Source organism: Amblyomma maculatum, chromosome 6, assembly GCF_055883805.1.
Source record: "Amblyomma maculatum isolate TAMU_Amacu chromosome 6, ASM5588380v1, whole genome shotgun sequence".
NCBI classification, from domain to species: Eukaryota; Metazoa; Arthropoda; class Arachnida; order Ixodida; family Ixodidae; genus Amblyomma; species Amblyomma maculatum.
The window spans coordinates 59,136,798-59,280,976 of record NC_139349.1 but is presented as its reverse complement, the minus strand read 5'-3'; the positions used below and the strand labels follow the sequence as shown (position 1 = coordinate 59,280,976).

The 144,179-nt window shown below is 43.6% G+C and overlaps 1 protein-coding gene and 1 long non-coding RNA gene across 3 annotated transcripts; one reads left to right on the top strand and one right to left on the bottom strand.

The window, feature by feature from the left end:
* The first annotated feature begins 55,788 nt into the window (after positions 1-55,788).
* Positions 55,789-115,670, top strand: LOC146185840 (uncharacterized). Of its 2 annotated transcripts, none has more exons than XR_014707822.1 (4): positions 55,789-56,176; positions 60,428-60,599; positions 61,074-61,154; positions 115,607-115,670. It is a non-coding gene; the product is annotated as an uncharacterized LOC146185840 (long non-coding RNA). The 2 variants fall into 2 exon arrangements; XR_014707823.1 differs by lacking the exon at positions 115,607-115,670 and adding an exon at positions 62,997-63,420.
* On the bottom strand, positions 64,228-71,262 carry LOC146185841 (uncharacterized). Its single transcript, XM_084605815.1, has 4 exons — positions 71,026-71,262; positions 70,645-70,758; positions 69,740-69,945; positions 64,228-64,312 (listed from the first exon to the last, which is right to left on the bottom strand). Exons 1-4 carry the CDS (start codon positions 71,260-71,262, stop codon positions 64,228-64,230), a joined length of 642 nt encoding a protein of 213 aa, XP_084461941.1.
* Positions 115,671-144,179: the final 28,509 nt, after the last annotated feature.

Genomic DNA, 144,179 nt, shown 5'->3' with positions numbered 1-144,179 from the left:
CCTCTGGCACATGACAGGTCATAACTAAGAATTCCGTGCATAAACCTTGAAAGGTGACCTAGTTCTCATGGTTGCCACTTTTTGGTCTTTTCTTCTGTTCGCATAGAAAATCTAGCAATCCTGTTTTATTACGAAAGCAATACTGCTTCAGGTCTAACAGCTCGTCGCTGCATTCCTTGTCTGTGTCAGTGGTCCCCTAGCCGGCGCTGCGCCTAACCGAGGAAGAATAAAAACGCTCAGTCACCCGCAGGTAATGCGTTCACTCTATATTCGGTTCAGCAGCGTTGAAACCTTCTAATTTGTTTTCAATTTACCTCCGGCCAATCTTAGGAGTTGGTGGTTTCCAGCAACCTCGTTCGTATACCAAACATCACAAGCGAAAAGCTATGGAGTGGGCTTGTAAGCATAATCTCACTCGTTCCACTGATGTAGCGCAGCTTATTAAAGCCGATAAGAAGCATGCAAAACCATTTGACAAGATAATTTAAATAAATAAATAATATAGTATTAAAGAATTGCGCGCTAGCGGGCAGTGAAATATTCATTAGCGTACACATAAGTTCAGAATGAACTTTCGAAGTCAGTCATGGTTGTGTTTATTCTCACTTCTAGCTCTTTCATTAAGTCTACTCTACTTGAAATTAAGTTAGAACGTGCCGTCCGGTCTGCGAAGGTCCAGCACAGCACCTATTCGAATTATAAGAAAATTCTTCGCATTTTTTGAAGTAAGGTACGGTGGCACCACCAGCAATTAACTTTCTTACTTAAGATATGATAATATTCAAGCATTAAAATTGTTTTGTGGTCGTCTTGCAGTGAAAACAAATGGATGCCGACATTCTGGCTTCCAAAACACAATTATATGTGAATATATGTTTTTTCTCTCAATTGAAGAAAATAAAATATACTTCTGTCGGACAGTTGGAAACAATTCCTCCTGTTTGGAATGTGCACAAATACTGCCTGATCGTGCACTAATCAAACCAGTCGGCAAAAACCATTCCGGTAAGAATCAACGCGAAGTGCAATAAGACATACGACTGAAACAAAACTTCTAAATTTTTCAGATCTGCTAATATTGATGTGAACGTCCCGAGAAATAAATAAAGTAAATAAATTACAGGCTGTCAAATAATTTGTTCGCATACCATCACTAAAGAAGCCTACCGTGCGAGGGAAATTGTATCGGGTATACAAGCTAACCGAAATTTTTTTGCCCCTTTTTCATAGTCGGTTTGGGTTTCTAGTACCATGTACTCAACGCTAACCACGAAGCATTGACAAACCTATGACTACTGCAGGTGTTTTTCCATCGCCGAACGACTGGTACGGTTCAATGTAGTAGCTTTCCTGTACGCCTGTACGCGGTGGTTAGTAAAGCATATTATTTGCAAACTTTTGCTTCGCTTTATACAGCCATCGATTCCTTTTCGTTTTTCCTATTCTGATCTCTGGTTCCTTACTACAATTTTGCACTGCCGTTGGGCGTTGCATTTTGCCCCCGACACAACAGATTACTGGCGTTTCGCCAGCTACTGCCAGTTAACGTCGGACCGCTTCCACTGCTGGGCCTAAGCTACAGAAAAGAGTCCAAGGCTCCAACGAAACTGCGATGCTCTCAAGGTTTAAGGATGCCGGCTAAGGAGAAAATCCTCAGAGATGGGTGTATCACTTATCAAGCTGAGGAGCAAAATCGTCAATGTCCTCATGGACTCTTAAGGATAAGCTTGAAATGTACCCCTATTGCAATAAAAGGCCCAAAAATCAGAAGCCGACCAGCATTTCTCCTGTAGCGAGAGCAATAAGAAGAAGCTATTCGAAATGATATTGGGTTTAGAAAGCTTGATATTAGACTGAGGTCGTAGTACTGGTTTTCAAATCTCTTCTTGATCTGTGTTTTCGTAGGAGGGCAGCGGTGACCATACATAAGGCGCCTATGAAACATATATGTTCTTATCATCCCGCATAGATCAGAGAAGTTCACTAGTTAGCAGTTGTGTGCTGTGTAGAATTTAATTCGGCTAAAGCCTTCATCAAACAAAAATAACTTGAGCGAGTGCCTTACCCTGTAAGGTCGCATGCCAGAAAAACGGGGAGGCTGAAGAGACACAGGAAAACAAGATAGGTCTTAAAGCGTGAAATTGTTTCTGTACTTTTCAGAAGCACCAAACAAGGAATTGAGCTCAGACGCTGGTTGCATCCATTGATGATGTCCTAGGCAAAAAGGTATGCAGAGTTAATTTGTCCTAATAGATAACCATATAAGGTTACATATATAGATAGTGAGATAGTGAGGGACCGGAAAGCGTGGCGTGATATGATCCATAGGGTCATGAAGAGTCGGACACGACTGAACGACTGAACTAAACTGAAGGTTACATAATAAAATAAATTTCCATCCACTACATCCTGCATCCACTCTCTCCCCAATTTGCCCTAGCATCTGAATTTAAGCAGAAGCTGAAAGCCAATGCGTATTAAACATGCAGCATTAAAGCTAGCTAAAAAGCTGCGCTTCTTTAAAACCAAAGCCCAAACTCAGCGCTTCAGATGCGCATGAAGCTAGGGGGAAGCGTTACAGTAGAAACTTCGCTGAACGTTTTTGGGTTAGAGCATCTCCAGTTCCGCGGGTACCCACCGTGGCGTACCCATCGCTAGGTAGCCAATGCAGGGTAACTCACCGGAGGGTACCTGTAAGCTTCCTGCCAGCCTGGTGCTCGGCTCTGCTAAGGCTGAATCCTCGAAAAAAGTGTCTGAGAGCGCAACGTTATTCTCGCGTGAAAAGGGTGAAAATTGGCTTTACAGTACCTGGGAGATAGCTAGCGAAACTTGTTTAGGGCGCCAGCATGACGACCGAGGGACGAACGAGTTTCAGAGCGCCATCGCCCCACTGTGATGGCTGTTCTAAATACGTGTGCAAAAACATTATAAAGAAACGATAATATAACACCAATATTTATTATGATGTAGCTTGCACGGATTTCACTTTTTTTTTAAATCACTAAAGTCAAAACCAGCGGCGAAGAAGACAGAGTAGTACATGGCCAAGTCAACCAAAAAACAACTGACCCCCGTAACGGCTAACCTTATTTAACTTGACCGCAATTTTTACTCCCCAATTAATTAAACTAGTAGTGTTGAACAGGGTAAATTCTTAGCCGACTTGTCCAAGCATTGTCCAAGCGTTGTTGGACAAGTGTTTGTGAAGGCCCCTTGATAACTTGTGGCGTTATAGGGAATGCTTCATGACTATTGAAGTGAAAAGAGTGATATGAACCTTATTTGAACAAATGGAAAGGGTGTTTTAGTTATTCTCAATTATAGATACAGATGCGCCACTACCTGTAAAAGTGAAGTGAAATTCTCAACTGTAGGAAGGTGGGCAGTCTCCACTCGGCCGCTGCGAGGCCTTCAAATGTAGAACCTAGTGATAGTAAAAGTAATTTCAGCGTTGCTCCTGCAAACGAAATTCAGCGAAATTAGTGAGACTAAATGGTCAACGCTCCAGAATAAGTAAGGTGCCATTAATGCTAAAAGTAAAAAAAACACGAACAGTGTAACTGCTAATACACAGAAGTATGACCTCCTGGACACAAAATTAAAACGGATCCATTACCATTTACAATGAAATGTCACTGTGCACTCGAAGTGAAAATTAACTGCACGAAGGTTCAGTTCAGTTCTGTTCAGTCGTTCAGTCATGTCCGACTCTTCGTGACCCTATGGACCATTTCACGCCACGCTTTCCGGTCTCTCACTATCTTCCTAACATCACATAACTTCATCTGCAGCGCCTCGAGAATGCCATCTAACAATCGCGTTCGCTGCCTACCCCTTCTCCGGTGGCCCTCAACCTTTCCCAACATCAAAGCTTTCTCCAGCGACTCCTCTCTTATCATCAGATGAGCAAAGTATCTGAGCTTTAACTTTAGAATTTGCCCTCCAACGAGCAGTCAGTGATTATGGTCGACAATATCGACCGATTTGATTTTCTGGCAGTCCAAGGAACTGTCAAAAGTCACTTTCTATCAATTACTCGCTTATCTTCTGTTGCTGATGTTATTCTGTGCGCGGCTCAATTATTTAGCTCATGCTTTATTTCACGCTGACAGTAGTCAGTATAAGTGAAAACGGAGACTGCTTTACGTGCCCTTAAATTAATGTGGACATAGGTTCTCGAGGCCACTATCTAAAGCACTGCCTCCCTCCTGCCTCCCGAGCCTAGTGCAGAGCGGAAGGAGGGGGGATGTGCCCTTTCTGTCGGGCAATGAAAGCCCCTTTTTTGCTCCTGCTCTCCTGCTCCATTTGACCACCTTCTCCTTCTTCACCTCCCACTTCTTTTATTCCTTTTTCTTCTTCTTCTATTCTGTGGTTCGGAGCAGCAAGTTGTCATAGTTACGGCGCATGCGCAATTGTGACTAGTGACGCCTACCCAAAAATGGCTTTGCTAAGAGCACCGTTTTACAGCGGCAATAGGAACGGTACAAGGGCGCAGCGCAATCTAGAGTAAAGAATAGGAAAAAAGGCGAAACGATAACTACGTGCACTGCTTGGTGTTCTTGTCCCTGGCTCGCCCTTGTGCCTTTCATTACAGAAATGGAACAATTTTCTTTATGTATACGCCTTCTTGTATTATGCGCACTTTCTTTGAACTAATATTCTGCTCTGAAAGATGTGTTTTCCATTTAGCTTTTTTTCCAAATCTTTAAATACACTCTAACCTACAATTTGCGCACCAAAAAGCTACAGAATGCTCTTTTATTCCAGGTAAATCAACAGAATAGGTACTGAGTGGGCCAGTCAGAGTTTTCAGTAGAGACGCATTTAGTATGGGAAGCACGACAGCCTTACCAGTATAACTCCTCACATCACAGTCACGTAGTTAAAAACAGGTGGTAATATTAAACAACTCACATCCTTCATAATAAAAAGGACGTCCCTCGGGGAATGTACACGATTACAGCGTGTCACTCAATGAGCATAAAGGCCATTTCACCTCTTATGATATTTGCATTTAAAAGTCATTAGACTGCACTAAAGAAATTCAGCTTATGAGTGAGATTGGAAATCTCGAACTTTCTTTTCCGAGCCAAACAATATATCGACTAGGCTTTACGGTTTTAAATGTGGCGGGAGGTTTATCTATGTGTCGTTAAACATCCAGTAGAACTTACGATCAGACATTGATACTTTCACATCCATTACACGTAAGTAGATTTAGGTGTCTTTCCTGATTGTAATAAAGATCTGACTAAACACAGGATGCAAGCTCGAGTCATGCTGCCAGTTTAACAGGGGAGCTCAATCTTCATTTTATTTTACATCGTTTCACAACATTAATGCGAAAACACTGGAAAATATTCATAGTAGCCGCACAGCAACCGTAATTCTCCATAAAGAAAGTAATAAAGTTCCTGTGAAGAAGGCCCCCTGCCTTTTTTAAAAAGAGCCGTTCAAAACACGCTAACATGATATCTGCATAGGCATTAATTCTTGAGCTTATAGTCCCGGAGCACATAGTCCCGGAGGGCTACTCCTTGTGGCTGCGCCATGGGTAGAAGTAGAAGGGGGAGAATGAGAAAAGAAGGGCGGAAGGCAGGGAAGTAAAACTCTCGTAGCCCTGCCGGGTTGCCTCTTCCAAAAGGGGTTGGCAATCATAGTAGATTGGTGGGATATCTGGGCTGCAATCGCCGATTTGCTTCGACCCATAAACCTAGGTGCTCGCCGCCATGAATCAATAAGTGTGGTACTTGTCCATACAGAACAAAACAGACTGCACGTAGTGAAGTCTTGCGAAGAGGGCGCCTCGTTGCGGAAATGAGTTTTTCATCGCGGCAAACACGCAGTTTCTCGCGCGCCTTGAGCAGCTACGCTCACAAATCGGACATGTAGACAGCAGTCTTAAAGGACCTTGCCGGACCAAATAACCAGGCATGGAAAATATAAGAGACTATGCCCTCAGATACGCGTCATATTGCGAAGCAGCCATATTTGTAACGAAAGTAAAAGAGTGTGACAGCGAATGATAAGTTGAGTTCAGTGCTGAACCAATGCGCAAATCAAAAGGGTTTCAAATCGGACTAGTTGGTGATTAACATGTTCAAACATCATTGCGCTTTTGAAAAAACCTAGTCGCTAATGCAACTCGTCCTGGCAGGAACAAATGAAAAGCGCACACCGATTTCACTACGCCGAAGTTATAATAAAACGAAGGTTTTCAGCATACTCATTCTTAGCATAACGTCCAGTTCAAAAAATTACATACAGCAGCCAAAACAAAGCAATCCTGTTCTACCAACAGAGCATGTAACTTAGCGACTTTCTCTTTAAAATTAAACAGGGGAAATTCCAACATTTAAGAGGCCGTATTGGTACGGTCTATCTCTTTAATGAGTGGCAACGACAACGAAAAAGTACGACTGCGAGGAATAGCCCTCAATAAAAACAAATCATTTACCTGATATATATAGCAGTGGCGATAAGAACTAAAGTCTGGACGAAACGAGACGCTAGGTCGAAAGCTTCCTAACGAGGGACATAGCAGAATGTCCAGTCAAGTACAAACCTATAAAAACAAAGAAAATATCAGCGAAGAAGTAAGCCGGCGCTTCGTATTGGCAGCGGCGAGAAATAAGCCTGAAGGCCGGAGGTGACGGGGAGGGGGGACTGAGATGGCCGACAGCAATTTAATTACGTTTTCAGCTTTTAATCCCGGAACACTGCCGTACATCTATTCCTGTGCTTACCCGATAGATTGTTCTAGGAAAATAAGCACCTAGAATAGAACGCTAAATAGAAGCACTTGAAAAATTATTATTGCAAGAAAAATTGATTACATCTAATGCATTAAAGCAACCTGGCATTCTGGCATTCGCTTGCTTTATAATGTCAAGGCTTTTTCAGTGACGTAATTATGTCTCACAGCGTGCCCCATTGCTTCGGCCACACACACACGCAAAGCACTTTGCCTGTCCAAACTGAACCAAAAATAGCTGCACATGTATTTTTTTTTTTTTTGCCTGCAGAATGGCTTTGAAGTGTTTTAATGGCTTAGACCCTAACTTGTGCGCACTTTAACCAATGGCGCTTTGCACAACGTACGGCACTGTTTGGTGAGCTCGATCGTTGTTCTTCGGGCTCGCGATGTTTGCTAATTACGAAATAGCGATTTAAGGAAGTCAACTGATGCTCCTGAATAAACTGGCTGCGCTCCGTTTTAGAGCGCAGCTGACAGCTGCCGGCTGCCCTCAGCATTGCTCGCCAGAAAGGGCCACATCGACGACTCCCGCTGAGTGTTCACGCGCTTTGTGATGTAAGCATTCGTTTATTTCGGCTCACTGTTGCCAGAACTACGCTCGATGGTCACGTGCAACCGCTAAAGCGTGCAAATGCGCTCCGTAATCGCTGAAATTGCTAACCCGAACCCCGCGTACTCACGCTAGGCCTACTCGTTGCGGAACGCTCCGGCCTTTGCGCCGACTGATATTTCAGGCCAAGGCCATTGCTGAATAGAAGAGGGAACATATAAAATGTAGCAGTTTGTTTTCCTTCTTTTTACACGATTAAGCTGCAGGCAAGCACAGCGCTGCTCAGGTCGTTAACTCATCAAGCGTCAAATTTTCGTTCCGCCTCCGATCTGACCAAAATAAATCGGGTTCCTGTCCGCTTATCAGTTCCTTTGGAATCTCTAAGCCGGAACTCTCACGCTGCGACGATAGGGACCATTGACCGTGCTGCCGTCGTCTTCGGTGTAATGCTACATATCAGTACGTAGATAAGCTAAGGGGCTTAATTACGCAGCCCACTGACTGTGACTGAGCCTTAACTATGCCGAAGAAAACATACCTTACTCTACGTGGCTTTTGTCCAGTAGCATGTTCATCAAGCACTTCTGCATAAGGGACGACCATTGCATCACTCGCCCATGAAAGAAAAAGGTCCTTTGATACTGCAGCCTGCATTGCAGACAACGCTCCGCCGTCGCTCTTGTGACGTCACAAGAGCATTTAAAAATGGCAGCCGCTCTCGTTAGGAGGAGATTATTGATTTACATTTTTGTATCGTCTTTTGTAATATGCGCTGCGCGCTAGGCGCTAAACATTTGCGAGTACAAACTTGTTTATTATTCGCAGAAATATAAAACGGCAATACATCAGAAGACCCAGTCATCGTCATTTGAGGTGCGCCTGAGTAGAGCAAGAAGTGTTTGTTTAGGATTGAAACCCAGACAACATAAAGTTATAATAAAAAAAGAATTCCTGCCCACGTCGAGGCTTTGAAGCCTTCATTTTTAAATGATCGATATGTGGTATATCGGCGCTAATTTCGAAAGGACTGACATGTGTGCTGCTCTTCGACATCGCACAGATTTTTGGGGAATCTTATTACCAAATTAGAGCTCGTCATAATAGCCTTAAATTAATGAACACTGGGCTTATATATTTCGGCGTACTGAGATATTCTGCCGCGTATTTGGGTTACGTGTTCTCTCACCCTCGCTAATATGGCGAATCTTTTAATCCCAGTTATTAAGCGCGCTCCGGCCAGCAGCGCAAGATTTTCAATTAGCCGTCCCGGTCGGAGTTTTAATCCCATTTCCAGATGAGCCGCCATACGGCCACTCGATATGCCAAAACGTTCGCGGTAAGGGCTGCAGCCCTTGACTCGTTTTGAGTTTAACTCGTACGGCGGAGCGTATTATTAGAAGAATATAGCTGCCTTGTTTTCAAAGAGATATCTTTTCTATAATATTATATTCTGCTTGCTGATGGAAAGGTGTTTTATTCTTTTAAATATTCCCGTCCCTATTCCTGCCCTAATATGTTATTTCAGTCTCCAGAGACACTGAAGGACGTTTAGGCTCCGCCTTTACAGTTATAATGCGACGACGTCCTACTACGTCACGCATTCCCTTTAAAATGCTCGTTCGCGCGTACATTCGCTTTGCAGAGAGCTTAATCACTAGAATCCTAATTCATGCCGCTGTTATCTCATGTATACTAATTAATTTATAAGCAACCATATGATGCTACAGACCTCCCGGCAGAAATACAAAGCCCCGCTTTTAATAGTAGCACGAGCCTGACTGCTCGGCGTAAAGGCAGTGCTCGAACGTGACTCAAGAGTATCGCGTTCCAATCTCCTCCTGCTGTCCCACATAAAGGGAGCCACCCTATCCGGTATACCTTCTGCCATCATTGCCATCTGATACAGCCTGGCTCTCTCTCACAGTCGACCAGTTCATCAGTGTACGCGATCATGTCACCCGCCAACTGCTACCTGCAATAGGCATGCTGATGATATTACGCGATAGGGAGTGAATGCGTTCAGCCGAAAATATGTCGCCGTTCCCCAGAATTCAGAACCGTACAGCACAAAGGCGTACTAAAACATAATATTTCTCTTAACTAAATTTGCCTCCGTTGGCTCTCCCAAGCCCTCTGGATGACAGGGGCACCTGCAGCGCAGAGCTCACGAAGGATTGTTGGTACATAGCGGGCGAGAGAGGCACCTACTGAAGGCGCTGTGCTGCGCGCGACGTATAGATGCGTATCTTGGATTTGTAGTGATGTAAAACTAACAATGACTTTAAATTCAAATAATTTAGGCTAGAAGTTCTAAAAATTTAGAAAACTTGCAAAATTAAAAGGCGCGTGGAAGTCGCTGTCGCGTCTAGTCCTGAGCATTATCCTAATTTGCTCGCTCTTAGAGCAGACAACGGCTTCGGCGACGCCAGATTTTTTGCTGACGATATCACTTTAGGATATCTGATGGACCATAGAAGGTCACCTGTTGCCATGATTTCATCAATCCCGCCGCCCAGTTCTCGGTCAAATGGCGTTATATTTGACCTCAATACTCCCAAGAATAGTCAAGGAAGTTCACAGCCGAGTTGATATGTTCTCTGGCAGTTGGCTATCAGTAGGTGACATGGTGGCTGGTCAGGGCTCAGGGAGATGCACGATGTTGCATGACGTGCGACAGCTAGGTTGGCCAGTGCTATCGCAGAACGTTCTGCCATGTTGCGATGTCATCAACAGGGTAGCGATGGCATCCAAAAAGAATTATAAAATACCCCTGAGCAAAGAAAGTTCTGCTTGACGAGAAAAAGCTAGGTCTAAGGAGGTGGAACCGCTGCTCTCGGGTTAACGAGCTCGACGCGGTACCTCTGCACCACTGCGGAGCTATCATTCACTGTGCGAACTTAGAGGCCTTGTGGAACTATTAAGCTAACGGTTAGCTCTTGAACATACTGTTACACATTCGCACTATCGAAGAGAGCTACTATTAAGCTGGTTGCTTAGACTATGCTATCGCATCAAGACATTAGTATAGCTCAGCGTCATAAAATATTCATTTTTCTTCATCCGTAGCTTTCCTTATCAGTGAGCACATGAATGAGTTAGAAGAAAATACTTCTGCAAATGAGTTATAACATTCTTCAGTAGTTTTACGAGTGCCCAAAACTATTTGAGCAAGTTTTGATACCTTGAGGAAAGCGACAGTTTTACTGACAACGTATCTTCGTCTGGGATAAAGACAAGTCTCCTTGTGGAAACAGTGGCTTGGCTTGAGAACTGAGGCTTCCTCTCAATCCTGTCCAGTTCCCTTTCAGAGAGAGTCAATAAATCACATTACTGGCTCACTTTCGTTCATATTGCGTTGACGCTTCTGAAATAAAGGAGGAGGGCATTCGATGCACAGCAGCTGTAACCCAATATCTGGCTAAATAAGGAACGAGCCCTGCTATCATGCTGCAGAGCATAGGTGGATCTCTTTTGTTCCCGGTCCTACGTAGCATATATAAAATGCAATCTGGGTGCAAGAAAAGCGTAAATAGAAAAGGGAAGAATAATGTAAACAAGCTGCTGGGTATGCTCGTATCCTTATTAAGTGAATTCTAGAGAATGATAAGTGCGTGTAATGAAATCAAAAACTGTATCTCTAACATGATCACTAGTCCCGATAACAAACAGCCTTTAATTCGACACTATTTCACGGCCATTGATGTTCGAAGAAGAGAAAGCTATAGCACAAAGACGTTTTTATGCCACTTGAGGACATGCACTGCAGTGGTGTAACGGAGAAACGATAAGAGCCGCTTCCACCACTACAGCCATTACCGTGTTCCTGTACAGTACTGCTAAGTGCATCACCGTAGCGGCAAAGACTTCTAAGCGGAATGAAAATATCAAGTACAGAAATGCCGCTCCGCGGCTGAAGCGCACAAGCCAGGAAGACGCGTGCAAATGGCGCTGGCCAAGATTGCATGTCTGCATGCAGCGCGGTGATAATCGCCGGCCGTTTCACGGTACATTCGTCGGGTGCACGCGAAAGACTGAATAAGTAAGTACAGAGGTACTAGCTAAGTGCTCGCGTAGTTTTGTAGTGTCTTCTTAGGAGTTGCGGTAGCGGCTCGGTTACTTTCATATGCGGCGGCGAATGGCACGACTTGTGAAACGAGAGCACGCTAACTAATAGCGGTGAGGACGTGATTTGTTGCAATAACTGTGACGCCAAGAGCCTTATCTGCAGTGAGCGAGCATGCTAAAATAGAAGACTCAGAGAACGTAGCGTCAAGCCCTATCGCACTTTTGATGGATGCTCTTGTGATACTCAGAACAAATGTAAAAAAGAATGAGTACCTTTCAATGCTGGGTATTTTCAATTCTTCACATCGACTGTATTTGAATTTTCGTTTCTACTAGTTTTTGTGAGACCAGAACACTGAGGTTTAATTTTTTTATTCTCTCATTCTCCTGCTTGCCCGCCATTACTCCCTTCTGCTTTTAACCATGCCCAGTGCAAAAGCTGCAGAACCGTGTCCAAATGCGATGAAATATTTTGTCCGGCTGTCGCAAGGTCAGATGTTTGGACATTGCTATTGTCCTTTGTTATTGTTCTGTAGTTCCTTCTGAGTGTTTACCTGCAGTTTGTAGTTCTCGAGTACGTTTCTGTGGCAACAACAAAAAATTCTGATAATACAACAAGAATTGCTTTTGTCACAACAAATTTAATTTCAGAGAGCGCACAGAAATTCTATTCTGACGACACACATTATTATCTGTTCCTTTTTCGGTGAGCAGACTAGCAGAATAAAGCTTTTTCTGGGTTGTCTACCTTAATTTCAAATTCGTTGTCCGCCTTGTACTTATTGCAGAAACTGCCGTCTGTTTATTTTCATGGTGACGGGAGAAAGCACTACGTCAAAACGATGCGCCGTTAAAACAAAAAACGCAAATAGCAACTGCTCGCCTGCTGTGAAGACAAAAGTATGAGTGATTCATCGTGAGCTTATGTGTCCTCAGTTGAAATTCCTGTCCTGGGCTAGCTTCACGTTGTTTTAGGCGGTTATGTTTGGTGTGTACGCTTTGGGTGCACCAATCAGGACGTAATATTCCCCGTAATTTCCTGTAAAGATAACTTAAAAGGAAGTATCAGCGGGAAGAACATAACCTGTTTTTCTTCGGGATATGCCTTGCTGAAACCATTGACACAGCCTATCTCCAGTCGAAGATAACTGCTAACTTTCAGTCACTACACATCATTGCAAGCGTATAGCTTACAAAGGAATGAGTCGCTATTCCGTGTTAAAATAGGCAGTTCAGCTTTTGAAATCATCTTCCGTCATCGCGCCCACCTGATTCTCCTCTCTAGACCTCTCCTGAGGCTGTGCGATAACTCAGGAGAGAAGCCAGCCTCCCCAACTAGTGTTCACTATTTTAGACCGATAGCTCTAGTCAACGCTAAAGCGATACTGTTGTTGTGCCGGACATTTGACGTTCAGCCAAATTTAAGATCAAACCTCTAGAGTCAGACCACAGCAACATCAGTGTTGATCACGACCCGTGGCAATGATATTGACCTTAAGCTTCGATCCTAATTGTCAGAACCACCTGTCAAGGGATAATTGGCAGATGACTATTTCAAGCACATATTAGTTGATGGGTTGTGTGACAGGGATATTTCATGTTTTTTCAAAATTCGACGGAGCTGCCAACTAAGGTTGCTCATTTGAAATGGAGGGGTAGGATAGGAACCAAGGTTTCTCTACGAAACCCCGTGTTTTAAGATTTTGTTATGATTCGGGGTGAAATTCCGCCCTTAAACGGTTAAAGTTATGTTTAAAGCTTACCTTGCATCAGTGTCAACATTGGTGCATTTTATGATAATGTTACAGTAAGGAAAAGAGCAATGAATGTCTGAACAAAGTAACCTATGCTTGTTCTGGATAACAGCCGAAGAAAATATTGTCAAGCCACAGCTACTAGGGTACTAACTATGACGCTCTATGTGCACGCATCATCTGGCTGTTAAGGCTCTTCCGTTATTTAATTGATTGGTGGCGCTTGGAATAGAAGTGCAATGCACAAATAGCTCTGCGAGGTATTCTAAAATATCCCTGTTCAGAGTATATATGCCCATCCACCCAAGCTCGTTCTTGGAAGGCCACACTTATGTCAAATGACGAATCTATGCACGCACTGTCGACCGAAAACTTCCCAAGCAAAAGAAATCAATTCACATATAGAACAAAATATAACGAGCTTATTCACTATCAAATGCAACGACTGATGATTCGCACGTGTGATATATAAAGATTTTCTACATTATGTATGATTTCATTGGCAAACAAAGTGATGTTTGTATGTGAAAATGCTTGTGGTGTAGTTGTCTCAAGCATTCAGTATCTATTATGTGCAGGATAATATTGACACATCATTCAAAGAGAAATAACTCTAGACTGGCCAAGAATCTAGAGCGGATCTTTATTCGAAAGAAAATGTATTATTATACCCTCAAGCCTTTTACCTCTACCTTTATTTTGCTTGGCAAGTTATAGCAGGGTAACTACAATACCGCTCGCTTTTTTTAATATAAAAATTATATTTGATGCTTATTTTCTGACAGTAGCCTTTTTATGCCTTACCAGAGCCACGCTGCTATTATTCCAGTGCCCTCGTTGTCGATCCGGAAGCTAACTCTGGTCATTAAGGGTGAAAGAATCCCGAAATTTACAGAGAACCAGCGTGAAGCATCTTCCCCGAAGCAGGCCTAATGACTTTCCCTCTAGCTCTTGTTGTTACTTTAAGATTTTGTTTTTTATTTACTGCAGGTCAGCTTGGCTGAGAAAGTCATAGTTAACGCTCGTCATTCTCTCCTGAAGTATATTTGTAAACGTTTGTATGATGATGCTAGGGTTAATGTGACGGATTGGATTAGTTTTACAGTAGCTTGTCGGTAAGCTAACGCTTTGTTAAACATTTCAAGGGCAAAAGATGCGTACTAGGAAATACCTTAGGGAAAGTTTTAACTCCACTGATTCTTTTCGAATTTCTCACACTACGAAGAATCCTCTCTTTTCTTCATTGGGTGACGTAACTGGTGACAGGAGAAAGACTGTGGCAGGTGAGAAGCTTGTAATTAAATTGTGTAATTAACAATGAGGAATAAAAATTCACTAATTGGAATGTCCAAAACAGAAATGCAGAATTCTTGGATACTAGGTAATTGGTTAGCACATACGCATTGTACAGAAACTGAGAAATCTTTTACTTCTGCTACTTTTTCATAAACTCTAAGAAGGCTGTTTTGGGCGAGGTTTGACCATTCAGAAAAGTCTACACGTCGGTCACCGTTGTTAAAACATGAAAAATAGGTTTTGACCGTTCTCGCGATGAAAAAACAATTGCTGACTGAATAATTCCTCCCTGCTCACTTGGAATCATTGGCTGGCCTATCGCAGAGTAGCAGAGGTTTTCAGGTCAGGTTCGCTGCACTCTTCTTGTTCTCTCGTCTTAAGCTGTGCTGATCTTATGTAATGAACACAACTCAACAAGCTAGTTTTATTTATAAAAATATGAAATGGTAAAACTTACGACCATATAAAAACATGATTTCAAGGTCGTTTCCATATGTATATCTAGTTTTTACGCGCTTTTGCCTCGTGTGATGCCGGCTCTGTCAAGAGTTTTGTGGCTACATGTTTCTAAGTCAGTATGACATGAGTTTTGCATGCCTTACTACGTTTCGTGACTTATTTTGGTGAACCTTCCTACAGGGACTCGGATGAATTTAGCAATTATTACACCATGCCCTTATGTTTTCTATAAGCCGATACGTGTTTTAAGTAGTTTGCTCGACCCCCCTGAACGCCTATCAGCAAGCTATAGTTAATATTTTCATGCAATTGATAATTTGTCCAGGCTGAATGGGAATAAATATTGTCACGACTCAAGTCACAGGGAGCCGTGAAGGTACCCGTAGACGAGGACCCGAGAATACAGTTGGCTTCGAGCCCCGATAACAGAGTCCAGCTCCAGCGCGCCTCGATCCGAGAACCGCTTTGTCGTCGTCGGCACCAAGCACGGCAACCGCGTGGAGCTAGGGACGTGGCATTAGGACCCCCCGTGTGCCACAAAGGCTTGTGCGAGAAACTGCTTTACCAGTATTTCGGACCCTATGAAGCCCTGCGCCGCTTAAACAGCGTTAACTACGAAGTTGTTCCAGATGGAAGTGTGACCGTCAGTGTTCGGCGTCAGCGGCCTGAAAATGTGCATGTGATGCGCTTAAAGCCGTACCTTTCGCGTGACCGAGCGCTGTGTCAACGTCGCGTTTCGTAACCTTGACGCTTACTGCAACTGAGACCTTGAGTTATTATACAGTTCACATCACACCTAATTTTTTTTCTCCTCTCAGCTTGATATCGGGACGATGTTTTCCTTTCGCGAGTTGGGGGGGGGGGGGGGGGGGGGCGCTAAGCCACGTGCTTAGCGCCGCGCGGTTGCCGTGCTTTGTGCTGACGACGACGAAGCAGTTGTTGGCTCGAGAGCAGCGCTGGTGCTGGACTCTGTTATCGGAGCTAGAAGCCGACCTTATTCTCGGATCTTCGTCTACGTGTACCTTCACGGCTCCCTGTGGCTTGGGTGGTGACAATATAATACATCGCTGCACTGCTAATGCATGTTCCGTCCTACTAGGTTTCTCTGGCCTACGTGTTGTCAATTCAAGACACAATCCCAATTTTGGGAATAACGAGCCTGTGTTCAGAGCCGGTAAATAATGACATTACTTCATTAGTATATGACGTTCTAGCCGTATGATTTTCACTCACTGTGTTTATTGATGCCCAATTCAGACTATCAGTACTTTTTAATTGGCAATTCAAGCTGGTGGAAACACGGCTAATCCGAGATCAAAAATGATATGAAACTCACCTAAGACTACTTACGTGCTATGAAGACGAAAGTATCGATTACAATTAATTTACCCACGAGTCCACTGTAACCCTCTCTTAGATACATCTAATCCAAAGTAATCTACGATAGCCTACATCAATTTGTATTTGATTCACCTGATTTTACTCTAAGGTTCCTTATTTAACCGTAATCCACCCCAATCCAGTATTGAGTCTCAATGAACTAAAATCCCCCACGAAACCTCAACAATACCATATTCAACCAAATGCAACGTAAACAATGGGATCGCTTCTTAATGCATCGCAATTCACCTTAATCTATTTTGATTGCATCTTAATGTAAAGTAATTCGACTTGATTCTTCTATCTACACCATAATTCATCACGCTGAAACTTAATCATACTCGACTGAAATTTGCAGCAACTTCTCACAACTCACCCTGAATCCACCATAATAAATCCTAACTCTTCATAGTTTTAATTCTACATAATCTTTCTTAATCAAACTCCATCCAACATTAAACAATTTATTAACACGGATCCAAAGGAGTACAAATGTTATCTAAGAGGTCGTTTCGAATTTGCCCCCGATTACTGAGTGGTCTACGGGTTTATGACGTCTCAGGTCTGCTTGACGAATGTGAGGTTATGATACCATGTGTGCAATCAAAACCGAACTGCGTTGCTCAAGAGCAATATATGGCTTTTATCTTAAAAGCCGGTGATGGGATTGTGTATGTACAGGTGATGAGCACTTCCCCGACTGCGCTACAGTACTTTCAAGCTTTCTTCAATAATGAGGAGTCTCGGATCAATGCTTCGACTGCGAGACGACTCTCCGCATTTGTTGTATTCGTTTACGGTGGGTCGCACAGTTTGTGTGTGGTTTTTACTTACTATAATATAAGGCTCTGGCCGTGCAAAAAGTTGCCTGTGTAATGACCTGAGCCAGAAGAGAAATAGAGACCAGGGAGCACCCAAGAAGCCCTAACCTTGAGCCCAATGTTGGTGCTTAGTCGGCAGTGCCCGGCCTAATGCAGAACCGGACTTCGCCAATGTAGTGCCGCACTGGATTCAATGTTTGTACAGCCTGGGTAGTTGCAATAGGGAATGTGTTAACGTTTCCTAGGACGTACAATGAAAGTACGCCCTCCAGTGGGTGCACCCATGCTGGAAGAGATTTATGAATCCAAGGAAAATGCAAAACCTCTGTGGATTGGTTTCTTCCAACGTCATTTTCCTGTAATTTAGCCCAATGAAAGATTGTCCCGAAGGGCTGGCCATAGAAATGGACGAATAGTGCACTCAATATCCTGCGAACTTAATTTCTTGTGCATCGTTCCTATGGCATCAGATATCAATGCTTCGATACTCACCATCGCTTGTAATTTTACTACATAAACCAGACAAGCGGTTGGCAAATAATTTATGACTCGCGAAGAAATCGACGCTGTCGCACCATTTCGCAATCGCTTGCGGTGGAAAGTTCAAATATGGAAGTTGCGTCTTCGTACATCAGTCTTCTTTCCTGTTATGTGGTGAGTGATAAGAATTTGGCATTTTTACATGTTGTGCAGGCAGCTTATTTGTGATTTATTATTTCTTTGTGACGTGGCAATTCGATTATATCTCACTACTTCCCACAAATGATGTTATGCCCATCATAGGTTCTTTTTCATTCTAGAATTGCATCCAGTCTGCATCACTATATTATATGATTTCTTTAAGGTCATCATAGAGCCGTAACTGCCAGCGGCCAGTCCGCCCAATATTCTTCTGCAAGTGCCCTATACGTTCATTAAAATGTGGCTTTATAGTCCCCAAAAATTGGGAAAAATAAGCACCGCTCAGCTTATGAATGGATGCTCGCGCTTTTCTCCTAATAAATTGTATTCGCTGATTTCAGAATAAACTCAGTGCGCTTATTTTTCCAGCAGCATTGTAAAAATCACTGTGTGCACAAAAAAATGCCTACAGAGTGGCAAACAAGCGATTGTTTATGTTGAACTCTTGATGTTTTAAGGAGTTTTCGAACAAAGTCCTACTTGAAGATCGAGCTGAAATTGACACATCGCTACCTGCGTAGTAGGATGATCATTAAAAACTGTGGGCTTGTGACTGCGCATTTAGCAAGGGGATTAAGACTTCGTCCCAGACGCCCAATTTAAAATCTTCTCGCACCGTGCTTGCATGCGAGCCCGGCTGAAGCGCAGTCAATTAGGGAGTACGACGGCGCACGAACGCGCATCGTCAAACAGGAATTCTGAATGCATACCAGGATTTCAGAATACGCGCGAAGCGATAACAACACTATTCTTGTTTGCGAGGCTAATTCCAGGAGAGCATTAATTGTCTAATTAGATATTTGAAAGCGCTGCAACTAAACGCCTTTCTACTGACAAGCCTATCTTTTCAGAGTCGCAAGAAGTACTGTATCAAAATACTTTAAATTATACAGTTGAATAACAATTGTACTACCCATATTTTGAGTTTTTTTTTTTCAATGTTCTTTTAGATGGCACACACACACGTCAGTTATTGGCAAATAATCTCCACTCTAGTATCGAATTTTGTGGGTAGTTTTCCTTTTCCGGCAATATAAATTGAAACGCACATGATTGCTTTTTAGCCCAATTTGTTGCATTATTTTCTCCTCTGAATTTAATTAGATAATTTATCAAGGTATATTATGCACTCCAGCTACGTATTGGCGCTAGACATACACATATGTACATTGAGAGCTGCCACCTTTGCGGCGCGGACGAAAGTAAACGGAATAACTCGTTGCATGTACACATTATTTCACGTTCGCTAATTGAAAGTGGCAGTTGTGGTACGGGCAGACTGGTAAGAGATGCTAATAAGCTTTCTCGCGTGCAGCCCCGCCGGGGTGGCAAAGCGGTCACAGCGCTCGACTACTGTTCCCAAGGAACAGTTTTCAAATGCTATATCTGTCACCAGGGTGACAGATATATTATCTGAGCAAGATTTCATTCTCACACAGAGCAGTAACAGGCCCTTAAATCGATCGCAGCCAGCTTTTCATAGATGTGGATAATGCAGATACGGCTCGTCTGTTGACCAGCCGCGTCACCTGATGTATCATCCTTCAACAACTATTTACCCGAATATTATAAGGAGTTTGCATGAGCGCACCTGAGGTAGTGGAATGCAGTGGCGCATGCTGAAAGTTGTGAGGCATGTATTGCTGCTGGAGGCGATCAATTCAAGCTCGGGTTAGAAACATCGGTCACAACGACGGCACTACAGAACTGTTTGTCTCATTATTGCCTCCAACAGACAAAGCTAGCTGCATCTCAGTCCTTTCAGACTGGCAGATTTTATCGCTACGGCAAAGCGCGACACTCTCGCGGCACCTTGCACCTTCACGAGCGCAATGTCGCACACGTCTGCGCTGAAGTCATCGCAGACGCATAGGCCTCCACGCAGAAAGCGCCGGGAGTCACACCCGGTACCGATTCTCTCGCTAGAACCACAACTGAGAGCAGTACGATCTTGGAAGATGAGCGTTCATCACGCGGTATTTAATATTTTTTTTCTGGACTTTCTTTGAATAGAATAGCTTTGTTAACCGGATCCAGGTCGTCGTATTCTAATGCGCTGTAGGGTGCAAATTACATCAATGGTTGAAATTCAATGTTTATATTTGTTATATATATTAATACAAAATACTTGCAGCGCTCACATTGCGTTATTGTTGCAGGGAGACATATCATATGATATGAGATGTAAAACTCTATAAAAATGGCAGATGATGCAATATACTCACAGGACAAATGAGAGGAAAAGCAGAAATGAAACAAACTTCGCAGAAAACCAAACACGCGCATAACACCTCGGGAGTAAATAATATTGCAGAAATTGGCAATGCACTAAATTAAGTAAAGTATGCTGTGCACGGAGAAAAACAATGAGATGAAAAATAATGAAAAGAAACCTTGCATAAAAATAAAAAGCACGACATAGGCGGGTAAAATAACATGTGAAAATATAGCAGCTTTTTGGCAGCATGACAACTTTTGAATGATCTACAAATACACAAAAAATGCACAACGAAAGAAATAATTCTGCATTGATGTGGACAGTCAAAATAACATTCATAATAATACTCATATTAGAGCAATATAAACATTGCATTAACAGAAGGTTTTGCAAAGCGGCGAAAAAAATGTCTGGGAGGGGCTGCTACCACTTGTGTCTGCAGGCAGCTCCAATCGTGCGCAGTTGTTTCTTGGAATCATCAACATTTTAGTTAAAGGATAATAATGACAAGCTGCTCGACAAAGATAAACATGATCTGAGGTCGAAATGTGTATATAGTTGCTAGCAATATTTCACGGTCACTCGCCCCCCTAATAATATTTATGTCTCAGGGACCACAGAATCTTGGACACCCAATATATTTGAAAGCAAAGATCAATTGAAGAAACAGCCATGCGGAAGATGTAGTATACGGCAAGGCTGATATATCGCTTCGGGGGCATACTGAATCGGCAAAGGATAACAAGTCATATATTTTTATAAAATATGTTTTCTCTCAGTGAACCTAGTACAACCGATTAAACTAGCTTCATCGATTTCCATATGATCCTATGAAATAACAAGCACGTTATGACCTGTGTAATCAATGGTAATAATAGATTTGCTACTTGGAGCAAGTGGCACTTGCTAGTCTCTAAACTCAACACAGTCACCTGTTATAAGGGAAAGAAAAAATAGGCAAACAAGTGATCTAGGGTGAGCCGTACTCTCTTTTATGCTCAATTTTGTCATGGCTTTCTCTGAATTGTACGCACACATCTCTGAGGCCGTTTTCGTAAACAATAATATTAAACATCTCAGTATAAGTATGAAAAGAGTAAAAACGGCCAGCAAGTAACTGTGGCCTCCTTGGAAAGTGAAAAAAAAAAGAAGATTGCCCGCTTTTCAGGACCCTGCTTCACATTTGATCTGTGCGCCTTCCATTTAAGATTGGCTGAAGTTCTGGCTGTGTTTCCTACCCCAAAGTAAAGAAAAAAACGCCGGGATTTACCTCCTCTTAAACCAATTAAGACATGCGAAAACATAGTTTGAACTTGTTTCGCATGGTTCTCCGTCGCGCCTTAGCATTGTGAAACTGGCATATAGTTTGGCAAATGGTGCTTTCTCCGAAATGAAAATTAGTTGGCTTTAAGGAAAGAAAAGACACATTTTTGGCTCACTTCCAGGTGGACAGCATCTTTCCATCTAGCCCCATTTAATTGGAGGTACACCTGTTCTTGGCTCCAGTGCCGATCGTAAACTAGCATCCATCTTGACCACCAGATGGGTGCTGAATGGGAAGCGAAATGGTATGACGTCACCTTGAACTTTGTAAAAGGAATGGTTGAGTCACAATTTTGAAACGAAATCAAGCTGTATTTATCTGTTAGCTGCGGACATAATCTGCGGTCACCACACATTAGTCAAGAAAGGTATAAGTCGGCGATGTCCATTTTAAAACAGTTTCGGTGCTCCATCGAGAAAAGCGGCACAAATGGAAAAATCGAGATGCTTCGCGTAGGAAGTGCGGCTAAATGCGTGCTTTCGCTCGCGTAGTAGCGCCTCTTCGCCCCCGTCAACATGAGCCTCAGGCTACCGGGCGACCGACCATGGTGAAAGTCTCGAGTACGTTCTGGAATGAGCTTGGAGAAACAATCGCCTACGTCTGTGTATCACTGCGTGGCCCCGGAGCATCTCTCTCATCGCCTCCTTGAAATGAGAGTGCATGGGAACTGCGGCGCTCGCTAAATATCGAAGACTCTCTGACAGACCACTCGGGAGGAGCATAGCATCGTGCACTCTGGAGGGTTCAAGCTCTACTCAAAGCTCCTCTCTTACTGTCTTACCTTGAAGCTCCGAGCATAGTTGCTAAAGAGCTCGTTGCGCCGCAATAGTCAGTTCTGGTTTGATTTGGTTTCTGGGGTTTAACATCCGGAAGCGACTCAGGCTATGAGAGACGCCGTAATGGAGGACTCCGGAAATATACACCACCTGGATTTCTTGGCCACAGTAGTCGAGCGCACTAACCATCTGCTCCATCATGGCGGGGCTCGTCAGTTCTGGACTGGTCTTAGATAGAGGAAGCGTTTAGTCCATGGCTTTCGAGAAGTGGTTGTAAGCAGACCTCGAGCTCGAATGTTGTTTACTGTGACAGCTAAACAACGCTCGTCTAGTTTTGGGAGTAGTTTTATACATTGCGTATTATTATAGAAGCGAAGGCATGCCTCAAACTTATGTAAATACTTTTCTGTGCTGTTTTCTGTTACTGTCTTTTGATATTCACCTTTGTCTGTTTACCTTCGTGGATCACCCTTCGTGTCTCCTTGAAAAGTATACTTCGATCGGCAAATGACAGAACACCCCGAATAATCAAGGTACAGAAGAGAAGTAAAATTTCTTGTCTTGTTTTTGACCCACCATCTGTTGCTTATGCTTGTTCGAGAGTCGTACATTTCAATACCGATGACAAAATGTGCCATACGATGAGTCACGCTTCCATGGACACGATGGTATTATTGCTGAGGTACTCCATGCCACTACATTTTAAATAACTAAATCTTTGGAAACCATTACGCGGGAAAGAAAGACAAAATGCAAGAAAATAAATTATTTATCGCCAACAGAAATGCAAATAACGCGCAAACTCGTAGTCAGAGTAATTCCACAGTAAGCGAGAACCAGCAGCAGTGTGAGTTCAGGTGGAAATCATTTGAAAAAGGTTAGAAATTAAGGATTGTAAAAACAGAAGGTAAAAAGAGGACGCATTCGATGGAAAAGAAACAAAGTGTGGAACTATACCGAAAGTAGAAAAGGCAGATCAGGCAGGAAGCTTTCTTTGATAACTTAAGAGGCGGTGGCCTACGTTTTGAAGCTAGATCAAGGTGCCTTAGAACACGCAGCTACAATAAGAAATTTAACAATGAAGATGACGCATGTGTAGTATGTGGTAACTCCACTGAAACAATTGACCATAGTATACTCGAATGTAATGGTATCCATCCGGAAGTCGATCCAGGCGCAGTCACTGTTCTTGAAGCTCTGGGGTATAGACATACTAGTGGCCGGGTGAATGAACCTGCGGTGGAAGCTAGCAAAAAACGACTGGAAAATTGGTGGCTTAAAAGCAGAAAAGTGGCATAACGTTAGTAATGTAGAAACAAAAATTTAATAAATATAAACAAAAATTTAATAAATAAACTAATGGTATAGTTTACCATTCTAAAACAATAATTAGGATATAGGGGGGATATATGAGCATGATAGTAACCGCTACATTACATTTATCTATGCTTTGCAGTTCGATAGAAACTTCTTTGACCCTTTGAAAGTAAGTCAGATGATCCAGTGTTCAGGAGAATTTCCAAACCTGGAGTAAATTTATACAAGGCAGCATTACTAATATCATTCGCCAAGAGGAGACATGCGGCTAAAAAAAAATAAAGCATGCAGCTTCTCATAAGCTTCGCTCCTGATAACACTTCATCCTTCCTCAGTGTCATTCAGATGTTTTTTCATCCCATAAGGAAGGAGACCAGCACTCATTTTTCTGAAGGTTATAGCTTTCAGTTTTCCGTGCATGGCTGCTGTTGGCTGAATGCTAAGCAGTAATCATTCCCCGGTACAAATCTACTGCACAATGGGGGATTCTTCAGAGCCAACAACATTACCGGATGGATTGGATTGATAAACTTTTGTTATCGGCTAGGTTGATAGAGCACCTTCCAGTACGATAAAAAAGAGTACTTGGATTAGAAAGTCTAGTGCCTTTCTTTTCACTTCATAATATTCAGGACTTTTCTTTTTTAATTGAGGTTTTCTTGTTCATCAGGCCCACCTTTTATAGGCGATGTTTTTTGTCGAAATGCACCAAATACTTGGCCGGCTCGATAAATCCAATGGCTACGCTGAAATCCTTTCGAGTCAGAAAGTGAGCGTAAGCAACTTTTGCAAAGTCCTTTGCGAACGACAACTCATGTATTGACACACAGGGTAGGCACCTTTGGCCCTTGGATGAAAGATAGATAGCTGTATATATTAAATTCTTTGGCTGACACCTGACTGACGTCTACTGCCACCAGTCCGCTTCTAGATTTAGAAGCGTAAGCCACGAAAGCTCATAAACTTATTCTAGGTATAAAGCACCATGCATAAAATGCTGAGGGAGCTTGACCTCTCCGCATGCAAACCATCAGCCCGAGGTGTTGGAACCTCGAATGCCGCTTGGTGGAGACTTTGTGGGCCCCCATTTTATTGCCCCCTCGAAGTACGGTTCTTTACTACCTGAGCAATAAATTGCAGGGACCATTCGGCGAAATATCTTTACACAGCAATAGTGTGCAACGCAACCTTGATTTATGGTGACATGTACTTCTTCGAAGGAAACCAAAAACAGAAAAGAATCAAATCATATACGGACCAGTATAGAATGGCTCCTCCTTACTAGCGCGCCAATACCGTAGGCCACTTTTCAAACAAATTCAGATTCCTTTTCCTAATTGCTATACGAGGAAAAGGAGATGAACGTGGGTTTACGGGATCACCAGCACGCTAGTTATTGCGATAAGTCGACTTCTCTCTGTCATAAATACCGAGAGAACAAAATAATTTTTCATAGAAAATTTACTAATTGTATCGATATGTCAACAGACAAGGGTGCAATAGTTTTCAGAAGCCGCAACCTGAGATCGGACAAAGCATGGGTAATCAGCAGACCAGTCCCACTAGCTGTTAATAAATCGCCTTCATTTTGCGCTGTTGTTTCCGCAATCTTTAAAGTTGGATGAGGAGCTACAAGCACAATTTTCATCGAAAAAAAAATGTTTATACTTTTTTTTATGCGCGTGCATTTATAGCTTTGAGAGGATAGAAAAAAACACAACAAAACAGTTGCCGCTATCTGCACTGGATCCCCACTGAGTTCAAAACGGTGACAACCCGTTTGTTTATTTGTTTTTTCGTAAGGAGGTCGCGAGTATAAATCAACTTCCAGCACCTAGATACGTCTCTTGCGGCTGGGAGAAATGCAACATAGCTGTAAAGCGCCAAAAAATCATTTTCTTACACAGATTCAATAAAACCACTTTTTTCTTTTATTTCGTTTTAAATTTTCACATGACTATAGCATGTCTCCTAACTAGCATATAGGTACTAATGAAACGAGTAGAAGATACTTTGAATTAAATGTGGTAAAGCATTTTGCTCAATGCAAGGTTTCTGACCTCGTCATACTTGCTATCGACACAGCAACTATTGGCCTATATATCAGCACAATGCTTGTTTTTGAATGGGTATCATAGCCTTAATTATTCGCCTTTTTGCGACTTCGGAGGAATACTGATATGACTGTGACGTGATGTAATGTGGCATGTCTGTGATGTGACTGTACTAACTTCACACATCGTTCTCTTACAACTTTTATATCCACTCACCCCTTTCGCCCAGTGCACGGTAGCAAACCGGTTTCTTTTACGGGTTAACCTCCCTGCCTTTCCTCCTCATCTTCCTCCTCCTCCTCCATCCTGTCCATCGGGTAGAAGAACTTTGGAAAATGCCGCTTATACATTTCCCTCTTTTTCATTACGTTAACAATACTATTCAGACAGAAGTAGTAAGGCTGGTTCTGGCCAAATCGGTGTGTGTTTACGTCCTACATTCGTCCACTACGTCTAGTAGTGGAACCACCACGACAGCAAGTCACACGACACGTTGGCGGCCGCGTAAATTTGTTCCGAGTTGTCAAGACGTAAGAAGAAAGGAACATTTTTTAAGGCCGAATAGTAATGCTGCGTTGTGTTTGCAGCCTGCCGACGGGACAAAAAAGACGGGTAAGAGCTATCTTTTAAACGAGCCCGTACACAGAAGCGGGCACATCTTAAACAATAGACCTCTACAGGGCATGTCGTGGACAGCGGTGTCAGCGTGCTTTCTTTTGTGGTCTGCACAAAGGAAGCTGTCAAGGGTAAAGGCTACGTAGAGGTTAAGTAGGGTGTGCTGCTCGAAGTTCTACCAAACCAACCAGGAGCTTTCAACACAAGAGTCTAGTGTCCTTAGCAAAAAGGGCTCCTCCCCTCCTAATCAAGGATCTCCCGAAACGCTGAAACATAAAAAAAAAACGGAATCAAAATTTTGAAATAAATCGAAATAAGAATGCTGCTTTCAGTTTTAGCAAGTATCTTTTTTCGGAAGCTGCCGACGTTCCTTCTTTCAGAACCCCTTTGTCATTTGCACCAAACGCCGTGTCAGGCACTGCGCATAGCCAACTGCATAGTAGTTCGCTTTTGTCATTTTCTACTACCACCTCTTCGAAGAAGTGGATTGTGGCAACCTCCGGCAGTTCAGGGACTGAGCCTCACGTTTTTTTTTTTTTTTCTCTTTACGCAAATTTTTATTCTTCATGAATTCGGTGTCTCCATGGTTTCCTCGCAAGTACTGAATCCACGACACCATAGCTACAATAAACACGGCAGGGGGCTTATTCTAAATAGATGAAATCGCTGTTAATATCCCCTGAACCTCTGTTAATGGCCCATCGGAAGGTAGATGGTGTGTAGATATTCTTCGTGTTGTTTGTGTTATTTGGATATTCATATGCATGTACTACATGCCATTAGCCTTATTTCTCCTAGTCTGAAAATATTTCCCGGCGGATTTGCAGCACTTTATTTGTAGTTATATTTTCTTGTGAAGAAAAGCACTCCCAATGACCATCTTAAGCAGCCGAGTGCAATGGCTGCTACATTAACGTCGTAGGTCATTGGTTTTTCCCCTGAATCATATAGGAGTGCTACGCGCAGAAGCGTTGATAGATATCTTTCTAGCCTCAATGCATTTTTTATTCATGCAGTGGAGCGATCGTGACATAACTCGAGCTATATTCATCACGAGGCTGGCACGAGTGCTTCCTCTTCCGTTTGAAGAATGGCTACTGCAAGAGAAAACAATGCTTTTACTGTAGCCTAAATAACGAAAACATAAAACGTCCGATGCGTATCCAAGAGTAATGGCTTTTGGCGGAAATTTTACAACACAGAAAATTTGATTTCACTCATAACTTATTAAAGCTTTACCACCATATAAGATACCTCTAGGGCAACGTTATCAGGTCAGAAAGAACCTAGGACACTGTACTATTTCGGCATCCGATGTGCGAAACAGCAACACATCACCCCAACCAAATAAAAAAACAATGTGGGGGTTTAAGCATGACTTGAACTTAGTATAGAGCGAAAGCTGTCAGTGTTGCAGCGAATTATTCTGCGGACACCTGGAGTTAATGTGCCGCCCTTATAACGTTTGAACGAAGCTTCTGCTGTAGCAACTCACTGTTGTTCGCCTCCACCAAGTACAGAGGTATCTGTTTTCTTCTTCTTCTTCTTTCCTCCCCCAACTTTTGGCCCCTATCGGTCTATACCACGTGACAGTTGCTAGACAACGGTCACGTCCACTGTGCCACGCTGACCGCTTAAAACCCTAGCGCAGTGTAGATAGATATGTGGATTTATCAAAAAGGAGAGGCAGAGAGGTTGGCCGGAATAATTAAAATCTGGCCTGCTACTCTGCACTGGGGAAGGGGGAGGGAAGAACAAAGAGGATCATAATAGGTGACACTTCAGCTACAAAAGAACACAAAAGCTCCGCCTGCAAGTATATGATCTGATAACGTTAATCACTGTCTTTCGCAGCTTTTCTTGCGAACTTGTGGTCCGGTGCATCCGCTGTGCTACTCGCTTAGTCACTAATCTCTAATTTTGTGTCTCTAGTATCCAACACAAGCTAGCGTCTTACCCTCCCATTTTAAGCAGCAATCTGAGTAAACAACTCCTTCCAACTTGGCCGTGTCACGTGGTCTCGAAACGACATCATCCAACCAGCCGATCAGTCAGTTCCCAGCTGTGTGAACTGCCACCTGCCGCCTCCATGAGCTTCTGGTGTTCCGAGCTGCCTCGCTGAACGCACGCGTCCCCGTGCTCAGTGGATGTCTGATTTTTCAGTGTTCTACAGCAAAAATATGCAACGTTGCTTCCAATTCTGATTGCCCTTCCTGAGCCGCAGATGTATATATGGGCGCTACAGCCCTGAGAGACATTTGGCTGAATGATGCTCTAGTAAGCTCGGAAACCTTCTTCACACAAAAGCATCACTCCAGATTTTGCTGTTATTAGGCAGGCGCACGAGGTAACCTGCCTCCTCTGCAATCGCAGTCTCCGGCCATCTGGCATTGCCTTCACATTGATATTCCTGCTGCGCTAGAGTTTTCATGCCTGCAGATCAAGTTCGATCGCTTTTAAAACTGGTAGCGGTGAAATCCGTTTTACAGCTTGAGAAACGCACATCGAGAATGCATGCTTGCTGTCCCGTATCCTGCTTTGTATTCACAGAAACACATTTTCAGGGCGGCAAGTAAGGCATGCGGTAGCTGAAATTCGAAAGTAGTTCATACTGATCAAACCGCCGTGCCATGCATACATCAAGCCAGTTCCAAGAGATGGTTCAGCCGGCTGCTTGTACAGGGTTGTTTACAATCGTGACACCACGAATTTCATACATTAGCACAAGTATAGTTCCCTATAACTCCGGTAACTGTTGCTTTTTCTTAGCGTCGATGTTGAAGTCTGCGCAAATGGCTAGCAGAACGTGTCCAATGTCCTCATGATGCGCAGGTTGAAATTGTAGTAATGCATAAAGAACGTACAGCTAATGTCCATTTCATTGTCTCAGGTCATGTAGTGAATTACAGAACGAGTTTTTCCGAATATTTGCGTTCAAGTATTCTAATATTAGCTAACATTGCATTGTCCGAACTACTAATATGGTCCTAAGTAAACTGTTTAAAATGAATGAAACGGATACCAAAGCAATGTTATTTTCACCTTGGCATGACTTAAAATTAGGAAGTCATCATGTATATATCCTGAAAGAACATAAAATCTTAGGTGTCACAAATTCTCATGTCAGTTTGCATAGGCTAGTCATATTGGCCAATTATCGAAGGTACTGCCATCTACTGTAGGTGCCCTTTTTCAGACCCAACATGATTTTCAATCCATATCAAATTACTAGTGTACCACGCCGTATTTCAATCACACCTTAACTATTGCACGCAGATAGTGAAGATGCCTTCTAAAAAAATGAAAACATCAGTGCACTTCTGCGTTTAGAAAAGAGTCATCCGTTGCCTAAACAATGTTCCATGCTTACATCCTTCAACATAACTCTTTATTCAGCATCCAGTTATTGTAATCACGTCTTCCAGTCTTGTTTATCCCTTGAACTTTGCAAATAAAAAATAACAAATGTTCCTAAAGACCATATCATGTGTTATGCTACGCTTGAATATTCTTAACACACGCGCCTCTGAAAAATGGATGATTCCATCCCACCGAACTAACTACCTTCCTTAGTTCTTATGTTATACGATGCCATCTCTGCTGAATAAATTCTATTTTTCCCATGTCATGCATATTACCACGACACGTAAAATGTTGAGCTCAATGTTCTTTATGTTGCATGCGTTTGCTGTTTTATTGTCGAATTGTACGCCGTATAATGACCTGAAATTGGGATTTTTGGGTGCATCGTGCTGTGTTATTTTCTGTAAAGTAATTTCCTTTTTTGTATTATTTATACTTAGTATTACTATATTGGTTCATTCTTTATTGTACATGTGCTTAATTGTCAGCATAATGGTACTGCTGTCACTGTTGCTTTTCGCCGGCTCTCTGACCTCGTCCAGCTGTTCTTGCAGCTTTTTGTAGGGGAGTCCGTCATAATTTTGATATGTTGAAAAAAAATATGAATTGAATTGAATAGTATACTCAGTATGCGGGAATGTTCATTTTAAATAAGCCAAAAAACGAGACACGGGAAAGAAGAGAACAAGACAAGGCTGGACTAACAACTGCATATTTATTGAAGGAAAGAAGGCAACAAAGACTCGTTCTGAAATGCGCTCGCACAACCCAACCGGTGAAATAGCAGGAAAAGGAGAAGAAGAAGAACATTCAGAGTCATGGACTAACCATCGATTTTTCTAACAGAGCGAATTCCTTACAATGAAGGCTAACCGAAGTCTTAGCCACACATTTGTCCTTAGCCTTAGCAATGTAAAACGCCTCAACTAACTCTCGACAGAATTGTTTATCATTGCTGTAAACAACACCCGTGTTACTTAAATCAGGCGTGCAAAGAGTTTTTCTTCTTCTTCTTCTCCTTTTCCTGCCATTTCACCGGTTCGGTTGTGCGAGCGCATTTGAGAACGAGTCTTCGTGTTCTTCTTTCCTTCAATAAATATTCAGTTGTTAGTTCAGCCTTGTCTTGTTCTCTTCTTTCCTGTGTCTCGTCTTTTGGCTGGTTTAAAATGAACCGTTACCATCTCGCCCATTCGTCTACCTTGTTGCGGACATGTGGCGCCATCTGCAGTTCTCAAGACGACACCTCCATGGACGGCCGCGCACTGCACAAAGCGGTCGCACTCTTTGCAATCGTCGCTTGGTTTGCAATTAAAATTCGTTTTGTTGTCGCGGACTGCACAATGTTATTATTGTAGGTGCTGATTATCAAGCTTGTACCATGAACTAAAAGTGACAGCTATTCAGTTCGTGGAAAATAGAGCGAGCGCAGTGGGGTACGCACGTCCGAAAGGGTGCATTTTGGTCACAAAGACAAGTGAAAATGTCGCCTTAAGACTAATAACAGGTAACAAAGATATCAGTATATAGAATAATACGATTACTGTCTTCTAAGCCATAGCGTGTATATCTTATTACGCCGAAAATACGTCTTCGTTGCCGGAGCACAGAATTAAGTGAGGGAAACGTGTCGGAAACCGGACGCACGAATCAAAACTCGGACGCGATTGTTTTTCTCGCAGGATTCGGAATCATGACACACTATTTCGCTTTTCATTCAGCATTCATCTGCTGTCCAAGTTGTAAGCCCCTTTGCGATTGGGGTTCGAACCGAATACCTGTGTGCGTCCAATTTTAAGCCTTTCATTGTAGTGCAAGTGAGCGCTGAGAACTGAGAGAGGTACTGCTCCCTCTTTTCCTCAAAGACCAAATCAACTAAAGACGTTTAACACTGTGCCGAAATCTCACCACCTTCAATATGCTCGGCAACATCGACTTTGAAATAGGATTCATTTCTAAATCGAATTTACGAAACTGTTTGAATGAATGATAACTTGTTTTTACTTGTTACAAACTTACAATGCCTCTTATACCTGATTCGATTGGTTTGCAAAGTCTACTTGTAGGCAATCGTAAGTTCCGCAGATACAACAAATATCAATTAAGTACATCTCTTTTATGCTGTTGATGTGTTACTCGGACTGCTTATTTCATTTGTTCTAGGTTTCAGTTTGATTCCGTTTTGATTTTCTCAGCGCGTGTGTCTCGCGAATGTTGAATAATTTTTGTTATTACAAATGGTTGGTTGTGCTTACTACGGTCGTTTTTCCTTTGTGTACAAATAACTCGTGTTTTCCTCAGTGTCATTTGAGCCGGTGCTATTGTAGCTTCATATATAGGGCCCAGGAGCTCGTCACGCCATTTGGAGCTTTTTCTTCTGGCGTCGTCCACCTTCCTTTCCGGGGAAAAAAAGGATGATTGATTACCTTGAAAAATGTATACTAGTCTCTAAAAGCTAAAAAATAACGGAATGAAGAAGCGCTGTAAGCGGCATTATTTATTGCATCTACTCCTAGGCGAAGCTTAAGTGTCCTCCTAATTTAAAGAAAAAAAAAACATTTATTATTCCCTCGAATTACGTTTCATCACGAACTGACAATCCAGATCCACGCAAAGTGGGAGTTCGGTATCTCACTACCTCTCGACTAAATACTATTATGAGAACTATATCACCCAAGCAAAATCGTTTGCCGCTAAATCTAGCAGTGTTTTAGTATGTCGAATATTCCAAGAAAAACTGTGTCTACTTTTTTGCGCGCGGCTTTCGTTCTTTTTGTTTCAGTGATTCATGAGTGGTCTCCTTTCGGTGTTATTTCTTTTTTTTTTTTTGTTCTTTTCTTTGTACTTCTAGTTTTATCAAGAAGACGTGCAATGTCTGTCTTTCGTGCTGTGTTCGTTACAGTGAACCGTATGTTCAGTTGCTATGAATAGGCATATTTTCTGTTTATATATTCCATTTATAGTAGTGGGGTGGCGATTAGTTGGTTCGAAGCTTCAGGTGAGCTTTTGAGCAATAAGATATGGAGGAAATGTTTCTTAATAATAAAACAAAAGAGTGACTTAGTGATCATGATTTATTATCCTATTTTATAATCATGACGCCCTCTTCCCAATCCGTATGCATAGCTGGCAAGATGTGGGGCCAAATGATTAATGTGCCACCGTGAAAGATATCCCTCTTTACCGTCAACAGTGGATATATAATGTGTACACTGAATGAATGACGGTAATTTTCGCTTTTGTCGTATGAAACGTGTGGACGAAGGATTGATTCGTTGGAGGCACATATATCTCTCTCAAAGGGGTCATGATAGCCAACATTTGAGCATATACTGATTATCGCATCTCAATCCACATACGGGAAATTATAATTTCTGGAAATTTGAGCTCATTAGATGCCGCAGATACTTTTAAATTTTTCTTTTTTATTATTTTGAGAGCAATTTCCTGGTCTGCCATTGCCGCTAACGTCTCAACGACATTCCATACCCATGTCGTCTGCTATTCGAGGTTTCTGCTGTAGTCTTGTACGCACGCCGTGGTCGATGGTGGCTCGGTTTCTTTTTCTTTTCAGCAAAACAATTTTATTCGCATATTTCATTATTTCTTTCAGAAGTCCTCACTTTATTATGCGACCTTAGTGAGCCTCGCAGAAGTGGACTTGTTTTGGGCTTCCCTGTAGAGATTGTAGAAAAGATCGAAATCGGTGGGCTCACGCTCTATTACTTAAGGATACAATCATAGGCATAATGTTAATTTGTTAATAATTAGCTTGTTTTAGCAACAAGTGCCTCTGCATATAAAAAGCAATATATCCAATGTTTCCTTCCGCCGTGTGCACCGCGAAAAGGCGGAGGGGTTAGCGTCGCTCTGCTGATTGCTTAGTTTTTGTCCGTCGCTAATTCTGCCAAAAACTAAGAGGAAAACCCAAACAAGCATACGATGACGCGAGGGCGCTTCTGGCGATATTAGAGAAACAGACAAAACTTTCGAACGAAGCGGTACATCTTGAGATGCTGCTATATGCACCTCTTAGTCGAACTTCATTATTTTGGGCTGGTAAAGGCTTTTTGAAAAACTTTGTTTATTGTGGTCACGGCCAGCGCACTCCCTTCATTGCAAAACCTAACGCGATTCAAATGCGCTTCCCTGCCCGCATCGAACAAGAGCCCCCCAACCACCGCAGTCTCCGCCGCCTCCCCAGCAGACGCGCGCGACTCCCGAGCATAACCTTGCGTTTCCCTGGTGCTTTAGCAAATGACTCGTGAATCCCTTCAACATATACACCATTTAGTATTTAGAGTGTGAGCCCTAAATTTCCGCAGGAATGCATCTATTCGTGGATTCCGACTGCGCCCACACCGTGTTTGTTCACATAGCTTTTGTATATAATTGGATTGTCGCTGCTCGTTCGAACGGCATAAAATGAAAACTGAGCTAACACTAGCAAAAGTGGTCTCTTCTTTTCACACTAGTCGCACTTTTATTTGTTTACAAACTACAACAGCGCTGCAAGAGACGCAGAGGATACTAAGTAGGCTGCGTGCACCGGGTGTCTCCAAGCGGCGCTGTCAGCTAGCTGCCGGCTGCCCTCCGTATTACTCACAAGACAGGGCCACATCGACGCTTCCCGCTCAATGTGGACGTGCTTTATGATGTAAACAGTCGTCGCTTTAGGGTCACTATTGCCAGAACTACACTCGATGGCCACATGCAACCGCTAAACTAGTAGCAAACAACGCTGCTTGCAAACGTGTAATGTTTTCCTAATTTTCAGCAAAAACTCGAAGTTTCCGCAGTTTAACAAAACCGAGTGTGTAAATGAAGAATATGGTATTTTACCGGCTATTTCTTAAGCGTACGTTTTTGCAGCTATGAAGCATGCGTAATCTTGTCCGCCAGCTGCTTGCAGAGGACGCGCAGTAGTAGACTCAGACGCCACAAAAATAGAATACAAATTTATTTATGGGCATGCTTCATAAAACAATACTCCTTCTAACACATTCTCTGGACGGGCACTTCTCTACTTGCCATCTGGCAGAAACACCTCCTCCGATGCGGGCCACACCCTGGTCGACCATCGAATGTGGAAACCTGGATTTTTATTTCTCATTACCGGCCCTTACTTAACTTTCTTTTAGATAATATTATAGTATACTTTAGATAGTATATTATGCTGCAAGGCGTGCTATCGCAATAAAAAAAGAAATTCTGTTTTAGACGGACATACTTGAACTTTGTTTAAATATGTGAACATTTTCAAACAAACCTTTCCTGTTCTTCTCACGACAATATACCCCGTAGTCTACTTGGCGCACCTAGATGTTAAAGTAGAATGCAAATTTGACATAAAACTTCAATTCAATGATCTGCAAAACTCTTCTTAAATTGATGTAAAGCAAATGTATGTCCAGCAAAATAAAAGAAGTACAGCATACTTTCTGCTAACTTGCCTGGCAAAGTGATGTATAATGAATTAAAACATAAAACATCACTCATTAGTTAATAATGCAAACAGCTAAATATTCTGCGAAGTCCTCTGAGGAAGCCGCTAAGCAGGGCATGGTACACACCAAGTTCTCCAGAGCCCCAATAGTCACGTCACAATCGAGAGGAAAGTCTGGGTTGAGCTGAATAAACCTTATTTTACATTAGTTGTTCGTTCCCGCATTCAGCGTCAATGTTCTTCGCGGCGAAAATTGTCGTTCAAAAGGTACTGAAAGAATTTCGAAAAGGAAAATTTCAAGCCTATGAAACTTATATGTCTTGAGTCAATCAGGGACGAACAAGTCAAGTAATTCCTACCGAGCAGCACGCAAAATGCAAGCTTCTTACTTGCCCAGTAAAAAGGAAATAAAAAGAAACAACGCGTGCATTAGAGCGACGATTCACAGTATTACACCGACAAAAAGAGCGACAGTGACTGATGTTGTTGTACGCTGTTAAATATTTAATCATATCGTCTCAGCAATGTTCGCGCGGGCAACTGACGAAGTTAACCAAGACAAATCATCACATCCTATTTGATAAAAATATATGCCCTAAGCATCGTATTTCATGATTATCTGCATTGTGGCTTCACTGCTAATGCTTTATAAATGCGCGCTAAGAAAAGACGTGAACATGGCCTCATTGCCGTTGTTATAGGCACTGCATCGGTTTTCATAAGAAGCAGCGGATTTAGCTAAAATAATTTCTCATTATCGATAAGCACCGTTGCATATTTTGCCTTGTTTACACCCAGGTCGAAGTAAACCATGGTCGAGTAATAAGCCTAGGTCAAGTAGTAGCTAAGAAAGCCAGTAATAACCAGTAAGCTACTAGTAACCCAGGCCGCGTAGTAAGCCAGGAAATAATGACGCAATGTCGAGATTGAGTTAATTTGCGTACTGAATGCGTGTATTTGATTTCTCTTGTTCTTTGAAATCTGTGTCCATTTATAAGGAGTAAAACGGAAAATGAGAATTGTACTCCAAACTCTCCAGCAAAATTAATTGCCTGCAATGGCAGACAATTTCAAAGCGAAAAACAAATGTATTCGGCAGTACTACAGTTATTTATATAGTACCGTCTGAAATAAGACATGATGCGTCTATTACAATTGTTCACCCCTTAAGGACCCGTCCCAAGAGCGTATTTTCAAGTAGCTTTACTTCACACACAAGCCGGCTGTTAGCGTAGTGACTTTAGGACGCAGCTCTCTGATTAGGCTAAGGTACCGATCAGAATATCGCATATTGTGAATACCATCTCTGCTTCCTAATCTCTACGCAGCAGTAGGAAGCTGTGAGGTCGAGTCCAATCATGAACTTAAACGCGCCTTAATCCATGCAAAAATTCTTAACATAACAATCTTAAAATCCTTATAATATTTCACGTTCGCGCCCAAACATGTATATTAGTTTCGTCTTCTTTCCCTTTGACTAGAATTGTCTCGTTTTCGATCCTCAGAAGCACTCCGCATATCTCGATCGCTTAGATGTCCGTATATCACATTGTACGTGGAAAATCGATCTTCGGCCTGTCGGCATCAGGAGGGGGCCACCATTATGAAAATAAAGAGGTCGGGCAATACTGTAAACATGCGCACGTGATCATCCGTATTGAAATGTTGACCGCTTGCAGCTGTTTATAGCCGAGACCGGGGCTTCGGACTTTCGCCAAGGGGCTTCGAGAGGGGCAATCTGCTTTAACCAATGCTGCTACACGACCGTTGGGAGAAGCGGACTTTGATCCTATGCCCTCTCACTGTTACAATGGTCTGAGGTAGCTAAAACTTTTTATCCGGTTACAGATAAGTTCTCGTACGAAATTAAACTTTGCAAAAAGTTTCATTTACCCTTGGTTTATAACTTGATATTATTTGCAGCCGAAAGGAACGGACGACACCGCTTACTGAAACTGCTGTGCTTGGCATTTCACCATCTCTTGTCATAGAGTGCTGTGTTTGGTTGGCTGCAGTCCCGGATCAATATGTCCTTTGTTTCACTGACTGCTGTTCTAAGGGTGAACCCTGACCTTGAGTGTTTTAAAGACGGTGCCTAGTTCGCGAGAATGTGCGATTTGGCCTATAGAAAACACCCTCTACTGAACGCACATCGCAATGAATGCTTACTTCTTGGCATTTGCTAATGAAACTTTTGTCATGCAAGTAAGACTTCATAAAAGTGCCCGTAGACAATCTATTTCTGTCTTTCTGATTAAATGGCTTCAGGCTTCCATCAACGCAGGCTCACGCATGATGTGGAATGTGAAGATGTATCCTCTAAACCACGACTGCGGCTAGCCAGGGCGAACACGCTTACCTTTGGGATTAGTGATTGAAAGAAGACAACAATATGCGGGATAATATGCGTATAGCTTTAAAACCGAAAGAACGGTTACAAAAGACAAGAACCGTGATTGTAATCTTTCTATTTCGCAGAAGACGATTTCATCATTAGAACGTGTTCATCCACTCCATTAGAATGCCGCTTGGCCACGGTGTCAAACAGCAATGCAGGAGAATATCCGTACATTGAAGCTACCTCTTTAGTCAAAAGCTCTCTAATAACACACACACCCTGTGGATAGAACATTTGTGCCCCACAAAGAAGGGACAGACATGCCCGCTCTGGTATGATGTGATGCTTGTGCTGTCAGGGACAGGTGCTCGGGTATCCAGGCTGTCAGCCTTTCATTTCCCTAGCGGCTCTGGTTCCCATTACAGTATCAACGCTCTTTGCTTCATATGCCTGGGTCGCCTCCCGTGGGGATGGATGTCGGTCTGCAGTTGGGGTCATGTACAAAGACGCAGTAGTGGTAGGGCTGCTTGCAGAATCCAATAAGGTACCTGTAAGGATTATAGGAGTGTAGTGCATTGAATGCTTCAACTCGATGCAATATCTGAGCAAACTGCAAGTGATTTGTCTAGGCAATCTATTGCTAAGAAAATGCATTAGAATATGTGTCAGTCATTTGGAATCCTTACCAAGCCTATCTTATTAACGTGTTAGAATCAGTTCAGAACAAAACAGCCCTATTCATTCTTTCGCAGTTCTCTCGCTATCAAAACGTTACAGAGATGAAAATAGCACTCAATGCCCCGCTCTAATCTTGCGCTGAAAATTCAATCGTTTATCTCTTTCTCATGCTCTCTACCACTGCAGCACACCATTTGCATGCTCACACATCGTTCCGCGCCGCTCATCTCGGCTCGTGTAGATCATATCAACAAGATTAAACCTATTTCAGCGCGGACGGAAAGATTCAATTGCTCACCTTGGGTCCTGCCTAATAATGAGTGGAACTCGCTTCCTTCTAGTATCACCATTATTCTTGAAGCATCATCTTTTCAAGCAGCTCTTTTATCACACTTTTTTACGAACCTAATTTGATGAGCATTTTAAATTTTCAGCTCTTCAATTTATTGTCTATGTGCTTGTGTCCAGCATTACGTGCTCTGAAAAGTTGCCCTTTTTCATATTTTACAATTTCCGACTGCTGTATTTTCATCTTTTTTTTTAAGTACTGTATTTCCTTGTTTTGTTAGATATGCATTTTATTATTCTCCGAAAACCTGCTCCTGTCGCCTGTATCAACTGTTCATTGTTTTGTGTGTACCTATTTCTGCTTCCAGCTTTCTGTTTGTTTGTGTTGTAAATTATTTGTATTTATTTTATGAATCGATACTATGTAATGCCAGCAGGGCCATTTAGGGTGTTTGAAATAAATAAATAAATAATAAATAAAAAACATACATATATAAACAATGTTAAAGGCCTATGGGCGACACGTTCATGACATGACAATAAAAATGCAGATAGCGGCTATACTCCAAATAGTCCTAGCGTTATACCAAAATGGAAAGCATGCATCAGATATATACAGCAATGAACTGTTTCTAAGCGTATGCGATCAAGCGTTGTTCCGTATCCACTTTAAATTTCCACATCGGGAAAAACTATTACAGAAATTGTTACTCTAAAGGATGGTATTTGTTGAAATTGCCAGCTGTAATGTTCATTATTTTCACCATGAGAAGGGTATATGTACTCGAGCATTTGAGCCTGCCATTTCTACCCGACGTGTTCTTTATGCGGAGGTTGAAAAATACATTTCGTTTGAGGCCGTAGGACCGCTCATCTTGTGAAGATCTTACAGAATTTGTCGTTTAATAATCGAAGTATTTAAAGCAAAGGTAGAAGCACTACGTATATGCACTACGTACAGCATCGGAAGCACTACGTACAGCATCAAAGCTTTCTTCTAAATGCTTTTAAGAAAAACATTGAAAGCAAAATGCACAACTCAAAAAACGTATGACGGTTTGAAAATCATTCTTAAAAATAAACGTTTATATTCTATATAATTGAGATGCCACAAAATATCACAACTGCCTGACAGAAAAATGTGTCGCTGTATTTTAGGAAGCACCAACCGTTAATTACTTTTGCTTGCTTCTAGCTACGTATACCTGGACTGAAGAAATATGAACGCCATATAAGAGCTTATCAGATTTCTTCACTCGGCATTCATGAGAGCAATGCTGATGCCTTTGTTTGTAGCAAAATTGTGTTATATTGCGCAGCTTTACTCCTCACTTTCGACTAAAGGTTTGCCAAGAAGGAACCCAAGGTAGTTTTTGAACCTAAAGAGAGCGGCTACCTCTGCTTTCTATATAGAAAAAAAAAAGAACAGCGTCCAATCCAGGACTTGTATTTTCCGCAAATGTCTCGCTTGACGAAAAGGGACAGACGTATTCCTGTACAAGGTTATCTCTGATTTCTCTAGTTTGCACAGCCAGTCTTGACACCAGCTCTGGTAATTAGGGAAGACAGAAACAAGTCGTAAATTATGCACAATGAGCCCATGTTGTTCGAATGCTTGCAAAAGGCCTAACAACTACCGTTTAGATGGGGCGCAATCGTTTCGTGAAGTCTGTTCATTACACTTCTGACGTTACATGTTTTGTAAGATGGCACACCGAAGGCCCTCTTTTTCTCTTGTGTTACCCTTTTTTACACAATAACGTGAATACCTTACAGTCCTGCCGAGAAAAAGGAACTTCGAGGCCATAGAAAAAAAAAAAAACATAAATCTTCCTCGCATGCGCTTCCATTAGAAGCAAACGTAACAACATTTCCTATCTCTTTGCTCTCCTACATGCTTATTTTCTATTTTATGGCTTTCTCACTTCTCTGACTTAGCAAATTTACCTATTAGAACGCGAGTAAAAGAAAGAAATCCACAGGACGGAAACCACAAGATGAACAAGAGAGTTACTTTTTTCATGCCATATTGGCAAGTTGGTTGCAATATAAATCTGCCTCTTTTTCCCTCCTCTCTCTCTCTTTTCTTTTGTGGGTTTAAGTATTGATGTGTCGAGGTTCATTCTCTGGGTCTGTTCCTATAAGCGCCTCGAATGTTCGAGGGGCTCCCGCTACGTTCCCGGTCAGCTCAAGCCGCCATTGTATTATATATATCATGCTAACTAACGAAAGCTGAAAATCTCATCAAGCCCTAATCGCTTCGCATGATCTTCTTTTTATGCCTTTTTAACCAGCATGTGAAAAATATGACAGTGTGATATAAGAAATTTATATAAGCCGTCTCGCACCCATGCTGCCAAGCAGCGCTTAACCATTGCTTGTAGTCACCTACCAGAACAAATCTAGTTATTTTGTTAACGTTTTGAAAAGGATACGTTTTCGGGCGCGCATATTTTCAGAGAAACGGTTTATTTCGAGCTTCTGTATAGCAGGCCTGCGCAAGCTTGCGTATCGGAAACACAACGTCACATAAGGAAAGACAAAAATTTCTCGTTACCATGTATCTTTCTTAGTAAAAGGTAATAGCTACTCTCGGTCAACTTTCACTGCGAAGCTTACAAACGGCAGGCTCTCCTGAGCAAATGTTATTAGGCGGGGTTTTTTTTTTTTACGTGCGAACTTAAGCACAGATGTTGAAAATCTCATCTCATGACAGCCACGTGGCTGAAAGGAAAATGAATTTACGCTGTTCGCGTTAGCCATGGAAAGTAAGCAAAAATGATTGGGAGGATTGAGAGAAAATAAAATCAAAATAATAGCAGAAGGCAACCTGATAGCATACAATGGCATGTATTGGTTATTAAAAAGAAAAAATTGCCGTGTTTCGCATTAGTTTTCGGATATGTAGACGCTTCCTCTCTTTCATCTTGCTTTTGAATATTTTGGGCGGAGAAAATATTAGGCTTCCTTTTTACGTAATGAGCGAGTCCGACAATGCTGCGTCAAATAACTGATGAAAACTTTCAGTGGGAGGTGCACAGCGCATGAGAATAAGAGCTGGAAATGTTGCACGTTGAAGCAAGGTGTGTAAAATGCCACATCACTTCAGCAAATCAAATGTTTCTTCCCATGAATAAAAAAACAGAAGCGATGGCTAATTATTTTTATTGTCGTAAGCTTATAGCCTGAAGCTCCATGATTAGACTTTGAAGAAGTTGGAAGCGGTATGACAGTTATAATTTATTCAAGATTTACGTTTTGCAGATGGAGAGGCTTAAATGTTGCCACGTATTCAAGCCAAAGCACGAAGCGTGTGCTCGTAAATGGCTCAGAGCGGGGCTTCGCCATACCTGAAGAACACTTGTCAAAGAAAACTCTCCGAAAATTTTAGCCACGAGGAAAGAACTCAGAACGCCTTATATGAGCTAGCGAACACTGCAAACTCCCAAGATCTATTGTGTTTTTGTACAAAACAACCTTCGCTGCAAATCAAACCTTTATAAGGTATACCTGAATTAAAAAACCAACTTGGACTAAGGTTCATAACTTCGCCTTCTAAATGGTTTCGGCAACACGAATGAAGATAGAGAATTGTAAGAAGGGGAAGGATTCAAGGTAAAGGTAGCAAAATGTATTCATTAAATGAACAACTATTTAGGGTCGGCATTAAAAAAAACTAGGAATATATCTTCAATAAATATTATTTCCTTAAGTCGGGCTTCAAACCCGAAATCAATTTCGAACAGCTTGAAATATTTAAAACTATCACGAATAAAGGTAATGATTTCGAATGAAAGATATTAGTATTAAAAAGCTGAGACCATTGTGAACACGCAAGACAACCGTTAGGAAGACCTCCAGCACGGCAAGGAAAGTGGTAGCCCCCATCCATAAAGTGTGACCCTTGCTCTGTGGACAACGCATTAGTTACAAACGACTGAGGAAGAAATAACGCCAGCGCAGTTGATTGCTTCACTATCCTGCGTATTCTAAATATTTTAAATATTAGACCAGGAATATTCTGAGATAGCGAAGGCGCCTCTGGCCATTTTCTCAAAACAAAAAACAACCCTAATGAAAAGTAAAAAACATGAATAAAAATGTATTGTGAGCATAAAAAATGTTCACAACTTACCCTAGAGAGAAATTTACCAAATTACGTGAAGCTTATGCTATTATATTCTGTTCCGTTCTATTACCTGCCCACTTGTGCATGAATTAATACCTAAATGCGTCGCAACGATACATACAGGTGCAACAGCTGGAAAAGGTGGTGCGTCTTAGTAGCCTAGAGACATCAGTTCAGTTCAGTCGTTCAGTCGTGTCCGACTCTTCGTGACCCTGTAGGCCATGTCACGCCGCGCTTTCCGGTCTCTCACTATCTTCCTAACATCACATAACTTCATCTGCAGCCCCTCGAGGATGCCATCTAACGATCGCGTTCGCTGCCTACCCCTTCTCCGGCGACCTTCAACCTTTCCTAACATCAAATCTTTCTGCAGCGACTCCGCTAGAGAAATCAGTTTAGGGCTATTCATTGTCACATAATCTAGTGGGCAGTTGTTTTGGTTTACCAAATTTTCTTAAACACTCACTTCTAATTAAGTAAACCTTTAAATATTGGCCTATGGAGAACAGGCCGATACCAAAGTTGTAAATCGTCAAGAAGTGGGCTGTCTGAAACTTATAATAAGAACCGTCCGGGTAACAGCGATGCTTCTTCAGCGCCCCAAGATGCGTCTCAGGGAACTATGGGTATTCGTGATGAATCTAATCGAAGCGCGAACAAAAGTATTAAAAGAGGCAACCAATTAATCTGCACACTACGCGATTTAATCTCAGTACAAAATATTTAATCTAGACGCCGGGGCAATTCAGCCAAACGCCAACTTGAATAAAACGAGTGCCAGCTCAATTAATATATACAAGTGCCAGGTTCATTCCAGGGGATGACAAAAAATTTCATCCACATGCTGAAAAGAAAAGGGGGAGATATTTCAGAGCATTAATGCTGGCAATAAAACGCAGTCCAAATCTTTTTTATGACTTTGCACTGTCTAAGCGGCATGACTGCATATATATATGATAGAACACGCAGCTGAATAGGCGACAATACACAGAAGAGGCAAGCGCGCGCGCGCAAGCAAGCAAGCAGGCAGGCAGGCAAAGCAAAGCAAAGCAAAGCAAAGCAAGGCAAAGCAAAGCAAAGCAAAGCAAAGCAAGGCAAGGCAAGGCAAGGCAAGGCAAGGCAAGGCAAGGCAGGCAGGCAGGCAGGCAGGCAGGCAGGCAAGCAACACGCACACACGCACACGCGCGCGCGCGCGCGCGCGCACACACACACACACACAGACAGACGATGCTGCACTCTGATTTTCAAGCGGCCAACAATTATACTAAGGATTTATACTCGCACCTTTTCGTTCTCAACTTCTTTTATGTACACATCACTTCACCTTTCACTGCCCTCCTAGTGGTCTAAACATTATTTCTCTTTCTTCAATAACAGAACGGATGGCATACTAACACAATGATCACCAGCCACAGTTATCGCTCAGGCTCCGAAATCTCTCTCGTGTTGCAGAACAGACGAAAACAGGCAATGCACAATTTATGCATAGGAAGAAAAGTTAATTGGTTCCCTTCATCTATGGTTTTACCCACAACAAAATGAAGATTGGTAAAAACCACGGCATTCAAATTATTCCTACGGTTTCCATCAAAGCTAGAAGTATATGTGCGCGAGTGAATGGGAACGTGAATAAATTAAATGTAAAACAGCGCACCGAACGAGATATTCAGAATGCATCCAAAAGATAGAATGTCAGATTAGCTGTTCTGTGGCAGTTAACACTATGACCAGACAGGAAGATATATCAACGACAGGATAAGAGAACACGCCACTGCAATATTCGATGAATCTGAACTAACCATGCGTTGCACTACAAAGACTGTAGTATAAGTAAGAAAGAAAAGTTTCCAGCACCCCTTAATGATATAGCAGGTCTGTGAAAAAATAAGATAAGTTGACGAAAGAGATTTCGGAAGCCTCTGCAAAAACTGTGGTTGGTGAAAATTGGGTTAGTAGGCCTTTATTCCGTTCTCTTATTGAAGAAAGAGAGACTTTTTAGATGACTGGGAGGACAGTGAAAGATGCAGGGATGTGTACATAGAAGTTGAGAAAGAAGAAGATGTGCGAGTAAAATCATTATCATTATCATTATCAGCTTCGTCCATGTCTATGTGTGTTTGTGCGCCTCTTCTGTGCATTGTTGTCTATTCAGCTGCGTGTTTCATCATGTCTGAAAACCAGCTAGTTCAAAGTTCTACAGTATTACCGCATCTACTGTTTCACTTTGTCATATTGTATAAATTTCTTATAGCACTTAAGTTGTAAAAAAGTGTAACTCCTCAATATTTTACAGAATATGCATTGTACAGTTTAGAGACAAAACCAATAAATAAATACGACTGTTGCGTTCTGAAAATCTGGTTAAATACTACTGATGCTTGATATTTAGATGAATCGGATCCCCATGAGGTCAGAAATTACAGCCCTCATGCAATAAGCAGCTGTTTTAAGCAAACCGTAACCAGCACAAAATATACTAGTGAGGTTCAATCATAACTGTACACCGGTCGAAAAACAAAGACATCGAGCGTCGTGAATTGCGAAGATAAAGAAAGCCGCAAAAATAGAAGCAGTACACTTTTTTTCCGCTTTAACGCTTTATTATCATGTACATAGCAGGCCGAGTGGAGCTACGCCGGTAATGTGGCAGCTGTATTCTTGACTTTATGAGCTAATCAGCATTGGTTAATTTGCCAGGGCTACTATCAAAGCGATCAAGAATGCGAATAAGCAGTAGTTTTGCACAAGTAAATAACATACAGTCTTTAAAATGCAATTTTACTATCTGGACGACGTTTTGTGGCTAATAGCGTCACCGCCACTTTCTACATGTTGTTTTCTGCAGCTATGGAAGAAGTTATGACGGTCGAACACCGTGCACTCTACCCGCTGTTCGTGCTTACAAGCTGTGGAGCAGCATCGAGCCACGAACAACGCCGGTACACACTTTCCGTTATTTTTTATGCGGTAGTGAGCACTTTTAATTATAATCTCTATTCTCGTAGTGAAAGCCTTTGACTTTCGATATAAATTTTGAAACCACTTCTTCTATTGGGTTAACAGACGGGCTTTAAAAAGGCAGCCACTTGAGTAAGTGCATCTGAATGGATAGGGTTGCCTTTACTACATGGCTGTGGATATTTATAAACTTACGGACATTAATAAAAACGGGGACGTTATAAAAATAAAACCGGCCTCTGTAACACGTTCTCCCTCTCCACATGCACTGATCTTTCGTGTAAAAATTCTCTGAGCACGGTACAGTTCACCTTGTCAAAAGTAGCCTAACGTATGGTACCATTTTCAGACATACAGGCGACAACATACAGGTTAGCTCCTTCAGTTGGCATTCTTTAACATGCACAGTTATTGCATAGTACATGGTGCCTAGCTTTTCATTTCTGCTGAAAGCTGGCCGTTGTACGACCCGGCTATAACGCACGTCCTTGCTATCAGAGGTCGAATGCCCTACACCGAGATGAACCACGGGGGAAGATAGTCCTGTTTCAATTGGAAGGTGATGACGGCAATATTATTTCTGAGAACGTTTTCAAGTTTGTACAGAAAGCGAGAGTAACTTAAGTACTCTAGAGGCTTCAATGAGTCGGAAAAGATACGTCAACTTGTCCCGAGCTTACGAATATTGCCTTTAAATTCCTTATATGTTAACGATGTTCTTTTTATTAGTAAGCATCAACTCATAGAAAATTCGCCACCCAAACGTGGTAGCAATATGATTTGATATTTCACGTGTGCTTTTGTTTTGCTCTAGTTAGGACTTATGTTCATACGTGAAACGTCAGCATGTGCTAACATTTGAAAATTTTCAGTATGTTTCTTTGCAAATTGATGGCTGCTCAAATCAAAACGTAGTCATATTTTTCCTAATATTTCTAGTTGTTCAGAAACTGGGGAGACCAACTTCTAGTAGGAGAAACGAAATAGGTCTTCTCTTATACGACTTTTACGCGTTTTTTCTCCCTTCCTGCTTTGCGTTCACATTCAAACGTGCGCGAATATTATGCGCAAATCGTGTGTGTAGCCGCAAGGAAAATGCTAGCTTACTCCGCGCACTTTCAAAACACCAATTGTGCCAGACACCATGGAATAGGGTGTCTGTGTCACCCTGTCTTAGGCCCCAATGCAGCAGAAGACGTTACGGAAGGAAGCCGTACACAGCATGCTCGCGTCTCATCGCAGTCCTGCGCACCGGAAATTGCTTTCAGCCTTGTCCACAAGGATGGTGCGCCGTCAGCACTCTCCAGAAGGCGCCCTGATGCGCGCTACTGGGGCCTGTCACCCTGCTTCGAAGTGACGCTGAGAGCGACGGATTCCTCCTCGTCCTTCCCGCAGGTTATGAAACAGTTTTTGCCTTGAAACCGCCAGTAATTTTTGAATAGCGTCGACCTGTTTATAGCACCTACTGCCAGCAAAAGTTGAAAAAAAAAAAAACGTAACTACAAACTTTGGCACTATATATGAAACAGGGCTTTCTAGCATATCGGGATGCTCCAACGCGAACAGAAGCAGCCCATTTGTGCAAAGTTATATAATTTTTACTGTTTCTCAGAAAGAAAAGACTTTCCCATGCTATTTAACCATAGCAAACTGGTCATAAACAGGAAAGAAATTGTTTTGTCGTACAAAGATATAGAATAATCAATATTTTAACCACCGAACTCTGTTCGCAATCATATTTGAAGCGCTTGTAGGACTGGAGATCAGGTCAGTCATGCTGTTGCTAGGCTAACGCCCATGTGCAGACCGAAAAGTTTGTGCAACATGTGAAATGAAAGGGGTATATCATCTGAAAGTTGAGCAGCGGAACTCAAATCGCAGTCAGCCGAAAGAGAGCAGTCAAGTGAAACCTAACCCAAAGCTAGGAATGTGTAAGTGAACATGAGAATTCCTCCCGAGGTTTATTTCTGGCACTCAGAAGACAGATGCGCATACATATTGGGAAATGAGGTTATACCTAAAAAAAGGGAACTTAAACCATAAGATGTCTGAGCCATATGTGAAAAGCTGCTAACTGACTATTTTGTTCTGTTAACCGTTAACTCTGTTGTCCTTTTTAATATCAAACTTTTGTAGCAATATTAAAGTACATCAATCAAAGGGTACACCGAAGCCCTGACGCTGCGATGATTGAATAATCTATGTGAAAAGCCAGGTTTTGCAAATCACCACAGAATTGTTATTGAAATTGTTTCACTACATCTTTTGAATGGCAGTCAACACTTGTCTCAAGGATTCTCACAAAAGAGAATAATTTAAGCATAGGGTTTTTTATTAAACATGCAGTAATATGTCTTTAGGAATCTCAACACGGATTAAAAACTATGCATGAACCGAACCACCGTAACAGCAATTTGGAAACGTTGAAATGTGCAATTGTTTTCAGAGTGAAGACTAAGCACATAAAAAGTTTTCTGAATATTATTACAAATAATATATTCATGCATGCACTCCTCATATCAAATATGTGCTTGCTAACGTGTAGCAGTTTTACGGCTATAACGAAAAGGTCTTTGCCAAACGATTCCCGTTCCTATTCGGCACTGGTACAAGTTCAGAAGCATGTCTTCCTAATGATAAAACAATTCTTGCCAAATATAACACGCAGACAGCGCACCTCCCAAGCCTGCTTTCTTTTTATTGATGGCATTAGTGTGAAAGAAGCCTAAATTTCGCCGACTGGAGGCGCGAAATGCTTAGAAGGCAACTTTTAACACAGGAATTCAGAATTAGACAATAAAGCGGATGGATGTAATTTTTTTCATTTCGGACTAGCGTTCGAAATAGCGTAATCTCTTATTATGCAGCTACTACTACTCATCGACTTCTCAGCAGCCCGTAAAACTGGAACGCAAAGACAGTCTGTTCCGGCGATGTAGCTCGATGACATGATTTACTCTGTACACTTACAAGGTAGTAGAGCTTGCTTACAAGGAAGAGAGCCACCACCGCCTTGAGCAAGGCTTGTGGAGCGTTGTTGGGCTAAATATAACGACGTGCAGAAGGGTGTGAGCGAGAAAGAACAAAACATACAGAAAAAAAGAATTTCTTACCTTACGGATCGTAGCTTTAATTCTTGAATACCATTAACTCTCACAGAATGGTTCAACTCCCCTCTTGGCAAAATATCGGTATGGCAAAGTTTCTCCAACACCAGAAAAATGTGTATGACAGGTACGTGAAAAAGATGTGCCAAAATTATGAAACGAGAGTTGTAGAGCTTCAACCGACGAAACCAAAAGCAGAGGAAATACATTGGTGTGCCTGACTGCGCGATTTAATTGTCTGACGCCGCGAGCTAATTAGTTGTCGTAATTAATGCCGCCTGGAGCGCTCCTGGCATGCGTTCGCCTCCTCTGACGTATTAAATAGATTTTCATACCTGCCGCGCATTACAAAGTAGAAGAAAGAAGAGCCAAATTCGGCCAGAAATAAATGTCATGGAGATGATTGTGCGTGCGCTTATAATTAGTTTTCCGTAGCAAAATTCTAAGGGGCATATTTTAGCGGTCGCAATATGCGTAGTGGAAATTAAGCTTTCGCCTCGAAGAGCCTGCTCTTTCTTTCACGATGTCTTCTTTTTCACATAATATTAAAAGAGTGTATGACAGCATCACTGTCATTAACGACGGCGCTTTAAGTGCCCGCGTATTGTTAGGCGAGCAACCTTGGCTCATGTCGAAGTACGCAAGTACGAGTTTAAATTTTTACCTATCGTGATATGCGTATATCAGCTGGACGTCTTAGAGACAGAACAACATCTTTCGAAATTTCGGGCGTACTAATGACCACTATTGCTCATGAAGCGGTATAGTGTGGCTAACAAGCAAGATAAGAGCACGCCGAATGACTTCAAAACACGATGAGTCTCGCAAAGATTGGGGAGGCTTCCTCTTAAGAGCAAAAATAAGGAAAGCATGATGAAGCTTTGAGAGTATCACGGTATTAAGCGTGGCCCGCATGGAGCGTTTTTTGCACGCGAAAACGCGTCGCACGCCCGACGCCCGCGCCGGCGTCGACGATTTCACTCCCGCATGGTCAGCAGCCGAGCGGCGTTTTTTTTGCCGCCCAGTTGCGCGACGCACGCGCCCCCATCCGGCCGTGCGTAGAAGGTCGCGAACATCTTGTTTTCCCTGTCGCCGCAAGCTTCAAGTTGTGGTTTCCTCTCTTTCTTCTGGGTCAGGTGTGTCAAGAAAACAGGCAAGGCATCACTTCCAACAGCTATGTATCTAAATGCAGAAGCCATAGCACAAGGGAGGCATCAGAAGTTCGCTGGCAAGGCTAGCAGCTCATAAACAACCTCCGAGCTCAGCGTAAACACTCGTGGCCCCAGCGGACGGCCCACCTTCACGGAACTCTAACCTAGAAACCTAAAAAAAAAAGGAAATGCACGGTGCCCGATGCCCGGACCTTGCGGTCGTCGCCTCGTGCGCCCCCGCGACTCCGAAAGACTACATTGCTGCTCGGCCGTTTCGGCCGAGAAACCCGAAACCCTCGGCGCCGTCGGAGCGCCAAACCCCCGTCGTTCTTTCCGCTCTCGCGAGCTTCTCTCTCTCGGCCGGCGTGGGCGTGGCTTCAACCGGAATCACGTGACGGCTGCTCCGGCTCTCATTGGCTCTCTGCCGCTGCCGACTTCCGGCGTCGGCGCGTCGTCGGCGTTTTTATCTGTTCAGCCAGATCCCGACGATTTGGCAAAATCGTCCTCTCCGGCGGCAAAAAAACGCTCCGCTGCCGTCGGCGCCGGCGAATCGCCCGGAAAAACGCTCCATGCGGGTCACGCTTTATAGACAGTAGGAAATGGAGGGGGCTTTGACTTTTTATAAAGCTCTAAAACTTTCTCGTGCCCACGGAGACAGCGTTTCTACTAAATAAAGCAAACTACCATATCCCGTACACTTAATTATTACAGGTCTTCTACAATAAAGAATTATGATAAACCATCAGGCAAAATTACAAGATGGTTGCAAGCAAATTCGAAAGCTGACCAGACTAGCGAGTTTCTGCTGCTAGGAAAGAGTTTACGAATAACACGAGCGGTTTGTGTCGCCGTGTGGATGGAGCTGTCCTACTGACGCCTGCCAGATGGCTCGATACAGCATTAGCGCTTTCCTAGGCGAGCGCGGGCGTAGCCACTGAAAATTAAAAGCATCGTCCAAGAAGACATTGGTCGTGCCGTTTTTGTTTTGTTTTTTTTTTTAGAATGGAAAAGGCGGGATTTTCGAGCTATTATTCATAAATACTATCCGCTGTTTTTAAGCGAAATAGGCAATTTGAGCATGGCAGATGTAAGCATCGTTTGAGGACCCTTGTTATAAAAGAGAAACCGATAAAAAAGAAAGGTAGGATTTACAATAACGCGGTTAAGGTGGGCGCAATATAATTTACATTGATTTATCCCCGGTGCCTTTTCTTTAAAGGGCAGGTGTCCCCCTACCGATATGTGGCAAACGCCGGCTACGCGTGTGCAAGACGACTATAGCATTAAGAAACATTTATTGACGAATAAATGATGTGTCGAACTTTTCTGAAGCTCGTGGTGTCCATATTTCAGAACGCCATGAGTTATTGCTGCTTATCGGACTTGAACATCATGTTCCGTTTGGTCGCATGGTCTGAGATTGACGGAGAGGCCTCCCGCTGCACACTGATATAATGTGTTCTAATGGGCTCTGATTTTTTACACTTTCCTTCCAGCCACCCGTTGTATCCCAGCCAAAAAAAGACTACAGAAGACTTTCTGTCTTCACAACAAAATTTCTGTGCGGTTTTTAACATTAACGTGTGGCAACTGAAATTTCTGATGTAACGTCACAAACTTCTATAGTTACAACAAAAATGTGCTACAGGACTACAGACTACAGAGAAGTACGACAGAGAGAACTGCGGACCTACAAGAAAGATTTACAAAACTACAGGAATTTCTGACGATTACGGCAGAACTACAGAATGTTTTGTAGTATTTTCGGCATGGTTCTGTACCTTTTTTCGAATGGGAATTTGGTATACTGTGGGTGTAATGTAGCATCACAGGGAAGCGGCTTTGTAGAGTTTTGGGAAAAGATGTAACTATACAATTTGAGGAAGGTGTACTTGTGGAACTGGCTCGAGTCAGTCAGTTTCTGTGCACTCAAACTCTTGTGTAGAGGAGGAAAGAATGAAAATTCGTGCATTAGATTTGTCAATTGAAGTGTAATATTACTAGATATTAGGTTCAAATTTGGAAGAGTGAGTGAGACTGTTTCGAATCTGGATTCGCTACCGCAACCTCGACAGAACCTATCTGCTTTATCACTCCCCTCTAGCCCTGCATGTGCAAATGTTTTTGTTTGGCGTTCGATTGCGAAGTTGATTGTCTCTGCTTTCCTTTAGTTCCAGGAGTCTCACATGCTCTTCCTGCGACGAGGAGCCTACAGGTTTCCTAAGAGTCAGTCAGTGATTATTAGAAGGAACTATTTCGTAATGTTCAAGTGTTCAGTGACGAGCGCCATCACTTCCACCTACGCTCCTGGATCCGTGCTCCTAACCAGGATCATACTTGCGATTTCTTGATAGTATGATACAACGACGGCCTTCATCGCTGTCTTCGTGGTCTCGTCCGCACAGAGTGCGGCGTCTATACGTAGACTGTACTGCTATGTACTACATCGCTGGATGTAGTATACTTGTGCCTGTCTGCCACCCTCTCTTGAGTGGGTGGAAACCTTTCTGGGGTCTTGGCCTACGTGGATACATGTCGTGTCCTCTAGTGCTGGATTAGTTGTGCTCTATATTAACTGCAAATATGCAGGGCATCCTAGTCGCGTGATGATTTATCTGCCTGTTTTCGTTAGAAATAGACGGCCTCGTAGAGATATTAGGATGGCTCCTTGTATCTAAATTTATTATATATATCATGAAATTCGCCTGCTTCTTCGCATTGCAACGTAGCACAGCACAGCAAACGAAGCCCCACACTTGTAAAGAGCGGCGTCATGTAGTCAGCAGTGTCCTCTTGTTGCTTACACTGGATCTTTTTCGTGAAGCATTTCAGGGCGAAAGCATTCAGACGCTCACCACCACTGACCAAAAATTCTGTGCGATCTTTTTTGGGCCGTCGCTCGGCTGGGCTGCTCCTTGAGGTCACATCCACGTGGCATAGCACGCATAATTCAAACTCAGGCCCTTATAGCGGCCTAAAAACGTAGTCTCCTCGACTAGTCTTTCAAGTTCGTCAGCCAACATTGTGGCGGAGACTTTGAGTGAGCACCGACTAACCATGAAGATTGATCATGATTCATTGCAGTGCTTTCACACCGAAAAAAATCAATCGCAGCAGATTTAAACAGTGAGACATAACTATGAGTAATTTCTGTAAAAACATTAAACTTTACGTTATGTTACTTTATAGAGTGCTCTGGCGTATTACGGATGAAGAATCAGTGACATGTTATGACAGCTGTCATCTGTCCGCGCCACAGGCGTGCCTGTAGGCACGACTATGATGTATGCGGCTCAACTTTCCAGAGGCAATATAGACACAAGTCCCACTTTAACAAAGACGTATGAACTAGCCTAGACGGCCCATATTAGAGCGCCTGACTTTGAATCCATGAGTCCTAGTGTGCTTGATTCTAATATTGAATACGCTGTCTACGCTGTCAGTTCTTCGAAATTCGGCAATGACTTGCGGTATCTAGACGTCACACAAAACGCGAAGCAGTAAATTGCATGGCATGTGATACGCCAACGACCACTTGTCGGGGTCGCACTTTTCATTTGTCATGTGTTTTGAAGCGCCGAACCCGAGTTTGCTTCCTATAGTGAGGTTATAATAGTTTATCGTATATTCATTGAACTTTTTGTGACTGCTTGCTGTCTTCAGATACTTATATGACTGAACGGTGACTGTCGCTGAGTTTACAATCTAATATGTGTCGATGCTTCCGCAATAAATTTGTTGACTTCATTCTGACAGGTCGCCAAAATGTCGTTCGCCGAAGAGCCTTTGTCCTTCTGTGTGCCTGAGTCCAGTCCTCTTCAACAGCATTGCTCTGGCAAGGGATAATAACAGGCGACTCAGTCACCTTCATGCCTGCAGCCTATATGGTAATAAAACTAACTCCGCCAGCAAGAGGCATGCTTGTGTTATTCATGCCATTGGCTCCATCTCACCGCCGATTGTTTGTTTTTTTTTTTTTTTGCCTCAGGCATACCCGTGATGTTGGATTCAAGGACGTCGACGGACTACGTGTTATATGCTGAGACAGCTCTTTAGACTTCTGCTATAAAATATTGCTGTTTGTGTAGAATTACGCCTGTATGATGAAGATGTATTTTAGTCGAGTGGTTTAGATTCTGTGCGGGTGAAATATGCATGTTACGGAAAATAAAGCCACTGGCTTAAAAGGAATCGTAACGTTGAATGTATCCTAAATAAAACGCTCAGAATTTAGTTTCATCAAAAGCAATATAAAACAATATTTTTGTTTTGAAACTATGCCTCCAAAAAAAGCAATAGCCATTACATCACGACTAATAGCGCTTAGTGATTAGCAATTCGCGCATCGTTTTACCCTTTTTGGCGCTTCAGTTTAGTTTAAGACAAACAGCGCTTTGTAAAACGAATTCTAAATTTGCTTACCTCTTTTTATCACTAGCGGCAGAGTACGAGCATTATGGCGTGTGGTGTAATGTTTGTTAGGCTAAGGCAGACAGGTGTTTGCGAATGAAATCTCATAAACCGCTTACGGGATACACAACATGGTGTGCTGCGAAAGTCCTTCGAATTAAATATCTCTCTTTGAACGCCGGTTCAACGGTTTGTTATTTCTGCCTTGTAATCTCTGTCATTTCTTAGGACCCATTCTAAATTTTGGCACTTTCTTTGCAATGTTACTACTTCGGGTAACAACGCTTTTGTAGGTGTAGCTAAATCCATTATTGCTATGACAATTTCTGGCTGGAGAAGAAGGAGGAGGAGGAGGAGAAAAGGCAGGTAGGTTAACCGGTAAAAGAAACTGGTTTGCTACCATGCATGGGGCAAAGGGGGTGAGTGGATATAAAAGTGACGGGTAAGAAGGATGGGTGAAGTCAGTATAGTCACATCATTACGTTCCACGATATCCAAGCTGTCAAAATCGGCGAGCACACCAAGTTTGTGTATTTGACTGCGTTAATAAAAAGGATACAGAACGCTCTATTATCGTGCAGACAATAGAGTAAACTCTCGAATGGCACCTTTACGGCTCTTTTCATTTCCCCTCTCCTTATTCAGCGTCAATAAATATGTTGTTGGGCATCATTCTACGAGTCAGTCGACCTCAAAATTATTTGCTCTAACCAAAAGTTATATTATTTTTAAGCTTCATCACTAATGGCGAAGGTAGACACAATAATAAAGCAATCGTAGATCCGCACTCATTTTCAACATGCAACAAAGTTTTTACGATTAGTCCCTGTCGAAGACATAACGAACGCAAATACTCGCTAGAATATGTTGAACAGACTTTGGAGGAGAAATAAAAGCAATGTTGGGAATATGACACACATAAAAAATTTTAAGTATAAATTGAATAGAGACAAGAAGCCGTCAAGGTGCTGTTGATGTACAGCGAGTCTTCCTAGACGCGAAAGAAGAATAAAAGCAATCCCAAGGAGGTTTTCAGCGGGGTGAATCCCTCTGCTTTGCACGCTGCATAACCAAATACGCTAAGCAACCTATTAACAAAGTTTCTGAAACAAGGTGTACTCTTAGGCTAAGGGCCCAAATTTTACACAAAAGACTTCCTTCGTTAAAACAGGATTCGCACATGCCAAGCCGGTGGCAAGCGCATTCTATAGACAGGACCTGTGTGTTTTGGCAGAGTTGAATGGTCTGCCCCTGAATCTATGGCATTTGAATAGACCGGTGTGTTTTAATATTCTTACGTGAGCGACTGAAAAAGTGTTCAGAGAGAAACATGTTTTTCTGGCCTTGCATACCTGAGAAAAAAAAAAAAGAACATGTTAGATGCTGGCACTTTAAGCACAGGAGCTGATAATTTTCGGCTCGAAGATAGCTAAAATTTGGTGAATATTCTATGGCATACACTGTAAAAACAAAAACACCTTTTTGGGCATTTGTCTGATTCAAAACACCCTTACACCCTGAGTCTAGGGTGTTCGTGCCATTGGAAATCACCTCTTGCATGCCAAAGGGGTGCTTTGGTTGGAGAATATGCCTTAGGGTGTTACGGGCAAGCAATATCACCTAACATGCTGGGGGTATGGTTGCGTAACTTCGTAGCCTTTTATACACAAGCGGCGCTGCTAATATGACCCAACACCTAAATAAAGCACCAAAAGTAACGCTAAAATTAATATTACACACGAGTGCTTTCTAAAAATGAAACAGAAACTGAAACAAAATTTCACCGCCAGGAGGCGGCCGGTAGCTACGAACGCTCTTTTCAAATTTCACAATATGGCCGTTAGCATTGTGGGGTGCGTTCCGACCACGTTTCGGCGAATGCTGAATGTGTTTCTTCGATTGTATACCCTCGTGAAATGTGTTGCATTTCCCATGCATATGTGTTACAGAAGTGTGTAAGCTTGTGAAGTGCCTTCTACATGTGGTGTTTAACGCAAACGGGCATTTATCGTGTCGGCAAGTGTCCGGGATTCTTTTTGCTTTGCTCAGGCCGAAGGACTGCTGCACCGCTTAATGTTTGAGATGTTCGAAAGAAGAAGGCATGGACGATTTTTTTTTTCTGCGTGACTAAGAGGTATATGCGCCGACTACATTGCACTCGCGCTGAAATCGCACTGGTTGGTTCGGTGCCGGTGATAGGAAGGCGGACAGCGTACTTTGCGGCTGACGCAATCGTCTGTAAAGGTAAGCCTATTCTCACGCATATTGCGCTTTGTGGGAACAGTGTCCTACCGGATTGCTGCATTTTGTGTCTTTTTGTGCCGGAATGCTCCAGAATGTGCTGAAATGAAAACGTGAGACACGCGCTTGTTTTCACCTGACTGCCAAAATGACATCGCACATGTGGTAGATGTCGCGGCGAGTTACGCAGATTTCGCGCAAGAACATCAGTCTCAACTTTCTTGAACAGAAATAATGTATGTGCTACGTTTCCTTGCATTTTGTACGCGCAGGTGGTTCACGAAACGATTTTCGTTTCTTGACAGTTTGATACTTGCGCTCAGTTCGCAACGACTCGGTTTTGTTCTACCGTTTCTGTTCGTGCGGCGTACTACCTTAACTCTCCTAGCACTCTCGACTCCCCCTCCCCCTCCTCCCTTATCGCTTACACTTCGCGCTCGCTCTCCTGAAACCTCTTTCATGCTTCGTTATCTTCTTTCACTCGGAGCGTCGCGACCCCCCCCCCCCTTTTTTTTTTATTTACTCTGCGCATAGGCGCGCACTGTCCTGCTGCTCGGGGAGCGTCCTCCCGCAGCCCTTCTGTTTAAACTTTTTGTTCGAGGAGACTATGTTCGTTCTCGGCGGTCGTTCAGCGCGGCACGCCTCTGCGCTCGTGCTCTCGGCATCGAAAGCTAAACATTTCGACAGATTTGCCTGTCTGGTTGGGTTGATAACTAAATAAGACTTGAAATTTCTCCAACCAACACTTTTATTTTATAAAACCCGACGTTTCGGAGCCAGCTCGGCTCCTTCTTCAGGGGTGCATGACGCGGGGCTGCGTGCAGCTATAAGTAAAGGAATGGTCGAGGGGGAGAAGAAGGTGGGGGGGGGGGGGGAGAATGGGGAGGGGGTGGAATGTGTGTGAAAGGAATGAGAAGGAAGGAGGGGGGTTTAGACGAGTGAGGGTGCCGCAGGTGCAGGTGTGCTCGCTGGCGACTTTTTTCTTTTCTTCTGTGAAGTGGCCGGGAGAGAGCGAAGACCTTGTAAGTATACAGCAGGGAGGTTGCCTGTTGTCCGGTTGATGTTATTTGCGGTAGACTGTATGTGCCATGACTCGAGGAGGCGTCTTTTGCGGTAATTGGTCTCGGTCTCCAAGATGAACGTTTCTTCGAAATTTATTCTGTGGTCGGAATCTTCTGAATGTTCAGCTATGGGGTTGCGTTCTCTTGAAAAATTTCGTACGTCGTTCTTGTGTTGCCGAATTCTTTCTTTTAGGTTTTTTGTTTCGCCAATGTAGCTAGCATCACAGTCGGCGCAGGGAATTTTGTAGACAATGCCTTGGGCTCTTTCTCTTGGTGGTCGATCTTTGGGGAAGGGTAGCAGGCTCCCCAAAGTGTTTGAAGGCTTGTGCGCCACTCGAATTCCCTCTTTTCTTAGAATACGGGCGATGGTTTCGCTGGCGCCTCGGACATAGGGGACAGTGACGTACTTTTGAGATGTAGTTGTTTGCTGCTGGTTATTTTCTTCCCGGGGCCTGTCGTTGCGTTTTTGGCGGCGAATGATTTTCCGGATAAATTTTTTGGGGTAGCCGTTCATGGTTAGTTCCTTGAATATTAAGCGTTTTTCGTTTGCTTTGTCGGGCTCTGTGGTGCAATGTGTTTCCACTCTTTGTAATAAGGTCTTCACAACTGACGCTTTATGGCTTGTCGGGTGGTTCGAAGTGAAATGCAGATATCGCCCTGTGTGGGTGGGTTTTCGGTATACGGAGAATCGTAGGCGGTTGTTTTTTCGGGTCACCAGAACGTCCAAAAACGGCAGGGCGCCTCGCTTCTCCATTTCTAGGGTGAACTGAATCTCCGGTTGAATGGAATTTAAATGAGAGAGGAAATTTTGGACTTCAGATTTCTTAATAATTGAGAAACAGTCATCGACATATCTCAGAAAAATTTTTGGCGGTGGGCGGAAAGAGTTGAGAGCTCGTTCTTCGATGTGCTGCATAGTTATATTCGCCATAGCGACAGAGATGGAGGCACCCATTGGTGTTCCCTTAACTTGTTTGTAGAATTCTCCTCGGCATGAGAAGTATGTGTTTGATAAGCATAGTTCCAGAAGGCGGCATATCTCGTCTACACTGAGTGGGGTTCGTGCGCTGAGTGTATCGTCGCGTTGTAGGGCTTCTCGAGTGGCGGCCAACGCGAGATTTACAGGGACATTTGTGAAAAGGGACACCACGTCAAAGGAAACAAGGCACTCGTCGGCCTCAAGGCTCACCTGGGATACGAGTTCGATGAAATGCCCGGCGTGTCGGACGTGGGTCGCGGTTTTTCCCGTGATTGGTGTTATGAGTTTGTGCAGGTATTCCGACAACGCACGGAGGGGGGAGAAACGGAAGTCGACAATTGGGCGTAGAGGAGTCCCAGGTTTGTGGACTTTGGGCAGGCCGTAGAAGGCTGGGGCTGATCCGTTGGTGCACGATAACTGCAGGTAGAGGTTTCGGTGGTTTGGGAGGTTTTTGAAAACTTCTTTTAATGCCTTGTTCAATTTTGCCTGGGTACTTGTTGTGGGGTCCTTCTTCAATTTTTCGTATTCTTGATGGTTGAGTAGAGAAGAAATTTTCTGGTCATAGTCCTGTCTGCCCAGAACGACTGTTGTGTTGCCTTTGTCCGCTGGGAGGATTACGATGGTCGTGTCTCTCTGGAGGTCGTTGAGCGCCTGCCGTTCATCCCGTGGTAGATTCTCTTCATTTCGGCGTGAATGCAGACCTTTCAGTACTCCGACTGTTTTGAGCCTGACTTCTCGAGGACCTGTTTTCAGCTGTTGGAGGCCGTCTTCAAGAGCAGATACAATTTTCGGGAGAGGAGGTCCGTGAGCCTGAATATTGAATTTGTGTCCCTTGGCCAGAATTGAAATTTCGGCGGGTGTTAGATTTCTGGAAGACAGGTTCGTGACCACGTTTGAATGGTCAGTGGGGGCGTTGTCAGGTCGGGGTTGTAATTCTGCCAGCTTCTTCATTTGCTTGGTGCGGTGTTTGTTGGCTTCGGAAGCTGCTGTCTCCTGGGCGAAGGCCTCAATGGGTGTTAGAAGCTTGGGCATCCTGTGCTCGAGCTGTCGACGAGCAAAAAAGGCGTTAGTCTTATTTACTCGGCATCGAAGTGCGCTGGTCGGCCGGCCTGGCTGCATAACAGTTTATTTCAAACTACGTAAACTATATGCCGCTATCATCAGCCTATGTTAACTTCCCCGCGTCTGGATTTGCCTTTTTTAATCAGAATGGGAGCATTTTTCATTTTACGGGGACAATATTTTGCGGTTGCATGGAGTGTGAATTTGCATTTTTATTATGCCGCTTTTGTTATGGAGTTTACTTTCGCTCTTGAAGAATCATTTAGGTACGTATTTTATTTTCAGCAAGACTTCAATTAAGGCACTTGTACACGTGCTAAGTCAGCTGATGTGGTTCAAACCATCCAGTTTTCATTATTTTTGTGGTCACATTTCAACATAACTGTTTGACCGCATTACTTGATTTTTGTAGTGTCTTTAGACTAGAATAAATGGATATTCGATACTGATGCCTCAGCATTCAAGTAGAGGTCGACAGCTTGAATTCTGTGGCCAAATATTGTACCAGATGTTGCTATTACAGAGTTTGATTCTCACCAGATGTTTACTTTTTTTTTGTCTTTTGCCTAAATGTACATATGAAGCGGTTATCATAGCCTTAGTCGCATATGTTTACCTTCTTTGCTCATCACAGTGCGCATATTGCAGGCAAATTTGTGACTTACTGTTATTAAAAAATTTGTAATGTATGTGTTGAAAGCAGTTTACTGATTTATAGGGCCCAGAAAACAATTTGACTTTCATATGCTAACGATGCATGTCTGTAGATTGTCGCTAAGAATTGAAGCCTACTTTTTAAAGCTTAGCGGGGACCCTTAGTTTAGAGATATATTACATATTTTATTGCCATTCAGCCGTGTGCCAAGTTGAGGGAAGGAGGATCATAATTTTTGCTTTGTTATTTTTTATATTAGACTTTCCTTAATATTGCTTGCAGTTTGGCGATGAGTGACAAAAAACTGATGGTTTTTGCAGTTTTCTAACCTTAGTAAATATTTCTATTTGCTGTTTGCTAATGCCAGTTTTTTTTTTTTCAGATATGTACAAAGGAATCAGTTGCCTTAGCTTTTGTACAATGATTTTTAATATTCAGTTACTTGAAACATTGAGTAAAATGAATTCTTTATGGCTACCATTCACACAAACTTGCAGTTCTTACATGACGTCAACATGCTGATCAAGAAGGACGGCAAAGAGGCAGTTGAAATTGGCCTGAACAAGACACTTGTCTTGGTTTTGAAGGACACCATTCGTGCAAGAAAAAAGGACAATGCCCGGGTGCTCGAAGTATGTTCTGAAGGAATGCGTGAAAGAAGAAAGAAGCGTAAGTATTAAGCTGTTTCCTTCTGTTTGCTGCATGTGCTATCTAATTGGCAGCTTTTCGCTAAATGCCTACATTTTTGCCATTTTGCATTGCCTTATAGATATACTAAAAACATGGCTGAGCATCAGAAAGAATAATAAAACCATAACTAGCCTATGCATTTCTTCATATGTAACAATTTTCGCATTAGCTAAATTTAAATTACCTATTGTTCTTCTCCGTTGTAATGGTGCAGCCTTTTCGAATCTGTTCAACTAGTAGCAGAGAATTAGGTGATACCTGATTCAAATTTACACAAGCTTTGCTAATTTTTGCTGTCAGATGTTTGGCTTTCAGTTTGTGTGCCTCTACATGTTTTCAATTTTGTTTATTTGCCTTCCTAAATTAGACAATAAATTATCGCCTCAAAACTCGGCTGTCTCTTTTTACCTGCAAGGAGGTACACCATTGTTGTGTTGCTTATTTCTTTTGTAGATGTACAGACAGTATGCATTCTGCAACTCTTGGCAAACATTGGGAACCAGCCGGGAGCTCTGGATGTTGTTTGTATCATTTGTAAGTTTTCTCTTTGTCATTTGAATATTCAGGAAGCCTACTTGAAACCGACATTATTAGCGAATTTTCTTTGTTTCTAAAATGGTTTACAGTCTAACTTGTAATATGTATTAGTGATTCATAATTCAAATAGAAATACTACACAAGTTTTCATCGCAACTGTGAATTCTTTGCTCTGAAAAGATTATTTGCACTGTAAGTACAATCAAAAGCACTTTTAGGAGACTCCTGCCATCACATGCTTACCATGTCGTATTGCATACAAGAGTCACCTGAGCCATTTGACTAAGCACTCTGCTGCAGTGGACCATCAGTACTTTATCAGATAGCTCTTGCAGGCAGCTTGGTGGGGTTTAGCATTTGCTGGATGGAAAGGGGTCTCTCAACCTGCTCATGCATGCTAGTACCTAACATGTTCCTAATGTCTGGAATATATAATCTGAGACTGCTTCAAAAGAAATATTTGCCACATTGTCTTATCCTACAGGCCTCTGAAGGTGGGTAATGCAGTTTAATAGTTGTTTTAAAAAAATGCTGTAATTTGCTACCCAAGTTTGAAATGATGTAATAATTTTATTTCTTCTCAGATTAGGTTTACCACAAATGCCTTCAACTACAGATGCTAACATTTTATGCATTAACCATGCGGCACTGTCATACACATTCTCATTTCTAGTAAACATTCTCAATAAATCCAAATTGTTATTTTTGCTTTTCAAGTTAGTCAACATATTTTTAGTATTCGAACCTTTAGTATTTCAAAGTGCTCAGACTGCCTGCCGCTATAACAATTACAACTTCTTGAACACTTGAGCTTCCTGCCACCTCTTGAGGCTCACCACTGATGTTCTGGATGTCTATGCGTACAATGTGCTATGCATGGAAAATGTTTTAACATGCCATGCTTCAGTGTTGACATTTTTTAGAGTTTCTGCTAATTGGTTGTTTGGTAATGCTCTGCTGTTGCACATGTAATTGTCGCTCAACTCAAAGCTCCAGTGTACACTTTCAATGAATAATGTGTGATGAAGTTTCAGAGCTGCCGCATAGAGCAGCGAGAACACTTTTTCCTTGTTACTAAACCTTAAATGTAAACACTTCAGGAAGCATTGCGATGACCTAGGGCTTGGCTGGTTTATACTTAGCACAAGAAGACGTGCAAAAGTTCAGAAATGCATTATGTGTTATGTATTACATGCAGTTTTTTTTTTGTTTTTTTTTTTTTTGGAGTGCCCCATCACTAAGTATGCTCTTTCCACGTTTTTTTTGTTTGGTTCCGCAGTATCTACTTGGCAGTGCAGGGTATGCTGTTGGCCTTGTGTGAAGCCTTCAATTGAGCCAGCTGGTAATATTTTAGGAGTAAACACCGTGCTCCAGTGCTGTTTATTGTTTATTTACATTTTTAACTATCATAATAAGCATTCCAGTTCATGTGAAATGAAAAGTTCGTGGGGCAGCATAGAAGTTCTCTAACCCAGGTGCTTTTGATGAGTGTAGCCATTTTTGTTTGATAAAATAGCTTGCATAATCTAAAATTACCATGCAACAGCATGCTGCATGAATAAAAATGGGTTGACCTTATGTCCTCTCATTTATGACTTGATCAGACTGCTGGCTTTGTGCCTCCTGAACCAACCATAACAGTATACTCTGCAATGTTAATTGTGAGATAACCACCAGTGGTTTCCGATAGGGCCCTTTTCCAGCACACTGCTGTACACTAAAAGGGCATTGGCGTATTCTAAATATTGAGTAGAAAATATGTTGAATTTGCTTTTTGCCAGGTGCAGTGCATATTTATACAGCTGCTGTGTTATGCACTTCTTTCACAATTTTATCAAGGAACAGGAAGAAAAGACTGCCACGCCATGCGCCGGATATATTGGGAGCAGCATCAAAGAAGCTGAAGAGCATTTCCCCTTCATTCAGCAATGGGTCGATTTTGGCTGTTCAATCTGACATATGACAAGGGGTCCGAAAATTTGTGCTGCTTTATAGAGCACCTCTTTTTGGGCGTCTACGTGTCGAAGCCATGATGCGCTGCACGACGCTTTATTTCATCGCTTAAGGCCGAATTTTATGCAAGCGCACGCGTTGACACTGACAAAGCATAGGATTAATATTGTGTACTGCGATTATTGTTGCATACGACTAAATGTTTTGTTGTTGTTTTTTAAGAAATGTCATCATGCTGTTGTGTTCATTGTTCGGTTCTGTTTTTGAAAAAAATTGTATACTTTGGTGTTTGCATTTGTTGGAACTGTTTTGCTTCTTTCATTTTTTTTGGGTATTACGTACATACCACGTATGTTTTTGCCCGTCTGCTAGGCTCTCAGTGGAGAGTGGCAGTATTAAATAAATGAGGTTCCATAGCGCGCATCAATGAAGAAACAGAACACAAGTGCTCCCCCCCCCCCCTCCACCAGCACCCGAGCACCCACTAGCCCAAACCCTGACCCTTCTATGCCGAATAAAAGACTTCCAGTTTCCTTCTGTGTGACATTTTTTTGTAACATGCTTTGTGAATTTGAAAAAACAATCATACTGGCATGGGCCATTCGAGATGTAAAAATAATGGCATGCAGCATCTCTTTACATGCTCATTTGGCATTACAGGTGGTTAAAAGGAATACCATTAAGCTTGATTGCAAGTGTGCACATAGGAAAAGCATTAAGGAACGTGTAGTGGCAAAAGTAATTCCTAATTAGGGAATGCAATATATGGACGTTATCCGCACTGATTTTTATCAAGGGGTGTAAGGGTGCAATGCCACTGCTTCCACCCTGCAATAGGGTGTAAAGGTGAGGAAAACACCCCAGTGCATTGGCCCCATAGAAGGGTGTTATGACCAACCGAAGCACCATCTTTAAGGGTGTACTGGCACCCTGAAGCCACTTTTTTTCAAGGGTGCATGGGTGTTAGTTATAGACATGCGAAAACACCTAATAAGGTGTTTTTGTTTTTACAGTGTAGACTGGTAAATTGTAGCCTCACTAAAGCTCGACGTATGTTCTAATACGCAATAGAATACACACAGAGCATATTTCTGTACTTTAATGAATCAACTTCAATTTAGGGCACCAGCAGTAGCTGGTCGGGCCTTCTCTCCTCTGTTGACCACATGGCTTCGGCGACAGGGTTTGTTGCAGATGTAATGCTATGAAACATTCAAACATAGCACTTAAGCCTGTTATCATACCAGAATCTGTCAAAGAGTGAATTTAAGTTTTACCAAACATACAATGTTGGTATAAAAACAGATTTGGAGTTTCACACCGAAAAAGAAGAGAAATGCTTAATATGCGGAAGGCTGATAAGGTGTAATGTGGGGTAGCATTCTCACGTCTGCTAGTTCACAGAAGGGAAAGGGGAAATATATGTGACCACGAATATTGTGGTGATGACAGAAGAACACTTTGAGCTATATCATAATGCTAAAGTCTCGTAGTGATTTTGACGGTTAAGTGGGAACAAAATTTATTGGCTGTGGTTCGATGAGCAACCATGGCTTCAACTGCGTCATAGCCTTGGCCAATAGCATCGTCAACGGCTTAAATGAAGTGCTTGGCCCGGTCATTCAGACAAGGATCAACTGATTAGTAGCCTTCCTTTTACAGTAGTGACTTTTAGGCGCCCAATATGTGGTGTCGGTCCGTGTAAGGTGTATTACCAAACTCTACCGACTCGTACGCAGTGCGCTCTGCAGTGCTTAAAGTATATCTCGGTCAAAATGCTGCCGCGTCATCCTCGTAAGAAAACCGAAGAGCTCCAGATTTTACCGTTTGCCTCATTGCGCTCACATTGCGCCTTTACTAATAGGCAGCTACCGCTTATTTCAGATAACTCGCCTTGTCACGTTGTACCATCACCCCAGTTCAACTGTTTGGAGATGCACTAATGTACGCTATCTGAGAGTCATTGGATAAAACCTTTGTGTTGCTTTCATTGGCTACTAAGCTGCTGCCATTGCCATATTCCGCCACCCATGCAGCCCAACACACTTTCGGCTTTTTGTTTAAAAGCACTCATACAGTTGTAAGAGCGCAGAGAAAATGCATTTTAAATAAAAGTTGTTCTCTCTCTCTCTCTTGTGCCTCGGTGTTTGCAATAACAATAATGCAAGCCTGCCACTGTCAAGCCACTGAAACGGTGAGTGGGAAAGCGACATGCTCAACAGTTAACTCTGTGCCGGAGCCCTCCACACTCCCCCCTCCCTTCTCCCTTCAGCCTTCCACCTCCGGCTCGATGTTTTCTCGTACGCCCTCACCGATGAGTACGACCATCATTTTATTGCAGACATCCTGAGATACTCCACTTGCTAACCGTGACTACTTAATTTCAGGCATAGCCAACATACGCGCCCCCTCGCAATCATATGGACGCATCTCTTCAGAAATGAGGACCTTTACTAGAACTCGCTACAGTATTAGGCATCAAAAATATCTGCTGTAATTTTCATGAAATGCCAGACAGTTGTTAAAAACCCATTTTCTTTCAAGGTCATACCGTTCTTTAATCCGTCATATAGTGGAGTGCTTGATGATGATTGATGACCTAGACAGGAAAAGTAGAAAGGTAGGCTTGAAAATCAATATGCAGAAGACTAAGGTAATGTTCAACAGCCTCGGGAAGGAACAGCAGTTTACATTAGGTAGCGAAGTGCTGCAAGTAGTACGCGAATATGTCTACTTAGGACAGGTAGTAACCGCAGATCCGTACCATGAAAAGGAAATAACAAGAAGAATAAGATTGGGATGGAGCGCATTTGGCAAGCACTCGCAGATTGTGACTAGCAGCTTACCGGTATCGCTAAAAAGGAAAGTATATAACGTTTGCATTTTACCTGTACTCACCTATGGCGCTGAAACGTGGAGGCTAACCGAGAAAGTTCTACTTAAGTTGAGGACAACCCAGAGGGCTATGGAACGAAAAATGGTAGGGGTAACATTAAGAGATAGGAGGCGTGCAGATTGGGTCAGGGAAATAACTCCAGTTACCGACATTCTAGTAGAAATTAAGAAGAAGAAATGGACATGGGCAGGACATGTAGTGCGAAGAGAGGATAACCGATGGTCGCTGAGGGTAACAAACTGGATTCCAAGGGAAGGAAAGCGTAGCAGGGGGCGGCAGAAAGTTAGGTGGGCGGATGAGATTAAGAAGATCGCAGGGGTCAAGTGGATGCAGCTAGCACAGAACCGGGTTAAGTGGAGAAATATGGAAGAGGCCTTCGCCCTGCAGTGGGTATAGTCAAGCTGATGATGATGATGGAGTGCAGTATCCGCGGACTGCTCGTGGCTTTCGTTGAGTGCCGTAAAAAAGAGGCGGTCTGGAGCTGATTCCTGGGTTACCCTCCTCCCAGCCCCCTTACCCCTTCCTTCCCCCACCACCACCCTCCATCCTTTCGAACAGAGATTCGAACGTATTTGCGAAGACTGGACGAGTGTCTGTGAAACGGGATGCGTGATTCGGAGTAAAGATATTGACAGCAATATTGGAATACAGAGACAAAGTGAACCAGCCCAGCCGATAGAAAATTATAAACCGGCTCAAAAGTACAAGCTATTTGATAGTTTTATTATACCAACACATTTTATAGAGTTGTGTGCAACTACATAAACTGCACACAATCGGCGCAATATGTTCACATCCAGAAGGCGCACAGTAATTTTGTTGTGCTAGCAATAAAAACGGCATTGCACAATATTAGAAGCTCCGGACAAGCAGCGTGTGGAAAACAACCTACTTGATTCAAAAAATTTTATTTTGTGGCAGTGAGTATCGATTTCGTGATGACACTTTAATCGAAGTGTTTACAAAGTCCATTGCTAAAGTGATCATTTCGATGTTTCTTGCAGTGTTGGTTTCTTGGGATGGAAAAAATAGTGTTGAGTTTTCACTGATGCATTGAATTCGTTTTTATCTTTAAAAGAAACACAGCCGCAGTGGTGTGAGCCGACCCGAAGTATTTCAGAACGCGCTGATACGACAAGAGACCTTGTACATAATGTGAAGACAGACAAAATCTGATACGACTGACTCATGTATTGCCGTATGTTGTCTTACACTGACTGTAAACGTCTATCGGGCCTGTCTCTAGAACACGCTATGAGATTGGCAAGAGCTTGTAATTGAACACCCAGCTGGCGGCCTGTTACATGTAAGGCATCTCTTTTCTCTCACCTCTTTTTTTCACCTTTCTACGATGCGGGGGGACTTAAATGGACATGGAGTGCGGCATGTAATTTGGGGCTTTCACTTGTCGCTGGTAGGTCGCCGACTGTTCGAAGCAGGTATTTTCCCTTTTTTTACTCCTAATTTAATCCTGCTGTTTTAGACTATTTGACTATGTCGCTATTAACCCTCTGTGCAGCGGAAAGGTTATTTCAAGCTCAGCTGTGATTCCCCAACCGAAACAAAACATCTCATAGAGAACTCATCCTATTTCGTGCTGCGGCTAAAGCAAAAAATCGTTTACTTCTCGCAAGTTCACTGGGCACCAGATGATCGCAAGGAAATAGGAGAAAGCTTTCCCTTTTGGAATATATATATTTTTTTCAGTTCGTGCCACAAAGCTCCACACGTATGCCAGATCCGCAATTGTCGAGTAATGCACTAGGCACCTCCACGGTTGAACACGCTTCGTTTTAACTGAGAGAGCAACGTTGTTTCTTTTACTACTGAATCTTGCTGATACAGACAGTGACGATCGGCTCCTTTTAGTACTGTTGTCAACTAAGCCGGTTAAACCGGCCTGTCAAATAAAACTGTTTCAAGGCCGATGGACTAGTTAACTAGAGGCAGTGTGTAGCAGGGAATTCGCTTGCACAGAGTAAGCTCGTGTGTTGAACGTCCGTGTTGCCAGCGCTACGGTATTGTTCTTGACATCAGTTGGGGTTGGGGGCAGAACCTACAGCTATTTGAAGGTACTGTGCAGCGGCAATCCTTTATTGTCCCACTAAAACGTACTTTATTAATGTATTGTGTGTAGTTATTGATGCCAGTTTTGTTAAAATGCCTCTGCGCGAACTCGAAGAATGTTGTCCGCAATTATCGATCTCCTAGCAATGATGACGGAAGAGTAGGCAATATCGTGCATGCAACGGCCCACAGTAAACTGGTATCCAGTGGTTTTGAACACCATGGTAGATGTCTTCTTTCGTAATGGTCCTTCAGTGGGTACTATACGGGTAATCACTGGTCATTTCAAAGTATATATGTTAAACAAAAGTAACAGCTGCCCTGGATAGCTAGTTACCTGTGCTTTTTTTGGTGATCGCCTCACGATGGGTCATCGGGGGTTACCAGCAATATGAGTGCAGCATCTACAGGTAGAGCCGCTCAGTAAGGCTTGAGGAGTCACTTAATGGCAAAAACAAAAAGAACACGGAAGAGAGAACTCTTGGCGTTGTGCAATTACTGTATTGGTACCAAAATACTGGCCTTTAAGTGAAACTGGACAGGCAACGATAACTACCTTAAAACGTTTGTGTGTTGAAAACGTGGGAATTCCTGCACGGTGTTTCTCAATTACAAGGCCAAATACTACCGACTTGCTGCCTAGAACTAGCTTTTGAAACATTTTGTTTTCGCAATGCAAACAGCCGCATCAAAGCATTGCGCAACTACGAATGAGTGCGAACGTTTTCTCTTGGTAAGAAACAATTTTCCTCTGGTATATGAAGGGAATGCTAGATTAAAATATAAGAGGCACTTTTGAAGCAAGTAGTTAAGAACCTGCTTTATAAAATTGCCGTTCTCGGACCTGAAATCAGGAAAAGGGCTGCCATTGCAGACCGCTAGGTGTGACGTACGCCTGGGCGTACCTGAGTCATTTTTCCTCAGACCATCGCTGTAGCGGTCACGAAATTGCCGTGGTTTACTGTGCGGAGATCGTTTCGAGTTCGTTTTTTGTGTTGTTAAAATATGGCAAGCCTCACGACTGTATTTTGCAGTGTGCAGCGTGAACTACGAGTTCGCCAATGTAATGAAACTGCCCGTGGAACAGCAATGAGAGGCGTGTCGATCGGACTCGGCACTGCGTGTGTCGGTATCCTATCCTACTGATGTGAGAGAAAGAGAGAGACTCTTTAATGGAAAATGGAACTTTGCCGGCCTTTAAATTTCGCTGGCATGCTACTCTGTGTAGATAGGGGAATTCGGGAGGGAAAGATTGAAAAAAGAATGATGAGGGAAATAATAGAATTGAAGGGGGAGATAAAACACGGCCATTAAATACGTGTTAAGGTGCTTCGTGGAGTAATGATATAAAATCAAATAATGAAATGCATGATCCGACAAATGTGCTTATAGAGTTCACAACTTTCAAAATGCCTGAGGGAAACATGCGAGGTGAATTTAGAGTTTGTCAAGGAGTCCAATGTCTTTCAAATATGCAAATAAAAAGTTCATCGCGAGTCTTTGTTGCTTAGGGCAGGCTAAGGGACCTAAAACACTGTTCATTGTTAAAGGCAGTGGGGAGAGCTTCTCCATGCTGTGTTCATAGTTTGCACGCTCGTCAGCGTACGCAGTGTACTCAAGTAGGATATGTTCCAGAGTTTCAATCGAGCCACAGTTGTCACAATACAGGCTGTTCATTTCCCCGAAACGGTAGCGCAATCCATTTGTGTATGCACAGTTTAGACGAAGTCGGTGGTAAAGAGTTTCTTGTTGGCGAGGATATTTCGGTGGAAGTCTTGATTTTAGATGTGGGTCAATAGAATATAGAAATTGGTAGTGATGCGTCGACAAGCTCCAAAGTCGATACTTTGTTTCGGAAGCAAATCGTTTAGCCAGTTGGGATGCATCAGATTTCGTGAAGAAGGTCCTTATGTATATTTGATGTTGGTGGCCTTTGCGAGCTGCTTCATCTGCTTTTTCATTGGCTTTAATGCCACAGTGAGCTGGTATCCACTGAAATGTTATGCAGTGGTCTGCGGTAATAGCCAAATGATGAAGATACCCGATGTCAAGGGAAACAGGATGATGATTGTTTTTCTTCAGCAGGTTATTCAGGATTTGTAGAGATGCTTTGGAATCAGTGAAGATAACCCATCTTCCGGGAGTTTGGCGCAGGATATAGGAGAGAGCTTCTTTAATGCCATGAAGCTCAGCTGTCGTAGATGATGTCTTCCGCTGCAGCCGGTAAGACAGGACATTGTTTGTTGAGGGTACATAAAGGCCACAGGATGAAGTCTCGTGAGCATTTAAACCGTCGGTGAATATGTGGGTGTGCTGCGTATATTCCTTGACTATGCAGGCGAGAGCGGCTTGCAGAAGTGCTGCCTGCGGCATCCGGCTTTTCGCCTCCACGCCAGAAACAGACATATTCACCTATAAAGACGATAGTGTCAATGGAGGAAAGGTGACTGGTAGTAAACTACGTGGCTGAATAATAGTAGGGAGGGGCAGAAACTGTACTGCTTGACCAATGCCAGAGTTTCTGTGAGTTTGGTGGACATGATGCAAGAAATGCTTTTTCCCTTAGAGGACATGTCGGAGATGGGTGCGCATAGTTTCTTGGGCGGCAATCACATCTAGCGGGAGGCGTCCTGCTTCTGCAAGTGTTCCTGATGCAGATGATCCCTTTGGGAGTCCAAGGCATATCCGCAAGCAGTTGTTCCGTGCAGCCTCAGGAATCTTCTTGCTTGTTGGAGATAATCTTTGAAGTACCGGTAAATAGTAGCGTAGCGCTCCTTCAACGTAAGCCTTTTCAAGCAGAACCATCGATCGGCAGTTGCTGCCCTATCGTGTTCCCGCCCTGCATCTGAAAACCTGTGATGCTGCAGTGATTATCTCATGGAGTGTTTTAATCTGAGGGGCCCAAGAGAGGTTACTGTCAATTATAACCCCTAGGAACCGGTGTGACCTTACATAGGACAGTGACCGTCCACCCAGAAGGAGCGGGTATCGAGTCATTCTTTTCCTTGTAAAAGCCATAACAACACTCTTTTCTGGTGAGAGCCGAAGACCCAGGGGAGCCAGGTACATTGAGATGTGCAATAACGCCCTCTTAATTCGTTGCTGCGTTGTATAACGCGAACGTGATGCACTCCAGATGCAAATATCATCTGCAAAAATTGTAATGCGTACTCCACGGAGAGTACGCATAATTACATACTGATGTGTGTAATTATTCGAACTGAAGACAGCTGTGTGCCTTGATGAAAGCTTTCGTACAAAAGTGGTTTTTCGTAAAGTAAAGACATCGGGTTCATATCATACGGTATCGTTACGGGAGCACGTAGGCCAAGCTCTTTCGTGCCTAGTGTATTATCACATTGGCCAAAAGTAGTGTTTGACGACTAACATGCGGGCGGAGAGCGGCGTACATTACCCTTCGTTCTGTTCCGCATTTTTCATGCTTACTCAACTAGTTTTTCTCGTCGAAATACCAAAATTAACCAGGCTGCACGTTCCCCTTTTCAGTCGGGTAGCAGGTAAATGGTACCGCTTCTGAAGCTGTAAATCTATGAAAGGTAAAGGCAAGCTCCTGTCCTCTATTCTTATCACGCTTCTTTTTCCTCTGTGAATCTATGTTGGCTTTAAAATGCAAGCGAGAAGCAAAACATGCAGCCTGGTTACTTTTGGTCAAGAGGGTACCTACAGGCAGCGGGGCAGCCCGGCGTAAGCCTTAAAAAGCTCTTAAATTATGCAGACGGCTGACTTTCGGTCACGTTCGAGCCGTGCACGAAATGCTCGCTATTGATATGAGCTGAAGAAGGTCTGCTGTGCTTCGCTATCTTCGATGTATAGCATTTCATTGCCAACACCCATTGTTTTCGCAGCTTGATGTTGTTCGAAAGCTGATGCAAGTTTATTCTAGGTACTGCGCGTGTGTTTGGGCACCCAAAAGCTGCAGAGCGGCTCAGCATGGTTCTTGTACATAGGATACTCAGTATCGGTGCTAACAGACCAAATGCCGACAACCGAAGTCCAAAATCTCCTTTTACTTGCCGCTTGCTCACACCGACTGCGATCGGCGTACGAGCGTCGTCTGCTAGTCAGCTGTCCGCTCCCGGTGCAACATCATACCAGAGTCCCTTACTCTGATCTTACCCAGCGAGCCGCCTAATTGTGCGACACACCACCAGGGGCACGCATCGTCGGCTGCAGAGCTCTTAAAACTCTTATATCTCTGCTGCATCTGTTCATAGAAGCCTAGAGCTTGGTCACGACCACTTTAATGATGTAGCAAAAACATTTATAGCCATTCTGAGCGATGTAAGATATCGTTTTAGTTGTCTTTAGGCGGAGCCGTTGTCACAGTCGGCATAACAGGCCGGCGCCTATGCGGTGGCCAAAGAAACAACCCTGTTTCAGTTGGAACTTGCTAACCTGGGGCACAAGATTCTACATGACCTCCAACAACCAGTCATGGTAATCCGGAACGCAGACGTCTCAGACAGTGAGGAGAATGGCAGCATGGCGATGCTGACGAATTCCTTAACGCGAACGAGCTACACTTTAGTGTACCCGGGATACAGGGTGCCCCAATTGGTCACGTAACTGTAACCATTGCAATCTATTACAAATTGTAATTGGTTGCACTGGGACGACTAAAAAGTGATGTGGGCAGCGGCGGACGGTGCCGACGTGGAAGTGTAAGGTGCAAAGCAGAGGAGGGGGTATGCGTTGGCGGAGGGAGTTGTGAGTGAAAACGCACGAGCATGCTTCCAGTATATTGGAGTTGGCAAGCCCCAAGGAATGCAAGCAGGGAGGGAGTACATATTGCTGTTCGAGTGTCCAGCTGCCAACTCGACAGCTGTAACATGTGAAAGGTGGAATAAGAAACGAACCCAGGACCCTTATATGCTGGGGGCACGCCGTTCATGTTTTCTATTACGAGCGCTGCTAGTCAGTGGTGGCAGAGTAAAATAAAAGATCTGAAAAAATATGGTAGACAAGCTCTCTCAGCTTTGTCGCCAGAAAACATCGCTGCCTTCATAGGGAGCGTGCTTTAACGTGGCGTCCGGGACATGAAACTTTCCTTAGCGATCGATATGCAAAAATAAGAAATAAGTAATCATACGGGGAAACGCTGCCCTGGAAGCAAAGAAATAACTTGATGATTTCACGATTGCAAATAAGTGTCCATAGCTCAGCTTCGAATTTCTCGTGACGAGGTGCACTGATTTATATATGCTTCCGGTGGGCATGCTTGGATATCATTTCGCCTTTGCGCGAGAGCGCTACAGCTCGTTCGATTGAAAAGCTATCGCCATAACTCGGAATTTAAAAAAAAAAAACATCATAAACAGGCGCGCGTAATTTTGTATCAAATCTGTGACGAAACCATTCTTTCCGCAGCGTTCAGTGATGTCATACCTTTTCGTGTCACATTAAACATCCATCCGCTATTCAGGTTTGGGGCTAGTTATCGACAGGGATTTGAATCGACGGCATATTTGCGTCTAAATATATGCAAATTGGCTTAGAGGAAAGAAAAAAAAAGCAGTCAGACTTATGCGTGGACACCTGACCCGTGCTGTAAGGAAAGGGAGGAATGTGAGAATAAAGGAAGAGAGAAAGAGATGCCGCAATGCAAAGCGCTTGCATATTTTCCGCCAACAGATGGTCTATAACGCAAACTAATATTGCACAGCACAAGGCTACCTATACATGTCGCCTCCATAGAAAAGCGGCCAACATGACAGGTATGAGTCTGGGTGCTCCCATTCTGTAGCAGAGCGTCTTAACCACTGAGCCATCGCGACGGACCTCAACATATGCCGTTAATTGTAAGTGCAAATATCGATTGCGGAATGAAACAGCTATTGCACTTTCACCTTCCTTTCTCTCAAAACCAAACCAACTGGAGACGTTTAACACTTTGCCAGTGTCTGTGCCAGTCTCTCAGTTCCGGAAATTTGCGGAAAGGAAAGACTGTGTTAAAGGCTCTGTGGTCACTAATGTTGAAGTGAAGCTTAAACGTCCTCCTAATTTTTCTCATGCCTCTTGTTTCTCGGCTAAGTTTATGTTGGCCACAGCTGACGTTGAGTTAGAAAAATTTGCGAATGATTGCGGAGGTAATAATTGCCCCTTTTATATTGGTAAATATTTATAATAACGATTGAGAGGGGTCAATATTTGGGGCCGTGTTGTGCTCAGGAGTGCACTGGCAAGAATAAAAGGAGCGAATATAGAATACCGAGATTTGTACACCTTACGCCACCTGCTAGAGGGCTGCGCGAAACGAAGGATCGAGGTATATAAAGTCGCCAAAAACCACGTCGAAACTAGGGGCACGAAAAACGTTCATGTTTTAATCCAAAACTGCATAAAAGTTTGGTGGTTCCTTTATTTCGCTGCGTACGATACAAAGAAGCAATTGAAATGTTAAGAGGGGACAGAAGGCAAGCTGGTAGAACAAAATATTCATTCATTAGGTGAGGACTTAAGAATTTAACAAATCAACGGACACTTTTCCGCACCATTTTTTTCTTGATGGGAAGTGCTCTGGACCATAGCCAAATACCTTTATCTTAGACCTGCGCGTATAACCTATCTAGCCATTACTACTATCTACCATAACTAAAGTCCCCTCGAGCACAACTCTAAGCCCTGAGTGAGATGCTAAGCTGGTACAAGTTGCTACAATTTTTCACATGGTAGGCCAAACTATTGTGAGTAGAAGCGGTTTCAAATGGTTGGCATAATCGACACAATATAGTCTTACTGCTCGTCCGTCACGTAAATTCAAGTATTAGCAGTGTTACCATTCAAAAATATACGAATTGAATTGCATTCCTTTTTCAAAATTACAAAAAATTCCTGCAATTATAAACAATGTGAGCGCCAAAAACAGATGCCTTTAATGCACATATGGCAGAGAAATTGAGCGTTGCAAAATAAAAGTAAAGGCAGCGTTAATATCATATCAGCGCGCTCGCATCTATTTTGCGGATATACACAGTATTTGAGTTTTTAGCAAGTCCTCACAACCGAGTATGCAAACTTACGCGCACTGCATGCATGTCCTGCTAGCTAAACGGACATATTTTTGAAAGAATACTGTAACTTTTCGGCGCGCTGACGATCGTCGTCGGAAGCACATATGAGCATTGGTAACGCCTGTATTTCTCACTTTCTCGAAGCTTATTTAGCCAGCATCTTCTATGCTTTTCTTTCTTATTTAATTATTATCACAAAGTCATACAGCGACCGATTAAGCCTTCATATGTTGCTCTCCCTACGCCTGTGTGCAAGAGTTTTTTCAATTACCTCAATAAAGCGCAAGTATCACATCAGGCAGTTGTGCTTATGTTTCTCTTCAATCCTCTGCGTCTTTTGTAGATTTTTGTCTTGACTCTGACATTCTGCTTTTCTTAATGCTGAGCGCTTGGAATCCATATCTCTGCCGAAAGTCTGCACGCCTTCCACCGTGAGCCCCCCAGCCAGTCTATGTCAAAAGGACATTAAAGTTTTTCTTTTTTTTTTCTCAACTACAGGGTGGCGCCGGAAGCTTCTTGAATATGAACCGATGGGAAGGCTTGCTGAGCTCTGGCAAGCCGGAAGTAGACGTAGCACTCGGTGTCATTCATCTAGCTCTGTGCAGACTTGTCGTTGCCAAATGGCTGCGGACGTAAGCGTTGAGGATGATCTGCTATACGCCTCGTTTTCAGTGATTTATGAAGGATGGCGAAGGAACTGGCGCTCATGTTCGATTAGGGAGAGGGACATGTGGGAGCTATCTGCCCTATTTCCACTCCAAAAACGATGTTATATTCGTTTCACATCCCTGTAACACTTTGTGTAGCAAGATTTGTAAGAGCGGAAGAGAGGAGCGAATGAAAACGTTTGTGTAAAATTGTTTTCACTAGACTTGCAACGCGTAGAGGGTAAAAAGATTTCCAGAAGAAAGTGTGCCAGCTGTGTCACGAAATTGTTGAATTTGATCAACACAGCCACAAATCGAACACAGAGACGAAACGCCCTCCCGTTCGCAGTCAATGAGTAATTCTCAGAGATGATGATAAAAGCTTCTCGTTGCACACGAGGCAGAATTTAAGAAGCTATTTGAGGTCGTAACGACAAAAGGCTCCAGAGCCAAATTCACGTACAAGATAAAGAGATTGAAAGGTAGATTTATTTCTATATCTTCATTGTTTTGTGCACTTTTGAGAAGTATAATGTACTACTAATAATCAAAATTTTATAATTTAGATCTTCGTTTTTGCCTGAAATATAACATTTAGCTACCACCCTTGGCCCACTAGTCTTTGCAAGCATTTTCAAAGAACTTGCTTCCCATTGGGATTGGTTCGAGGCCGTGCCGCGACACTGTTTTAGGAACCGTGAGAGTCATAAGCTTCCAAGCGATGATGGTAAGGGATGTCCCACTTTCAAGAGGTTTGTAAAGATGGCAGTGCGAAACAATCCAGATCGCTAGACGCAGAAAACATCTGTTTTACCGTCATATTTGTGCCGCAAAACGCGGCCGTAGCAAAAGCCAATTGTTGACGCCTGTGTCTAAGGCTACATACCTTGAAGAAACAATTAGCGCCAATGAAGACCATTCTAACGCTGGACGGTGCCACTATACTACGTGAGATGCATGCGTTACTGAACATACCTGCACCATTCATTGAAGAATAGCTCCAATTATTTTAATATTAGCCGAAAAGTGTTTTTGCACTGAGATTTGACGACCATCTACTGCGACGAGAGCAACTAGCCAGTGAACAATCAAACAGAAAGAATAAATATCGAATATATATATATATATATATATATATATATATATATATATATATATATATATATATATATATATATATATAACAGTGGGATGAAAATATTGCGCCCTGACACAGCTGCTGTTCCGCTAGATAAAGGGAAAAGTTACCTAAACAAGTTCCAGCAAATACTTGCATCTGTCTACAGTATTCTTCTGGGTCTTAAGTAGGAAACTTAAGTTGCTGCTGTTTCATTAGAGCGTTTTATGTGCATTTTTTGCATAAATTGAGCTTCGGCTGCCATGAATGAATGTTTGTTGACAAGGTGATTATTAATTATTCGTAATTTCAAGATTGGTGGAGGGAAGAAAAACAAAGGCATTTAGCCAGCATTTGCTTAGTCGAAAGCGATAAGGGGGGGGGGGGGGGGGTCTTTAGCTGGAGGCTGCATCCTCAACTAACAAGTATAGATGTATTCTTTCCGCTTAAGAATAACTGATGCAGGTTGGGTTAAAAAAAAAAGGCAAGCTTCGGTTTTCTGACATGTTCAGCATCCAAACGGTCAGCAATGGCTAGTTGTCCGCCCGCTTCCAATGCTGTTGCGAGCCATATCGACTGTTCCTGTGGCACCTGCTTGGTTCGTGATGGGAAATGAAATAGGGCTGTTAAGAAAAGGACACGAACCACATTCGGGAGACATCCTGCAGTCATTGATTCCCTTAATGTAGTCTCACTGCACATCTGTTAAATTCAAGGAACGTGGAGAACAGCGCCTCTCGTGCTCAGAAACATGTCGCACATGGTTCCGCAAAAGCTAATATATATGTCTGGATATCAGATGAACGGAATGCCGGATACTTAAAGCGTCATTGGCTGTCAAAAAAGTGTCGCAGTCTAATAAGCCTGCAGTGCCCTATCCCCCGTGAAAAATGCATAAGCGCGAGATATAAGCTTTTATTCAGAGAAGGAGCGAAATATTAGCTCCAGGTAAGCAGCTTCAGTCCAGGAAGCTGCGAACCCGATTCATCTTCTTAGTCAGACCAACCAGACTAAGCCAATCATCCGAGCTGAAGCTTTACATCTGGTGCTCCCACTGCACTTCTGTTAGTTTTTCGATGGTTACTCATTACCATGTATAACCTTGTGTCCTTACACCATATGTTCTAATGTGTTTGGAACCCTACAAAAGGTGCATTCATACATGTAGGTGGTGGGCGAGATCATATGTAGTAAAGTTCCGTGGACGTGATTTTTGGTTTAGATGTTTCGGCATAAGGCTATGAAAAGTGTAAATGGGAAAAGAATGTTACGGGAAAAAGCAGCTCACAAGTTTCTTAGAAGAGAGACAAGCTCATCAAGCGATATATATCTTAGAACGTGAAGCCACATTTTACTCTGTTGATTATTTTGCTTCGAATGGTGACGAATGTTACACAGGGCTTCGCTGGTAACACTGACAGCGCTTCATGTGAAGGCGCAAAACAAGAGCCTTAAAACGATTATTACAACCAACGTAAGAAGGTTACACAACGTCTCCACAGGCGCCATCACGTCCTCCTCACCCATAGTCATTTGCGGGCGGATGAGCTAAAATTTCCAAGAGAGATATTATGACAGTAGATTTGAGTAAACTTGAAGGTGGACAATATCGCCCGGCTGTAAACAGACTGGCCTGCTACCCCATACCGGGAAAGGGGAAGCAAAAGAAGAGTTAGGATGCAAATGGAAAGAGTGTCACAGTATCATCAAAGCGAGCAAGCATTTTATACCTTTCGTTGGATCAAAAATGGGTAAAAATGATGTTTGAAGCCTTATCAGTGACGAAACGTCACACGTGATTTATATGCTTTTACAACACTCTACTACACTTCCCTGCTAGGAGTTTAAGGTGAAACGTGGCGTCACACATTTTGCAGCAAAAATATTGGGTAAGGCGAGGAATGAGCGTTTTTTAATTCAGTAACTGCTCAGTCTAGAACCGAACCTTTAGTGGAAAGTTAATCTTTTGTAAAGGAAGATGGTGAAAAGCACTGAGCACACTTGCACCCCATAATTTAGGTCTTTATATAAGTAGACTGTCCTATATATCTTACATTACATACATACATACATACACACATACACACATACACGCATACACGCATGCACGCATACACACGTACGTATGTACGTACATACATCAGTTCAGTTTAGTCGTTCAGTCGTGTCCGACTCTTCGTGACCCTATGGACCATGTCACGCCACGCTTTCCGGTCTCTCACTATCTTCCTAACATCACATAACTTCATCTGCAGTGCCTCGAGGATGCCATCTAACCAACGCGTTCGCTGCCTACCCCTTCTCCGGCGACCCTCAACCTTTCCCAACATCAAATCTTTCTCCAGCGACTCCTCTCTTCTCATCAGATGACCAAAGTAGCTGAGCTTTAACTTTAAAATTTGACCCTCCAATGAGCAGTCAGGGTTTATGGTACATACATACATACATACATACATACATACATACATACATACATACATACATACATACATACATACATACATACATACATACATACATACATACATACATACATACATACATACATACATACATACATACATACATACATACATACATACATACATACATACATACATACATACATACATACATACATACATACATACATACATACATACATACATACATACATACATACATACATACATACATTACATACATACATACATACATACATACATACATACATACATACATACATACATACATACATACATACATACATACATACATACATACATACTGTGAGCGCAACGCGTGAGCTTTCACCTCTTTCATCTGTATAGATCCATCATCATTATCATCATCATCGCTGACTGCTGCTCGGAGCGTCGCGCGCTGTGTGCCAGCTGGTTCTGGAATAGAACAGACGTTTTGTGCAAGTGCTGTCTCACAAGTACTCACCTATGGGGCTGAAACGTGGAGGCTAACCAATAGAGTTCTACTTAAGTTGAGGACAACCCAGAGGGCTATGGAACGAAAAATGGTAGGGGTAACATTAAGAGATAGAAAGCGTGCAGAGTGGGTCAGAGAAATAACTCAAGTTAACGACATTCTAGTGGAAATTAAGAAGAAGAAATGGACATGGGCAGGACATGTAGTGCGAAGAGAGGATAACCGATGGTCGCTGAGGGTAACAAACTGGATTCCAAGGGAAGGAAAGCGTAGCAGGGGGCGGCAGAAAGTTAGGTGGGCGGATGAGATTAAGAAGTTCGCAGGGGTCAAGTGGATGCAGCTAGCACAGAACCGGGTTAAGTGGAGAGATATGGGAGAGGCCTTCGCCCTGCAGTGGGTATAATCAGGCTGATGATGATGATGATGATGATGATGATGATGATGATGATGATGATGTCTCACAAGTGGCGGAGGTGCGATTCGTATTCCCCACCTCTCGCTTTAGACCCGCCTACCGTTCTCCCTGGAGCTCCGTTCAGGCCTTCGCTTGCGTCCACGGTCCTGTGCTATGGATGAGGGCAACGGTGCTCGCTCACCCCCGGCGTCTCCTCCTCCTACTGCGGCTGCCCCTGCCTGGACTGTCACCAGCCGCCAGCGCGATCCACAAATTTTTGCTGGCCTTCGCGGTGAAGATGTCGACGACTGGCTCGACAACTACAACAGGGTCAGTGCATTTAACCGCTGGGATGACGCTCATAAACTGCTAAACGTCGTCTTCTACTTGGCTGACGTCGCCAAAACCTGGTTCCTCAATCACGAGGATGACATCGCTGACTGGCCTACATTCACGGACCAGCTAAAGAAAATTTTCGGCACTCCGGCTGGTCGCTCAGAGCAGGCAAAGAAAAAACTTGAAGCTCGTCTCCAGCCGCCCGGCGAGTCCTATACGTCGTATATCGAGGACGTTCTGGCCCTTTGTCGCCGTGTCGACGCTGTTATGCCTGAATCTGAGCGTGTTCGCCACTTAATTAAGGGCATCAACACTACTGCTATCAATGCCTTCGTGTTTAAAAACCCGTCGTCCGTATCTGACATCACAGCCACATGTCAACGTCTGGACCAGTTACAGTCCTGCCGCCTCGTGCAAGACCCCAGTGATGGTGGCTCCCTCATAGATGGAAATTTGCGGTCCCTAATCCGCACCATGATCCGGGAGGAGCTCTACGGCCTCACCAACCCCTCTGCAGTATCTCCAACTCTTCCGCCAGCAACGGTGAATTTGCGCAGCATCATCAAAGATGAACTGGGGAATTTCAACTGCACTGTGGCACCTGTCCCACCTCCCATTGCCTCCCAACCTCCCTCGCCGCCTCCCAACGCCCCCCAACATTCCTTGCCAACCTATGCCGAAATTACTTCACGGCAACCCACTCCGCCTTCCCCGACTTGTTCGGCACCCGTGTGGGGTCACCTCGCTGCCGTGGCACCATATCCTACAGTGCATCGTCCTGTTACAGCCTGGCGCCCTTCCCGCCCTGTGTGCTACTATTGCGGGATACGTGGCCACATTGCCCGTGTCTGTCGCCGCCGCCAACAAGACGAGCAACGGGGTTATGCTCCCTTTGAACGTGCCCGCGTGCGCCAGCCTGATGATTCTGCACTGCCCTACTCAGACTTTTACCGGCGTTCTTCCTCTCCTCCGAATTCCACCAATGTTTCACGGCCCTCGCGTCCTTCCCGACGCCGATCCCCTTCGCCTTTTCGCCGCACGTCACCGCTTCGTCCTGCCTCGCAACCCTTCCAACCTATAACGGAAAACTAACCGAAGCAGTTTTTGGAGGGAAAGCTGCTTCGAGTTCGAAATCTACAATTCCTCCTGGGCGACCGTCGAATATGTTAGTGGTGATTGTTGAAGGATTGTACGTTGAGGCCCTCATCGACACCGGCGCCGCTTATTCCGTCATGCATTCCTCTCTGTGTTCTCATCTGCGCAAAGTTATAACGCCATACATCGGTCCGCCACTTCGTGGAGCTAATGGAACTCTTATGAAACCCACCGGCCAATGCACAGCACGTGTCCTCATCGATAACCAGCGGCATCATATCGAATTTATTGTGCTCCCCACGTGCGTTCATCTCATGATCTTGGGGTGGGATTTCTTATCGTCGGCGTCCGCCCTCATCTCTTGCCGTGAGCGCCTTATTCATCTTGCGGACCCCGATATATTACCGACTTCTGATTGTTCACCACCACACGTGTTCGCAGCAGTTGATTTCGTTTTGCCCCCAGGACGCGAGCAGCTGATCATCGTGGCATTGGACTACCCTCTCGATGGCGAAGCCTTCGTTATGCCCGCTCCTCGGTGGACCTCCGACGGCCCAGCTCTTGCCTCGTGCCTCACCTCCTTCACCCGCGGTTGCGCGGTCGTTGCGGCCCTTAATACAACTCTCCAGCCGTTCTTACTGCCCAGAGGAGCCACAGTTGGGTTTATTTTTGACTGCGATCCCGTTCCCCTCAACACACTTTCCAGCGCACCACCGCCTCCTGCCAAGCCTCAATTTCCGACATCCTCTACTCTCGCAGCCGCCATCAGCTCTGACCTTACATCCGAGCAGTCCACAGCTCTGCTAGACGTCCTCCTGCGGCACCGAGAGTCTTTTGATGTGTGCGCCTCAGCGTTAGGGAAGACCTCCGTCACCTCTCATCGCATAGAGACGGACGGCTCTGCTATTGTTCGACGAAGGCCGTATCGCGTTTCAGCAGCAGAACGCAAAATCATTGAGGAGCAAGTTGCTGACATGCTTGCTCGAAATGTCATCCGACCATCCACGAGCTCTTGGTCCTCACCTGTGGTCCTCGTTCGCAAAAAAGATGGTTCAGTCCGCTTCTGCGTGGATTACCGGGCACTTAACAAGATCACGCGCAAGGATGTTTACCCTTTGCCTCGTATTGATGACGCATTAGACTGTCTCCAAGGCGCTGAGTATTTCTCCAGTCTCGACCTCCGCTCGGGATACTGGCAAATTCCTATGCACGACGCAGACAAGGACAAGACTGCCTTTTCTACCCCCGACGGTCTCTACGAATTTAACGTGATGCCTTTCGGACTCTGCAATGCGCCGGCCACCTTTGAGCGCATGATTGATACCGTGCTTCGCGGCATGAAATGGAAAACATGCCTATGTTATCTCGACGACATCATTGTCTTCTCGTCAAACTTCACTCAGCACTTGCAGCGTCTCACTGATGTCCTCACGTCCCTTGCCCAGGCGGGGCTTCAGCTGAATACCAAGAAGTGCCACTTTGCCAGTAAGACCATCAAAGTACTCGGCCATGTCGTCAGTAAGGCAGGAATCCAGCCTGATCCCGAAAAAATTACGGCTTTCGTTAATTTTCCTCGGCCCCAACGTCAGAAAGATCTTCGCAGCTTCCTTGGCTTAGCCTCCTACTTCCGCCGTTTTATTCGGAAGTTTGCAACAATTGCTGCCCCGCTACACAAGCTCGTGTCTTCCCAAGTGTTTTACACCTGGTCCACTGAATGTGAAGACGCCTTCAAAGCTCTCAAGCAGGCACTCACTTCCACCCCTGTGCTTCGCCATTTTGACGCTGACGCGCCCACCATACTTCACACAGACGCCAGTGGCCACGGTATTGGCGCGGTTCTCTTGCAACGCAACGCAATGTCTGAAGAGCAAGTCGTCGCATACGCCAGTCGTACGCTTACTGCAGCTGAGCGTAACTATACTATTACCGAGCAAGAGTGCCTCGCCGTTGTTTGGTCAGTTCAAAAATTTCGACCTTATTTGTATGGCCGCCACTTCACCATTGTCACAGACCATCACGCACTCTGTTGGCTGTCATCGCTGAAGAACTTATCGGGTCGACTGGGTCGCTGGGTACTACGTCTTCAAGAATACACCTTCACCATCACTTATAAATCTGGGCGAAAACACCTCGACGCGGACGCCCTCTCCCGCTGCCCATTGCTACCTACTGACGCGGCCCCACATACGGTCTCCTCTCCCTGCTGCCATCCGAGTCAGCCTTCTGCTGGCCACCTGAATGTTGCACCCATCGCTATAGCTCCACTCGAGAACAATGCTGATTTCTCGTCCCTGCAGCTGACTGACCCTTACTGCCGCACAATCATCGCTCGCCTCCGTGGAGAATCAGTTGTCCCAAACAGTCGCTTGCGCCGGCAGCTTCGTCGGTTCCGATTTCACCATGGAACACTTTACCGCGACGTTTATCACCCTACGGGTCAACGCTGGGTACCCGTTGCCCCTCGCTCCCTTCGTTTTAAAATTATGGAGGCTTACCACGACGACCCCACTGCTGGACATTTAGGCCACTTTAAAACTTACGACCGTATCAAGAGCCGCTACTTCTGGCCTGGGCTTTCTGCCAGCGTCGCCAAATACATTTCATCATGTCCGTCTTGCCAGCATCGCAAGCGTTCAACATCCCCTCCTGCTGGCCTACTGCAACCTCTACCTTGCCCATCTGTGCCTTTTGACACGGTCGCCATTGACTTGTTTGGACCTCTCCCTTTGACATCAGACGGCAACCGTTTTGTTGTCACTGCCATTGACTATCTAACGCGGTACGCTGAAACCGCACCTCTTCGCTCCGGTGCCGCCTCTGAAGTCACCGATTTTTTCCTGCGTGCGATAGTTTTGCGTCATGGTGCTCCTCGTATTCTCATTAGCGACCGTGGAAAGACATTTCTTTCTCAAGTCCTTGAGGAAGTACTGCGCGCAGCCAACACCGTCCATAAGACTTCTTCTAGCAACCACCCTCAGACCAACGGACTCATCGAGCGGTTTCATCGCACTTTGTCCGACATGATATCCATGTATATCGCTCCTGATCACCGGAACTGGGACAACGTTTTACCTTTCGTCCCCTACGCCTACAATTCCGCTGTTCAGCGCACTACTGGTTATAGCCCTTTCTTTTTAGTTTATGGCCGTCAACCATCGACAGTACTGGACACTACTTTCTTCTCTGCTCCCTCTACGTCTGAATCTCTGGGAGAAGAATTTGCCACTCGTATGGCCCAGTGTCGCCAACTTGCCCGTTTGAACACTGAAGATGCTCAACAAGAACGCAAAGCCCTGTATGATCAACGCCATCAAACTCCCTCCTTTTACTCCGGTGATGAAGTTCTCCTGTGGACACCAATCCGCATTCCTGGCCTGTGTGAGAAGTTTCTCCATCGTTACATTGGCCCTTATACAGTACTCCAACAAACGTCTCCGGTGAACTATCGCGTTATTCCCTCGCACACCGTCGCAGATCGACGTCGTCGCTCCGAAGAGATCGTCCACGTCTCGCGCATGAAGCCCTATGCCCGTCGTCCCTCATCCCTGTAATCAGCGACCAGGGTGGCCGCTCTTTTGTCGGGGGGATTTGTGTGAGCGCAACGCGTGAGCTTTCACCTCTTTCATCTGTATAGATCCATCATCATTATCATCATCATCGCTGACCGCTGCTCGGAGCGTCGCGCGCTGTGTGCCAGCTGGTTCTGGAATAGAACAGACGTTTTGTGCAAGTGCTGTCTCACAATACATACATACATACATACATACATACATACATACATACATACATACATACATACATACATACATACATACATACATACATACATACATACATACATACATACATACATACATACATACATACATACATACATACATACATACATACATACATACATACATACATACATACATACATACATACATACATACATACATACATACATAGCTTTTCACCGTTTCGATTATATTCTTTTTATATCGGTTTCTATTAAGAAGCGTGTCCCATCTAGTAAAAATCTGACGCGAATAAGAGCAAGACGGTTCCATCGCTGTTGGTGGTATTTCAGTGCGTTCAAGGGCGCTTCCTTTTTATTTATACATACATACATACATACATACATACATACATACATACATACATACATACATACATACATACATACATACATACATACATACATACATACATACATACATACATACATACATACATACATACATACATACATACATACATACATACATACATACATACATACATACATACATACATACATACATACATACATACATACATACATACATACATACATACATACATACATACATACATACATACATAGTTTTTCACCGTTTCGATTATATTCTTTTTATATCGGTTTCTATTAAGAAGCGTGTCCCATCTAGTAAAAATCTGACGCGAATAAGAGCAGAACGGTTCCATCGGTGTTGGTGGTATTTCAGTGCGTTCAAGGGCACTTCCTTTATATTTCTGTGAAAATGTCCCACGGAAATTTATTGATCGTGCTTTCCACTCTACGTGACCGGAGAATATCACAACAATTTCTAATTTACGCTCTATAGTGACGATTGCTAAACAAAACGAAGGCCACCAGAAAAAAAAATTTGAAGCATCCCCTTCCCACGCAGTGAACACCAGTTACGAGGACTCCCCGAGGGCAAATCTGCTTGAGGCGTGACTCCGTGGGTCTGTAAAAGCAGGCATTAAATTCCAATCTGTGCGACACTCAGATTAAAAAGTATATCGAAGGAGCAACCAAGAGGGTTCAGACCACCAATATAAAGAGAAAAATGAATAAATGTGTAAATAAAGAGTCCAATTCCTTTACTTTTGCACGTACGACGTTCACGCATTGCAAACGCCAGGGAGCAGAAGAAGGGAAAAGTTCCGTGTCGTAGAAAGAGCGCTGAAATGAGTGTAGGCATTTTTTACTATTATTGTTTGCGATACTGCAAGAAGTATTTCCGCTGTGGATTTCAAAATACCGCAGGGTTATTTCCCATTCTAGACAATCATCATGATCATATTTCGATTCTTATTTCTGATTTTAAGTGGTAAGACGCCCGACTACTGTGCCGGAGTACCCGGGTTCGATCCCGACCTCGGCGGCTGCGTTTCGATGGAGGCGAAACGAAGAGGCGTCCGTGTGCTGTGCGATGTCAGCGCACGTTAAAGATCCCCAGGTGGTCCAAATTACTCCGTAGCCCTCCACTACGGCTCCTCTTTCTCTCTATCCACTTTCTCTCCCACCTTCCTCCCTTCCCTTACGGCGCGGTTCAGGTGTCCACAGCTACAAGTGTGACAGATACTGCGCCTTTCCTTTCCTGTGAACCAAGCAATCAATCAATCAATCAAGCGACAACAAAGATACTGAGTTCACAGATAACGCCGCTTTTTATGGTAAATTCACATATTTTACCGTCCAATAAAGCTACACTAATTTAGATTAGCGTACTCTCTGTATTTTTTAAGAATGTTGAACATTATGCAGCTATTTTTACATAGACATCGAGACCATATAACTAAGCAGTGTTTGCTACTGTTAACATCAGAACATTCAGCATGTCTGGTCCTATACTTATCATCAACTTTAAGTTAGCGAAATTAAGTGACAAAATGGGATGTGTTGATAAAGAGTTGGTCAATGTTTTCATTCATTCTTTCAGATCAACTCACGAAAATACATCGCCGTTTTTTCACCACATCTGCACACTGTTCAGCTGTCAGCTTCTTCTTTAGGAGTATAATATTGTGTTTAACGTGCGTGCGCGCTATTCGAAGATGGAACAATGACACTATAATAAAGCGCTTCTGACTTGTACATGAACTGCATTCCCCGAGAAAAAAGCTTCATAAGACGGACATTGATCGTTTTAGCACTCTGCGCAGGCTGCTCAACCTACAACCACATTTAAAATGCTTATTTTCCCAATTTTCTTATTGCTATCTAGTGCTATCTATACATCTGCTGTCACTTCGAATTCTTTTTTTTTTTACACTATTTGGAATTCGAGATTTTTCTTTTGTGTCCTTGTGTTGCGACTTTTCTGTATCGCGGTTTATATCACCAACCGCCAACGTGACTGAGTGTTCTGAGGAACTCGGTATGCAGTAGGAACAAAAATTAAGTTTTTTGGCTGTGATATTTTTAACGCCAGAGTGTTAAAAGATCCTGTTGCCCCAAAAGCACGGCGCCGGCGTTGTGATCGAACAGTCCCGGGCATTGCGCTGGCCGGCAGCAGCGTCAGCTGACATGGTCGAGCACTAATTATTTGTTGGCTTGTGCGACTGAACTAGATCACACGTTTATCTATTTATTTACTGAGGCATATTCTTTTATATTTTTTTTTTGGTAGCCTCACCATATTATATGTGTCCCCAGAGGAGCCTGTTATACCTAGTAGCACGGGCAGAGGCATATTATTTTATTTAATTTTTCGGTAGCCTCGTCATAACATATGTATCCCCAGGGGGAAAATACTTTATAGAGCAGAGGGGCGAATAAAAACATTGAAGAAAGAACATATCAAAAAGGAGTAGAACAATACCAGGAGTATAATTTTAAATGAGCGCCGCCACCCATCGGGACCATTCATGCGCATCGCATTGGCGATGGGCAGGCTCACTGTATTCTTGTAACGCAGACAGCAACACGCTGCACGGTCTGATAAAGGTGACTAATATCAATGAGGTTCGTTACAGCAAGATGTAATTACAGTAAAAACATCAAAAGCAGCAGCAGCAGACGTGTTCACAGCACTTTTACACTAACATTCGAGGTGGTCGACACAGATGGGAAGCAGTCGGTTACTTTTGGACGAGAGAGGAAACGGCCCTACGAGGTAAAGACCCACTTGTTCTAACGGGATTCTTCGAAGTCTCACATGATGCAATTTACCTAGCGGGGATCTTTCCCAGAAGATGGAGACGTTAACAATGGACGCAAGTAATCACGCAATGCTGAATCGTGTGGTGCATTTTATCCAGCAAAAGCCTGCTCTCTCTGGCGCAGTGAAGTGTTCTGGAAAGCCGCAAAATTCTAGACGTGACTAGTCAAACATTATGAACAAAAGAATATCAAAGAGCACTACGACCGGAAAGCGCGCAAATACAGAAGAATATATTTTGTTTCTAAAGAAAACCTTCGGGAGAACTGAAATTGTTCGCTGGTGTCGGTTCAGAGGCTTCGAAAAGTTACAAGTTCCTGATTTTTCTGTTGCTCTGCCAAGTTGCCGAGATCCCAAAGCTCTTGGGAAACAGTGGCGACATAGTCGTCAAAGTCTTCTTCTTCGCTGTTATTAGCCGAACGTGACAGCCATGAAAGTATGTGAGCGTCGGCGTGTCGGTGACCACTCATGTAGGAGACTGCCAAGTTGAGCTCCTGAATGCCGAATGCCCAGCTAGCCAGTCGACTTCAGCGGTCGCGCAGATTCACATGACAGCAAAGGTAAGGCTTCATGATCTGGGGCGGCTATAAAAGCATGCTAATAAAGACACGAGCGGAATCGCTCTACCCCGGAAACGATGACGAAACGAAACCTGTTTGCAGAATGGCATTATTTTAAAACAACATTTGTGCAGCTGTTTTCTCCTACATAAATCAACAGTTGGGAGCTAATCTATATATATTTGGTGGCAAATAATTTATCAAAATGTAGCATGAAATTCCCGTGAACAGAGAATGCTATCATGTTGACGTGTTAGCGCAGGATCCTTCTTGTAATAAGGGAATAGTTACTCATTCACATCCACCCAATCCTCCTAGCTGGAAAAATCTCTTTGGCCGTCTCCCTTTCCATTGGTCTTAAAACGTGGCTGGCTGGTAGTAAAGAGGAGACAACGACATATCCCACTCAACTTTGGAAGAATAGAGAGAGGGAAGATAAAAAGAGGGTTAAAATAATTGCTGCCGGGTGCACAAATTGATAAGAGGAAAATTCCTGCCTCCCATTCAAAGATGAAGAAGAAGAGAGTAAAAAGAGGTGATCGGAAGCAGGCTGACGAGGGTGGAGAAGGCACGTAGCGTAACGCACTGTGTCTGGCTAGTTTCACTGGAAGAGTGGAGTGGCTCGCTACGTGTCATACGATGATTAATACATTGTGAGGGTAAAGGGACTTGGTAGTCCGATGAGCGTGTAATAATGTTTAAGGCTTTAAATCTCGCATCATAAATGTGCCTAATGAGCATTTCAACTCTCTAGTCCTATAAAACCAAGGCCCTCAGTCACGAATGGCTGCGGAGCAATTCTGACCACGGCGGTGGCCGGACCTGTGACGCAGCGGGGGGTGCTAAGAATTTCTGGCGCCGCTGGACAGGCCGCCATTGTAAACTGACCCTGGCAACGTCTAACGCTAGAAGCCTAGGTAGAGAAGCTAGTTTACCAGCGCTGTTAGAGGTAGAGGGTATGACATGGAAAGTCATAGGGCTTAGTGATGTTAAGAGGGCCAATGAGGCATATACTGTACTAAAGGAGTGGCATGTAGTGTGTTATCAAAGTTTACCGGAAAAGCGGGGACTAGAAGTAGGTTTTCTTGACAAAATGTATATAGCTGGAAATATAGATGAATTCTATAGCATTAATGTGAGGATGGCAGGCATCGTAATTTAGTTAAATAAGCAGTATAATGGTTGTACAGGCCTACACGCCTACATGTAGTCATGATTACAGGCAGTTGAAAGCTTCTACGAAGATGTAGAATCGGCAGTGCAAAAAGGAAAGACGCAGTATACTACACCAATGGGCGACTTTAATGCCAAGGTAGGGAAAAAGCAGGCCGGAGATCAAGGAGTGGGTGACTATGAAATTGGTTCTAGGAACAGCAGGAGGAGTTACTAGTTCAGTTTCCAGAGCGCAATAAGTTAAGAATCAGTTATACCTTCCTCAGCCAACAAAGAACCGGAAGTGGACATGGAATAGTCATAACGCGGTGACTAAAAACAAAACTGACTTCATACTGTGTTTTAACCCCGCTATTATGCAGAATGTAGAGATAATCGAGAGAGAGCGATGCAGTGACTACAGGATGGTAAGGTCTCGAATTAGTCTAAATCTGAAGAGGGAACGAAACAGATTAGTACGAAAGAAGTCCATCAAAACATTAGCGGTGAGGAGGAGGGCAGAGGAGTTAAGGACCTTGCTACAGCCTAGATTTTAAGCTCTAACCGATGATGACAACATTAGTCTAGTAGCAAAGAACAAATATTTCAGAGATATCATTACTGAGTACTCTGTAGGAGTAGTGGTAGGATAGTTATAGAGGATACCGGTAGGCTATCCAAGTAGACGAAGAATATAATTAAGAAACAGCAAAATATGAAAGCTTCCAATTCAACAGACCAGATAGAATTGGCAGAGATATCAAAGCTAATCACTAAGCGCCAAGTGGCTAATATACGGAAGAATAACAGGGAGAAAACTGAGCATGCTGTAAAGAACAGGGAAGCCTTAAAGCGGGGAAGAAGAAATTGGGCATAAGCAAAAATCAGATGTATGCGCTAAGGGACAAGGCAGGCAATGTCATCACGATGATGGACAAGATAGCCAAAGTAGCAGAGAAGGTCTATACTGATCTCTACAGTAGCCAAAGTAGTCAGGACAATATTGAGATTCGCAGTAGCCAAAATCAGTCAGACGTTCTGCCCGTGACGAAAGACGAGTTTTAAAAAGCGTTAGAAACTATGAAAAGAGAGAAAACAGCAGGAAAGAATCAGGCAACAGTAGATTTATTTAAACGCGGGGGGATATCATGCTAGGAAAACTGGCCACCCTCTATACGCAGTGCCTGAGGTCATCGACGATACCGGAAGCATAGAAGAACGTAAACATTATATTGATTCATAAGAAAGGGAAAGCTAAAGGCCTGAAAGATTACGGACCAATCAGCATATTTTCTGTTACGCATAAGATATTTACCAAGATAATCGCTAATAAAGTCAGGACAACCTCGGTCTGCAGTCATGCTAAGGATGAAGCAGGTTTTCGGAAAAGGTATTCTATTATCGAACATATCTATACCATCAACTAGGTCATAGAAACATTCTCGGAATATAATCAGCCCTATACATATCATTCATTGATTACAAACACGCATTTGAAGCACTAGAAACCTCGGCGGTCATGCAGGCATTGCGAAATGAGGGTGTAGACGAGCCGTACGTGAAAGTACTGAAGATTAAAGTGGCTGCACACCAACCATAGTTCGGCATAAAGAAGGTAACAAAATTAATATAAAGAAAGATGTTTGGAAAGAAGACGCGATCTCCCAGTATTATTCGTAGCTTGCTTAGAGGAAGTATTCGGAGGTTTGCAATGAGAGCAGTTAAGGATAAGGATAGATGGAGAATACCTCAGTAAGCTGCGATTCGTTGATGACATTTCGTTGCTAAGACAGGGTATTACCTACAAAAAATGATTGATGACCTAGACAGCAAAAGTAGTAGACTTGGAAATAAATATGCAGAAGGCTAAGGGAACGTTCAACAGCCTCGAGAGGGAACCGCAGTTAACGTTAGGTAGCAAAGAACTGCAAGTAGTAGACGAATATATCTACTTAAGACAGGAGTAACCGCAGATCCGGACCATGAAAGGGAAATAACAAGGAGAATAAGATTGGGATGGAGCGCATTCGGCAAGCACTCGCAGATTATTACTGCCAGTTAACCCGTATCGCTCAAGAGGAAAGTATACAACAGTTGCATTTTACCTGTACTCACCTATGGAGCTGAAATGTGGAGGCTAACGAAGAAGGTTCTACTTAAGTTGAGGACAGTGCATAGGGCTCTGGAACGAAAAATGATACTGGTAACGTTGAGAGATAGTAAGCATGCAGAGTGGGTTAGAGAAATAACTCAAGTTACTGACATTCAAGGGGAACTCAAGAAGAAATGGGCTGGGCAGGATGTGTAATGCGAAGAGAGGATAAGAGTGAAGGGCTCTGGAAGTTTGAAACACCGGGGGGGTCTTTAAAGTCCACTGATACATCATATTACACGGGCATCTCGCTTTTAGCCTCCATCAAAAAATGGCTACCGCGAGCGGGATTTCAACCCGCAACTTTGGTTTCAGCAGTCAAGTGCACTGACCTGTGAGCCACCTCCACTGGGAAATTATTATGTGCAATAGCAAAACGTCGGTGAAGCGCTGTATAACTCAAAAGCTTTTTGTAGATGTTCGATTAAACTATGTATGAACTGATGTTCTAATTCATAGAAAAATGGAAGCCCCAGATTGAAGGTCATGCTTGACGCTCCGCCACATTAGGGTAAATTGAGCTTTGTTAATCATTTTGGTAAATCACTTTTAAAACTTTTCTGTCCTGTACCGAACACCGTAGCACATTTTTTTTATCATCGTTAATATTATAAACTCAACACTCGAGACCAGAAGTTTAATGTGTTGTTTCAGAAGCCCTTGTGGCGATGCGCAAATTTTCGCATGCGCAATATCCAGCTGTCGAGCTCTCTGAGACGTCCCTTTTATTCCGATGCAAGTATAAAATATTGATATTGTACCAGTCGAAAAGAAACTACAGAACAATATCACGATAAAATATTCTGTAGTTCTGTCATGAAGGTCAAAATGTAGTTCTGAAGTACTTTCCTGTAGTTGTGCAGTTTTTTTCTATCGTACTTTTCTGTAGTTTGTAGCTCTATTGCGCTTTGCTGTCATAACTACAGAAACTTCTGACATTACTAGAAATTTTTTTTGTCGCGACAATTTCACTGTCAAAACCTGCGCAGAAATTTTGTTGTGACTACAGAAAACCTTGTGCAGTTTTTTTCCGAATGGGTGTCAACTTAGCTTGGGTGTCAGGCAATGGTCTAACCTGATGATGCTGAATAAAATCTCGCCTTCAAGGAAAAATAATAAGCAAAATGTTAGAAAAAAAATCAATTGTTTGCTTTTATGTAACTTAGAATCTATATTCTATTTTTAAGTCTTTTATTTACGCCCACGCGCAATGTTTACCTTGAAATTAACACTTTTTGAACCCTAGGCAACACAAAGCCGCGCTCCGATTTGACGCCTGCTTAAAATCTGCGCCTCTCCTCATCTGAAAAAATCTTTTTCCATCGCCTATTTCGCTGCATTTAGGGGGATGGCTGTCACTAATCTGACAACATTGAAAAGCTAACTTTTGAATTAGCCACACAGAACTTCAGGCGCAGGCTCGCGGCGCGCTTTAGCGCGCGTCGACGCGTTTTCGCGGCCTACTGCCATTGTTGTTTTTTACGCTGGATACTTAGCTTTCATCCAATGACGAAGACAATGAAGTGGTTTAGAATACAACGCTTTCACGTTAACCGGCGTAATTCGGTCACCAATTACAAAATCTCTACACCCCAATTCGGTGGTGTACGCCGAGGTTACCAGGGCGTCTGCATCGAAACTTTCACGTTAGGAGGAATCCTTAGAGACCATAAAAGCAAGAGTTAGCAACCATGGCTATGGCCTGATTCACACTGACATTCTCTCATGTGCCATCGCCGGAAGCTGCGAGCGTTAAGCATGCGGTTCGGATTTGCGTCTGGTTGAAGACGCAACATAAGAACTTGTTGTTTGCACGTTCTCCCTGCAGCGTGTAAAGTGCTTCTCAGCGAAACGCTTCGAGACAGCAAAATGAATAACATCGTGCAACAAAGCTCGAGCTGACATTTCAGACCATTCGGAGTTTCTGCAGGACGACTCACAGTCGAATGGTTATGCAAAGCTGACCAGCGTGGATTATACTTTACGGAGAAGACGCTACTTCGTCTCACAAGATATCTGCAGCACTGCCACTGCAACCGGCAGAGACAACCCTGTCCAATCAGGATCACGCGCACTACAATAGGCAATTGTGCTCCTACGTGCCTCTCGCTCCCCAAATTGGCGGAGGTGAGAGTAGGAGCACAATTCTTTATTATAGTGCGCACGGACGAGAGGCATTTAGGAGCACAAGGGCTCCTCTGCCTTTCGAAGTGCTGCAGATATCTTATGAGACGAAGTACACGCGACTGGTCACTAAGGAAGCCCAGAGAACAAGGCAATTAGAACAGAAAAAAACGTATTGATGATGAAGTTGACTACCTGGTTATGGTTATTGGCTACAGAAAACATGCATGAGCATGTATCTCTGGGGTTCAATATCGTAATAAAGCTTTCTTTTCTCATTCAAAGGCAGTTATCTCAAAACATGAAATTTCGCTTCATTTGACCGTTTTTTTTTCTTTTTTCTCAGGAAAAACATGAGTAGAGAGATAAAAATTTCCTTCTTTTTTTCTTTTGACGGAACACTGCAGATAGTCTACTGAACTAGAATAATGAAAAATAATGCAGGGAGTTTTGAACTAAAAGACATTTACTGCATATTTTGGATTTAAAATTTTGTGGGCCTATTAAAAAAAAAATAACAAAAAATCCAATGTTTTGAAAGCAATATTCCTTGTTCAGTAAGACTATCTCAGATTACTTCTTGCAGTGACACCAAACTGAATGCTCTAACCACAGAAAATCCATACGAAAAAGATCACAAATATAGGCTAAAAAACTTGGGAGGAATAGGGCCTATCCTGTACCTTAAACCTTGCCTACGCTCGTATGAAGTAGCTATGCCTCTCGTAGAATATCGGCTTGGCGCATGTTTTAGAATACTTGAGACAACTGCAGAATATTTTAAAACAGTGTTGTCTGCAATTATTGGTGGAATAGTCTAATATCCCTATCTGTACTAAAACTGCGCTTGCTAACTCGCTCCTGCGCGCACTTTAGGTTAAGATTTCGTTATAGTAATGGTCGGAAATGTTTTCATAATAAATAACAAACAATAATCTTCCGCAGTTATTGCGTATCAAATAATCCGCGACAACAAAAACTACGTGTATTGATCTGCGGAAAAAATTATTGTCACTGCAGAATGTTTCGCTGTGTGGAAATTTTGATTTCGTAATTACCTTTTCTTAAAAACATGTCGATAGTTTGTGGTACTTGGGCAATAGGACCACTTCAAATACTAAAAATATTTCTATGAAATGAAGTTGTGCAATTTTCGGTGTTGCAGATTAAACCCACTATCTCTGCGTGCCTGAAGGGCACTCTACACATACGCTACAAAGGCTCGTTGTTGCCAACTGTATTAGCTAGGGGTCTATCAAATTCATTTTGGTGTGGGTGACTAAGGAGCATGTGTATAAGCACAGTACTGGATCCATTTTTCGAGTTTGCGTCGTTATCGAGTGTCTTTATATCCTCGTCATCTCGAGTCTTCTGATTGAGGAAGACACTAGTACTGGATGTGACTACCAATTCTGTTTCCGGCGTTTCCACCAGTCACATGACTCGAGGTCGGGAAGATGTGACACTTTTGATAACGACTAAAATTTGGAATGCAGACCCCGATGCTATATGAATTGTACTTTAATTCGTGCATCAGTGCTGTCCTATATCGTGCAGTGTAATACGTGCATAAGTATTGCGGTTGGTTGGTTGGTTGGTTCAAAGGAAGGGAAAGGCGCAGTATCTGTCACACTTGCTCTGTGGACACCTGAACCGCGCCGTAAGGGAAGGGAGGAAGGTGGGAGTGAAAGTGGAAAGTAAGAAAGGGGAGCCGTAGTGGAGGGCTACGGAGTAATTTCGACCACCTGGGGATCTTTAACGTGCGCTGACATCGCACAGCACACGGACGCCACTTCGTTTCGCCTCCATCGAAACGCAGCCGCCGAGGTCGGGTTCGAACCCGGGAACTCCGGTACAGTAGTCGGGCGTCTTACCACTGCGCCACCCCGGCGGGGCATAAGTATTGCGGAGGCATAGTATTCCGTTTAGAGTAATTTGGTGCGTCACCACTGTAGTGGAGCAGCATGCCGTGTACCCCCCATCTCAATGCGCAGCAAAACATGATTTCTGAGATACTCACTTGACAAGTGTTGCTCTAGAAAGATGGGAACGGCTATTTCGGAGAGGCTGTCTAGTTGACAAAAACGCCAGGGAATTAGGCTGCACCTAGGAACCGGTGGCAATTTTTATATTTTTTCAATAATGATATTTGCCCTCCACTGAACCTTATCATGTGCGAACCTAGTAGGATACACTATGAATACTAATTTGTTATACCACTTAGGGAAACGATCTTCTAAATATGTTAGCAGGGAGTCTTGTGCCAACTAAAACAGAGCACACTTTAAAGGTGACAGGGTGAGAGTTTTGTAATTCCAGCTTAATGCCTGTAGAACGTTTTCAACGTCACAACAATGCCTGAAGCGCATATCTGCATAAGGACCAATGCAGAAAGTGTCAAAACGTCGCGGACATATTTTATGGAACATAGCGTTTGTTTGAAACAGCTTCTCTAAGGAAAGAGAATAAAACGGCGTCCAAGGATTTAGTTGGCAATAAGTGTACGGCGCTATGCGACGGCCGCTAAACGTAGTTGATTAGAAAGGGCTGCACAATACTGAGTAAAAGAAAGTACCAAGCTTCAATTTCAACCAGGAAATCATAATATTTCCTCACTGCTGTCCCTCTTCCGGCGCCACCAGGTGGCCGAGATATGTCTTGGCACGTTGCCTAGAGGCTTCTTCTTCTCACTCGAGCTTCGCCTCATTAATAAGGACAACCTGGGTTGTTCTGCTTCTTTACACATTTGTTGGTGACAATATATTTAACTTCGGAACTGTAGGTAACGTTAATATTAGGTTGTTATTACCAGCACAGTAAATGCTTATTTAGATGTTTGAAGGCAACATTCAGTGCTGACATTTCGAGCGAATCCCCTTTCTTCGCAGCTCCTATTTTCATCCTGCAACTCAGGTGCCTTCAAAAGATGATTATCATTACAAACTACATGTAGTGCGCGTAATTTTATGTGTACCTTTTTATTGCGGTGATTTATTCTCTTCTCTAAGACATCCGCAGCGCCTAGCCAAGGACTGGAAAGACGCCAGTTGCTTTAAAGCCATCCAGAACGCTGATCGTCCTCACGAAATTTGAGGATGCATTTACGTTTGCAGAAAATAACTCTTTCATCAGAAGAACGCATAATGATGCAATAAAAACAAACATGACTAGAAACATTTCCCCGTTGGGAGCGGTAATGGCTCCCATCTGCGCTTCCCCTTGCGGTTTCCGTTCACATCTGCAAGCACTAAGCAAGTTACTTATTTATCGAACTCTTAGTTTTCCTTTTTCGCTAACTACTTATTGCTGCCTTCTAATTGCTCCCTTGCTAAATCAAGCTGGTAGCTGTGGTATATGCAAACGGCAGTGTAAACTACAGGGAACTTCCAAACTGTAATTATTATGTCTTTATCTCCAATAACAAAGCCGTGAGTAACAATTAAAACGAACCTGGAGGCTCTGTTTACATATGTCGGCGCTTGAAAAGTGAAGTTACTCATATAATAATATGTCTTAAGCCATTTTATGTGTCATCTATTTAGCTTAAATAACTGAGTACCCCAATCACAACTAACGAGGAGCTTTACAAAGATTATTAGTCACATGAGTACTCCTTACTATGCAAAACAGTGTTCTTAGCTTAAATAACCGAGTACCCCCAATCACAACTAACGAGGCGCTTTACACAGAACATTAGTTACATGAGTACTCCTTAGTGTGCAAAACAGTGTTCCCGTTTTCATCTTCTTCACATAGCGCGATGACCACAATGCATCTATTATTGTTCACTCTTTCGTTTTGTAATTCTCTTTTAACAATTATGTTTGCCTTTTTCACTTTTATATTCCAAACGTTCCTATTCTTTATGATTTAGTTTTTTCGCTCCGCCTAATAAATACCCCGCCTAAGGGTCCTTAAGAGAAAATAAATTATGATTATGATGATGATGATCATGATCATGATGATAATAATGATCGTTTACATATTAAGAAGATGTAAAGCAAATACGGCGGAGATTTTTTCAGGCTGTCCATGCTTGCGATCAGTAAGCGCCAGATAATTCTGTGGTGTCCGGTAGAACAGATGAAACGCTCAAGTGGCGAGCCCGTGAAGATAGACGGGATGCATGAACAAGATTTACCTGTGTGTGCTGACGGCAGAAGGAACGAATACGAAATCTGTTTCGAGCGAGAACATCTTCGGCGGAAATCCGCCTGGTTGGTTTCTTGAAACAAACGTGTGAGAAACACGCTCACCAACCAGAAATATTTGTTAAAAGTCGACGTTTTAGGACCAACCTGGTCCCTTCCTCAGGGGCGACTGAAGAGCGAGGCACGCAGTAGCAAGCAGCGACCTTTGCTTCCTTTTTCCCAACACGTTTCTATTCATTGCTGCTGCTGTCAGCCGGATGATCCAAGACTCGACGTGTCGTCTTTTGAAAGGATTGGTCCTTGCCGTTGAAACCAAACTTTTCAAAAGGAGACACGTCGAGTCTTTGTTCATCCGGCTGACAGCAGCAGCAGTGAATAGGAAACCGGGGACGTTACCCTCCGCGTACATGATTCGACTCCACCACGTGTTGGGAAATGGGAAACCAAGGCCGCTGCTTGCTACTACGGGCCTAGCACTTCAATCACACCTGAGGAAGTGACTGAGTAGGTCCTGCAACGTCGGGTAGTGTTTCTCAAAATCTGTTTTCTTAGAGAAATTTGCCGCAATGAATCAACCGCGTATTTCAACTTCTATCTAGCGAAACTACACTCTTGTCATGCTCGCATGCAGTCGTACCTAGTCGCCGATTGAAAGAAACCTCGCTTCGCTGGTGGAAGTGTTTGCTCAAGAAGTAACACCAGCGACCCATTTTTAGACGACACAGTGAGGAGGAGAAAAGCGCCAACGGCGAAATTGGAGGAAGCTAACTTGCATCCGGAGCTAATTGCATTCCGTGAAACAGGAATATATTCAAGACAATGGATCAGGGAGGCTTGTTTACTCCGTGTAAAAGGCGCCAAAGGGAAATTTGAGACATGCTAGAATACAAGAGACACGGGTAGGCGCACTAAAAGAAAAGTACAACTCAACAACCAAGTTATTAGTGCACCTACCATGTGTGTTTCTTCTCTTCAAGAGCGTCTCACATTTGCCGTTGGCAGCCATTACGCATTCAAGCTAAATACCCCATCACTCAGTACAAAGGTTTGCATACCGCCAACAAGTTCAAACCTGTGCGAAGAAAACACGACGAGAAGAGGCACGATCAGACATGGACACAAAATGCGTTGTTTCGGGACTGCGTTTTGTGGCTTTGTGTGCTTACTTGTGTCTCTTCTCACCTCGTCTTCTTCGCACAGTTTTCAATGTGCTTAATATATAAAGCAAGTAGCCTAGCTTCATATCTTACTAGCATAGCCGCAGTTCTCTCAGCAATGCTAGCTTTTACACTTCTACAAAAATTGGCAGAGGCTTAGCTCTGCTATGCTTGTATATACGTAGAGTAAAGCGTAAAGCGCCCACGGCAGTGCGCTCTGGGAAGATTCAGTCTTTCGGGCTACTCTCTCGCAGCCGCTCTGGGAAAGCTTCTTGTCGTGACGGTACATCGCGCGCCCCTTGTCGAACGCAACCAGTATTTCACTAAACACATTAAAGTTCACCGTCGTTCTATAATTTTTCTGCAGAAAGGAAAGGCGCAGTATCTGTCACTCGCGGAATCCCGCTATCATTCTCACTGTATACAAGGGGAATTGTAAAGAGCGAGAAGGAGCTCTTTTTTTTTACCGTGGGAAGCACGTTGTGTAATCAGTAAGCAGCCGGAAACAATAGATAATATTTGTTTACATTGTTGGGAAGGGGTATATTTCTGGGATGTATTACAACAGACCATAAAGAAGGATTTTCCACTATAGCTAGCACGGCATTGCATATTTAAGCATATAGAATGAGGATGGAGTTCCATCTGACGTAATTATGCTTATGGGCTTCCACTCTATATGGCGCTCCAGAATGGCAGACTATCACTGTGACAAGAATGCCAGACCTGCTCGAATTTATTTTCGAGAGAGTATGGAGTTGTTTATTGCCATCCAAAAGTAGCTGCAGAACCTCCCGTATGGCTTTCAAGGGTAGAGCCTTTGTTGTCGCTGCGGGAGTTTTAATGCGACGAGACCAGTCTAACACTGGCTGATCATGACATTCATTTATGTATATTGCTTTTTGTGTCTTTTTCCATGTTTTGATCGGAGTTTTGTGTTATGTCGTGTTCCAAAGCCAGGCAATAAAGAAGAAAAAAAAAACATTCTAGATGTGGCGCAATAGTAAAGCGCTGGGCTGATCATCCAAGGGATGGAGGATCGATTTCCCGGTGGTAGACAAGGTTTCATTTAATTTTTTAGAATAGATTCAATAGTAATGCGGCATAAGACTTCTGGTTGGTCGCTTCGAATTTGGCGGCACTCGCGCATGCGCATAACGGGCGGCCAAGGCTCACGTGAAACTCGGCTCTGACCTGCGTAGTGTAGCTTTACGCTACAAAAACAATAGCTAAGAAAGTTCAAGACCTCGCGCATAACTATAGGCTCATATGGGACAGGGGAGGCCTAATGACATTGCATACTGTGAAAGTTACATGGCTCATTGATTATTTTGAGAAGAGCTTTGTTTTTTTTTTTTTTAAATCGTTGCTGATGTTGGCAATCGTAGAGAAGACAGCATGATTCGGAACAATTATCTGACCATGACACATAGTTCACAGATGGCTTGTGCGGCTGAATGCACCACTGTGGCATATATAGACTTCAGTAAGCGAGGAGAGAATGAGAGATGAGAACAGAAGCAAGACTCGCACTCTGGTAACTCCCATCAACTTGGCCGAACAAATTTGCATTCCCTAAAAGCAGTTCCCGACATGAAATGGTGCTTCTATAGCGACTATCTGAAATCGCTAGCGCCCAGTATGCGGGTAGTTTCAGAGAAGGTAAGCGTGTGCAGGGTCCACAGACGAGTAAGCGAAAGAAAATGCAGCCTCCATCTCCTAAGAAATTCTTTGTTTTTGTGTTGTCGACAACTCACCTAACAAATTGCTAGTGCTGTTGCTGGTGTTCTGTCTCCAGGATTTCTTAGATTGTTCCAATAACAAAACACTTAGTTCAGGATTCTCAGTTAAATCAACTTCTTAAGTTCACCTAAGTCCTTCCATTGGTAGTGATCTATTCCAAACCATCAGTGTTCCGGAGTATCGTAATAATGCCCAAGAAAACACCAAGCACACCTTTTTTTTTTTTTTCAAATATTTAGAGTAAACACCTGGAAACATTATTCAGAGACAAAAAACAAATATAGTCAAGCCTGGTTTCCTAAACTGAGTTATTCCATTTAAGATACGCATTACTACTTCAGAAGAAAACTTTGTAGCAATATTCATTCTGGATTAAAAGCAGAACACTCGACGGACACTTTGTGACTGTCGCGGTTGGCATGCAGCAGCGGTTCTGCTTAAATAGCCCGGTAAACCGTTGCAACCCTAATTGTCCAATGTGGAGGCAGTGGTCTCAGAGGTCCAATCAGAGAGAGCGCTAATCACCCGCTTCAAATATGCAGCGTTGCAAGGGTGTTCCACCGCCGGGGAACTGGAGCCACAACGTCTTACGGTCGCTGCAGGGTTAGACACGTCGATCGCCAATGCTTCCTTCAAGTGCGCCGCTGTCATGCGGTGCAGCACTGAGGCTAGTCAAGGGACGTTATCCGGCGAAATTCGGTGTTCGGGGGAAATGGAATTCGAGCGGCTTGCTCGATCACAACACTGCGGAAGGAATAGGGAAGAGAAATGATCGTGATTAGTTGAAACGTGGTGAGAAGAGATACGAAAATATAAACAGGCGCTGTCTCTTGTTTCACAAGCACGAGTTGATTCCCATGTCGCTGAAGAAGCTGCTAAGAGCCAGCAAGTTGTAAAGAGCCTTCCGTATTTGTCGGGCCAAGCGCCTAGTAGTAAATCTTCCGAGAAAGGCTTGCTCTCCAAACTCTTCAAGGAAGGGACTGGCGTTGTGGTTTCACGCGCATACATTGCGTACACCAGTAATACATGCGTCAGAGGCGCCGTAATGTCACAGACGTAACATTCCGAGAAGTCCACCTGTCGATTAAATGCAAGTATTAGCACGTGACAGATAGACGTAAACACAGTCTATGGAGCAAGCATGCATGGTTGCGCGGAACTCCACACGGAACAGGAAATGAGATTTTCCGAACGAACCATTTTAGCCAACCCGTATGAACGTGTATGCGAGCCCTGAGTAGCGTGTATACCTCTGGGAACAAAGGCCCGGGGGGATTAATTCGCCCTATGTCAGTCCTCTTGACAACTCGACACGTGTGATGTTGTATTGTAAGTAAGTGAAGACATAAACGCCACAGTCGGCTCCCCCCCCCCCCCCCCCAGCCATTCTGTGTTTCTCTTCCTCGTTCTCTATCCCGCACGCGCGCGTACATTTCGTTTTTATCACAATGTAGACTCATGTAAGCACAACCTGCCGACCGACCATTACCTGGTCATGTGACCTATATCTAGCCTCTGGAAGCTGGATATGCAAACAATTATTTTTCTCCACAGACAACGCCGACGCCAGCTTCAGCGCCGGGTTTTGTGAAGAAGGAGGCCATTAGAACACGCTGTTAATAGGAAAAGTATTCACAATAAACCCACATTCCGCACAAAGATAACAGCGGTGTTCCCGGGGGCCGCACGGTACAAAGCCATCGGTCATGCAAGTGCGAGGCGATCTGTCATGTGTCATGGCAAGCGTCTTTTAGGGTCTACTCAAGTCCTCGATCACATTCACCTCAAGCGCGACCAAAGCTGGCAGAAAAGCCATGCTCGAACAAACTTTCGGCGAAGCTTGGGAGGGAAAGTTACAGAAGCGTGTCGTAACTTAGGATAGAAACAGCTGCGTAAGACATGTCCACGGGGCTGTTTTCGCTCGCGTTGGCTTCAAGTACAAAAATCGAGGCGACCCACACAAACTGCTTGATTTAGGAACCAATGTTCTTAAGGAGAACTATTGTTTTAAGTGGCACATTCTCTTACTCGCTATGCCTTTGGCGCTCAAACAGAAGCATTACTGGCTCCAATGACGCTCTTCACCACAGGTCTTCAAAATCTAAAAAATATTAAACGCTTAGTACTTCGGCGAGCAAGACTGTTGATATGTATGAAACGTGTGCGGCAACATGCGGATCAGGATTTGTTTCAAACGATCAGCGAGATATAAAAAAGGCTTCGGTGTTGGAATGTAAACGGTTTGTGCTACATATGTCCATCTAGGGCCATTAGGAAGTAACTGATCCTGATGTGTTCGACTGGTTGCAATAAGCTTACAGTTAATTCAACAAAGCAAATGCCTGCAAAAAGTAAAATAGGCACAAACTATAATATTGCAGTCTACAGAAAAAAAGAAAAAGACATGAGATCGCCTATTTCGAGCTGAAAATATTCTCCTGCAAAACACTATGACAACCTAAAGTAGTTGTAGCGTCAATTTGTGGACAATAAAAGGGAAAGCCGTGTTGTTTTCTACGTCGCAAACGAAAGTGAGGCGGGGTTGCTCCAAACATGGGGGACAAAAATTTGCAAGGCTTCGTAATAAAGATCGTCAAAGCCATTTCCTACTTCAACCTCTCGTGGAGATGACAAAATGGTAACACAACTCAATGATCGAAGGAGGAAATTTTTTATAATAAGTGTTTAATTTTAGCAGGACGATCTGGATCTCAGATAGTTCATATTAAAAGTGGAACCACAGCGTAAGAGAAAAGCGCACACAAGCAAGACAACATGACACGAAGCTGACTAACAACTCACTTGTAGTCAGCCTCGTGTCCTGCTGTCCTGTTTGTGTGTGTATTTCTATTACGCGGTAGTTGCAATTTTAATTTTGGGCCATCAGAAAAAACTTCCAACAGGTTCTCTTCCTTTCTGAAAAAGAAAAAAAAAGCACTACACAAGCCGGTATTGTCGCCGTACATTAACAAATCTTGAAGTGCGCTGCTCTAATTTCATGTAAACAGATATATAATTTTAGCTCGAACTCAAGAGACATACTGGTGCTCAGCCAGGTTTCTCAATATTATTGCGCTTATTGCATTTGAACAAACGTTTTATAATTCCAGCAGTTAGGAATAATAACTTGACAAATTAAATATAGCCTGAATAATTTGAACTCTAAATTAAGTTCATATTGAATTAAAATTTTGATTTCAGGTAGATCTGCGCTCATAGCCATAAGCATAAAGTTTTCCTCACTGTGATAAATATTAAGGCTCTTTTAAGCATTTCTGCGTGCGTATTTATTACCCGATATGCTGGTATATTGAAATGACCATCACAATCTACCTAGTGCGCCTTGCAGAAAACACAGGAATAACAAAACAGAAAGAATTATCAAAAGAACGCCACTGAGACATTTTTAGTGACAGAAAAAAGTAATAATGACGCTTTCCTAAGAAATAATGTCGCTGATGTACGCTTGTCTACACCGTCTTTTTATACATCAATAAAATCATAGCTTCGCATTTCTGCCGCCAGCACTCCTTGTCATTTTGGATGAACATTTATCAAGTGATAGAAGGTACTTTTCTCTGTCTCGGTTTCCATGCCTTAAAATACTCTTTGTAGCTTTCTTCGATGTCCGTAACCATTCAGTGTCTGTACATTCTCTTCCTCGGTGAGGATGGAGCTTAGTTTGCTGATTAATAAGTGCTCTCCAGACTCCTCCAGAAATCTCCTTCTCTAACGCCCGGATATTATATTGTAGGCACCAAAATAAATGGAATTCTAGTCTTTTTAATCATCTTTTCAATCATCGCGCAATATATTTGTATTTCCGAGGTTGATGACAACCCATACCTGCCTAGACGGCTGAAGATAGCTGAGTGTTCGGGCTGTAGTTACTATTTCGAAAGGACTCATCCAGCTCTGCTTTCTTCAAGTTATCTTTGTGTGAATGCCCCCCCCCCTCCCCTCCCTCCTTACAGCCATCTTAAGTGTAATTGGCGCTTGGTCGCCTAGCTGGTTACCATAGCTACCAACTGGCAAGCAGAAATTCCATGGTTTGCCGCGTAAGTCAGGAGGGCGAGCTGCGTGATTCGACTTACGTAGCCACATTGGGAAAGGTTAGTGCAGCGGGGTAATTTTGTACATGCGTCCAATGAAATACACGAAGTATAGCGAATCAACACAGTATGGGACATGTCAAAACCTGTCGAGGATCGAGCCGCAAAGCTTCTTAAGCGTCAAGAAGCTATGGCCGCCGAATGCCGAAATTGAGATATATGCAGACTAGCGGCTCATTGGAAGCGAGACCAAGTTAGGAAGGATCATTGAAAATAATTGCTTCTTCCTTAATTGTGAGTAGATGTTGACACTAAATTCCTATAGACATAGCACGTTGCCGGCAGGGGCGAGTAGGCGTCTGCTTTGGCGTATAACACGCAGAGCGATCACTTGTCGCAAGACACTTCCTACCTCTCCTTTCATCACGCTCCATTGATCGGCTTAATGAGTGTAACGGCATTGAAATTCAGAGTAATTCAGAAACGCACGCGTCCTTGCCGAGACGCGGGCCTGAGAAGAACGTAGGAGACGCAGCGCGTTTGAGTGCTTCCCGAGCATTTATACATCCACCTGCAGAGGGGGAAACGTACAAATGACGTCAGAACATAGTGAAAGAAGACGCAATTCCGAATCCCCGATTGCACTTCGAACGGCTGTCACCTCAACCGCCGGTGTTGAGCGTTATACGGGCGTGTGTGTGTGGTACAGAGGGGTCATTTTTTGCATGGTGTGGAAGCCATAGAAGGCAGAGGACTCGTTTTGCTGAATCTCGTTCAGTACCCGGATGTTCACATTTCGGCAACCGGATGTAGAGAAAGTGTGTCTGCATTACGCAAATTGATGCCCAAATGAAGCTAAATCAGTGACTGCAAGAAGTATAATCGATGCCCTAATGTTCGCTCTGGATGTTGTCTTGAGTCACCTCAAAATCTCCGATAACGGGCGGTAAAAGAACTTTATGCTTAAAAACTGGCGGCTCCACTGCGTGAGCCGGCGGAGGATGCAATGGGCATTGCATCGTACTATGGACAGCATGCGCATAGCTGTCTCAAAATCTTAACTGATAGGCCACAGCCGATATGCCCTCTCCTGCTGCTATCGGTATAAATGCCCACTGCTTAGTAAAGATGCGTTCTTTTCTTCCTTGGAATTCGGCGTACAATGGCATCGATACCAACGAGCTAACACTCGTTGTTTCGAAGTCTTCCAGATTGTGGCGGATTTTTTGTAGTGTACACACCTTTCCTTTATTTTCTTTGTATGTACTTAACTTCACTCAAAATATAATTTCTTTGATCCTCAGGCACTTTCCATGTTGGGTTGAAGAGTCCGCAATTAGCTTCCACTACTTGTGAGAAAGAAAGAAGAAACAAAAGATTCACTTTTCTGTCGCCAGACAAGCCGTCTGCCACACAAGCACTTCGTCTAGTCCGGACCACGGTAAATTATTCTTGCACCGTGGTCCGGACCAGATGACCGATGAGGACGAAGATGTACAGACGAAGATAACTTTCAATCATAATGGTCACCATATCAACGTTATATTTTTGATAAGGAGGGGGGGGGGGGGATATTTTATTGTGAAATTTAATGCCTCCGACATTAAAGGTGAGTCTTTTCTAAGGTATACCAATAGCAAATCAGCTCCAGACTTCTTCCAAAGATTAGCACACCGGACAACACGCTTTTTGATTTCACGCATTACATATGTACAGATTGTCGTCAGATGCATATTCTAAAATGTAGGCAGGACTTATTATTTGATAATATCGAAATGTTTGGTTGGTTTGTGGGGTTCATTGTCCCAACACAACTCACGCTATAAGAGACGCTGTAGTGGAGTGTTCCGGAAATTTCGACCATCTGGGGTTCTTTGAAGTACACTGGCATCGCACAACATATGGGCGTCTAGCTTTTCGCCTCCACCGAAAAGCGGCCGCGGAGGCCTGGATTCGATCCTGCATCTTTGGGCACAGTAGCCAAGCCCACTAACTCTGATGTAGAAATACCCCATTCAAAAAACAAACTAGACAATTGTGTCAAAAACACGACAAAATTTTCCGTAGTTCTGTGATAACGTCAGAATTTTCTATAACTGTTTAGAACTTTACAGTCGCTCTTTAGCACTTTGCTGTAGCTCTTTAGTTCTTCTGAAGCACTTTTCAGTAGTCCGTAGTTGCATAGTACTTTTCACGCTGCAAGCAGACATTGTCGGTTGAGATGTTTCAAGACGCACTCCCCGGATGTTCCGCGTATGGTTCAAAGTTCACACGGCCACCGTCCAGGCAGGAATTCCCTGAGCAATAGGTGAGCCGCTAACAATGTCCTCAATACCGACAATGTCCTCAATACCAAAATTACCGTAAAAGTGAGGGATTGGGAAAATTTCAAATGGAATTTAAAAAAATGCAGATTAAAAGCATACGTGTTTGCGCAGTGTAAATAGGAAAAACTCCGATAGGCTGATATTATTTGCAGCTTAGTAAAATATTCTCCTACAGATGTTTGTCTTTATCATGAGGACGACGATGTTAATGTTATCGGAACAAACGGTAATCTAACAGGCGCCGTTCGAGGTAAGCAACAGATGTAGCACGCTTTAAAACAACAGCCTGACGCAGGTAAGCTCTCCCAGAAAGCAAGAAATCTGATGTGAAAATACCAAAAGCATAGCAGCCTCTAACGCCCCAGGTTGAAAGTAGAACTGTTGGGGTAATCTATCAGAATTGTCAGTAAGCATAACGTACCTAACATCAGAATGCATATTTTATAGACAATCGCACAGGGTATTAATTGCGGACGCGGCATGGAAGCTATCAAGTGAAAACAAGTCCTTGCCAAAATTGACATGCACGAGCTGAGCTGCCAGGAGGGCAATATCAATTATGTATCAGACAGCAGCTTTTTTTCGTCGGCGCAGCACTGTGCTGCAGCAATGCGCGCATATTCCATTTAGCCACTTCTTAGATGATGTCAAAAGTACCGAAGCCCCACAGATATGGATATCGTGAAGCCTCCAAAGCCGCTACAGTGCTCCGGAAACCTACGAAGAAACTGACACACGTTCAAGCAAAAACTGGAGCCTTTCTTCACGACTACGCCCACTACACCACCCAGATCGAAAGCCGCCAAGACGGCAATCCTTCTCAGCGCCGCTGGTTAAGAGGTTCCGGGAGCCGATAACTTCTCCTTCGAAGCAGGTAAGAGCAATAAAAACTACCAGTCAGTGTTGCAAAAGTTTGAAACGGACTGCATTGAAGGAAACGAAGCGTACGAAAGGTACGTTTCTCGCCTGCGCATGAAGGAGAGCTTTTGTGCAATATATCCGGCAGTTAAAAGAAAAAGGCGAAGCTATACAATTTCGCCACACTGGAAAAATTCATGATAAGAACATGTTTGAGGTACTAACAATTCGAAGATAAAGAGAAAGTGCTGCTAGAAAATAACCTGACCTTACACAAGGCGGAGAAAATGTTCAAAGTGGCCGGGAAGAGGTCTCAACGTGGCGAAATGCTGCTTGGTCGAATGACACCCTGCATGTGGCATACGCCCGCAAATGTGAGAATGACCAGGAAACTTTTCGATGCTGGCATTGCAGCATGGCTCATGCGCAAGGAAACAGCCCGGTTTATGGAAATATATGTTATGCTTGCAAGAAGCCGAATCATTTTGCCGTATGCTGAAAGCGAAGCCAAAGCCGTACATAAAGTAAAAGAAGATAAGGTGAAGGAAGGGTTCGACATTTTAGATAGCGGCGTTTGTGGCATCAGTGACGGGACCGGTGCAAACTGGTCTGTTAGCGGAAACATACGCGGCCAGGCAATTCGATTCAAAGTGGACACAGGTTCACAAACAAACATGATGTTACTTTGTGACTCCTTACCTTCATTGAAAAAGCACTGCAGGACTGAAAGCGTACAACGGCAGTGATATCAAGCATGTCGGACTTGAGAGAGATGTTCTTGTTCTCAACGGTGTTGCACACGTTGTGACCTTCTTCGTAATTAAGAAAGGTCGTCAGGCCATACGAGCGCTCCGGACATAACTGTTTGGGCTAGTGTCGAAAGCCTGGGATTCGGTGGAGTGGACAAAGCACCAGAGAAATCCTTTCCAGACCTGTTTCAGGGTGCGGTTTGTATCAGATGGCAGTGCCAGATGGTTCTTCGTGCGGATGGTGTTTCAGTAGTGCCCCCAATGCGAATAGTACCCTCGGCTCTCCGGGAGCCTCTTCGACAAGAGCTGGAGTGCATGGAAAAGGCTTCCATAATCAAGAAGGTGGATGAGACAACCGAATTGGTAAGCCATTTGGTTATAGCGCGTAAGAAAGATGAAGCACTTCGTGTCTGCATGGATCAGAGGAAAATCAATGAGACGATCAAACGTGACCACTATACGATATTAACAAGAAAATTGAGTAAGGCAGAGCAGTGCAAAGTTATTTCTCCGGCTAGACGCGAATGAAGGCTTTCATCAAATTCCATTATACGAAGCTACATCGCGAGAGTGCACTTTTGCGATACTATTTGGGCGTTACCGATTTCAGCGACTTCCTTTTGGAGTTTCATCAGTGCGTGAAGTTTTACAGAAAACCCTAACTGAAATCTTCTAAGAACTCTCAGGCGTTCGCATATACATTGATGTCATTCTTAGTGTGTGGCGACATTGAGCCGCAGCATAACAAGTGCCTCCATGCCGACTTGCAGCCGGCAGACCATGTGGGCCTGACGTTTAAAATGCCGAAATGCGTGTTTGGGTTAAACGAAATTGTGTTCTTGTGCGGCGTAATATGTGAGCAAGACTTACTACATCCCGGTCTCACCTTAGTTGAAAGCATCCTCTCGCTGCCGGCGCCGACAAATAGACACTCGGTGCTCAGAATGGTGGGCGTTGATAACTACTTTCGCAAGTAGTGCGTCCGCCCCTGAGTGATAAGACTGTATTACTGCGGGGCCTCGTAAAAGAAAACGTCATGTTTGAAAGCACTGCGGAGCATCAGAGTGAGTAGACAGATTTGAGACGCACTTATAAGCCCTCCGTTACTCGCGCTTTTTTATGAAGCGAAGGGAACGAAGATTACTGCGGACGCTTCTGCACTGTAAAAACAAAAACACCTTTTTGGGCATTTGTCGGATTCAAAACAGCCTTACACCCTGGGTCTAGGGTGTTCGTGCCATTGGAAATCACCTATTGCATGCCAAAGGGGTGCTTTGGTTGGAGAATATGCCTTAGGGTGTTACGGGCAAGCAATATCACCTAACATGCTGGGGGTATATGGCTGCGTAACTTCGTAGCCTTTTATACACAAGCGGCGCTGCTAATATAACCCAACACCTAAATAAAGCACCAAAAGTAACGCTAAAATTAAAATTACACACGAGTGCTTTCTAAAAATGAAACAGAAACTGAAACAAAATTTCACCGCCAGGAGGCTGCCGGTAGCTAATTAAATTAAATTGGTTCACAGGAAGGGAAAGGCGCAGTAACTGTCACACTTGCTCTGTGGACACCCGAACCGCGCCGTAAGGGAAGGGAGGAAGGTGGGAATGAAAGTGGAAAGAGAGAAAGAGGAGCCGTAGTGGAGGGCTACGGAGTAATTTCGACCACCTGGGGATCTTTAACGTGCGCTGACATCGCACAGCACACGACGATGTCATGCGAACGCTCTTTTCAAATTTCACAATATGGTCGTTAGCTTTGTGGGGTGCGTTTCGACCACGTTTCGGCGAATGCTGAATGTGCTTCTTCGATTGTGTACCCTCGTGAAATGTGTTGCATTTCCCATGCATATGTGTTACAGAAGTGTGTACGCTTGTGAAGTGCCTTCTACATGTGGTGTTTAACGCAAACGGGCATTTATCGTGTCGGCAAGTGTCCGGGCTTCTTTTTGCTTTGCTCAGGCCGAAGGACTGCTGCACCGCTTTATGTTTGAGATGTTCGAAAGAAGAAGGCATGGACAATTTTTGTTTTCTGCGTGACTGAGAGGTATATGCGCCGACTACATTGCACTCGCGCTGAAATCGCACTAGTTGGTTCGGTGCCGGTGATACGAAGGCGGACAGCGTACTTTGCGGCTGACGCAATCGTCTGTAAAGGTAAGCCTATTCTCACGCATACTGCGCTTTGTGGGAACAGTGTCCTACCGGATTGCTGCATTCTGTGTCTTTTTGTGCCGGAACGCTCCAGAATGTGCAGAAATGAAAACGTGAGACACGCGCTTGTTTTCACCTGGCTGCCAAAATGACATCGCACATGTGGTAGATGTCGCGGCGAGTTACGCAGATTTCGCGCAAGAACATCAGTCTCAACTTTCTTGAGCAGAAATAATGTATGTGCTACGTTTCCTTGCATTTTGTACGCGCAGGAGGTTCACGAAACGATTTTCGTTTCTTGACAGTTTGATACTTGCGTTCAGTTCGCAACGACTTGGTTTTGTTCTACCGTTTCCGTTCGTGCGGCAAGGTCATGTTGGCGTACTACCTTAATTCTCCTAGCACTCTCGACTCCCCCCTCCCCCCTCCTCCCTTATCTCTTACACTTCGCGCTCGCTCTCCTGAAACCTCGTTCATGCTTCGTCGTCATCTTTCACTCGGAGCGCTGCGACCCCCCCCCCCCCCCCCACCCCTTTTTTTTATTTACTCGGAGCATAGGCGCGCATCGTCCTGCTGCTCGGGGAGCGTCCTTCCGCAGCCCTTCTGTTTAAACTTTTTGTTCGAGGAGGCTATGTTCGTTCTCGGCGGCCGTTCAGCGCGGCACGCCTCTGCGCTCGTGCTCTCAGCATCCAAGTGCGCTGGTCGGCCGGCCTGGTTGCATAATAGTTTATTCCAAACTGCGTAAACTATATGCCGCTATCATCAGCCTATGTTAACTTCCCCGCGTCTGGATTTGCCTTTTTTTAATCACAATGGGAGCATTTTTTATTTTACGGGGACCATATTTTACGGTTGCATGGAGTGTGAATTTGCATTTTTATTATGCTGCTTTTGTTATGGCGTTTACTTTCGCTCTCGAAGAATAATTTAGGTACGTATTTTATTTTCAGCAAGACTTCAATTAAGGCACTTGTACACGTGCTAAGTCAGCTGATGTGGTTCACACCATCCAGTTTTCATTATTTTTGCGGTCACATTTCAACATAACTGTTTGACCGCATTACTTGATTTTTGTAGTGTCTTTAGACTAGAATAAATGGATATTCCATACTGATGCCTCAACATTCAAGTAGAGGTCGACAGCTTGAATTCTGCGGCCAAATATTGTACCGGATGTTGCTATTACAGAGTTTGATTCTGACCAGATGTTTACTTTTTTTTTGTCTTTTGCTTAAATGTACATATGAAGCGGTTATCATAGCCTTAGTCGCATATGTTTACCTTCTTTGCTCATCACAGTGCGCATATTGCAGGCAAATTTGTGACTTACTGTTATAAAAAAATTGTAATGTATGTGTTGAAAGCAGTTTACTGATTTAAAGGGCCCAGAAAACAATTTGACTTTCATATGCTAACGATGCATGTCTGTAGATTGTCTCTAAGAATTGAAGCCTACTTTTTAAAGCTGAGCGGGGACCCTTAATTTGGAGATATATTACATATTTTATTGCCATTCAGCCGTGTGCCAAGTTGAGGGAAGGAGGATCATAATTTTTGGTTTGTTTTTTTTTTATATATATTAGACTTTAATTAATATTGCTTGCAGTTTGGCGATGAGTGGCAAAATACTGATGGTTTTTGCAGTTTTCTAACCTTAGTAAATATTTGTATTTGCTGTTTGCTAATGCCGGTTTTTTTTTTTTTTCAGATATGTACAAAGGCATCAATTGCCTTAGCTTTTGTACAATGATGTTTAATATTGAGTTACTTGAAACATTGAGTAAAATGAATTCTTTATGGCTACCATTCACACAAACTTGCAGTTCTTACATGACGTCAACATGCTGATCAAGAAGGACGGCAAAGAGGCAGTTGAAATTGGCCTTAGCAAGACACTTGGCTTGGTTTTGAAAGACACCATTCGTGCAAGAAAAAAGGACATTGCCCGGGTGCTCGAAGTATGTTCTAAGGAAATGCGTGAAAGGAGAAAGAAGCGTAAGTATTAAGCTGTTTCCTTCTGTTTGCTGCATGTGCTATCTAATTGGCAGTTTTTCGCTAAATGCCTACATTTTTGCCATTTTGCATTGCCTTATAGATATACTAAAAACATGGCTGAGCATCAGAAAGAATCATAAAACCATAACTAGCCTGTGCATTTCTTCATATGTAACAATTTTCGCATTAGCTAAATTTAAATTACTTATTGTTCTTCTCCATTGTAATGTTGCAGCCTTTTCGAATCTGTTCAACTAGTAGCAGAGAATTAGGTGATACCTGATTCAAATCTTCACAAGCTTTGATAATTTTTGCTGTCAGATGTTTGGCTTTCAGTTTGCGTGCCTCTACATGTTTTCAATTTTGTTTATTTGCCTTCCTAAATTAGACAATAAATTATCGCCTCAAAACTCGGCTGTCTCTTTTTACCTACAAGGAGGTACACCATTGTTTTGTTGCTTATTTCTATTGTAGATGTACAAACAGTATGCATTCTGCAACTCCTGGCAAACATTGGGAACCAGCCGGGAGCTCTGGATGTTATGTTTGTATCATTTGTAAGTTTTCTCTTTGTCATTTGAATATTCAGGAAGCCTACTTGAAACCGACATTACTAGCGAATTTTCTTTGTTTCTAAAATGGTTTACAGTCTAACTTGTAATATGTATTAGTGATTCATAATTCAAATAGAAATACTACACAAGTTTTCATCACAACTGTGAATTCTTTGCTGTGAAAGGATTATTTGCACTATAAGTACATTCAAAAGCACTTTTAAGATACTCCTGCCATCACATGCTTACCACGTCGTATTGCATACAAGAGTCACCTGATGAAGCACTGGTAATGTCAAGATTGGTGCAGTGTGCCATTTGACTAAGCACTCTGCTGCAGTGGACCAGCAGCGCTTTATCAGATGGCTCTTGCAGGCAGCTTGGTGGGGTTTAGCATGTGCTGGAAAGGGGTCTCTCAACCTGCTCATGCATGCTAGTACCTAACACGTTCCTAATGTCTGGAATATATAATCTGAGACTGCTTCAAAAGAAATATTTGCCACATTGTCTTATCCTACAGGCTTCTGAAGGTGGGTAATGCAGTTTAACAGTTGTTTTAAAAATGCTGTAATTTGCTAGCCAAGTTTGAAATGATGTAATAATTTTAATTCTTCTGAGATTAGGTTTACCACATTGGTTGGGAGAAAATACTGCTGTGTTTCAAAGTTCATGCTGTATAAATATAATGCCTTCAACTACGGATGCTAACATTTCATGCATTAACCATGTGGCACTGTCATAGACATTCTCATTTATAGTAAACATTCTCAATAAATCCAAATTGTTATTTTTGCAGTTCAAGTTAGTCAGCCTATTTTTAGTATTCGAACCTTTAGTATTTTAAAGTGCTCAGACTGCCTGCCGCTATAACGGTTACAACTTCTTGAACACTTGAGCTTCCTGCCGCCTCTTGAGGCTCACTACTGATGTTCTGGATGTCTATGCATACAATGTGCTATGCGTGGAAAATGTTTTAACATGCCATGCTTCAGTGTTGACATTTTTTAGAGCTTCTGCTGTTTGCTTGTTTGGTAATGCTCTGCTGTTGCACATGTAATTGTCGCTCAACTCAAAGCTCCAGTGTACACTTTCAATGAATAATGTGTGATGAAGTTTCAGAACTGCCACATAGAGCAGCGAGAACACTTTTTCCTTGTTACTAAACCTTAAATGTAAACACTTCAGGAAGCATTTCGATGACCTAGGGCTTGGCTGGTTCATACTTAGCACAAGAAGATGTGCAAAAATTCAGAAATGCATTATGTGTTATGTATTACATGCATTTTTTTTTGTAGTGCCCCATCACTAAGTATGCTCTTTCCACGTTTTTTTTTTTGTTTGGTTCTGCAGTATCTACTTGGCCAGTGCAGGGTATGCTGTAGGCCTTATGTGAAGCCTTCAATTGAGCCAGCTGTTAATATTTTAGTAGTAAACACCGTGCTCCAGTGCTGTTTATTGTTTATTTACATTTTTAACTATCATAATAAGCATTCCAGGTCATGTGAAATTAAAAGTTCGTGGGGCAGCATAGAAGTTCTCTAACCCAGGTGCTTTTGATGAGTGTAGCCATTGTTGTTTGATAAAATAGCTTGCATAATCTAAAATTACCATGCAACAGCATGCTGCATGAATAAAAATGGGTTGACCTTATGTGCTCTCTTTTATGACTTGATCGGACTGCTGGCTTTGTGCCTCCTGAACCAACCATAACAGTATACTCTGCATCGTTAATTGTGAGATAACCACCAGTGGTTTCTGATAGGGCCCTTTTCCAGCACATTGCTGTACACTAAAGGGGCATTGGCGTATTCTAAATATGGAGTAGAAAATATGTTGAATTTGCTTTTTGCCAGGTGCAGTGCATACTTATACAGCTGCTCTGTTATGTACTTCTTTCACAATTTTATCAAGGAACAGGAAGAAAAGCCTGCCACGCCGTGCGTCGGATATACTCGGAGCAGCATCAAAGAAGCTGAAGAGCATTTTTCCTTCATTGAGCAGCGGAAGCTTCTTCGAGTCATCGACTCTACTTAGGGTATTGTTCCAATAATGGGTCGATTTTGGCTGTTCAATCTGACAAATGACAAGGGGTCCGACAATTTGTGCTGCTTTATAGAGCACCTCTTTTTGGGCGTCTGCGTTTCGAAGCCAAGATGCGCTGCACGACGCTTTATTTCATCGCTTAAAGCCGAATTTTATGCAAGCGCACGCGTTGACACTGACAAAGCATAGGATTAATATTGTGTACTGCGATTATTGTTGCATACGACTAAAAGTTTTGTTGTTGTTTTTTAAGAAATGTCACCATGCTGTTGTGTTCATTGTTCGGTTCTGTTTTTGAAAAAAATTGTATACTTTGTTGTCTGCATTTGTTGGAACTGTTTTGCTTCTTTCATTTTTTTAGGTATTTACGTACATAACATGTATGTTTCTGCCCGTCTGCTAGGCTCTAGGTGGAGAGTGGCAGTATTGTTAAATAAATGAGGTTCCATAGCGCGCATCAATGAAGAAACAGAACACAAGTGCCCCCCTGCCCCCTCCACCAGCACCCGAGCACCCACTAGCCCGAACCCTGACCCTTCTATGCCGAATAAAAGACTTCCAGTTTCCATCTGTGTGACATTTTTTTGTAACATGCTCTGTGAATTTGATGGGCCATTCGTGATGTCAAAATAATGGCATGCAGCATCTCTCTACATGCTCATTTGGCATTATAGGTGGTTAAAGGAATACCATTAAGCTTGATTGCAAATGTGTACATAGGAAAAGCATTAGGAACGTGTAGTGGCAAAAATATTTCCTAATTAGGGAATGCAGTATATGGACGTTATCCGCACTGATTTTTATCAAGGGGTGTAAGGGTGCAATGCCACTGCTTCCACCCTGCAATAGGGTGTAAAGGTGATGAAAACACCCCAGTGCATTGGCCCCATAGAAGGGTGTTATGACCAACCGAAGCACCATCTTTGAGGGTGTACTGGCACTCTGAAGCCACTTTTTTTCAAGGGTGCATGGGTGTTAGTTATAGACATGCGAAAACACCTAATAAGGTGTTTTTGTTTTTACAGTGTGGGACTCATTTAGGCGTTTCACTACTGCCACGATATGGCAGTGACTGGTACCCAGTGGCGTACGCATCAACGACCCTAACAGATTGCGAAACTTCTTATTCGCAAATTGAAAAGGAATCGCTTTCGATACTGTTCGCAAGTAAAAAGTTCCATCATTTTGTTTATGGACTCAAGGTACTGATCGAAACTGACCAAGGGGCCTTGATGGCAGTTTCCCCAAAGAGCATTGCAGACATGCCTCAGCGATTGCAGCGTTTTTTTATTAGGGTAATACAATAAAATTATACTCTGCAGCTCGTTCCTGGCAAGGACTTGCTGCTGGCGGACATGTTGTAGCGTTCACCGGTGCCAACCCGGGCGTCGAGTGCGTTATCAGAAGCAAGTGCGAAATCCATGCCGTACAGCTCTTATCCAGCATCTAATTCCGCTTATGGTTCGTCAGTATGCGTTTAGCTAGTGAGGCATTTATCCCTTTTGACTATGTCGTTCACATGGCAAATTAGAATTTCTTCTTAGACGTGCTTCAAGGCGAGCAGTTAACTTAATAAAGGTTATAAATAGAAACATTGTCATCAATATTTTTACTATGATTACATACTGAATTTTCTTGCATCGTAAGCATGCCATCATACCTACTAAGCTTGGCTTCACTTCGGGTCGTTCTGCTACAACTGCTCTAGTCACGTTTATGGTGTATACTTCTACTGCAGTCCTTCAGAAAGTACAGTTTGTTGCTGTGCGCTGGGATTTGAGCGACGTTTTCCGTGTTGTCACTAATTACTTCTCGAGAAGCTTCTGTTTCCTGATATCAATGTCTCAATCGTAACCCTATTGCGTAGCTATCTCCTTGATCGCTCCTAGTTTGTCAGCATCAATGGGCAGACCTCCTTCGTTAGCCCTGCCGCCTGTGTTTCTCAATGTTCAGTATTAGGCCCGCTTCTTTTCTCTGTTTATATGAATGACGTTTCTTCTGTGGTCAAGGACTCCTCTTTTCTCGTTTATGCTGTCGATATGAAGATATTCAAGGTGATACATTCTATTCATTATTGCTAGTCCTTGCAATCAGACATATCTGCTTTCTCTTATTGGTGCAGGAAGAATAGGCTTGATCTCAATTATTCGAAAACTATGGTTCTCATTTACTCGTAAAACGCATAGTTTTATTTACCCTTATTCTGTAATTTCTAATATATTGTCCAGGGCTGATGAAATTAGCGACTTCGGGGTACTTTTCGTCTGGACCTTCAGCTTCTCCTCTTATACTAAACGCATTGCTCAGCGAGTTATGCGCACACTCCACCTCCTTTGTAGGCTTTTGAGAGAGTTCCCCACTTCCTTTCTTAAAGCTGTACTTGTCCTTATGCTTGTCGCTTTTGGAGTATACGCCTGTTGTTTGGAATGGTACTTGGTAATCGAACGGTGACAAAGTCGAAAGAGTACAGCATGAGGTTTTGTGCATATTTCAACATCGTTTCTCCTGCACTATTTCCAGCTCTCGCTCCACACGAAGTAACTCGCCGCATCTTTCTTCTCTTGACTGCCGCAGTGTCAAGGCAGATATCCCTTTCTTGGACAAACTCTTTCATGGCCATATTATGTGCTCTGAGATTGTTTAGGTGCACCCTACTGTGAATTCCGCCGTAGAGCATGAGGGAATTCAGATCATTTCAAGTTTCGCCGCTTCTTCATTCCCATTCCCCTCCGGATAGAATTCAACCACTGTTTAGTTCTTTTTATCCTCACGTGTATCTTCGGAAGTCGCACTCTTTTTTTTTTTTTTTTTTTTTGAAGTTCGTAGTGACTTATTCTGAACATAAAGTCCTTTTTATCACGTATTAGTTCGTATTTAAAACCATTTGTATTTACTTCAATTGTCCTTTTTCTCTAGTCTAATTTTATCTATACTTTCAAAATTATTTTAGCCGGTTTTCATCGTGTTTTTAACCCTAACAATGTGGGTTCTTTTCTCATTCTTTGTATCCCTTTAATTAGTTGCACTCCTTTATTCTTTTTGACTGTAGTTTCTTCTTTCCTTTTTTGGATGCTTTTTAGTGCCATGCTTTTAAGGGATCTTCCTCATTTTATCTAAATTCCATTTCATGCGTTGTTTGTTCCATTTTTGTCTTGTATCGGTGCGTGTAACGCTTGCGTGTGCATATTTATTCTTATTTAGGTTGCTCCTGTGCTCATTAAAAGACTGATTGATTGATTGATTGATTGATTGATTGATTGATTGATTGATTGATTCCTTATGCCTCGCAATATTGGGAATGTGGGAAGTGATCAAATAAAATTTGTCAGCACGAAACCTTTGTAACCAATCTGTGCCTACACGTATCTGCTCCTACATGCTGGAAACTTTCAAAGGCATCTACGAGAAAACGATGGTGCGCGCAGTATGTTTGCTGAGAATGTGAGCTATCTGAAACGAAATATCTCACGAATCGAGGTTTCTTTTGGGAATATTTGACCAGGAAGGAACGGCGGCACGGTTCTTTCATGGTTCAACTAACGTCCATCCGACGCTTCCAAAATTCTTCACCCTCCCAACGATCGGAAAAAAAAAAAGACAGAGAATACAGAAAGTGAAAACTTTTTGAAGGTTGTTCTGCGTCTCTATTTTCGTACGCCTATATTTTCCTCCTCTTTACCCTCACAAACAGACCGATGAGCAGGCGAGATCAAACAAGCGTTCCCTTTTTTTCGCTCTCTAAGAAGCCTGAACCGAAGCATGAGTCTAAATAATCTAAAAAAACAACAACACACAATTTGCTCTGCCGTGGAGAGCGAATAAACCAGCTTTTCTGTTTCTTTTCTACCGGGCGAATTGATTTCCGCAACTGAATATATACAGAAGAAGCCTGAAATGAAGAACAGAATACCTACTGCTCAAAGCTTCCAGAAATGAAGTGTGCGCGGACGATGGCTGTCGTCGTGTGTACGAGAAAGTGTCTCATCAGTGAGCAGGACATGGCTCTCAAAAGAGGGGCTAATTGAAAATTTCGCCGTATAATTAGTCTCTAAGTAATCGTTCACCGGAAAGGTAGACCGCGAAGTTAAACGGGAGAAGGAACCATAGGTACTACCACTTCCTTTGAGGAGGAGATTAATTACAACTGCTGTTTGTCACAAAAGCGCCACGCGCTTTTCCAATATCTAGAAAATAAAGATCTCTGAAAATCAATAAACTCAAAGGCTGTTTTACAGGTTAGTAACTTGGTGCCCAAAAGAGTGACTCATCGAACGCAGAGCGTTTTATGAGTAAAGACGTTGATCTAGGTCAAGTGCGTTACTTTCCGAACCTCGTACATCGCTATACAAATTAGATAAACTGGTGCTGCTCAATTAGTTTCGATGTGTTTTTCTGCTGGCTTTCTAGAAGCAGTAGATTCACCGTACCGACTTGCCCATTGTTGCACTAGAGCGTGCACTTTCCTGCAAACATTTCTACACTAAATAAAAATTATTTCCCTTCCTCTTTCTGACGTACGCATTATATTACAAAACTATTTAATTCTGAGCAAACAATGACCTGCTAACTTTTGCAACAATTTTATGCTTCTAAAAGAAGCAAACCTTCTCAAGAAGACACGAGCGGTAAAACAAAAGCGTTTTTGTTTGTTGCACAGATAGACAACTCATATCTTTCTCTAGACTCTTCAGAGGCTTAGTCTACAGGGCTCGGTAGAAGAAAGAAATCGCAAGGACATATCAGCGATGTTATCTTATTGTAAAATTTTCTGACAGTTTATTATATCGCATAGCACCAACTGACTGAGGAATCTACAATTGCTTTATGCGAGTCTCGCCACATTACAAAGACGGCCGGAGAGCACTGACTCAGCACACATTACAACACGAATAGAGTGCAAAAGGATAATAAATTCCAAAAAAGTCAAATATAATTACTCCGCTAGGGAGAGGGGGGAGCTAGTGTGCAAAAAACGAAACAAGGTGTGGTGAAACAGCGACGCCTGGGGTGGGCGTTGGCAATTTCTGGGGAAGGAAAACAATTTTGTCTTGTGCACAAGCTGAACGTATTAACTGTGCTTTCTAGAACTAATTGTGTTCACTAAAAGTGTTTGCCCACACTTTAATCCCGCATCCTTGAAGTGGACATTCACCGCTGAGGAACAGCTTTCGCATATGGGTGGAGACAGCGGTGAAGCAAGTCCTCTGCGAGATAGACCTTTTGTGCTGGTTGTTTGCCGTAGCGAATATAATCAACAATGATGGTACAGGTAGAATGGCTCACCTCCACAATGCAGAAATATTAAAAATATCAAAAAAACGTGCACACAAAGAAGTAAACCACGAGCTCTAAATAAAACACTGACATAAAGAAATCTGTACTTAGCTTCTTAGTTTGACTCAAGCGGATTCCGTACCTGATAGCCAAAAACAGTAGCAGAAAGTAGTTTCTGCGCAAGCTAAAGATGTGGCAGACAAGATCTTCTGATAACAGTGGTGTCAACTGACCGCGTAATAAATGACTCGAAAAACTGCGTTTTCATCCCCTGGTTTATTTTTGTTGGAAGGGACTGAGTGCGCGAAATATTCCTATCACCCGAAAGCTCAGCGTTAGAGCATGGAGCTTTTGGCGCTCTAGTTAACCTGACGAAGAAAATTAAGGTGGATGAGATTTTCTTTGAGCAGGGAAAGAGACTTTTCACTATCGCCTTCCTGTAAAACTCCCTTTCAGAATTTCCATTATCGCTTCCGTTCCTTGCTGTGCTCTGGAAGAAGAACACAACTGGAACTCGAAGGGAACCACAAAACATGGTGTAACGTTCTAGTGACACAAAAACTCAATGACTAAGTTGACCCCTCTCAAAATGTAATCAGTAGTTAACATGCGCTCATTGGAAGATATGATCGAGCTTGAGACGGATACCAATAAAGCCACATAAAAGGCCTGCGGCCGTTTTTTCAACAGAGTCCTGCATGGTGAGTTGGAGCCATAAAGATTGCAGGTAAATTTTGTTCGCCAAAAAGAAAACAATGGTTTTATTTCATGACAATTACGTTGCCTTACATATCTCTATGGGGCTGTGAGATGGGGCTGAAACGTGGGGCTGAAACGTGGAGGCTAACCAAGAGAGTCCTACTTAAGTTGAGGACAACCCAGAGGGCTATGGAACGAAAAATGGTAGGGGTGACATTAAGATATAGGAAACGTGCAGTGTGGGTCAGAAAAAATAACTCAAGTTACCGATATTCTAGTGGAAATTAAGATGAAGGAATGGGCATGGGCAGGACATGTAGTGCGAAGAGAGGATAACCGATGGTCGCTTAGGGTAACAAACTGGATTCCAAGGGAAGGAAGCGTAGCAGGGGGCAGCAGAAGGTTAGGTGGGCGGATGATATTAAGAAGTTCGCAGGTGTCAAGTGGATGCAGCTAGCACAGAACCGGGTGAGTCGAGAAATATGGGAGAGGCCTTCGCCCTGCAGTGGGTATATTCAGGCTGATAATGATGATGATGAAATATCTCTATGACGGAAGCAGCCGCTTTTTAAGGCCTCTTTGACTGCACCGGGATTGTACGCTCTGCAAAAGAAAACGTATTTGAGGTCTGAAATCATGTGTGCCATGGAAGAACTACAAGTGACCACGGAAAGCATCCACTTGCCAGAATCAAATGAATGTTGTAAACTTGTAATAAAGGAAGCAAACTATTCCACTCGCCCTCGAACAATTTTGGTTGTAGCAAGAATATCGTACTTCAACGTGACAGCATAAAATCCCCCGTTCTGCAAAAATGTCTGGGGTTATCGGCATCCGCGTTGTCGGCGTAGCGCCCTACATATTATAGGCATGGCTGTGACAGGTGGTAGTAGGTAGTTGACATGGTCAGTTGATTGTGAAAGCGCAAAAAACACAAACAGTTGCAAAAGGCAGGCACAAGACAGGCAAAAAAGAGACACACAAATTAAGTGCTCGTGTGTTTGTCTTTTGCTGTTGTGGTCGTGTTTTGTTTTATTTTTGTTTTTTGCGGTTTCACGATCAGCATGGCTTGTCAACCCCCCAACCAGAGTCATTATTGACATCGCTGGGCACTGACTTTTTGATGTATTGCGTAACGACGAAAGGCCCCCTGACATGGAAGGATCCGCTGGTTCAATCATTTCCTTTCACACAGAAGGGTGAAATGGGTGTCGAACCCTTTGTGACCATTGGATCACAAAAAAGGTATACGCTAGACCTATGCCATGCAGGCACGTTTGTACAGCTTGGTCCAAGCGGCGATTTACCTGTTTATGCCTTACTTGCTGTCGTACACTGTCGTGGTGGATCAAAAGGAGGTGTTGTAAAGAGGCTTTCTTTATATCCTCCTCGACAGTATGCCAGCAAGTAACATTTCGCAATTCAACTAAAGATTTCGACGGTTCGTCTGTCTTCGCCTATACGAAGATCAGTAATCTTGTCGAAACGTTGGATCGGCTTGAGAACTGAGACTGCCCCTCGACCGTTGTTCAGCGCTCTTTCCTATTGTGCAGCTATCTTCCTCTCTTTCTACTCTTGCCAGAGAGTAAGTGTAACATAGTAGACGCGCAAATTACGAGATTAGTGATTGAGCGAATTCGCAAGTAGATGAGCTCGAATGCTGCTCAGCAAACAGTGCCACGGAAGAAAGCTATTAAATTGTCGACTCATTCCCATGAAGGTGGAACTTAATTTTTGTTCTTTTTTTTTTTTGCTTTTCTGCTCAAGGAGGCAACCAACACCGAAAATCAGCAATCCTACACACAGCAGTTGGAAAAATATACTTCAGAGAGAGTACTGATTGACGATACAATGTACTCCCCCTAGGTTAGCCGCCAGCGCTGAAGCTACCACGTATATGTCGGATTTAGCCTTATTTTTTGAACAATGGCTTTCTAAACCAATGAGTATAAGGAAAAATTAGGTCACACAGCTCATCAAGCACATGGCGATTTGCGCAATCTTTCTTACTGCACCGCTGTATTCAGACTCTAAACTTGGTTTAGTACTCAGCACACAACCAAAACATGTGCACTAAGGGAACAACAGAACCACCCGGATGTCGATCTGCGTTTTTCAATGCCTTCTTCAAAAAACTGATATTTTCGACGTTAGGCTCACTCTTTCCTCCGGTCCGCTCTCTTTTCACCGCTTAGACAAGCCTTCTAGATTAAAATAAGCGACGTTATCCTTGTCACGTTTTATTCGTTGTCTTCTATTTGTGTTGTTTTTCTTTTACTTGTCGTCGTCTCGCTATGATATTTCAATAAGCATCGGCGAGGTATACAAGGCCTAACGAATGTGGCTCAGAGAACCAATCAGGCGTCTCAATAGGAAACCATGAACAGCTTCTCAAACGCAAATATAGCGAGAGATAGAGAGAGAGGGGGGTGGGAGAAGGAATGGGAGAGGGTATGATAAAGGGAGAACCTGTGCGCTGTTGGCAGCAAGAATGTAAAGGGGATGCTGATAGACTAAAACGAGCGTAACACCGATAACAAAGGTCTACCACACCGCGTATTGCCTTCATCTTCTTCATCTTTGCCACTTATAACACTGGTGAGTGCTGGTACACCAAAACTCGCTGCAAGCCTGCGATCTTTTTCTCTGTTTCTTTTTTGCTACTGCAGCAAAGCCATACGCACATCCCTTCGCCGCTGGGTCTATTCAGAGTGGTGGGCTTATTTTCTGAGCAAACGGAGAATACTTCGGCGCATCGACGAGGTTTCTTGATATGCGGGCTCCAACGGAGTTCTCTCAAACAAGGCGAGTTTGCTTCGCGTGCTTTTATCGGGTTTCACGGCCTTAAAGGGCAGCGCAGCCCCCTATTGTTGTGGGTTTCTTCGAGCTGCCACTGCCTTCGCGCTTGCTTTCTGCTGTTCCTTCTGCCGCATTCTGCAGTTTCAAAAGAGGTAATTCTTGCCTGGCATTGTCTGCGTCGATGAATGTTCTTTCCGCACCTAACACAAACGTCTTCCTACTATAGAGAAACCGAGGGACCCCCCCCCATGACAAGAAGAATTATATAATATTGATGTCGCTATAGAGTAGGAGTTTAAAGAGAGAAAAAAACATATATTTAGACAGGTCTTTTGTAGAAACGCTGTTAGAATTATGAAGAGACCCCACTTCTCTTTACTTCAGCACCTGCCACTGATTGTTTCCTGGTTTTTATAAAGGTGCGCTTAAGAGCTTCTCTTGGGTCGCCCGTTCATCATTTTCTAGGAACTTTTCTGATTCATCAGAACCTTTCTCATAGTGCAGCCAAGTTCTGACTTCTTTTTGATCTCTCTGAGTTCTCGTCTAATTCTAAAAATATATGATGTACAACCCCACATATGGAGCCCCGCTTTAACCAAGCCGTATAAACGCGCCTGCGTGGCTTCAGCTGTGTAAGTGTGACATGCCGACTTAGTGCAAGGGTCCTGGCAGTCTGATTCGCATATCAGCCTTCCATAGAAAAGGAGAAGCCAGAGTTAATTGGCAGCTCCTGCCGGACACTCAGCTTAGGCGTGGTAGTGCCTTTAACACGATCTTCTCATTCTGCGAATTTTCCGAATTTAGAGAATGGCATGCTGCTTGGCAAAGTTTTATACACTTAATTAGGGCAAAAGCTTTACCAGGTTATTTCGGCACCGGGGATTGTCCGCGAAATGTGTCGCCGCCGTATGTGACGTTACCAGTCATGATCCAGTTACCATGATTACCAGTTGGTGATGTTACCAGTCATGATCCGAAAAATAGTATGAAGTATATAAAGGCAGTGGTTAATCAATACAGAGTCGTGGTCATTAGTCGCAGGTCATGACCAGTTGTGGCACTGAATAATGTCATAGTTAACGATGGAGGCGAAAAGCAATGCGCCCGTTGGCTGTGCGTTGTCAGTGCACGTTAATTAACTCCAGGGAGTCACGTTTTCCGGTGTGCACGTTAAAGAACTCCAAGGAGTCGAAATGTCTGCTGTGCACGCTAAAGAACTCCAGGGAGTCGAAATTTCTGGAGCTCTTCACTACGGCGTCATTGCCTGAGTCTCCGAGACCAAACCAATCAATTTTATGGCTGCAGGAGTAAGGACCATTTTTTAAACTCTTTTTAGAACATCTTGACCAGGGCCTGCAGTGCGCATGGTCCAATACAAGGGGGGAAGGAACAGTGAGTCACATATATCAGTGATCAGGTTTTTCTGTGCCGCATGGCTAAGGTAATTCAATGGAAATTGCGTGTGAAGAAAACGAAGCTTGTGCAACTTCTCTCTGGTACCCATGAATGCTTCCTTGAAAGCAATGAGGTGCGGGCCCTTGGTATGTTGCTATAAACAATGGCAATCGCATATACGACAATAGCTTTCGGTGTAATCGGCAGCAGTACATACGAAAGATTTTGCCGATGACGACGTCATCATGTGAAGTCATAGCGACTTAGTTGTTGTTGTGGCTGTAGGACGAAGGAAAAGAAAATCCACGAGCTCTGTAGTTGAGCCACCTCCACTGCCTCGTGCGGACAGAAGGGAAAACAGAGAAGAAAGAAAAAGAAGAGAAAGACGCGTTCCGGAACAGCCGTCGTCCACCACCGAAGCAGTAACGGGTGCAATGACGGCCTACAACAGATAAAAATTCAGTGGCAGGATGGCCCCCGCCGCAAGCGGCGGTTACCGATCTGTCCCAGCCAGCATCGAACGCTATTTGCGTTCGATGCAAAGCCCGGTTGCCCACAGTCTAACCTTCCGTTCACATTCGGTTCAGCAGCGTTAAATCCCTCTAATTTTGAAATCAGATCTTCACTATATCACGCAGAGCCGGTGTTCGCTTGGGCTTCAGTTTCACCTTGAGCAAGGGGAAAAGAGCAAGGGGAAAAACTGTCACTTGCAGTTCAAGCGTACACAGAAAAACGTCAGATACTTTGTAATTCCTTTCCTATAAACCAAACACTGTCAGCGTGAGGTAGGTATTGACCTTGAAGGTTGGTTGGTTGGTTTGTGGGGTTTAACGTCCCAAAGCAACTCAGGCTATGAGAGACGCCGTAGTGGAGGACTCCGGTAATTTCGACCACCTGGGGTTCTTTAACGTGCACTGACATCGCACAGCACACGGGCGCCTTGCTTTTCGCCTCCATAGAAAAGCTGCCGCCGAGGCCGGGATTCGATCCCGCGTCCTTGGGAACAGTAGTCGAGCGCCGTAACCACTGCGCCACCCCGGCGCGGTTGACCTTGAAGGAGCCCACAGGACAACGTGTGGCGATAAATAAAATGGCTGAGGCTTAGCTTGGTTAAGCCTGGCCAGATGCGAAGCATATTGATTGCTAAACTCGGCTTTTCATGGTTACACTCTTATCAGTGAAGCCATGACTCTTGGTTTGTACATCGCTTATTCGGTAATGTCTCCCCCCATTCCTACATAGAGTCCATACTAGTGGAAGCGTTGCTCTTATCAGTGGAGCATCGTTGTCACCGAGCCGCATGCCGAGCACGCTCCTTGGCCGAACGTTCTTCCCGCTCTTCTGGGCTCTCTGCAGCACGCCGCAGCCTTCGCTTTTCATTCCACCGCTCGGCTGCACTCCCTGGAGGCATCGCCACCTTTTGTGAGGGTCTACTGGAGGCGTTGTTGTTGTTGTTGTGGCTGTAGGAAGAAGGAAAAGAAAATGCACGGGCCTGCTACTGGCTCTGTAGCTGAGCCACCTCCGCTGCCTCGTGCGGATAGAAGAGAATATAGAGAAGAAAGAAAAGCAAGAGGGAAAGAAAGACGCGCGCCGCAACAACAGCCGTCGTCCACCATCACCGAAGCGGTGGCGGGTGCAATGACGGCCCACAACAGGTAAAAATTCGGTGGCTGGCTAGCCCCCGTCCCAACCCCGTAGGGCCAGGAACTGCCCTTCGTCTCCCCTTTAAATATAAACCTGCGCTATACCACGTGGTCCGCACAGCGTGCAACCGCAGCCGACGGCGCGAGCCGGTCCCCGTCTCTCCTCTGTCGTGACGTAAGCGTATCACGTGGTGTGACGTCACCATACCACGTGGTCCGCACGGCGTGCAACCGCAGCCGACGGCGCGAGCCGGTCCCCCGTCTCTCCTCTGTCGTGACGTCAGCGTATCACGTGGTGTGACATCACCATACCACGTGGTCCGCACGGCGTGCAATCGCAGCCGACGGCGCGAGCCGGTCCCCCGTCTCTCCTCTGTCGTGACGTCAGCGTATTACGTGGTGTGACGTCACCATACCACGTGGTCCGCACGGCGTGCAACGCAACCGACGGCGCGAGCTGGACCCCTGTCTCTCCTCTGTCGTGACGTCAGCGTATCACGTAGTGTGACGTAGCATTCCACATTCTTTGCACGGCGTGTAACCGTCACGAAGGGCTGTGGTTTACCTCTAGCAATATGCTTCGCATAATACTGTACCTTGCGTCCTTGTGCTGTGCGATCTCAGCGCACGTTAAAGATCCCCAGGTGGTCAAAATTTCCGGAGTCCTCCACTACGGCGTCTCTCATAGCCTCAGTCGCTTTGGAACGTTAAACCACACAAACCAAACCAAACCTTTCTCAAAACAGTCGACTTGCGCTGGGGTGGTGCAGTGGTAAGACGCCCGACTGCTGTGCCAGAGTTTCCGGGTTTGATCCCGACCGCGGCGGCTGCGTTTCGACGGAGGCGAAACGAAGTGGAGTCCGTGTTATGTGCGCTGTCAGCGCAGGTTAAAGATCCCCAGGTGGTCGAAATTACTCCGGAGCCGTCCACTACGGCTCCCCTTTCTCTCTTTCCACTTTCACTCCCACCTTCATTCCTTCCCTTACGGCGCGGTTCAGGTGTCCACAGTGCGTGTGACAGATACATCGCCTTTCCCTTCCTGTGAACCAATTATTATTATTATTATTATTAAGTATAACCTTGTGGAGCGTGAAATGGAGAGGCGTCCGTGTGCTGGGCGATGCCAGCCCATCTTAAAGATCCTCAGGCAATCGAAACTGTTTCGCAGCCCTCCAGTACGACACCTCTTTCCACTTTCCCTCCTACCATCCCGGGCTCTGTCCAGGTGTCCACGGAACAAATGTGACGGGTACAGCGCCTTTCCCTTCCTGTGAGCCAATTAACCTTCTGAACCACCTTGGCGTCACACCATAATGCCATAACCTTCACCCTTAATGCACGGGTCAGTGCACGAAACAGCAGAGGTGGCTCAGCCACAGGGCCAGTAGCAGGCTCGTGCATTTTCTTTTCCTTCTTCTTTCAGTCGAAACAACAACATAATGTTTAGGTGCCCTTTGAGGTTTGGTTGTTGTGGCTGTAGGAAGAAGTAAACGAAAATGCACGGGCCTGCTACTGGCTCTGTAGCTGAGCCACCTCTGCTGCCTGCCTGATTCATTGATTTATAGGAAGGGAAAGGCGCGGTAACTGTCTCACTTGTTTTCTGCGGACACCTCAACCGCGCCGTAAGGGAAGGGAGTAAGGTGGGAGTGAACGTGGAAAGAGACAAAGAGGAGCAAAAGTGGAGGGCTACGGAGTAATTTCGAGCATTTGGGGATCTAACAGAAACGAAGCGGAGAGAGGGACACGACGCTGTCCCTCTCTCCGCTTCGTCTCTGTTAAAGATCGTGCGGACAGAAGCGAAAATAGAGAAGAAAAAGAAGAGGGAGAGAAAGACGCGGGCCGCGACAGCCGTCGTCCACCACCAAAGCGGTGGCTGGTGCAATGACGGCCTACAACAGATAAAAATATGGTGGCGGGCTAGCCCCCGCCGCAAGCGGCGGTGACCTACCTGTCCCAGCCCCGTCAAGACCCCCCTTTGAGGTTTAGGTAACCTTTCAAACATGGAGCTGAGAAGAAAGTGAAAGAGATGGAGGGCGGGATTTTTCACGTTGATGTCACGTCGCGCCATAGCGTGGTGCGAACAGCCATGACATCAATCGATTGGTACAAGAACGAGTTGAAACCATGTCTCGACTCGGAGCTAGCCATGGACGTATGTGGGGAGGATGCTGTACTTAGCGGGTCATAGAGATGCCAGTTAAATCAATCTACAAGAGTTCTGCCAAGGGTAACCATGTTAATTGTGCAGCTTTTGCTGAATACGATGTTTACCTATGCTAAACCTCTGCTAACTTTTTGTGTCGGTTTTGGGGGACTGGAAATGTGCAGTATCTGTCTCACTTCGCGATGACTCCCCTGATGGGGCTGGTACAGGTGGGTCACCGCCGCTTGCGGCGAGGGCTAGCCTGGCACCGAATGTTTATTGTAGGCCGTCATTGCACACGCCACCGCTGGTGGTGGACGACGGCTGTTGTTGCGGCGCGCGTCTTTCTCTCCCTCTTCTTTCTCTTTTTTCTCTTTCTCTCTTCTGTCCGCACGAGGCAGCGGAGGGGGCTCAGCTACGGAGCCAGTAGCAGGCCCGTGCATTTTCTTTTCCTTCTTCCTAAATCCACAACAACAACAACTTCCTGATGGACATATGCACTTACAATGAACGCATCACAGTTGGGCGTATAAATATATCTAGTTCAAATCCTTATAGCAATCTAGACTCCAAATTTACTACCAGGAGGATGCTCATTTAGAGTCGGAATGGCACGACAACACTGCAGAAAGATCGGCTGCGTAGAGATTTGTTTACAAAATGTCGTGCGCATTAATTCCTGATAGTATTATTTTCCTTTCGAGGCGGGGGGGGGGGGGGGGGGACGTCATTACTGCCTACCAAGCATGTGTCTAGAATAAGTTGGATTAGGCGAAAGAAAAATTTTTATTACACCCGAAGGTGACATGTCACATCCAGCGGTACAAAACAAACCCGTCAACACCATGGCATGGGGTTAATACAATCAGGTGAAAACAGGACACATTGCTGGATTTCAACAAGAGGACAGCACCCTCCATATGAAAATCGACTAAGCATGAATGTTGTTGACAAATGACAAACAAAACAGCCAATGATCACGTTGCACATACTCTCAAGTTGCAAAAGACAACAATAGAGAACCAACCATACAGGTTACGCAGCTGCTAGTGTTGGTCCGAACTGGCCGTTATGTTACGATCACAAAGCACTCTTTTTTTAGACACAAAAAATATCGCGTTGACCATTGTTGGAGGAATTCTTGTTCCCCCAAAATAAAGAGTCGTTCCTCCAAATGAGCATACATAATTGTACGCAATTTGCGCAACCTAGGGGACATTGCGCTATTGCGCCTTCTCGATTTTTCGGACACATTTCAGAAATACCACAGTACATACATCACCGTATAATAAACCAAGTATTCAAATTTGTTCCGCTGTCCTCGGAGCATGTGTAAGAGACACACCGAAAACCTTCCCAACAAGCTTCCACATAGTACACGCGACTACACATTCTTTTATAGCATGATTATTTGCCACTACTTGAGCACAATTTATACATTTATTATTTTGCATCATGGCCCATTTATACAGCCTGTCCCTGGTTGGCAAAACGCCCCAAGAATACTGCCAGTCGTCATCTCTGACAGTCGGTGGCAGGTCACGCGAAGAAACAGGTTTCCGATTGTGTGTGGGACAGGGCAGAGTTCGAAGGCGGGGCCGATATACACATGGTTTCACACAGCGGTGCTGAGCGCCACAACACATTCGGGAGGGATTTAGGTTGTGCATACTAGATCACTGGAGCGTTGGCAGAACAGCTGCTGGTGCTAAGTTACCGAGACCTCGAGGCACTACAGTACGTTGTTTAGAAAAAGTTTTATTAGACTTCAGACATTCACATGAGCGGCGACAAATGACCAAAACAGGAATTGCACATAATTACGCTAGCATGAATATCTTCGAATGTGCGACCACGATTGACTCCAATTGCGCAACGGAAGAAGTTTGACGCTCTGATACTAGGCACACTATAGAACACAGCTAGCTTGGAATGTTCTTTTCGTCATTACTATTTCTCTCAGAGATACCCAGTCCATATGCGAGAGGGTTTTCCGCGCTTTCTTGGCTGCTTGAGGTTTTTACCTAAACGTTCAGTAAAACTTCAACTGTGAATATTCCGAACTTCGGTGGCAATCTCTGACCATTACAAAATTTTGGGGGGCACATTAGACCCCTAAAGTGCGATGACGCGAAAGCGTCTGTTGCGAAGCGGTCCGAAGCCTTCCACTACGGCACCTCTTTCTGTTGTTGTTTTTTTCAGTGCCACCTTCGTCCTTTTCTTACAGCTCAGTCAAGGTGTCCGCCTTTTCTTTGCTGTCAACCAATTTTAAACGCCAGTGATGCCTGCTGTACTGCATGTATTTCTATATGCTCTGTGGTGCGGCGTTAGAGGAAGCGCCATTGAAAAGCGCCACACGGACGCCTGAATCGAACGTCCGGCGGGGTCACTTCATATATGTGTAGATGGATGGATAACTTTTATTGTCCACCGTAAATGGAGGCCCTTTACTCTCCATCCCCGGCCTGCATGCATAGGGGACGGGGGCTAGAGCCTCCATAACTAAACGCCAACAAATAGATTTTGTCTCTTCGCGGCCTCGGCCCCCGGGCGGACGGCTTGTTGCTGCCGAGCGGGGTCTTCACTCCGCAGCAGGGCTTCCCAGCTCTCTGTTATTGATATCTTCCTCGACTCTAGGGGAGTCGACGCATTCCAATATAATGTGGTCGAGGGTACCCCTCTCCAATATGCCTTGCAAAGATCCCTTGCATGTTGCCCTAGTAGGACGTGAAAGGCCCATACTGGGTTAACGAAGTTCCCAGCTTGCAGTCGGCGCCATGCGATCGCTTCCCTATTACTTAGTATCTTATCCGGTGGTGGCAGTAGTTCTCTGTTTAATCTATATTTCTCAACTCTTTCAGAATATGTTTGCGCGCGTTCATCCAGGTTCTGGCAATCCGGTGGTTCTAGGGTTACCCGGAAGTACATAGCTTGAGCTAACTCGTGTGCCGCTTCATTGCCGGGAACCGACGCATGCGCTGGGGTCCATATTAGGCTGACATTGCGGGTCAACTCTTTGCCGGCCAGGATTCTCGCCGCTTCAGGCGAGGTTCTGCCTTTCATGAAATTCCAGATAGCAGTTTTACTATCGCTGAGAACACATTTTTGCTTCCGTTCCAAAGCAAGCGAGCGCTATAGCAACTTCTTTGTCCGTATCTATGTTGCGTCTGCGAATAGTCGCTGCTGACTGGTGCTCCTAGTCCGTTGACTACTGAGGCAACCGCCGCGCCTGACTTCCCACTAGCCGCGTCCACGTAGACGACCTCTTCGGGATCCATTTATCCGAAGCGTTTTGTTAGCGGGGGGGGTATCACTATCGCCCTACATTTAGGGGTGGATGTTAGTTTTACGGTGAAGCCCGCGGTCAGTCTGCAAGCCTGCCAACTGCAAGATGGCTCTGCCCGTGGTGCTGCTGCTTAGTCTCTCTAGCTGATACATGCGAACTGCCTCTGCGTATTCTTCCCAGTTATTACGCACCCCCATGGAGAGGAATTTCTATTTAGGTGCACATCGGGAGTCCTAGGTCTCTAGAGGTACATCTTTTGATGTGAGAATCTAATTTCCTCTTTTCATCCCCTCTAAGTTTTAGGAAGGGTGTGGCGAAACACACTCGCCTAAAGTTGTAAGCTCGTACTGATATCAGTAGGCTTCTTTCTTTAAGGCCTCTGCCCCTAAAGGAGATTCTCTTAAAGATGGCTAGAACATTCGACGCGTAGTCGTCTTTTTTATTACGCCGTCATTGTATCCGTTTCCCTAGATAAAGAACCCAAGTATTCTGATTTGTTCTACTTTAGGAACGGTTTTACCTTCCACTTTAACAACGAATTTTGCGTCTATGTTTCTTCTAAGGAATTTAGGATTGTAGACGAATAGTTTCGATTTCTGCGGCGAGCACGAGAGACCACTATTTGCGGCCTAGGCAATTACCGTGTCCACTGCCTCCTGCAAGCGCTCTTCTATGCTCGCGTCGTTCCCCTGGTTAATACAAAGGTTGACGACATCCGCGTATTTGCTAAAATTTATACTTTAATTTTTTGAAGGCCGTGGGGAGTCTTCTTATTGCCACTTTGAAGAGAAAAGAGGACAGAGCCTTGCGGTTTGCCCTTTCTCCCTAGCTCCACTAAGAAGGAGTCGATGTCTTGGAACTTTATGCAGACGCTTCTGTTTTACAGAAAGTCTTTTATGTAATTATAGGTTTTCTTGCCTACACCTGTGTCGATTAAGCCCTGGTGTATAGCCTCGTGCTTAAAGTTGTCGATCGCCTTTGTCAAGTCTAGCCCCAAGATCACTTCAGAATCTTTTGACTTTGCGTCCAAGGTATAGTGTTCCTAATCATGTCCTGTGTGCTCGATCCAGGTCGATAGCCGACCATTTCATGAGGACACAATTAAATTTGTTCCATGTACTTTGTGAGCCTAGCCTGCACAACACGCTCCATCAGTTTCCCTACACATCAAGTTAGGGAGATTGCCGTGAGATATTCAAGTTTGGGAGGCTTGCCTGACTTTGGGATTAGGACAACGTTTGCCTTCTTCCATTGCTGGGGTATTCTCCCTTTGGTCAAAGCTTCATTCATGTACTTTGTAGGAGCGATAATGGAGTCGTCATCTAAGTTCTTGAGGATCTTGTTTGTGATCCCATCGAGGCCCGGGGCCGATTTAGTTTTAAGTCTGAAAAGTTCTGCCCTCACCTCGGCCTCCGTAATCGGATTATCGAATATCTCGTTTGCCGCTGCCGTGTACACCGGGAGGGCGCAGGAAGTGGTGTCTCCAATGTACATTTGCTTAATTTATTCATAAATTAGGCGTCTGTGCCATCGTGCGCTTGTCTAGCTTTAGCCATCCTGATGCTTGATTGGGGTTTGGACATTGTTGGATCTAGTAGGTAGTGTAACAGGCCCCAGATATTGGAGAGGCTCATAACCCCATCCATTTCATCGCGCCTATTAGGCGTTTCAGGCGACCTTCGTCAAAATGGGTGTTCGTAACCCTAGCAGTAGCTCACTATAAATTTTTGGGATCGTTTAATTCCCCTTAATAGGGTAGTGTAAAAGCGGTGCGTTCTAGATCCGTTGCGGCTAAGGGAATGTGGTGAAGGCGTCGTCATACAATGCAGAGCGAGAGAGCGGCAGTTTAACACCAGGGATGACTGGTTGCGGTGTTTTCTTGTGCTGTCACAGTGGCCAAAGAAGCTGACCTCTTCGAGTCGCCACAGGATTGAAAAGCAGCCGCAGCCGTAATTATCTGATTACTGTCAATGTCGGTGGGAGAACAGAATTTTGGTGGGCCATACAATACACAAATAGAACGACTTTCGGCAGCTAATGTAAAATATTCTGCGAAGCCTATACCGTTTCGAATTGTTGGGCGTACGGCTTCTTTGTGTTCGTATTTGATTGCATCTCTTACGTACGCTGGTCAGACATCAGACTGGTGCACACGCAAAATTACGACGAGATGCGAAACTTTGAAAATAATATCTCTTACTAACGTAATGCGACTTCAACAACATTCAGTACAAATGGGTAACTTAAAGCTTTGATTCTCGGCTTCAGTTCATGCTTCCTGAGAAGTAGCACGAAAACGCAACTGTTCTTCCGCTCCAATGAAAAATTGCTCGCAACCTGTCGGATTTCGCGTCAGCTCTTGTTTCGTGATATAGACAAATTACGAGTGTCTTAAAGAGGAGGTAACCCTTCGCCGTGAAAAACGATCGGGCTATCACCGGAGTGCGTTTTTGTATTTAAACGTAATTTCTCTTTTATCACGACGCTGGAATGCGCCTCTTTTCAAAGAGTTGCACTCGGTACACTGGATACTTTCCTAATCGTCATGAAGGCTGTTTTCATTCCATATTCAAATTTTTTAAATCTAAATCTGTAGACGTGAGATGAGACTTTGTTTTTATGAAAAGCAATTGCTTTATATATTTCACAGTTTTATCTTTCGGAGCATACATTAAGCTTGGAGATTTGCAAGTGCTAAAATGTTTCTTCATTCTTTTTGTGATCAAGACGCGTAGAAAGATTGAATTTTCAGCAGACTTTTAGCCATGACATTTCATTCCAACAAATATTCACAGACAATCAATGTATAGTTCATGCGCGATATACATCACAGCCTTACGTTTCTATAGCATGCCACATACTTACGTTATGTCCTATGTATATAAATTACGGGGATTTAATCGCTCGATTCTGAATGGCATACTGTGCGGTGGCAATTTCTTTTAGGTGACATTTTTTTCGTGTGAAGCTTACGAACTCAATGATCATCATTGTTTTGTATCGGATAACTGTACACCCCCATGTACACTTCCAGCTCTTGGAGGAATTATCATGTTTCTTCGAGGTTTCTAGCCATGTAGGGTGGTGCTAGGGTACCGTTTGCTTAACTCCCAACTCACACTTCAATATGAAAGGAACTGCCTGAGTTCGCAGCTACTTGAAACTCTACCATGTCTTCTGATCTCTCGATCTCACACAATCGATCACACATCCTTTACCTTCCATGAAAGAGAGAAAACTCAACACCGGTGTGCTACTGCGCTTTGGACCTATTTACCCACATGGGATTACTAGCCCTCTCGTATTCGTACCCTATACCAGTTGTATGTTCGTATTTTTTAAGGCTTTAAGGCTTCATGTGGTCGACACTGTCAATCTGTCAACAGAGAACTTTTTCATATGCGGCTACTAAATTTATCTCGTTAAAACTAAAGAAAGGTAATATTGCGTAAGCACGCTAAGAAAGGTAATATCGCGTGAGGCTGCTACCCAGAGCGAAATCTTCTCTTACTTATAAAGCAGCTGCATAACAATGTGTTGCTATGCATAGCGACTGCGCTTCGGTTGCTTAGAAACGCGTTGCCTTGGGAACGGTGCAGGTCATATACTATGGCGCTAAACGTGAACTGGCGGGCCAGTTGGTCAGGCATACCTGCAGGTGATGCAGTGCATCAGTTGAAGCTATATTTGATCCCCTTTCCTCGTCTAGGCCTCGTGCCGTTGCGGCATAACCTTAAGCTGTACTACTATATTTGCCCAGGCAATCAATGAAAGCAGAATTCAACTGGTGATAAATGAGCGTCTAGTTTCAGCTCACTACACAAAGAGAGGCGACAACATTCTTTTCAATCGTTCTGTGGTCGTGGTCAGCGGAAAGAAAGTTCATAGTAGTAGTCTTCATTCGTGTTACATTGTCCTTTTCGGTGGTTTACGCACATTTTTCTCTGGAACAGTGCAGCAGACGTAAAAAAAAAAAGAAAAAAAAACAGTTTAAGAAATTTTCAATCGATATAATTATCTTGAGCCCGAGAATTATTACCCTAAATAAATTTATATTTCTGTATTTCAAAAAATCAGTTCCTACGCTTATGTTTTTGCGAGAAAAAAAATACATATATATGTATTTGCGCCTACAGCGCATAATGTAAAACCTGGATATATAACATTGTTTGCACTTCTCAAAACTTTTTGGGGATCCCCATTTAAGTAAGCATAAAGATACCAATTGTAGAACAAAAATAAACCCCAATAACACTTCAACCGAGTTTCAAGCTCTCACCAAAGTTCCATTCAATTTAAACTTTGAGAGCAAATTTTGTAACCATATATCTGTTGTCCCCGACACTCATCAGTCAATATTTAGAAACCATATTTAGATCCTCGCCTCACTTTTTTGTATGATTCAAGGTCAATATCCTTCTGTTATGATATAAAATTATTCTTCCAAGTAATTTTTTTTTATTGTTTACGTCATTATGCGTTATTTGAACCCACACTTGCAAAAACTAAAGAAATCTTAACAAATAACACTCCTTCGATTGCAGCGCAGAAAGTGTTTGTTCTTCATTGAATGCAAATCAACATCCAAATTGAGAACACTTTTTTTTTTGCGCTTGTTTTACGGAAGAAAGTTAACGTTGGCGCAATAAGTCAAACGAGTCCCTCAAATTATACAATACTAATCAGTATATACTTTTATAGTGACAGACTAGGGGCTTGCTATAAATTTCGATTCATGTTATAAAACAGACTAGCTTTACTATTAGCGTTCTGGAAGTAATTGTAGTGCTGGTTAATAGCCATTTCTCTAAATGTTCTGGCCATGTGGCGAACCATCTAGGCTTTATGAAGTCTGAGATTTACCCAATGCGACACAGTAAGGTTATCGCATTTTATTCGAATTTTCAGTCCTCCTCCGCTTTCCAACGTGTCCACGAAATTTTGCGGCTAGGCTGCATCATTGACGCACGATTTCGCAACTCCACAACAATTGTTTCGGAATGATGTTATATAACCTTTATAACCCAATACTCGCGCAGAGGACAGTTCAGCCCTTTTGTGTTCTTGAAAATTTGATATCCGCAGTTGACATACATGTGCAATGGCAAATACCGCTTAACTTATAAAGCTGGTTTATCCGCATAAGAAATGGCAAGAAACACACGCAATCTGGTTTGGTCTGAGAGATAAGGGTAATGTGCTATATTCCGGGGCGATGCCGGAAGAAACGAAACGGAAAAGAAAATATGGATGCCAGCCATTTTAAGTGATGGCTGTTATCTGAAGCACCTAGCCCACGACTGCGAAAATAGAAAAAACTAGCAAAATGATATTCGAAAGGAAGGTAGAATATACGGTCGCAAAGCACAAGGAAATATATATATATATATATATATATATATATATATATATATATATATATATATATATATATATATATATATATATATGAAGGAAAAGAAGCGAACAGTCGGCGAGGCCAAGGAAAGCGTTGGGGATGGTACTTTTATGTCTTTTTTTTTATGTTTGCTTAGATATTCACAGAAATTAGTAATGTAATCTGTTTAGGGGAAAGATAATTAAACACAAAGTAGAAGAAAAAACAACGTGCCGATGGTGGGATCCGAACCCACGACCTCCGAATATCGCGTCCGGTGCTCTACCAACTGAGCTACATCGGCCGCTGTCCCCCCTGCTACTTGTTTGGGTATTTATGTTGTCTGTATACGAACCTTGAGAGTGTTCACCAGCGCCACCCTCAGCCATAGCGGCGGACGTAGAACGTCCTTTGTTACCGCCAGCGTCACGCAGAACGTGATCAAGAGCGAGGGCGAAAGCTGTGCTAGAACCCTCTTACGCTACCTATGGCTTCAAGACTGCCAGGCGCTGGTGAACACTCTCAAGGTTCGTATACAGACAACATAAATACCCAAACAAGTAGCAGGGGGGACAGCGGCCGATGTAGCTCAGTTGGTAGAGCACCGGACGCGATATTCGGAGGTCGTGGGTTCGGATCCCACCATCGGCACGTTGTTTTTTCTTCTACTTTGTGTTTAATTATCTTTCCCCTAAACAGATTACATTACTAATTTCTGTGAATATCTAAGCAAACATAAAAAAAAAGACATAAAAGTACCATCCCCAACGCTTTCCTTGGCCTCGCCGACTGTTCGCTTCTTTTCCTTCATGTATTATAACGAGCACCCTCATTTCCCCTTAATTGATCTGCTTGTAGCTTACGGGGCTCTCGGTTCTGGCAGTCTTGAAGCCATAGGTAGCGTAAGAGGGTTCTAGCACAGCTTTCGCCCTCGCTCTTGATCACGTTCTGCGTGACGCTGGCGGTAACAAAGGACGTTCTACGTCCGCCGCTATGGCTGAGGGTGGCGCTGGTGAACACTCTCAAGGTTCGTATACAGACAACATAAATACCCAAACAAGTAGCAGGGGGGACAGCGGCCGATGTAGCTCAGTTGGTAGAGCACCGGACGCGATATTCGGAGGTCGTGGGTTCGGATCCCACCATCGGCACGTTGTTTTTTCTTCTACTTTGTGTTTAATTATCTTTCCCCTAAACAGATTACATTACTAATTTCTGTGAATATCTAAGCAAACATAAAAAAAAAGACATAAAAGTACCATCCCCAACGCTTTCCTTGGCCTCGCCGACTGTTCGCTTCTTTTCCTTCATGTATTATAACGAGCACCCTCATTTCCCCTATATATATATATATATATATATATATATATATATATATATATAAAAGTGAAAAATTGCTTCATACTGTTTCCAAGTTTATTTGTAGTCGACGTTTCGGCAGGAGCCCTGCCTTTCTTGAGAAAGGCAGGGCTCCTGCCGAAACGTCGACTACAAATAAACTTGGAAACAGTATGAAGCAATTTTTCACTTTTATGTAACCTCTAGCAACCAAGTACGTCTATTTACTTATCCTATATATATATATATATATATATATATATATATACGACATGCTGACCAGGCTTCAGGCGTATTCACAATATAAAGGAGACGTAAAGCCACTCGCGCTTCGGTTCCCTGGCACAGCTTTTTCTGCATTCAGTCGGCTACTGTCGCACTATCACCATTTTCAATAAGCGTAAAAAAAAACGTCCTGGTGTTTTGCCATTGTGTATCTCACGCTCGGAAAAACTCAGGCGGCCTCTTTACCTCGACAAGTTGATGCATATCTCCTCCGTGGTTTCGTATCTACATGGGTTATACTTTTCGGCTTTGTTGACATTCACTCCAACTTTTTCTTAGGTTGTCTTCATCGTCGTAAACTGGTATCTTCTTATTGCACTTGTTTCAATGCTCGCGCACATGGGCGGTTTACAAAAATGTATTTTAAACTTTAGGTTACCTCATCATTGGTGGGTAATCTGCTTTAGATGAGAGAACCAGCAAAGACCAGGACTGCTTACAAATAGCGGTAGTAGACCACAGATATTTATCACGTACTTTGCTTCTATACATGCAGCCGCCTGACTCCCCTTATCTGTGTCGAAGATAAACGAAGCTTGGTACCCGCGGTTATATGTACGCCTTTCACGGCTCGCGAGTTCTGCGTCTGTGGCTATTTCCGCTGCGCGGCGAGCTGTAGAGCTCGCCTTCCTGGCTACATCCTCGGTGAGGCGTTAAGCCGCTCATGTCTTAACTTCGTGATGTTTCATAAAAGTGGCATTGACGACATTTCTGAGCGTTTCGCTCAAGGCGACACCACAGCTGCCTCCAATAATGTAGGAGTGCCTAACAGTGAGGAGTAAAATTCGAAACCAAATAAATGCGTAACGGGCAATAGAATAAATCATCTGGCATTATCTGAACTCTGGGGCGGTGCCAGAATGATGTAATCTTCCAACCAAAGATGGATTTTAAAAACATCTTAACCTATTTTCAAGTAGCTGAAAATTGTCGCTTCGAACGAAAGCAGGCTCTGGCATGACTACATTGACTACAGGGGGCGGCAGAAAATTAGGGTGGATGAGGTTAAGTAGTTCGCAGGGGTCAAGTGGATACAGCTAGCACACGACGGGGTTAATTGGAGGAATATGCGAGAGGCCTTCGCTCCGCAAGGGGTATAGTCCGGCTGATGATGATGATGATGAATCTAACTTCGGCCTAGCCACTTTAATGCTTTTTTTCAAAAACCATCGTTTGCAGGGGCGTTACGCCTAATTCATTTTCCTCCTTCCTTCATTTTCATTTTTAGAGTGGGAAATCTTTCTGTTTGTGCTGAGAGCCCTCCGCTTCTGCTCCAGCGTGGCCTGTACACTCTGAACACGGCAAGGAGTCACGACAGAGAAGGATGGTCCGAAGGAGATAACCCTCTTCCTATCTACCTCTGTTGAAGAGCATCTATCTCTTCCCCACGCAGACTTCCCTCAAGAAAAATACATCTCTGTTTATCGCTCATTTTCAGTGTTGTTTCCTTAGAGACCCCTACTGTTATGCGGTGGAGTACAAGCATGGTGGGGGGAGAAAAAGGCGGCGGCTGGTTCGAGTTAGAGGAAACGCCAACTTATCTTAGGAACAATGCAGTGTGTTACCATCTTGCTGAATTTTGTTTCGCCAAACTCTTTGCGCCTGTTATCCACCTGCCGGTCTGCCCAGCCGTCGTCACGGGAGATAACTGGTAAACCTGATAAACAGTGCCGCTCACGCCCGAACTACTTTCTTGCCACGGTTATCGGTCAGCCGCATTGAAAGAAACAGTAATAATATCCCCAGCAAAGGCTGATACTATAAGAAGAAACGAGATTTTGGCTTCTATCTTTGCCGCTTTCCAAATTTCTTTTATTGTGTGCTTCCTTTCTGTCTTCAGTAGCGATTATAAATCCTGCCAGTTTGTGTTCGCTAATCGAGTTTATCGGTGCTTTCTACCAAGCTCCTGTTCCTTGTTTGTTTCAGATTCTGTCCTGTCAGTTAAGGCAAGCTAACTTGGTCAGTAATTATTTTCTTTCTTTATTTCTCTTTCAAAAAATGAAAGAAGGAACTGCGAAAAAAGGCGGTCAGGCCTGACGGGGTCACAGTTCCCCATACAGTTCACAGCAGCGCGCAACACGGAGAACAAACTATAACAGACCATTACAGCAAACGTGGTAATAAACATACTGGAGTAAAACCTAAAAAACGGAACAGTGTACACTATACACTCAAAAAGAAACAACAGCATATGGCACACAAAACACGGGGAAAACAAATTTGTACAGTAACATAACATGATAAAAATTTTCATTTCATCATCATCATCATCATCAGCCTGATTATACCCACTGCAGGGCGAAGGCCTCTCCCATATCTCTCCACTTAACCCGGTTCTGTGCTAGCTGCATCCACTTGACCCCTGCGAACTTCTTAATCTCATCCGCCCACCTAACTTTCTGCCGCCCCCTGCTACGCTTTCCTTCCCTTGGAATCCAGTTTGTTACCCTAAGCGACCATCGGTTATCCTCTCTTCGCACTACATGTCATGCCCATGTCCATTTCTTCTTCTTAATTTCCACTAGAATGTCGTTAACTTGAGTTATTTCTCTGACCCACTCTGCACGCTTTCTATCTCTTAATGTTACCCCTACCATTTTTCGTTCCATAGCCCTCTGGGTTGTCCTCAACTTAAGTAGAACTCTCTTGGTTAGCCTCCACGTTTCAGCCCCATAGGTGAGTACAGGCAAGATGCAACTGTTGTATACTTTCCTCTTGAGCGATACCGGTAAGCTGCTAGTCATAATCTGCGAGTGCTTGCCAAACGCGCTCCATCCCAATCTTATTCTTCTTGTTATTTCCTTTTCATGATCCGGATCTGCGGTTACTACCTGTCCTAAGTAGATATATTCGCCTACTACTTCCAGTATTTCGCTACCTAATGTAAACTCCTGTTCCTTCCCGAGGCTGTTGAACATTACCTTAGTCTTCTGCATATTGATTTTCAAGCCTACCTTTCTACTTTTCCTGTCTAGGTCATCAATCATTATTTGCAGTTCATCCCCCGAGTTGCTTAGCAAGGCAATGTCATCAGCAAATCGCAGATTACTGAGGTATTCTCCATCTACCCTTATCCCTAACTGCTCCCATTCCAAGTCTCTGAATACTTCCTCTAAACATGCTGTGAATAGTACTGGGGAGATTGTGTCTCCTTGCCTAACACCTTTCTTTATGGGAATTTTGTTGCTTTCTTTATGTAGAACTATGGTTGCTGCGCAGCCACTATATATATCTTCCAGCACTTTCACGTACGGCTCGTCTACCCCCTGATTTCGCAATGCCTGCATCACCGCCGAGGTTTCAACCGAGTCAAATGCTTTTTCGTAATCAATGAATGCTATGTATAAGGGCTGGTTATATTCCGAGCATTTTTCTATCACCTGATTGATGGTATGGATATGATCGATAGTAGAGTACCGTTTCCGAAACCCTGCTTGATCCTTTGCTTGATTGCAGTCTAAGGTTGTCCTGATTCTATTAGCGATTACCTTAGTAAATACCTTATACGTAACAGACAGTAAATACAAAACCAGACAAGAACAATTATTTCACTTTCCTTTGGTTTACAAGATTTTAGGGCAATCTTCAATTTTTGACGTACTCTATGCTCATGAGTGTGAACTTGTTTATTATCTACGCTA

Excerpts from the sequence above, each read along its gene's own strand:
- LOC146185841 (XM_084605815.1), bottom strand. The coding sequence starts at position 71,262 with ATGCGTACTCTCCGTGGAGTACGCATTACAATTTTTGCAGATGATATT. Across the intron at positions 69,946-70,644 it reads TGCGCACCCATCTCCGACAT|GCTAAACGATTTGCTTCCGA; the intron begins GTCCTCTAAGGG and ends GCATCCCAACTG. Across the intron at positions 64,313-69,739 it reads TTCGGGGAAATGAACAGCCT|CATTACATCTGCAACAAACC; the intron begins GTATTGTGACAA and ends AATGTTTCATAG.